Source organism: Mytilus edulis, chromosome 2, assembly GCF_963676685.1.
Source record: "Mytilus edulis chromosome 2, xbMytEdul2.2, whole genome shotgun sequence".
Lineage (NCBI taxonomy): Eukaryota > Metazoa > Mollusca > Bivalvia > Mytilida > Mytilidae > Mytilus > Mytilus edulis.
Window position 1 is genome coordinate 7,656,491 of NC_092345.1, and position 127,274 is coordinate 7,783,764.

Sequence of the window (127,274 nt, forward strand, 5' to 3'; positions counted from 1 at the left end):
TCTTCGACCTTAAACCCGGACACCCCTATTACAGAACCTACTTATTGTATTTATTGTTAATTTGTTCTCGTCCTGTATATGCATGAAATATTTGTCACTTAAGAAATAATTCATGAAAACCATAGATTGTTGGAAATTTACACATGGCCTGGGTCGTGATATTCGAATTTTATCCTGAGCGTTAGCCTATGGCTTCCATGAATTATTTCGATTCTAATAGTACAAATACAATCATTAAAAAACTGAAGCGAGGGTGAATATGCTGTGTTTGTGACTGTTCTTTTTTACTCCCTGTTAAATAAAGCTCATAATCTGTAGCTTGCATGGATTATTTTGTGAATAACCGCTAGAAAAAAATCTGTTTAATTCTTTTAATTCTCAAACCCATCATTCGTCATTTTTGATTTACATGTTTTTCTTGTAAGCTACTGTCAAATTTTAAGTTGACATTTCGTAAGGGAAGAGTCATTATTTATCAGCTGAGGGGGTCGGTGCATTTTAGGGGGGTCATTGCCAAAAATGTCATACCACTTGGGGGGTTACCATCAAAAAATATTGTTACTAGGAGGGGTCACACAATAAAGGTTTTTATGTCTGACTAGTATATAAATTGTTGATAAATTGAAATGAGTGTGCGATCTGTGAAATAATTTCTGTTTATTAAATCTTTGATAGTGTAAACTGTAAAGCACCAGCAGGATATGCCTAATTTCTCAAGGGCAGTGCATCTGATCACTCCTTATCACAGTTGTGTAAATTTACAATCAATAGATTAACAACTATAGGAAACTTTTCTCCCTAGTTTTGACCACAGGAAATAGTGAGTTATAAACTTCAAGGTTTCTGGACATAATTAACTTTCTATAGTCATGATAGTGTTTAAATCATTTTGATGTGATTCTTGAGATGAAATGGGTGTGTATATTTAATCATTTTGATGAAAGCAAGGATGCATGTTAGTTATATATCTGTCACGTGGTTACAAAAATAGGTATACTTATTTTATGAAATTATTACAAAGATACTGAATAAAAGTAAAAGATGATCTCGATATTACTGGTATTTCCCTTCTGTATTCTTTAATTTTTAAGGTTATATTTCTCTATTCTTTAGTATTTTTTGCTCTTTTCTCCTTTTCTTTATATTTGAACACCAGTGTTCTCTGTTCTTTTTTTTAATCTTTTTTTTTTGGTCCATTTTTCTGTAAATTTTACCCATTCTCCGATATTCTTTCCTTTTCAAATTTCAGACCTTACAAAAAAAAATACTTGATGGGATCCATGACATTCACACACACTAAACAAAACACTATATGATTTGGAAAAAGAACAAATATATTCAGCTTGGGCCCCTAAACAAAAATGTGTACTTGTTCAGAGAAAATTGATAACACACTTAACTCTTAAAACATACATCTGTACAAAACAAAGAAACGCCAGAGTTTCCTGGCTTGTTTGTATATTTCTTTATCTCAAATAAAGCATGAACATATTTAATAAAGAAAGGACAAGAACCATATTATCAGTGTTATTTTATTTGCACTTCCTAAATCATTTGTACATTGGAATCCTGACCCCCCCCCCCCCATTCACAACTAGATATTTTAAGGCACAAAGGTTAAAAAAAATAAGATACAAGGGCCTGTGATTGGGATTAAAGTAACAGTCAGTATTGAAAGTTTATCTACCGGTATACTGATAAGATTTGTAGAATTATAGGTTGAAGCAAAATAAATTAATAAATTGGAACATACAATTTTCTGTATATTTTTTGAAAGTATACACTGTGTAATTTTTATGATGGTATATGGGATCACTTCTAGTCGATTTTTTTTAAACACTCTGATAATGTTTAATGCAATAAAACATATTTATTTTATAGAAGTTGAATAATCTTTCTGAAAATGAAAATAATAAATCATTTATCTTTTGTAATCTACAAAAATGGGCCCAAGAGTCACAATAAGTTTCTTCATAGTAAAAGAGCCTTTAAGCTCAAGCCTATGTTTCTTTGTTGAACAGTACAATACTACCTAACAAATATCCTACAGAAAAAGAATGTTTACCAAAAATATTGACAGAATTCTGTACAAAAATAATGCTTAAAATTGAAAGTTACATAATTATGATTTTTAAAATCATTTATATTATTGTAAAATTCAGCAATTAGATGAGCTAGCAAAGTAGCCCTTGTCTAATTTCCCAAGGTATTTAATCGATTGTAAAAGTAATTTTATTTGAAATAAAAAATGGGTCTTCTCTTTAGGTTGCTTGTCAGCTGCTTTACATGAATAAATGGATATTAAAATCTCAGAAATGAAATGAAAGTTTGTGGGACAAATCTTGTGCATTTTCTTTAATAAATTTATAAGAACACATTCTCTGTGAATTAACTTCTTGCTTGACTTGATTATTGATAAGCTATTTTTTGCTCTTATTATGTAACTTACTTAGTAAAAATAATTAAATAAGCAAGGTTTTTAATTTATAAAAATAGATAAAATTCAAGTTAACTGACCTTCATTTCCTTTTTCATATGTTTTTTCCTCCAGAAATGTTCAATGCAATGCATTTTCTATTGCGTTTTTTTGTTGGTGGTGCTTTTGTCCTTCCAAGAATGGAATGATAGGCTATCATTAATTTGAAACGCAATAAAGATTAAAAGAACTTTGTTGATTTACCTTTGTAAGTAATGTGTAAATCTTCACTATGCACATGACACTGACACATATTTTTTTAACGTTATATGACGTATGTTGCAAAAAGAAAACAATGTCACCGTCAATTAGTGTAGGGAATCAAAAGGTTTTTAATTACTTTAAAATGGAGGTATCGTAAGGAATCGTGAAAAACAACAATATTTTATCGCAATAGACCACTTTCGAGTTCATCCGTCACCGGAATAAACTCGTCAATTATACGCGCCTTTATGACGTCATTTACCAGATAAAGGGGGTCGCCGGTGACCCTGCACTATTTAGGTTCATCAAGCGTCTTAGTGATCGTCATTGTGCAGGATAAACAAGAAATAATGGTTGTTCTGTAGGTACTTAATGACAATTCCATTATGACAGCAATGCTAATTGTTAATTTTGAGAATTCAATTTGCCGAATAATTCGTACAATATAGAATTATAGTTTTCCAACCACTCGCTCAACGTTGGAACGGAAGTGACGACGCCCCTAAACGCACAAATGACGTTCACTAAAACCAGAGTTTTTGATGGATCTGCATCGAACTCGAAAATTGTCTATTGATTTGGCCGTCTTTTTGACGTTACGGACGACTGTAGCGCCACCTAATTAATTCCCTCTGCTATTGTTGCTGATAAAGCTTGACGACAAAGGACGTTTCCAAGGACTTGCTTTCCAACTGTTTACATTTGATTTTTTTTTTATATGCCAAAACAATAACATCATTTCGCGGAATTTTCGTTTTATGAAAATTAACCATGAAAAATAAATTATGTTTGCATTGTTTGATATGCGTTGTTTTTAAAAACAAAAATCGTTTTGGGAAATAAACGTTTTACATAGGCAAAGCTTTATATGATATGTTTCTATTATGAATTAGAAATATACGTTGAACCACAAACGTCAAAATTATTCAATCGCGTAGTGGAATGAATTATTTGTTGATTCTTATAAATTTCATTGAACTTTTGGACTATTTTAAATCTGTTTCTATTTCTGAAATAAATTCTTACATACTTTTGATTTTTTAACCCTGTATACTAACATTGCCCATGTGAAATTTTAAAATTGTTTGTATAAACATTGAACGACAAAAATATGTGACGTATAAAATTTCATGACATCAGACCCGCGAATCGATGAATTTGTTTGTAGCTAGATGTTTTTGTGTTCTGTTCAATTGTTCCTTTTAAAATTGTTACACGATGATGACTGCTGTACCCATATTTTGACTATTTTATTTATAAGGTCTGTTTAGTTCACGCATCATTGTAAATATAACGGAATTTGATGACACTGTCGTACAAAGTGAGAGATTTAACGCTATATAACCAGGTTTAATCCACCATTTCTACATTTGAAAATGTCTGTACCAAGTCAGGAATATGACAGTTCTTGTCCATTCGTTTTTTATGTGTTTTGTCGTTTGATTTTGCCATGGGATTACGGACTTTCCGATTGGATTTTCCTCTGAGTTCAGTATTTTTGTGATTTTACTTTTTAAATACAGTCACTACTGTTATCTCCTGATTAAAGTAAAACAGAAAAAAAAGACATGATACATTAAGTACAAAGAGCAAACGGAAAAGCGACAGATGGTGGATGAGTGACAACGTGCGCTAATGTTTCAATAGTGTATGCCCTACAAATAAATTCTTACAAAAATAAGCAAAGACCCATCGAAACAACATCTGATAAACAAATTTAATGATACTTTTAGACATTTGGATGATATTTTGGCTCTCAATAATGACGACTTCAGTATGTATATTAATGAAATTTATCCTGTTGAACTTACTTTAAATAAAGCTAATACTAACAATGACCACTGCCCTTTTCTCGATCTTGATATCTATATCACTAATGGAAAGCTGAATACTAAAATTTATGATAAAAGGGATGATTTTTCATTTCCTATCGTTAATTATCCGTTTTTAGATGGTGACGTTCCCTTGTCACCATCTTACGGTGTTTATATATCTCAACTTGTACGATTCGCTCGTGTATGTAACAATGTTTTAGATTTTAACGAGAGAAATTTATGTATTACTGAAAAAATATTACACCAGGGTTTTCGATATCACAAACTAGTCAAAACATTTACTAAATTTTATCATCGGTACAAAGACATCATTCGTAAATATAGTTCAACATGCAGACTTCTAATACGTTCAGGTATTTCACATCCAATTTTTTATGGAAATATTCTTTATAAAGCACAAAGGTGTCAGTATTCACCTCAGAAACTTGCAAAACCTTTGAATAGACTTATTAAGAAGGGATATAATTACGATACTGTTGTCAAGTCATTAAAGATTGCATATTTTGGCGTTAATATTGAGTCACTGATAAGGTCTTTGCATCGGAACTAAACACATTTATTCTAAAAACAGTTGTTGGCATGACACGGGTTATGTTCTTCTCATATATGTTATGATGGTATGATACTAAACCCCTAACGGGAAGGATTGTGCCTGATGTTCATATGATGAAATCATAATCTTTCAGTCAGTTTAATTGAAGTCTGGAGCTGGCATGTCAGTTAACTGCTAGTAGTCTGTTGTTATTTATGTATTATTGTCATTTTGTTTATTTTCTTTGGTTACATCTTCTGACATCAGACTCGGACTTCTCTTGAACTGAATTTTAATGTGCGTATTGTTATGCGTCTACTTTTCTACATTGGTTAGAGGTATAGGGGGAGGGTTGAGATCTCACAAACATGTTTAACCCCGCCGCATTTTTGCGCCTGTCCCAAGTCAGGAGCCTCTAGCCTTTGTTAGTCTTGTATTATTTTAATTTTAGTTTCTTGTGTACAATTTGGAAATTAGTATGGCGTTCATTATCACTGGACTAGTATATATTTGTTTAGGGGCCAGCTGAGGGACGCCTCCGGGTGCGGGAGTTTCTCGCTACATTGAAGACCTGTTGGTGACCCTCTGCTGTTGTTTTTTATTTGGTCGGGTTGTTGTCTCTTTGACACATTACCCATTTCCATTCTCAATTTTATTTGAAAATTATTAGCAATTCAAATGTTTTGTACTTGATCATTAGTTGTTTAAATCCGAATCATTATCTCTGATTACTCAAAGAAATCGACAAAGTTAAAATGCAAACCACGATAAGGACGCCAAAATAAATGTTTACCCAGAAAGCAATATTACCACTTGCTCAACATGGAAGCTCAGATTGCAGGATAAATATATAACTAGATGGGTTTTTTTCTTAATTTATGATATATAACATGAAAACGGTAGCCTTTTTATTTCCACCATCATAAGAACTTTGTTTACAAAATATGAATAATGATATGCGTATTAAAAAACATGCTAGTTTTTAAGCAACTTCTATTTATTAGTAAACATACGGTTATCAAAGTTATTGTTTAATTTTTTCTTGTACATAAATTATGTTCTGTCCATGAGCAATCTTACCAAAATAAAAATACATGCTAGCTTTAAAGTTACTAAAACTCAAACACTAATACTTTAAATATATACATGTTCTAACCACTATTTCTGTCTCTGTTTCTATCCAACATATTATCATTTCAAGCGATAGTAGACATTATTGTCCTTTATCCGGGTCAATCCTCTGCAGATCTTTCCTATTTGCATTATTATCGATCTGTTCTTGTCTTAAATATATATGAAATACTTGCTACTGAATGTAAACAAACAACAATCATGCATTCTGTGTCTACTACAACATTATGTTTTGAATTTAGATACTCCGTTTGCGAATTTTGTTTTATTTCTACTAATAGTTGTCCCTTTACCATCATGACAAGAAATATCAAAACACATATTTGAAGTACAAGGTGATAACAAGCTTATATACATTCATGGATCTACAATCTGTCGATACATGTTTCTTTGTAATGCACAAAGTCATGTTTTATTCTGACTGTTTATGACGTCTTTACACTTAATCCTTTGGATTTTGGATGTGTACCGATTCATAACTAAGTCTTAGTGTATGATTTTTTTATTAGATGTTTTTTTATCTTTGAACTTGCTGTTAGTTACTGAAAGTGCTTTCAGATCTGTACTTAATGTCTTCTTGTTTTTTTTAAATGTACAAGTACCCGGTCACGTCAACTCGGTGTTTTGTTAGATGTATTTCTATTTGAATCCATCTGATGAGTTAAGCATTTTCCAACTGATTTTTATAGTTCATTCTTATGTCGTACTGTTACAGAACTGTCGCAGGTAAAGGGGATGGATGGGATCCCGCTTACATGTTCAACCCCGTCATATTCTAAATGTATGTGTCTGTTTAAAGTCAGGAGCCTGTGGTTCAGTGGTTGTCATTTGTTGCTGTGTTACATCTTTGTTTTTGGTCAGTCATATTTTGGTATTTTTGACATATAGCTCTTCAACGGTTTCGTAACTTATGCATCTTCGGATTTCAAATGTTTGGCTTGAATAAACTCATCATAGATACCAGGACTAAAATTTTACATTGTATACGCCAGACGCGCGTTTCGTCTACAAAAGACTCATCAGTGACGCTCGAATCAAAAAATGTTTAAAAGGCCAAATAAATTACGAAGTTGAAGAGCATTGAGGACCAAAATTTCCTAAAAGTTTTGCCAAATACAGCTAAGGTAATCTATTCCTGAGGCAGAAAAGCCTTAGTATTTTAAAAATTCAAAGTTTTGTTAACAGTTTATCTATTATTATGAACATATCAGTGATAACTCAAATTAACACAAAAGTGCTGACTACTGGGCTGGTGATACCCTCGGGGAAATAAATCTCCACCAGCAGTGGCATCGAACCAGTGGTTGCAAATAAACTCATCATAGATACCAGGACTAAAATTTTACACTTTATACGCCAGACGCGCGTTTCGTCTACAAAAGACTCATCAGTGACGCTCGAATCAAAAAATGTTTAAAAGGCCAAATAAATTACGAAATTGAAGAGCATTGAGGACCACAAATTCCTAAAAGTTTTGCCAAATAGGAGCTAAGGTAATCTATTCCTGAGGTAGAAGAGCCTTAGTATTTTTAAAAAATACGTTCCTGATGAAGGTAAATCCAGAAAAGCGCTTCGGACGCAAAAAATTATTAAACGTGTTGTTTTCAATATTTTGTGCATAAATTAGGTCGTAATTTTTCAAGTTTTACATTTGTCATTTTCGCAGCCTTTTATAGCTGACTTTGCTTATTGTTGAAGGCCGTACCGTGACCTAAATTTCTAAATGTCTGTGTCATTTGGTCTCTTGTGAAAAGTTGTCTCATTAGCATTCACACCCCATCTTTTTTTTTATATGAAAATAGTTTCATTAAACAGAACTTCTTATCCTGCAATATTATAAAAACATTTGAATTTTCTACACTTTAAACAACGAACATAGATACACGTATCTTGTCTTGGGGAGGGATAAATCCTACTTTGTAAAAAATCACTATGATTCAAACAAAACATTCTCTGATACTGACATTATCAAGATGTTTGATTTCTTGATTGACAACATATTTGTTACGTTTGAAGGACGTGTTTTTCAACAGACTGTCGGCATTCTATTGGGAACCAATTATGACCCTCTTCTAGCCGACATTTTTCTTTATCATTATGAGGCTAAATGCATACTCATACGGGAACTTCTTAGGAAGAAAGATAAGAAGTTAGCAATATCCTTTAACTTTCCTTTCTAACATCATTTTAACGATCTTCAAATTCATAAATCCGTTAAGAAGGTACTAGAACATAAGGAAACTGTATGTGCTTTGAAATGATCGCGCACGATGCATTGAAGGCAATGCATCTGATGCAATTCGCCCATCGCCAAGTCGAAAATAAACTGACTTCGCCTGGACTAAACAAAAACAACGAATAAACAACAGTACACAAAACATAACATAGAAAACTAAAGACTGAGCAACATGAACCCCGCCAAACCTGTGGGTGTTCTGAAATATTATATATAAATTTTAATGTTTTACTGTCAGATGTGTTAGTTAAGACTTAGTGTTGATTTTACTTTGACTGTCTATGACATGATAAGGATTGTTTTGCGACCTGAACTGAACTTTACGGGGAATTTCGGTCATTCGTATGTATGTAACGAACGATAATGGATGTTAATAATCTCCTAGCACTTCTTTTTGGTAAGACAATATTAAAATTTTTAATACTTAGTTGACCATCTGTCAAAATTAAGCTTTCATTATAAATATTATCAATGAATGACACCATTTCTATATTTGAAACATCATTCTAGAAAACACTTTATTTGGTACAATCACACACAAGGAAGTCAAACATTTTGTAATTCTAAAAATGAAATTATTAACAATACGAAATAAATAAACGGAACTACTCAAGTCCTGTTAATAAAACCAGTTACTAACAACACATTGATAAATGTGACTAATTAAGTGAAGTTAAGAAAACCAGTACTTGATGATTAATTCAGAGTAACTTCATGTCAAGCTCTTAAAATTGGTTACAAGGTACGATACAAATGTAGTTTCTAAGACAACCAACAATCAAGCAGTTTGACTGTTTTTATAACAAAAGTAAAATTAAAAAATAGTACCGAACTTAAAGGAAAATTTAAATCTTAAGTCCTTTATCAAAAAATAAAATCGAAAGCTTAAACACATTGAAGTTACCAAACAAATGTAATGTAAAGGTAAACTTAATTAATTTAAAAACATAAGATTAAGGTAAAATTCCTATGTGTGTCTCTGTGAAATGCAATACAGAAATAATATCTAAGAACCAGCAGGTAAACAAAACAAAACATCTATGAATATATAATATGTCTACAAAAGTGGCTTGGTTTAAGGAACAGCATGTTTTTACATAGTAAACCTAAACTAACATTTTAAACTGTAAAAATCGCTTTTCTTATTACAATACTATTGATTTCAGCTTTATAGCCTTCAAGAAATCTGCATGTACTCTGACGTTTCTTTCACAGAACCATCAATATCTTCAATCTGTTTTAATTTTTTTTTTCTATAAAAAATCTTATTGCACTTCTATTTGCTGTAATAACACTGAATGACATATATAGTCATATGATTACGGAAAGTGTACAGTTTTTCCAGGTTTTATTTCTAAGCATTAAAACTTTCTCATCATCGGCCTTACCCTTTTTGTAAAGAACCGTTAATGTCGGTTAATCAGTTGTCTTGATGAATTTATGGGTTTTATTGAAGTTCTCACAGAAAATTTAAACCTTTTAGTTTAATATTGGTAGTCTCGACATTCTAACTGAGCTCATATTGGTTTTGCTTACAAGTACATATACTTTCTTCCAAAAATTCACGAAAGTATTGAAATTTAAAAAAAAAGTAATCGTAGTCTTCAGTCAAATTAAGGTGAACACACATACTTGTATCTTGTATGTACAATTGTTTAGTAATTGTTCACTTGGGAGAATATAATTGATCAATTTTCATCTGAACATTTTATATTTGTTATTGATTGAATAAGAAAAGGTAAATGGGAGCATAAAATAAAATCACAAAAATACTTAACTCAGAGGAAAATCAAATAGGAAAGTCCCTAATCATGGCAACATCAAATGTCAAAACACATAAAAAAAGAAGGGACAACAACTGTCATATTCCTGACTTGGTACAGGCATTTTCAAATGTAGAAAATGGTGGATTAAATCTGGTTTTATAGCGCTTAACCTCTCACTTTGTACGACAGTGTCATCAAATTCCGTTATATTCACAATGATGCGTGAACTAAACAGACATAATAAATAAAATAGTCAAAATATGGGTACAGCAGTCATCATCGTGTTACAATTTTAAAAGAAACAATTCAACAGAACACAAAAACATCTATCAAATTAAAAACATGTAGCATGTTATTGATTGGAGTGATTGATTCTAGTTTGAAAATATGTTTTTCATTTGAAGAATCCTATCGGTCTCTCGTCGTTCATGTTATTTAAACAGTTATATATTTCTTTCAATGTCATATTTTCAATTAGTTCTGTTTTTGTTAACAGTCAAGTACAGGTTCAAAGTAGTGTTTACCTAAATTTTTCAAAAAATTGTATCATTTTAATGCATTAAGCCATTCAATTTGTTTTGGAATAGAGTTTTTCAATGTCGAAAGTTCTGAGATCCAATTAGGTATTGAGGTTAATTTCTCCAATATTACCTTTTGTGAAATATGCCCTTTATTATCAATGATATCATTGATGAGAATAATACCAGCTTTTATCCAATAAGAATACACTAAACATGTTTTCTTTAAATTTTCTAATTTTGTTACCCTACAACATTTTCTGCCTGATATTTTTAAAATTTGTGACCGGTATGATTCTTGTTAGTGTATTATTTGTATCTGCGAATTGATAAGTTAGTGTAAAATGAGGGAAGTGTTTTACTTAAATTAGGAAGTCAGTTTATGTTGTCTAGGATTATATGAAACATAAGGTTGCTATTAACCCAACTTTGTTTAAATAATATGTTGTAATGACTTTCCAATTAGCTAACTCATTTGTAGTTCAAGAAATCATCAATGTCTGTCATTTCCAGACTCCATTTGTGTGACCTTTGGTAAGTGTTGTACGTTTAACCTTTTCTTAAATTTTGAAAATTTAGGGTTTGGAAACAAGCGAGGCTACACAAATAAGCTTAGTTAAGATAAGTGACTTAGCAACTGTTATATCTGCTTACCCTTCCGGAGTACCTGAGTTTTTTCTAATCAAGTATTAATTTGTTTGACTGTCTCATTTTTTTCAATATTCAATTTATCACATTTGTCTTTATCTTATCCAAAGTAGACACCTAAACGTTTTATTGGTTCTTTGCTCCAGTGAATATTTTCATTTTTTTTTTCTTTACATTTTTCTGAATGTACCCAACAATACACTTTCTGTTTTAGATTTATTGAGTTTTAAGCCAGAATGTGTTCCAAATAATTATACTATATTCAACGCTAGGTGAATTTTATTTTTTGAATTGAGCAAGATGAGCTATGTGTTATCAGCCAATTGGGAAATTTTTAGACTGTGTGTTTTATCGTCAAATTTATTTTGAAATCTTGTCTGACTATGCAGGCCAGGATTTCACCTGCTATTTCAAAATAAATGAATTTAACGGACATTCTAGTTTTATCCCAATTTTTAAAACATTTGAAATCAATACTTTCATTATTGTCAGCTTATCTTATGTGCATATCTTCTGACGTAACAACCGGTATAAAACTACTCTGATAATAAATTGAAAGAATTTCAGAATACAAGAGATAAAAAGTTTAATATTAGTAGTTGGTGGGTTTTTTTCTGTTTTTTGCCACTAAGGGCCTCACATTTGCTAAATAATAATGCTGTGTTTGCGAACATGAAATATATAGTGAATTTTGAGGATAGAACACACTGTAGTTAGTATTTGTAGGAATGTTTTTGTATCTCGATTGTGTTTTTTTATTGTGTCGCGGTCATCAGCATAGTCAGTTGTTACGGCTTGAGTATTTGTTTTCGACAGGATAACAACTACATAACAGTAATGTTTGACAAGGATCTATGAGTTTCAATGACTGCAAAGAGTTAATATAAGTACTTCCTAATCATGTAAATAACATATATGCATATGTTATGAATTTTCTTTGCATACTGAACTTCAGGTAAACTATGCATACTGTAAACTGGAAATTTATGCTGAGTCATGATTTCTAAAGCCCAGGATTTTCTCAATCTTCACATAAAATTTGCAATACATAACTCATATAATGAAAGAGTAAACAACAGAAGTTCATGTTAGAGCTATTTTGAAAACAAGTGTAATCATAGAATGCCCGTTTTAGGGAAATTCAGTTTGGTCAGTAGAAAAGGGTACTGATAGGTAAACATATATTTTTCTATTGTGAACAACTTTGTACTTGTTTGGCTTTTAACTACTAGTATTTTGATATGAGCGTCACTGATGAGACTTATGTAGACGAAACGCGTATTTAATTATAAGCCTGGTACCTTTGATAACTATTTAAATTGTATGGGAAGGTGTTTTGACAATAGCAGTTTATTGACCCATAAGAAAGAGTTGTTACAAAGGTTCTTTAAATGCGAAGCGCACAACATTTTCAGACAACCGGGTCATTTATGAGTTCTACTGTATTATACGTATACGTAATAATTTTCCAAAATTTCTGAGTTTACATAATTTGTTTGGACATCGTCTTCTTCAGAAATTGCTTTGTGGTTAGATCCCTCAGAACTCAATATAATCAAAATCTTTGAACAAGGCGAACTCTGTGTGTGGAATGCACACATCTTATTTCAAGCCATATTCCTTTGCAGGTAAAAAAGGTCTTGACTGAAATATGATGACATATGTCTTTCGAGGAAAATCGGTATGTGTTCTCAGTTCTTCAAGCAAATGTGTGATCCTTTTGAACAATAAAACAATCGTCTTTGCCCTCAGTGCTTTTGAATAAGACAACAAAACATGAACTGCGACTGTCAAGGAACGCCGTCCATATTTTTGTTTTTCTTTCCATTAAACATAAACGAGCCATTGGAGCATCATATGGCAGTAAACTGTTCGCAAATAAGAAAATGATTACTGTGTTTTGATCATAAACTCCAGAATCAGCACATATATAAGGCTTCCGAAACCAACATTTGATTCTTCCTGTCATTTTTGTTTAAAATAACGATTGATTTTGTCAAACTTACACTGTAGTTTGGCTGAATTGTGCTTAGTTTTCAATTCATAAAGTAGGAAGCAGCAGTATTGGTCAGTCTTTCACCAATAAAAAAGGCATCACAAAAACTTTGTGTGCACAAGCAGTTAAGTCTTTAAGGATAACACAAAACGAATATGAGAAAACTTCTAGAGCATGTAAATCATTCAAATCTTCTTTCTTTCGATTGCTTAGTTGCAAAATTACAGAGAAAACTCTATCGTAAAGAGCCTTGGTATTAAAAGAGGGACCAAAAATACCAGAGGGACAGTCAAACTCATAAATTGAAAATAAACACTTGTGAAAAATGGACTGACTTTCTTTCTTTATGTCATTTTTAAAAATAAGAATAGAGTATCTTATCAAATGGTTAGCCCTTTGTCAGATTGAAACAAACGTAGATTGTTATGGCGTGTCTATGATTTGAGTTTTTTGCAGAACATACTTATAGTGCAGTGAAAAGGCATTGGCATGTTTCTGGTCAGAAAACTAGGAAAAATAATTTTAAAAAAGCAACAGCATGTGCAGATGTCAGCATTTGTAGACTGCAATGCGTAGATATAGTCCCTGAATAACACTTAATAATACTTGGGTATTTTTTTACATACAGCTCTTCAATGGTTTCGGATCTTATTCATCTTCGGATTTCAAATGTTTGGCTTTGGGCGTTCCTGATGAGGGTAAATCTAGAAAAGCGCTTCGGACGCAAGAAATTATTAAACGTGTTGGTTTCAATTTTTTTTATCCGTTCCAATTTGACTTTTATTGTTATAAAATATTTAGTTTTAACTTTTAGAAAACCTCGATAAATTATCTTTTTTGCAAAAATGTCTCAGTCAAATTACAGGGTGCATAATCCTGAAACTGAGTGAAAATAAAAAAAAATAAAGCAAAATAGAAGAAATTATAGGTTCACAATTAGTATGAATGAACTCTTCATAAAATGCAAAATCAAGAATTTGATGACTATGAAAAGAAAAAGTAAAATTGGTTGTCGAGTTAAAATAAAATCAACATGTCTTTTTATTACCATTTTATGAAAATGGCTATGACCGGGTACAAAAGTAAAATTAATGTAGTACTTTTTCAAAAAAAATCACTTGCAGCCTGCAGATATGCCGGTCCACTAAAAAAAAATAATAAGCACATTTCTCATTTTGTCACCCCTCTATCTGCGTTTTTTAAGGATTGTTGTATAAGCTTTTTAAAACCGAAAATAACCTTATCTTCAATTGTAAATTTATGATGGAAAGACTTTAAATTGTGTATAATTATTTTGATTTTAGTATATTGATTCGTGTTATTCTTTGTAGTGCTTTATTTGCCCTTATCTGTATAATCATACGATTTAGTATTTGTGTCATATTTTGTAGTGAGTGCAGTTTTGGAATTATCGACGCCATTCTTATTCAATGTAGGAACTTTAAATTGTTTTGGTCACACGTGTCATCAAACTACTGTAAGTACTCTATTTTTGTTTCTTCTTTTTGCATTGATTCATATATATATATATATATATATCACAGTAGCATGGGTTCGAATCCCGGCGAGGGAAGAACCAAAAATTTGCGAATGCTTTCGCAAATTTTTGGTTCTTCCCTCGCCGGGATTCGAACCCATGCTACTGTGATATCGTGACACCAAATCGCCTGCACTGCAGCCGTCCCGCTAGACCACACGACCATCTGGGCTCTCAAAAAAAGAGCTTTCGCTGGCCGTGTGTTACATCCTGAAGAGTCCCAATGGAAGGATGAAATCGATTGAACTGGAACTGTTACTTGTTACTTATTTAACTAATTATTTTATGCATATAGATATATAGTCGTGTGGTCTAGCGGGACGGCTACAGTGCAGGCGATTTGGTGTCACGATATTTCAGGAGCATAGGTTCGAATCCCGGAAAGAACAAAACATTTGCAAAAGCAAATTTACAGATCTTACATTGTTGGGTTGATGCTTAGACGAGTTGTATATACATATTGTACACAGCCATGTATCACCATCACTGCTGGTGATCCGATGGGTAAATCTGTTGTAGAGTTGTCACTGGTTCAGACATACTTATAAATATAATTATTTTCTGTGACTGTATCTTACATTAATTTGTAGGATCCTTTACTTTAGATAATTTAGCTGATCTGTAAGCATAACATCTTCATGCCTTATATATCATGTACTGTAGTACGACGCTAGCTTAAAACTGACGTGGAAAGGTAACACCCGGCCACCGAAAGCTTTATTTTTTTTTATGAAGCCCAGGTGGTCGTGTGGTCTACCGCACCACTTACAGTGCAGTCGATTTGGTGTCACGATATCTCAGTAGCATGGGTTCGAATCCTGGCGAGGGAAGAACCAAAAATTTGCGAAAGCAAATTTAAGATCTAACATAGTTGGGTTGATGTTTAGACGAGTTGTATATACATAATGTACACAGCCATGTATCACCATCACTGCTGCTGGCTCAGACGTACTTATAAATATAAAATTATTTTCTGTGACTGTATCTTACCTTAATTTGTAGAATCCTTTATAATAGATAATTTAGCTGATCTGTAAGCATAACATCTTCATGCCTTATATATCATGTTCTGTAGTACGACGCTAGCTTAAAACTGACGTAGAAAGGTAACACCCGGCCACCGAAAGCTTCATTTTTTTATGAAGCCCAGGTGTTCGTGTGGTCTAGCGCACCGGTTACAGTGCAGGCGATTCGGTGTCACGATATCTCAGTAGCATGGGTTCGAATCCCGGCGAGGGAAGAACCAAAAATTTGCGAAAGTAAATTTACAGATGTAACATTGTTGGATATATATGGGTATATAGAAGTCTATAAAAAGGACCAACCAGCAAATTTACTATGTACCGGATCGTCTAGAATAGACGATATTATTCAGAAAAGGAAAAAAAATATCAGTCTAAATATTTGCACAACGCTACTGATATAAGATGTTATTATACGAAAATGTTGTTATTAAATCGTGTTGACAAATATTTCGGCTAAACAAATGGCCTCCGTCAGTGTCAAAAGTTTAAACAATACTGATATTAGGTGTAAAAATAGATCAGTAACAGTACAGGTAAGTTTTGGTCTCTTAATTTAAACCCAAAATCCTGAATCTCATAATATAAACAAAACACTATAATTCAATATACGTGGCTGTGTATATTAACATATTAATGTTACATCTGAGAGAAAAATTACACAACGAAAGTGCTTTCCAACTGTTTTAAAGCCAAAACTTCTCATCAATTAATTTTCTTTTGACATCTCTCATATTTGTTCATTAGAGTCCTTGTATTGTGTAAGCGTCCGAATCATAACATAAACCATAGACCATGCATAAAACATCCTAACACTATTTTACCACACATCATTTACCATAGATATAGGAATATGTGGTATGAGTGTCAATGAGACAACTCTCCATCCAAATAACCATGACCATTACCCATACCAATTTCCCTGTTCATTTTGAATCATGCGATGTGTTTGGGGGAATTGTTAAATAACAAGTTTTAAAAAAATATTCAACATCAGGCATGCATCATACACTATTCCACAAACACAACAAATAATTACCATTATACCATACGCGTATTTTTAATATACATCATTATAATACATCAGATATATACAAATCATGTCAGTATAGAAAATGTGACAAAATTACTTACATCCGATTTCCTAACTTTTTCGGTTTACTTGAATTTGTTAAATCAACATTGACTTCTAGATAAAAAATATTTTCATTATTCATCTGATTTTTTTTAAAACAAAATCATGGATAAAATGATAAAATTATTTAATGAAATCCTGTAAATATTGTTTGTCATTATAACTCATAGATATATCTGTTTGAAATCTGTTTAAATCTTAGGGTCTTAAATGTACAGCCTAAGATTGCATATGGAGAGAATGTATACAAATAACGAATGTTTTGGTAAAAATGCCACCCATCCTGAAACATGTGTCTATCGCACATTCAAAACCGAAATCATAATTTTTTATCTACTTATTTGGAACTGTACTGCTCTATTTATCTTTAGAGTTACTGTACCTGTTATAATTGAAAAATGTCCATACTAATACGTTTTGTGACAATAAGTATAAGCTTTATCTGAAATAATTCTGATGGTGTGTCATTAATATAAGTTTCAAATCGTAAATCAGAATTTCTTGGTGTAGGGGTATTTTTGCTTTTTTTACCAAACCACTGGAGGCTAAGTTCTGTTTTACATACATTAAAGGTATGATGTAATTCAATGTTGAATAAGGTAGTCAAATATTTCAACCTCTAAAATGATATGGGGGTACCTGCATAATAACAAATTGCAGAAGCATGAAAGACAAACATCATTATGGTTTTGAAAATCAAAGCTTAACATTTTCAATGCTTTTGTTATATAATCTAAATGTTTAATAATTGAAATAATATATTTTTTTCTGAAGTCATGTACAGAAAAAATAGAAATGTTTTGTTAAATGAAGTGACTATTTTAATGATATAATTACTGTTCCGATAGTGCCTTTTCATTATGTTAGATAAAACATTATTATAGCCTAGTTTATTTCATGATTTGATCCTTATCGTTGTTTACTTTGTACTATATCAGAAGATTAAAGATACTCTAAGATTTATCATTTTGACTTAGGTGTTTTTTGATGTGTTGAGTTCTGTTATTGTAATTTAAGTTGCCAAATAAATAAAAAATTAATATATATCTCTTTCCTTTATCACAGAGATTCTGCATGTCCTTATTTTCAGGTTGGCAAAAACCGGAGTCACTGTGATATTGACACATCAAATGGTACTCTTCATGGAAAATGTAATGGCAAAGATATTTTAGTAAGCCTATTTATTAGTTAAACAGTCATTGTTGGTTAATTCTTTATAATAATCTAGTTTTCGGAAGAATTTTGCTTAATAGTTTAAGATGCTTTTTCCTTTCTAAAATGATAACAAAAAAGGAATGTCTATGCAATTTATTAACTGTTAACGGAACGAGTGTTTGACGTTGTAAGCTATATCCATGGTATCAGTTTACATTTGTGAAGGAAAAGTTTATGCGTGGAGAGAACCACGGCCCTTCAACAGCAAACTGGTAGTTCTTGTCAATTAAAGGTGTCATCTACTCAACCAAATTTTTCACAGCTATTTTATTATTTTACCTTAATTTAACTTTTTACTTTTACGTTCTAAACTAAGTGGAGGGATTTGGTGGTCTGACACCATAATAAAAAATTAGAGTCAAACTCACATAATACAAGCGAAATACGAACTCAAATTTAAGCAATTAACGCTTATGTTACTGAACCAGTTGATAAAGATGATGATGATTCATGTTGACCTATAGTTCCAAAGGGTGTCAAAACCGGTTTGTACTTGTACTTTATGGCAGTGTGTATATTTTGAACCACAAATACCACTAACATCAATATTAAATTGAAACCTTACTTTATTGTCTATAAAACTATGTTTGAATGTAACATATTTTGGTAAAACGATGGTCAGGATATATTCACTAAATGTGTGACAGACGACCATTGGGCTAAATGAACAAATAATAAAGTCATCTTGGATGCGTTGCATACGAATGGGCTATCCGATAGACCGAAATAAAATCACTTAATGTCGCGTTTCATTGAGGTTTCACGTAAAGTCATCATTACTATTTTGATAATTATTAGTTTGCTAATGACAATGTTTACTATTGTACTTCATAATTCATGTTTCTTCTTTTTATTTCATAATGTCATGTTATTTTATTATACTTGTAGAATACGTGTTCAAATGTTGGTCTCTCTAAATGTAGATGTTATGATCAGTCATGTATAGATAGGGTCTCAGAACGATGTAAGTTGGTTTTCTATTTATATATGTGCTTGTACCTTTATGGTTCAGTTTAAGAACATTTAAAAACTTAACAATATTCCACTAGAAATTCAATATCTTCTCTTTTTAGTGATTTTTTTATCAGCAGTTATCGTATCTTAAAAACGCAATAGCAAATTATATGGTAAAGCTCTTGCTAATTAAATGAAGTGTAAGGGACTTTCAATTGGTAACAGTTGTTTACCAATGTTCAAATATTTACAAATATTCAATAACAATTCAGATAGATAATCAAAATCTTAGGGAATCGTATAAACTCTAGAAGTTGAAAGATTGGGATGTTTCTCATGCTATGCATACATCACCTTTATATATCTCTTGAACACAGTTCTAGCAGTCGATCATTTAGTGCACATAACCGTACACCATTTACAGTTTCGATATTTTAGACGTAAAAATGTTTGTAGAATGTAGAATTAATGTCAAATATTTTTGGAATTTTTTAGAAACTTTTTATTATTGTCTTTTGTAGACGATTATAATCCTATATTATAATTATAATCCTGGTACCTTTGATAACTATTTACACCACTGGGTCGATGCCACTGCTGGTGGATGTTTCGTCTCCGAGGGTATTACCAGCCCAGTAGTCAGTGCTTCGGTGTTGACATGAATATCAATTATATGGTCATTTTTATAAATTTTCTGTTACAACACTTTGAATTTTTTGAAAAACTACGGATTTTCTTATCCCAGGAATAGATTACCTTAGCCGTATTTGGCACAACTTTTTGAAATTTTGGTCCTCAATGCTCTTCAACTTTGTACTTGTTTGGCTTTATAACTATTTTGATCTGAGCGGCACTGATGATTCTTATGTAGACGAAACACACTTCTGGCGTATTAAATTATGATCTTGGTACCTTTGATAACTATTTATTATTATTAAGGCTATTGATGGGTTGAAATTTGAAACATTTCGGAATTTGAAATGTTGACATGTTTAAAACTGTTCTTGAACATACCCTCTGTTTTAGGCTATATCCAAGGGAGTTACCAGTTGTCATAGTTTCTTTGGTGATTTCATATTTTCCTCAATGTTCAATCTGAAAATAATGAGGTGCTGTATATTTTACATAACACTTTCTTTTATCGTTATTATTTGAAATCATATTAATTGTTGCAGATATGATGACGTATCCTTGCATCAATAAATTTTGCCATGGAACTGTAAGTAAGCAAAAATTACTACTTTGTAATGTTAGAATAAAATGACTGAAAATTTACTTAGATTGCAAATGAAACAGCTATCAATCACTGTTCAAATGACGAGAACATACGCAATGATAAGTCAACGTGTGGTCTTCAACAATGAGAACACCCGCACCCTATGGCACAGCCCTTGCATGGTGTAAACTTCCCAACAAACGTGTATGGCATAAAGTTCTATGGTAGAAGTTGTACGGTGCTATGATATTTCAAACAAGAAAAACCAACGACCTCAATCTTGACCATCAATTTACGAAAAACAAATATGACAGACATTAGTTAGTCTTGTATTATTTTTAATTTTAGTTTCTTGAGTATAATTTCGAGTTTAGTATGGCGTTCATTATCACTGAACTAGTATATATATATATATATATATATGTGTGTTTAGGGGCCAGCTGGAGGACGCCTCCAGATGTGAGAATTTCTCGCTGCATTGAAGACCTGTTGGTGACCCTCTGCTGTTGTTTGTTCTATGGTCGGGTTGTTGTCTCTTTAACACATTCCCCATTTCCATTTTCAATTTTATTGGAAGACATTATTGTTTAATAAAATGAATGTGACTTTTTTTCCTTTGTAATACTGGTTATTTTAAGCATTCCTGTCAAGTTTTGTCATAATCGGTTCAATAGTTTTAGAAAAATATAGTATAATGAACGACGACATTTACAGCGATTCGAGCAAAATTGCTTCGACAAATCCAAACCAAGCCGCACCTTCACTGTGTCTAAACCACACCGGCAAAATTTGCTCGGACTCGATGGTATCTAACATCCGGCACAATGACGGAACACCAATAGACAAAAGAAAGGTAGGTTTCTCCTTATTTTTTTATTTTTTTTATGATATCGAAGAATATATATACATATACGACTATTTTCTATTGTGAGATGCAATATTTTCTACAACCGTTCTATATTAATGGAGAAATAAGTCAAAATGCATGTCAAAATGACGAATTGAGTGAACCTTGCCTCGAAATTGTTTAATTTCTCGTTAAATTGTTCACATTGTACGGAAAGAAAGGTACGGGAAGATAGATATTGACACGGAGATTGCAAATTTAGTTATTATGAGCATCTCCATAATTGTATCTCTGTGTATGGAACGAAAGAAAAGGGTCATGTCAAAATGGAACTGGCCGGTTTCGTCAATGTATACAACCCGGTTTCGTCATAGATTTCAAAATGCATAACCCGGTTTGGTCAAATAAAAAAAATCATAATAGCATTACATTATAATTGATTATTTAACTTCAGCGTTCAAAAGGAGTTTTGTGGGTCGTTGGAAAACAAATTCGTTCACCGGACAACGGCTTAATATTCATATGAGTCTCAGATTCAAATAAATAATAAGCAAAAACTTGAATTCCTACTCTTATAGAACACAAATATTTTAATTTACTTTGCATTCTGAAATTTTTTAACAGCATATTGAGATTAAAGCTCTCTAAATATGCGTTTTCTATATGAGTTATGGGAAAATATGTTGAACATGTTTAAACTTGAAATTAAAGTTTACGGTCTTAAAAATCGAAACACTCAATTGATATGTGATTTTCTCGCACAAAAGGATGGACACCTTTATAAGTAATCTAATCATTCTATGTATGTAATCTTTTCTACAATCGTTAAAAATAAATCTTCTTAAGGATAAACGTTGATAATAAGACAACTGTATATGCATGCATAATCGATATAGAAAATGAATGTAGGATTACAACTACCATGCATTAAAATATTTTTTTTTATCCCTTATTGTAACTATACTGCTATGTACAAATTAGTATAATAGTATAATAGTCTCAGGTCATCGCCAAATTCAATAATAATTATTTTGTTATCATTACTAAAAAAAAACGAGTCTGTACTGTCGCCGTTGTGTTATGATGATCGTACACTGACGTTGGTCAATATATTTTGACAATATATACGGACAGACGGATTCAGTTTATTTCAAAGTGGACGTATTATTTAAAAATGTCTATCAACATGAAAAGTTCATACAAATTCCAAGCGGCAACAACCCGACCATAGAGCAGAAAACAGCCGAAGGCCACAATGGGTCTTCAATGAAGCGAGAAACTCACGCATACGGTGGCGTCCTTTAGCTGGCCCCTTAATAAATATTTATACTAGTTAAGTGATAGTGGACTTCATAGTAAACTGCGAATACATGTATATATTTATTATATTTAAGGGATAATTTTAACTATGATACAAGTATACAGGCTCTGTCACCGGACGAGTTAAGGTTTTTTCATCATTTTTTATTATTTGTACTTTTGTTGTACTGTTTGTGTCAGCGACAACACTTTGACTCAGTCCATTCCCGAATCACACGCTTGTAATTCCATGGTTGTCTTTGGTTGCTTTATACCATACTAGTATGCGTTTTGAACATAAAATAGGCAGGTAGTTTTCTTGTTTGAATTGTTTTACAATTATAATTTAGGGCCCTGTTATAGCTTGCTTTCATGCAGTTTGTGTGTTTTTCTCATTGTTTAAGGCATACGCTGACCTAAACTTGATTAATTCAACATAATGTTTGTGTCTAAAAGAAAGTTGTCTCATTGTCAACGTTTATTGGATAAGTGGTTACCGTCACTTCTTCTTAATAAGACCTAGATATAAATGACGGTCATGTTTTGCAAACCAACTTTTATTCACATTGAAAATACAAAACAGTCAGATATTGTTTTCGAAAGTTATCTTGAAGTTTCAATTGAATTTGAACTGTACAAAAAATGAATTTGAACTGTAAAAATAATGTGAAAAACATGCCTATGAAAATAAATGTGCCTACCAGAAACGGGGAGAAAGTTACAAATCTCACTGCTATGTTATGGATGCTTAAGTGTGAAAACTCGCTTTAGTGCGCAAGTAACACAGTATATATAGTACCAGAAAATCTGGCAGGATTGCATGCATGAATAATTTGTGCAGAACAGTATAGACTATAGTCGGTTTGGGACTGTTCGTCAATGATTGAATGCATAAATGTATAAATAATTGATAGTAAATATTGTAAACTAAGTGTATATAATATAGTATAGTAAATTAAAATTATGGCACAATCAAAACACATCCTTTTATTTTTCATCTTTACATACTACTATTATAAACAAAGAAAATATAATAATGTTACAAAATAATTAGATACCAGTGTTTGCTATTCAGTATTTATATTCCATTTAAAATTAGTTTGAAGTTAAGTGAAATAAGGGATACGCCTTTCATAATGAAAATGTGTATTATCATAATTAACTATGTCAAAAAGTGCCCGTTTAAAATAGATTTTAACACGCCAAGTTTACTTTACAATAAATATGCATTTAAATTCTCGAAAGACAATGTTCAGATCCGTGCCAAAGTTTCTTTTCATAAATTGTTTGTTAAAAAAAAACCAAAAAAAACCCGGGTGATATATATAGACGAAACCGGGTGATTGTGTAGTAACAACATTGACGAAACCGGTTTATTTTAATTTGACATGACCCTTTTCTTTCGTTCCATACACAGAAATACAATTATGGAGATGCTCATAATACCTAAATTTGCAATCTCCGTGTCAATATCTATCTTCCCGTACCTTTCTTTCCGTACAATGTGAACAATTTAACGAGAAATTAAACAATTTCGAGGCAAGGTTCACTCAATTCGTCATTTTGACATGCATTTTGACTTATTTCTCCGTTAATATAGGACGGTTGTAGAAAATATTGCATCTCACAATAGAAAATAGTTGTATATGTATATATATTTTTCGATATCATAAAAAAAATAAAAAAATAAGGAGAAACCTACCTTTCTTTTGTCTTTGGCGTTCCGTCATTGTGCTGAATGTTAGATACCATCGAGTCCGAGCAAATTTTGCCTGTGTGGTTTAGACACAGTGACCTTGATAGAATATATTGTGGACCAATAAATGATCAAATATTAATCTCATCTACCTACAAACAGTTGAATATGATACAAAAGATGATTTTAGGAAGACAAATGCCACTAATGGACCTCTTTGTCTTCTTTATAAGGTCTCTTTTGGTACATTTTTACCTCTCATTTCCTCAAAATTTCAAATTTTCAGGCCATTAAATAAAAATAATGTCGTAACTTTCACTCTTATTTATGATAGAAATGTTGGAAGAAATGAGTAATTGAAGTATTCAAGCAGAATGAACAATCCATATAAAAATTTACTGTCTCAAATGAGGTTTCAATACGTCCTTACGTAAACATAACATTTACGCCGCGTTCCAGAGAGTGACATAAAAGGCTTCTCTTTTAGTGAATAATTTGTTGTTACAGCATTAAAAAAAATCATTTACTTATAACTATATATTTATTAAAGTATTTCTTCGGAAAATGTTCTATCATAGCAGATGTAAGAAATAAGGAGAAAAAGCTCCCCAAAACACTAAATATGGCTTATTCTGTCAACTGAATATTAGTTAAAACATATTTATTTATAGTGGATTGGGAAACAAGTTTTGCAACTTAGATTAATCCCTTTCCACTTTGCGGGTGAGAGTGCTGCCTTGTAGCGGCATTAGCCTACTCTTTTTCGAAATCTATCATTTACGTGCAAAACATATGGCTCTCTCTTAACACGGGTCAGCCATTTATCGTCCCCTTCAATACTCGCAAATGGCGTCAAGAGAGAGTCGAAAATTTAGTCCCTGAAATTTTCATCCCGGAACGGGAATCGAACCAGGAACCTTTGTGTTCATTTGAAGAATGTTCATGTAAGAGTCCTATTTCAAGGAAATTTTCGAATAAAATGTGTTTTGGAGACTCAATCCACTCAGAATATTTCATTTTTTGTAATAATTCACTTAAATAGCAAGAAATTGAAACATATCAGAGTACTCACAAGGTCAATGGTGCATGTGCAGCTTCTCATATTAGGTGTAATACCACCAATGATTTTCCCCTATTAGTCTTTGTTAAACTTGCACTTTTCCTAAAAATGTACAGATTTTATCTTTGTTTCAAATAAAGAAATACATGGCATGAGTAAAGATTCGTCCTGTCCAGTACTATAGAAAAAAAATCACATAACATTTCATTGCATATAAGAAAATAACCATCACTGGAAGTTAACCAATCAAATTTCCCACCTTATTCAACCTGTGTACAAGATTTAGTAACCATGTAAGCCAAAGTTTCCAAAATATTCTATAGAAACCACAGATAAAAAATAATAATGGTGCTCTAAAATACAAAAGACATATGTTTATGACACAGAAAATGTTTTACTGCAATAAAATGTAGGATTAATTACCTACAACTGACAAAATCATGGGAATATTTTTTTCTACCTATTTTCGTATACAACCGGATGTGACGTACCATGATTAGGTGGTATTACACCATTAACCAAACACAAGCAGCAAAATACAGGCTGCTGACTTGAAAAGGGTAGACTTATCTTGGACAATTTCATTGCAAATACTCTATTTTCTATTCAGTAGCAGAATTCCTACATCAATTAAAACTCATATAGAATTAATATTAAGAACGAAAATCCTAGTGATATGCAAAAATCTTTTAGATGGAAAAATAATCATAGTACAATAACATGATTTATGAAAGCAAACTTTTTGACAAAATGTATAATCTTTGTAATTCCAGTCTACAGTTTTCTACAGAAAGAAAATCATGTTTATACCAACCCACCATAATCATAGGGAAAATAATCAGTAAAATGTAGTACACACTTTACTGATGTAATCTCATTGCAATTTATACCATAAATCTCACTATAATACATAATATAAATACAATAACCAAATATATATTTGCCGACTGCCCAACGTAATCTAGAGGACACCGAATTTATTACAAATAAATAAACATGACATGTGAAATATAACAGCATGTGTGATATAACCATCCAGCATAACATACTGAGTTGTAATTAATAATTATAAATCATCATTATTTCTCCATCCATAACGATCCCGCCGGCCAGGAAAAACCAACTATGTCGATAGACGGCGTTGGAAACCTGTGTCCAAACCCTAAATTAGTCGAAAGCTAATTTGCTCGAAAGACCGTTTCCGGAGTCATACTTGGACAGTATACTTAAAGATGTGACATATAACAAAAACAAAAAAATGATATAAAGGGGAACATGAAACTTTAAAATAACCCTACGTGCATCAGTACATTCAGCAAAAAACGTAAAGCTCATAAATGAGCTAATACATTGCACAAACATTATAAAAACCCAATTAAGATCTAGATACGAAATATTAATGAGAAACGATATATACAAATATCGTTAAGAAACTTGACTGTATCAGTGTTGGGTAGAGAGTGATTACTCCACGGGATTATTTCCCGCTCATTTATTACATGTCCATGTAAACATGTGATAATTACATGATTAATCAGACGGAACGTTAGTACAATAATTTTCCTCTATACTGCAAAACGCGGAAAATTATAAGAACACACTTTACTGATGTAATCTCATTGCAATTTATACCATAAATCTCACTATAATACATAGTATTAATACAATAACCAAATATATATTTGCCGACTGCCCAACGTAATCTAGAGATCACAAAGAAAGGGATGAAAAGAGCCCAAATTATAAACCAAGTTTTCTAGATACTGATAATCTCATATCTAAGGAATCAGCAATGTAACCATCTTTGCTAATATCTGATTTCCATCTTCCATGACGTTTAATACATCTCTCATTTACTTCTGACCTGGCTGCTGCAGAAGCACCACCAGAACGTAAAGAATGCAAACCTAGGTTCAAGTCAGGAGCTACAGTCTTTAATCTACGTACAATATTCTCGTTTGTGGCTGTATAACCCATTAGACCTAAAAATCGGTCGAAATATAAAATAATCCGAATTAACATCCAAACCAGCAAGTGAAATGTATCGCTTATACATAACAACTGGACATGCCAAAGTGTTACCACTAGAAATAAGTATCTCGTTACCTTGTCTGTATTGATCGGTCTTAGACCGGGGCAGAAAAATAGAAATATGATCATCAAAAATCTTAACATCCCTACATGTAATAGAACTTAAAACAAAAATCCAGCATAGCCTATCAAAATCATAGTCAAATCTCTAACAATAAGCAAGTCATTTTCAAATTCATTAATTTTACAGAGTTCAAGTATTATATCCGAGGTAACAGGGTCCTTCTTTACGACTGGTTTTCCATTTAATCTTTTACATGATTGATCTAACGAATGAATGTAAGCGTTATTTGAAGGATCAACGTAACCATAAAGCTCAAGTACCCACTTTAAAGCATAAATTATCGAATCTAAAGTACAAGGTGATAACATCTTGTCAATCAATAAAGTTAAAAACAATGAAACATGAATCGGATCTGCTGGTAATTCGTTAAAACCATATCCTTGTGCAAAAGATCTCCAACGATTATAACTAGCAAAGTACTTTTTTGTAGTATTGTCACTTTTAGACTGGATAAGATAAACCGACATCTTTTCTGCTAATTTTCCAAGTTCACCCGAACATCCTACAGTACTCTTCTCTACAATCTCCACAACATGTTGCATCAGTCCTAAGCCTGAAAATCGCAAAAATGGATCATTAGAACATAATATTTAAAGCTATCAACCTAAATTTAAGTGGCAATTTCCCGAAAATGCCGTTTTTACCGGCCCCATTCACTATAACTTTGTCATTTGTAAGATAAATAGCGTCTGACACAAAACTCTTAAAAATTTCTTGTGCACAAAGTAAAGGCCAGAATGCCGCCGATTTCCATTCTGGTATAACCAAAATACCATAAGCACGCTCATTGCACATTTTGTTTACTGTTTTTGCAATCAAAGAAGCTGGGGGTACCAACCAACTGTTGTCATTTCCCCAATATTGACTAAAACTGTCAACTGTTTCAGTTCCTGGGCACCATATAACTGAATTGAAACGCGAACAATGTGTATTGTAATGAGTGGCAAATCGGTCTATGCTACACGGACCCCAAATATTGTTTAAGAAGCTGAATGTTTCATCGTTTAAAGACCAGTCATCGTGATCTGTATAACGACTAAGTTGATCTGCATACACATTCTGAGCCCAAGGGACCCAGCGAGTCTGAATATTAATGTTTTTCTATTCACAAGATTCTAAAATATTAATCGCAGTTTTTTGTAGTGACAAATTTCTGCTACCCACCTTCAAAATACGTGCGACATTTTGATTGTCACTGTTGACTCAAACTAATTTGTTCTCCAACAACAAATCTTGAGTATACACAACTCTCTTGACGCATTCAAGTTCCCGCCAAGTTGAACTCTCAAAAGGTTCATTACCTACCCAGTTACGTACTTCGGTACGATCATAATTTGAACAAAAACCACCAAAGCCTACATCTGAGGCATCACAAAACAAATCGACATCAAAATTGTCGTGAAAATTAACTGTGCTTATATTCACACCTTTACTATTCCTTGCTCTGCAAGAAACTCTCAAAAATTCTAACTCATCAATAGCTTCTGATGTAATTTTTACAGATGCCTCCCAGCTTGCTCTACCGTTAACACAAGCATATAAAAATCTTGTTCTCAATCTCACGAGATCACCAAATACTATTTGCATTGATATGAGTTGACCGACTATGCCCGCTAAAATTCGAGCCTTTAACAAAACTTTACCTCTCCCAATCTCGGAAAGTATATAGTTTACAGTTTGCTCTGCTTTATCTATTCTCTCAGGACTGACGAATATTCTACCAGTTTCAGTATTCCAAATGAAACCTAACCATTTCAATTTTTGGCATGGATCACAAACACATTTTTCATGTGCAATTAGAAAACCTAGCTTTTGAAGTTGAAATTTTACAAACTGACTACTTTTTTGACAAGATTCAAAATCTTTACCACCTCCCAAACCATCATCTAAAAACATAATAATTTGTGTGCCTTTAGATCTGAAATACTTTACAACTTCTCTGAGAACTTTGGTAAATTAAAAAGACATTTAAAACGAAATATCTGTTTGCATTATCTATCTCTCATGCAAAACCTAAATATTCTCTGTGCAATTCAACAATCTCAATATGGTGATAAGCACTTTTAAAATCATAGCCATATAGAAAATCATGTTGGTGAAAAATTTCCCTTGCTAACTTTGTGTCTTCATATTTAAATCTAAATTTAAATAAATGAAGATTGATGTGTCTACAATCCAATACCAACCTGGGTTTGCTCGATTTATTAAAAGCAACGGTCAAAGGAATAACTACACAAGGTATCTCATTCACTTCTGATATACAACCTTTTGACAGCAGTTTCAATTTCTGACTTAACAAAACTTGCGTTATCAAGAGATGATCTGTTATTTCTAATAATTTTATGACCTGGTTCTGTTCTGAAAGTTATCTTATACCCGTTTTGTATAACATCAATTATGTGTGTATTACCTGTGATTAATCTCCATTCATGGATAGCATTTTTCCATCTACCTACTGGACTAACCAGTTTTTCCACATTAGTAACAAGATCAACAATTTGTAAACAAGCAATTGTTATTGAAACCTTCTCATTGGCGTTTCTTATTTTGGAATTATTGCAATAAAAATTATCATCTGAGCTACAAAATAAGCTTGAACTATCTAAGATTGATAAATATAAAGAATTACTTATCTTTTGTTTTCTATCAGGACAATTATCTGCCCAGTGCCCCCTTTTTCCACAATTGAAACACTTTCCAGGTTTGAAGGAATCGTCTTTATCTGCATTCCTGGCATAAGGAACTTGTCTGGGTTTGATGCTTTTCTTGGTTTTCTCTGCTTTACTCTTGCGCTCTGCTCTAGACTGAGCTCTTAACATTTTTCTCTCATCTTCGGAGTCTTCTGCTATTGGGTTGGCAACATACTCATTAACCACTTTCCAACCGAGTTGCGAAGAATCTGCAAGTTTAATTAACTTTTGTCTCTCTTGCACAATGTCAATACCTTCTGAAATCCTGGATTTAGCGTTCTGTACGGTCGCTCTGGTCAAATCATGAACTTCTAAGCTTGACTTCGCCTCTTTCAGCTTTGTTAGAACCTTCACACCATACTTGAATTGGTTTTCGTTGCCCTTCCTCTGAAAAGTATAATTATCGGTCAGAGTTTCCTCCATCTTGGCCATTTGAGTCTGCGAAATTTCTTGTTGACTTTCTTGTAAGGTGGTCTGCAAATTTGTCAGTTTACTGTCCATTATACCGTTTATACTGTTCAATAAATCCTGTTGATATGTTGATATGGCATTGGAAACTTCTCTCGAAATGGCATTTCTTAAAGGGCTGCTGAACATATCGGTGTCCATCCTGATTGTATCAGTGTTGGGTAGAGAGTGATTACTAATTTTCCTCTATACTGCGAAACGCGGAAAATTATAATAATATCGATTCTCAATCACAAACTTAATTTTGATGATTTGTCTATGTCATTTCCTAAATTAACGCGAATTAAAAGTCGTTCCATCGCCTTGACCTCTTCGTTCACGTTATACTACAAACCAGAAAAACTCTAAAATGACCAATATCTGTCCTCGACTGATCTGAATTTTACTCGAACAGTCTGAACTATTGTAAAAATTTACTGTATTAATCGACTGTTACCTGAACCATACTTAACAGTTTCCACTAATACTCGACTAGTACTGAACCATTGAATATGTGCCTTCACGATACTCGACCAAGTCTTAACCACGCTCTATCTAGGTTAAATCTTACTCCATCTATTATATTCAACATAGTATTAATCATACTCAGAATATTAATAATATTAATATTATATTTAACGACCATTCTGTTAAAGAACAAATTCCTGGATATTTTGACAATACTGAGCTACCTCTTATTTGTTATATTTACAAGAAATCTACCCGGAAATTTGTGTTTAATTATAGTCAACTTTGTAAAGATGTTAATATCAGTGAAAATACACCTACTTCATGTAATTGTAGTACCTCCGAATATATTTATGGACCCATTTCACCTGTTATAACAGGAGATCTTAACATCGTTCAAGACCGAGAGTTAAAATCCTTCCTCAGTAAAGGACCTAAATATCGTCCCCCGTCAATTATTAATTGGAATGAGTGTCGTAATATCATCCACGACTCACTCCATACTTACTGTATGAAATGGATAAAACGGGAAAAAGCTGACAAAAAATCTTTGGACTCTTATTAATTCAGTAATGAAGATAGTTGATATACGTATTCAACATTTTAAAGAACATTTTACTATTAACAATAACCACAAAAAACCTATTTCTCGTATCAAACATCAACTAAAAGAACTAGCCAAGAAATTTGTTTTTGTCCCGGCCGATAAAGCTGCTAATAATATTATTATTGTTTGACGTAAATTTTACATTGAGGTTCTGAAAAAAGAAATCACCAATTCACCAACATTCCAACTGACTCCATTTTCAGAAAACGACATCTGTAACAAACATAAACTTTAAGTTACCGCTTTACAAGCAGAGCCAAATACAATGAAAGTCCCAACTATGTACTGGCTTCTGAAGCTACACAAAACACCTTACAAATATAGATTTATTTCGTCTTCAAGCCATTGTTCCACTACTAAATTGTCTATTCTTCTTACCAGCACACTTGGTACAATTAAAAACCTGATAATAAATTGTTCAAATAAGGCCTTCAAAAATAGTGAAATTAATTACTTTTGGAGTGTCAGAAACTCGTTGGAAGTACTTGATAAATTGCATGCTTAAATTGGTGATTTTGAATCTGTTCAAAGTTTTGATTTTTCTACCATGTATACCAAATTGCCTCACATGCTCATTAAGAAAAAATTCACACACCTAATTAAATGGGCATTTAAAAAGTCAGAATGTGAATATATATGTTCAAACTCTTTTAGGTCATTTTTTAGTAGCAATAAACAAAAAAACTATGTCAATTGGACATGCTTTGATACTATATATGCCCTTGAATTTTTACTAGATAACATTTTTGTTCGCTTTGGTGATTCCGTATATCGTCAGATTATCGGAATTCCAATGGGGACTAACTGTGCACCACTTATTGCGGACCTGTTTTTGTATTGCTATGAGTTACAATTTATGACAAAAATAAGCAAAAACCCATCGAAACAACATCTGATAAACAAATTTAATAATACTTTAGATATTTGAATGATATTTTGGCTCTCAATAATGACGACTTCAGTATGTATATTTAAGAAATTTATCCTGTTGAACTTACTTTAAATAAAGCTAATACTAACAATGACCACTGCCCTTTCCTCGGTCTTGATATCTATATCATTAACGGAAAGCTGAATACTAAAATTTATGATAAAAGAGATGATTTTTCATTTCCTATCGTTAATTATCCAGTTTTAGATGATGACGTTCCCTTGTCACCATCTTACGGTGTTTATATATCTCAACTTGTACGATTCGCTCGTGTATGTAACAATGTTTTAGATTTTAACGAGAGAAATTTATGTATTACTGAAAAATTATTAAACCAGGGTTTTCGATATCACAAACTAGTCAAAACATTTACTAAATTTTATCATCGGTATAAGGACATCATTCGTAAATATAGCTCAACATGCAGACTTCTTATACGTTCAGGTATTTCACATCCAATTTTTTATGAAAATATTCTTTATAAAGCACAAAGGTGTCAGTATTCACCTCAAAAACTAACAAAACCTTTGAATAGACTAATTAAGAAGGGATATAGTTACGATACTGTTGTCAGGTTATTAAAGATTGCATATTTTGGCGTTAATATTGATTCACTTATAGGGTCTTTGCATCGGAACTAAACACATTTATTCAAAAACCAGTTGTTAGCATGACACGGGTTATGATCTACTCATATATGTTATGATGGTATGATACTAAACCCCTAACGGGAAGGATTGTGCCTGATGTTCATAGGATGAAATCATAATCTTTCAGTCAGTTTAATTGAAGTCTGGAGCTGGCATGTCAGTTAACTGCTAGTAGTCTGTTGTTATTTATGTATTATTGTCATTTTGTTTATTTTCTTTGGTTACATCTTCTGACATCAGACTCGAACTTCTCTTGAACTGAATTTCAAAAAGAGACAACAACCCGACCATAGAAAAAAACAACAGCAGAAGGTCACCAACAGGTCTTCAATGTAGCGAGAAATTCCCGCACCCGGAGGCGTCCTTCAGCTGGCCCCTAAACAAATATATGCTAGTTCAGTGATAATGAACGCCATACTAATTTCCAAATTGTACACAAGAAACTAAAATTAAAAATAATACAAGACTCACAAAGGCCAGAGGCTCCTGACTTGGGACAGGCGCAAAAAATGCGGCGGAGTTAAACATGTTTGTGAGATCTCAACCCTTCCCCTATACCTCTAGCCAATGTAGAAAAGTAAACGCATAACAATACGCACATTAAACATTTACATTTAAATGAATCATGCTCATGTTGGTTTCTTTTGTAGCAAGACAATCGATTTTACATAATTTTATCATGCTTTTTTTAATTGTATTTAGGAGCACTGTCATCTCAGCAGACATGATCATAACATTGTTTCTTCTTGCAATACTCATCGTGTGGTATGAATTTTTCTTCAAATTTCCAAAAGTGTATGCTTATCCGAATATAGTTTGCAAACTAAAGAAATAAAACACAGTTTTCGGAATCATTTACATATTTGATTATTTTAATCATTCAATAACATATCTCAAATATATTAAGAACTTTATCATTGTTGATAACTATTCAATTATAGACTTATTATTAAGAAAGTTACTCATTTGCATGCATGATAAATAATACGAATCGAATAAGTGTATCAGTATGTTGACCCTAACCTATTTGTTAATTTCTGCTTCTTATTCTTTGATTGGATTTTAAAAGGAAATCGTGTTCGCGCGATAACCGATATTTTTTATCATTATAAATTTTATACAAAGGTGTTTCAACGATTGTACTATAAAAAACTTTGCTTCAAAAATATATTGACATTAACGAGCACTTCCGATTTAGGTAAAACAAAAAACAAATCACAAAAATTCTTAACACTCCAATAGTTTTTCTTTGATTTGTATATTTTATGTCATCTTTGTGGATTCTAACTTTAATCATGTTAAAATAGTTATTACGTAACGTTGATAATAGTTGGTATCACCGAATAATAGAAAAAATAATGATATTTGGATATAAAATCACAGATAGTTAATATTACTTTATGAATTATATGTTAACAGTATTTAGTTTTTCTATTTATAAGTCATGTTATGTATCCGAGCAGAGAACAAAATTGTTGATGTCTTTAGTATTTTTGAAAATGAATTTAAGAAAAGAGTAGATACATATAAATCAAGATGTCCGATGTTATTGTCAATTAAGAAGAATTTTTAGCATTGATAAGTCTCTGTATAAGACAATTATACATCTGTATAATTTTTTTATAAGTTAATAAGATGGATCAACTGTTTATTTCCCTGGATATTCAGTGGAGTGTAACAGGGTAAATGAAGAGAAGCTTGGACTCTTGGTGAAATTTGTAACAAGCAAGATTAGATGAATAAATTTTTTTATGTTAACAAAAAAGAATTAATGATATTGATATGTAACCTGTAGTATATATATTCCTTGTCACGCATGCATTGTCAATTTCAAATATTCGTCTACTTGCAGATTTCGTTCTTATATTTGATATATTTATTTCAGTTAAATAGTAATGAATATTGTGTCAATCATGATTCTATTAACCGACATGGCTGTTATTGTGATACAGCTGATTGTGTGAAGAAAACAGGTAAATCTCTCTTTTTTCTGTATCATCATCAAATTGCATTTTCATCAGGATATGTGTATACAGAAAATGTTTGTTAATTATTTAATTTTGAAACTTTTTTGGAATGTCTTTCTTGTCTAACAACCAAAAATTATTTTCTAGGATCTGTTCAATGTATGAGGAAAACCAAATTTATTACTATATCTCAATCACACTGGTTTATATTCTTGATTGCAATGACAGGATCAAAATACGTTCTCTCCGTTCTCAGTTTTAGTTAGAACTACTTTGAAATTCTTATACTTGAAACTCGAGGTTCTGATTCAATAAAAGTATAAATTAGTTAATTGAATGTGTCTTTTAGTGTTATGCTTTAGCTAGAAATTTTTCATTAGAAATTTTTAGTAACAATGTATCAAAACCATAACAAAGGTGTGGTTCTTCCCTTATTTTCAATCGGAAGTGATGCGAAATTAAAGTTTTATAAAAGGGTATATACCTGTTCAAAAGGTTGGCCTCAGAATTTTGAGTTTTTAACAAAAACGTTATTTCGATGCCAAAAAAATGTTCCGATTAAAAACACCGAAAAACAATGCAAAATAATCAGTTGTACGGTTACCACCACGAAAGGATGTGTTCTGCTGAAACAAAAACTGTCAAAACCTGAAAAGAGGAAAACTTTAAAAGGAACTATATAGTTCCTTTTTAAGTTCGTGGTTGTTTTGCTTTTTGTATAAACAAGGGACTTATGAGAAAAGGTAATCTTACATAATATTATACGCGACGTCTTAATTTACAACTCGTAAGATGACATATGTGAGTGATTTTACTATAATAATTAGATGTTAATCAGCGTTTTTATTTGTTCACAGCTCTCCATTGTCTCAATGTGACATGTCATCCATCACAGGTTAGTTTTGTGTTACCTGGAAACTTCATTACAAACAAACCCGACATGACTGAAAAAATACACAAGACGTCATCCATTTCCTTTAATCAGTTGACATTTGATATCTACACAGAGAAAACAGACATTAAATGAAAACTTAAGTAAGTTTTTTTTTATCAAGACAAACATCTCTTGTCTTATTTTTGATAAGATGACTACACCAATTTGAGCAAGTTTTGAGAAATTTAGGCTAAATTTTATTTTACTGGCAGAACGTTTCATTCGTTTAAATTAAAAATGATTTGGCATTTTGAAATTAATTAGGGCCACGAGAAAAAAAATCTTAATCATTTTCCCTCCTGACAAATTATTTTGGAAAGAAAAAACCATTAAAAGTGTTAATGGAACAAACCAAAAGGTATTCGTGATGAAAATGGTATAACAATTTTGTGAAAATATATTTCAAAAAATGTAAAATCACAACAATGTATTCAGAAACCAAGAAACTTGAAAATGGAAGTACCTACAAACTACAAAAATTAAAGATTAAGCAGTAAATTTCAAAGTCAGTTGGATCGTTTTCACTAATAGCACCAGTCGATCGGTTTACTTATTTTTCTGTGAAAATTTGTATGATTCGTCAAAACTACAATACTTTCGTGTTAAGTTTTTTTTAATCGTATTACATTTAATACTTTTAAAATTTTTGTATCATTCAGTCATCTGATTATACTATATGGGTCCAATACACATCCTAACAAAAGATTGGGGTCATTGCATGTGGACTGAGCCGTTTCAAAAAAAATAACGACTTCATAATGACATCACAAGTTTTCTAATGTGTGAGAGTTTGTTTATTTTCTATTTGTCAGATATCTATCAATATGGACTTTTCGTGAACATACTCCTTCTCGTTGTATGTTATTTTCACATTTTATATATAACTATGAACTGTATGGTATGAGTACAAATGTTAGTTCAGAAGTAAGGTAACACTGATAACACTTACATATACGTACTCTATTTGGCCTTTTCAACTTTTTTTTATTCGAGTGTCAATGATGAGTCTTTTCTAGACGAAACGCGCGTCTGGCGTAAATAAAAAAATTAAATCGTGGTATCTATGATGAGTTTATTAGGTTAAAAGTTGGAAAGTTTTATTATATTTCATTTCAGGGTTGTGAGATTTATCGCGATAATGGTCAGTTTGCTGCTAGGTGTTACTCGGTAAGCTAGTTTATTAGGTCTTTCCACTTTTCTGTGGAAAGACCTATTGTTTTTCTTCTGATTATTAGGTCTTTCCACTTTTCTGTGGAAAGACCTATTGTTTTTCTTCTGATTATTTTTTTTTTCTTCCGCCTAATTTTGTTCTTGCGATAAACATTTGTTTCGCAATATGTCGCTTAGATATTTGGTATATGATATCGAACAGTTTATGCACTTTTGAAATTTACCCTGCGTAAACGAATACTTTTCTTTGTAGGAGTTATCTCCCCAAACACTGTTTTCCTTGTTAGCGCATCTCCTTCGCAACCGTAAAAGATTATGACAAATTTATTTTACAAAATTGCTCGTTATATCCTTCGCATGATTTGTCCTATTTTGACCGAAGCGATATGACCGCTCCATATGAGAGTTATTTCCCCTTATGCATCTGATATAAGTGATATGAATTTCTATCTTATAAATCATAAGTGATAGAGACCTAGGATCTTTTGATTTGAGGTCCTTGGTCCCAAAAAATGAAAATTAGGTCAAGGTCAAAGGTCAAGGTCATATTCTAATATTTGAATTTGGCTTATTTTCACTTATATCCATAGACTGTATAAGATATCAACAAATTATTTTTACTAAATTGTTAGTTGCGACATGTCGTAAGATGTAAATTTTGATTGCAAGCGTACGTTGAATGTAAAAGGGAGTTTTCTCCCCTCTTGTATTTAAAAATACGCGTTTGGTGATATAACTCATTAACTAAATATAATAAAGACCTATGGTCTTTTGATTTGAGGTCCTTGGTTTATGACCTTGAAACTGATCTCAAGGTCATAGCTTAATTTGACGTTCTAGATTTTGACCTTTGCTTTTATTCTATATGTATACATGATAAAGATATACAACTTTTAGAAAAAGATATCAAACCATTTAACCTTGTAAAAAACAACCGGAAGTGACCTTTTGTAAACCGGAAATAGCTATTTTTTTGTACTTTTTAATATAAAAGTATATAGAACCAGATATTTTTGGAATCAGTGTCAAGTAAATATTCAAATATAATCGGAAGTAACATTTTTCAAACCGGAAGTAACAAATTATCTCCCTTATTTAAAAAAAATGTATGGAAACAATATATTTTTGGAATCAGCTTACTAGGAGCTATCATTTGACGATTGAAATGACATTTTAAACTTAGTTTCACAATTTTCATATCAAAATACATTGTTTTGATGGAAAGACCTTCAATTGTTCTCTGAACAATTGGTTTTTAATTTTAGTTTATTTTCTACGAATTCTTTACCTAGTTTTTGTTATATTTTGCTTATCTGTCCTATTGGTAGTATAGAACGATTCGTCGACAACATGCTGTTGTCTTACACATATTCATCAATACGATGCATTGTTAAATGGCACACTTCTTTATTATTATTACACAGAACACGGTCACTTTTATTGAAACGTAAAAAGACTCCTGGCATTTACAATTCATATTTATCACATATTTGTTACGAATACGTTAGGTTTTCCATATGTTATAACCTCAAAATTGCCCGGGGCAAAAAAAGAGTATATTGGTGATGGTGCCCTGATTTCAAATGACGTGACGTAATTGCATCATTAACGATAATTGAAAATACTTTTGTGATAAAATGTTTTAGAGTTTACCTGTTATGTTTCATTTAATTGTTATAATTGATCTTTATTTCTCTCTTATCTGTATAACTTGAATATATGATGAATAGATTATAACATGTCTTTTCCATATTGGCCCAGGTATCAGCCCTCGACTAATATCGGCCCTTGGATAAAGCCACGGGCAGATATTGGAGTCTCGGAAGGATACCAGGGCCAATATGGAAAACGGTATTGTATAATCTATACATATATAATATATGAGTTTCAATCCCGGCCAGGGAAGAACAAACATTTTGCTAACGCAATTCAACAGATCTAACATTGTTGGGCTGTTATTTAGACAAATTATATATACAGCCTTGTATCACCATCACTTTTGGTGATCTGATGGAGAAAATCTGAGTCGTCACTGGTTCAGACGTACTTATAATATAATTAATTTGTAGGATCATTTACAATAGATTATTCAGCTGATTTGTAACAATTCCATCTGCATGGCTTATATATCATGCACTATGTTTCGACGCTAGATAAAAAATGACGAGAAAAGGTAACACACGGCCATCAAAAGCGTATTATTTGTATAGCTTAGATGGTCGAGTGGTCTAGCGCGTCGGGCACAGTGTTACGCGATTTGATACCACGATATTTCAGTAGCATGAGTTCAAATATTGTATATCCACCGTAAAGTAAATGTGTTATTCATAACACTCCTTTGAGAGATTAGACAAAAGAAATCTGTTTAAAATAATTAATTTCTAAATTAAAAAAAAATACTTCTTGCTAATAACCATTGGGATGAAGTTTAATCGCTGTATACTTTTATTCTGTGTATGAGGTACGTCTCTGCATTTCTACAATAGCCTTAAGTTTTACGAAATTTCACTCCTTTCACTAAGAATTTCCAACTAAAAAAACATTCAAGAATCGACCTTACAGTTTTTAACCTCATAACATTCGAGAAACTTACATATTAAAGAGATACGCACTGTTAATTTGTTTTACCCAAATATCTATTGTTCATTCATTATGTTTATATTACAGCTGGACCACTGTCACGGCGATACTTGTATACATCGCTGTAACGAACCTCTAAAATTAGATGATCAACGTGGACCCTGCTACTGCGATTCCCAAGCATGTGCAGATAGAATTGGTGAGAAACCTATTTATTTTTGTCAAAGAAACTTAGAAAAATATGCAAACAAAAGCGTATAAGATACAACTTTCAGCTCTAAATAATAGAATTTTCAGACTTATGTTTTCTATAAGCAATATTTGGCTGAGCTGCTCTTGAATTTATGTGAGTTATCCTGACATACGTAGTGCGAATCACGAATATATATATCATAATATTCGAAAGTTTTATTAGACAAGCTATGTACCTCACCTCTTGTAATTATATTCAGGCATTTGATTACTTACATTACAAATATAAAAAATTAGATTCTAAGTGTTTCTCTTATTCTAAATACATATATACAAAATGTCAATCAAGGTAACTATGATGAGTTTATTTACAACCCCTGGGTCGACGCCACTGTTGGTAGAGATTTTATTAACCGAGGGTATCACTAGCCCAGTAGTCAGCACTTCTGTACAGTATTTTTGAGTATTTCCTTTTTTGTGTTGACATGAATTATCATTGATATGGTCATAACTAAAAATTCAGTGTTTACAAATCTTTACATTAATAAAAGAAAGTATTTTTCAGAGTTCCTTTGGGTTATTCTTTCGAAGAATTTACCCAGCCGATACCATATTTCAATGGAATATTCTTGAAGGCAAACAATAATGACCTGCGTAAGGTCATAATTTTTCTTTATATAATGCAAACTATAATTTACTATTAACAGTTAAATAATTATTTTAATTGTTTTGGTTGAGAATTGGGTAATGTAGTGTTCAATGTTCCATCATGATAGGTTTTATGCAGTATCAATACTGTTCTTCGTATATTAGACTGACATCCAAAAAAACAATCGTCATTGACGCGCATTTCAACTTTCGAAATTAATAGTGTGAATGTTTTGTTTGTTAATTATCGCTACACAATGATATAGGAACATTATTGAATATATCGTTTGATCAAAAATACACTTTGTGTAAATTAACTAATTATCAGAATTGACGAACAGACGCCATTGATGCCTTGATTTGAATTTCACTACAACTAATAACAAACACTAATTTTGTTTGGATATTGAATTGTCATGGCAACATTTAATCAAAATTCATTCATAAAACAACAACAACTGTTACAACAACAGTACACAACCAAAATATTTGTCAATCAATAAAATGTTGATGACGATTGAACTAATCATTGTATCGCAGCTGGGCGATCAAAAGCTGGTGTACTGAAGGGCGGTTCATTCAGCAATATTTCAGAATTAGCAGCTGGGCTATCCATAGTCTGCATAAAATGAAGTAAATTTCGCCAAAATTATAATTCGGACTTTAGTACAGAATGATAATCCGCCACAAAATTTACCCATGACAATTCAGTTATCTCCAATTCTGTAATCAACTTAACAACATTTAAACAGTCAAAATAATAAAAGATATTGCGAATTCAACATTTATATAACAACCAAATTTCACAAAATAAATGTATTTCCATCCATTGTCAATATGAGATATGTTTATTTTAAATTAAAGGTGATCGTGAGGAAATACAACACAATGTGGATACTTTATGAATGTTTCAAGTGCTGATTGAATTTGATTCAAGAAAATATCATTTCAAATAAATGATAGATGTACTCCATCGTCAGAATATAGCGCTGGATGACGGTCGTCAAAATCTGGATATTTGATAACGTATCCTCCATGTTTGAGTATATAAGATCTCACTCCCCTATTTATTCTCTTCTTGTAACTTCCATGGCATGGTAATCGCTTGAGTAACGCCATGAACGCCTGGGAAGAATGCTTGACCATGTATGAGAGCAATTTGGGAGCATCCGAGACAGAATTGCTATTGTGAATTTAATGTGATATAGCAGAGCACCAACTTGGTACATTTCCTATGTCATTTTCACCACAATGCAATATCAACGCATGTGGAATTTTGCTGCATAAATTAATTATGCTGTTAACGGTGCCGACAACATCGTCCCATTTCATACCAGATTTGCCTGCCCATCGCAAAAAACAATTATTATTTTTTAAAAGACCTAAATTACTACCTGAAGGTCTGTTCTTTGAGTGATCACGAGCACTGCATATTATTGAAGAACCAATAATCCATATTTCATTACCAAGACAAGCTGAAATTATAAGTTATTTGGTTAGCTCAATTCTTATATAACGTTTAAAGGATGCAGATTTCCAACGACCTAAAGTCATAATGTCTTCATCAGTATGGCCATTCATAGCAAAATGTGTAGCTGCACCTATTCGAAATGAATGCGTGTTGTACTCATTTGGATTACAATCAATAAATTTCATGGTCTTGCATAGTACACTAGAAAATTGATATCGTGTTACACCGGTTTTGTTAAAATGACAAAAAAGTGGTCCATTGTTTTTGTGTCTGATTGAAATAAAGTTTAATAACAATCTCACCGGGCAAATACCTACTTGATTAAACTTTTCAACTGTTAATGTTGTAGATAAACCTTTTTGGTCTGTTTTCGAAAAGGGAATTGTGATATATGCAGATTGTGAATGATGTGAAACATTGACATCGTCATTGTTAATGACATGTTGCGTATTTCTATTAATTGTAATTTCACCAATTCTCAAAAATGCAAAAAATGCTTATAAAAACATGGATCTAAATAACGTACATTCATATACTGAAGAACAGACAAATTGCAACGAGTTTATTAATCGAGCTAATATTTCTAAAGTTATAGGTTTGCGACTATCTACTACACCATATAATTTGTCCATTCCTTTCAACATTTTTTGTATAATGAACGATGAAGTCAAATCTGTGAGCTCATTTATTCGTAAAAAATAGCTTAAACCTGATAAGTACACCTAAACCGTTGCAGGAGCATACCCTAATTTTGATAAATAAGCAACATAATTTACTAAATGCGAAATACTGGGCGGCCGTGTATTTCCTAAACCTTTTTCTAATCTAAATGAAACAAATGAAGTCAGTCCATTGTTGTACGTTTTCCATGTGTTCTGAGAATTCGATGCGCCCAATAGCTTTGCTATTTCTGGCCTAAAATGATCCAAAATTCCTCCGGAATTGTAGCTGGATGTGTATCTGCTGTCAGAGCCAGACTTTTGAATTTCTGAAATTTTTTACGAGAAATACAATCTGCAATTATATTTGTATAACCAGGAATGAACTGTGCTTTTATGTTAAAATTGCCTAATAACGACCAATATACTATGTGTCTAACAAGGTTCATAATTCGTATAGATTTTGACGTCTTCTTATTTAAAATTTCAACCACGGCATTATTATCCGAATTAAATAAAATTTTCTTTTTTTGAAATAGATTACCCCATAAATAAACAGATAGTGCAATAGGTATCATTTCTAAATATGATATATCCCTGAGAACTTCAGTACCAGACCATTCTACAATGCCATTTAAGAAAAGCCCATATTAAAACCTTGGAAATAGCAGCCACACCCTTTTGTTGAACCACCAGCGCTATCAGTAAATAGTTGTAAAACTGAATTTGAAGTCCAATCAATGTCGAGCATGTAACTAATGCCGTTAAATTTGTCTAAAAACAATTCCCATACCAATAAGTCTTGATACATGCCTTCTGTGATTCTGACATAATGATGCGGTTTCTTTGCGTGACTACTTGCCAAATAAATTCGTCTGCTAAATGCTCTGCCTGCAGGTAGAGCTTTTGCACAAAAAGCTAATGACCCACACAAAGATTGTAGGTCCCTTAAAGTGATCTTTTTCCTACCCAATACCCATTTAATTTTCGACTTTAACTCCAATACTTTGTCCTCTGCAATTTGGTTTAGCAAATTTTTCTGTGTCTATAAGTAAACCTAAATAACTAAAGTTTTGTTGTTGGGCCTTCTGTTTTTTCATGAGCAATTGGGACTCCAAGACGACAACATACTCTATCAAAACTATTAATCAGATTTTTACAATCCTCAGTATTGCTTTTACCGGCAAATAAAAAATCATCCAAATAATGATCAAGATTATCTGAATTAGACTCATTTATGACAGCCATTGAATAAAAGTTGAAAATTTTTCGAATAAGCAATTTGATTCTGAGTACCCCATAGGCAATGATTTATCTATAAAATAATATTCATTAAGTTTAAACCCTAATAGATCAAAGTCCCCTGGATAAATTTTTAGCAATCTGAAGGCGGATTTAATGTTCTTTTTTCCAATTTCCACATTTGAACCCAATCTTTTAATCAAATCAATAGCATTGTCGAAAGACGAATACTTTACTGTAGTATTTTTTTCATCAATAAAGTCATTTACACTCAAATTTGGCGGAAAAGATAAGTGCGTAATCAATCTAAATCCACCAGTTTTCTTAGGAATTACACCGATAGGCGAACACATTAGATTAGATATAGGTCTAGTCAAAAAAGGACCAGCTATGCGACCATTTTTTACTTCATTCATGACTTTTTCCCATGCCACCCAAGGATTTTGGATGACTGAATGTAAATTTTTTGATTCAATCCTACATCGTGGTCCAAAATAATTTAACATAAAACCTTCAGAAAATCCCTTATATAATATCATTGCATCATGTTGATTTGGGTAATTGAAAAGGAGTATATAATTCTGTGACATTGATCGGAGTAAAGCCAAGACACCATATGTCCATCGGATTAATTAAAGATTCTGAAAAATATAAAATTTAATTGTTAAATGTGTGTGGTGCGGCCATTCGAAGGCAGGGAATCTGATTCCTCGAGGTCTAAATCCTTGATTCGATGGGCCATTCCGCATTTCATACATAAATGGGCGTAAAAACAATTTTGTCGATGACAAGCTCCCTTAAAATTGTAATCATAGCATGGTCGATTACCTACACTTGTCCTTTGAATTGTATTACCCTCCGGTTCCCCATTAGCTATGACGGTGTACCATAAAATGCCATCAATGGAAGACCAAGATCTTGTAGGATTGTTTGCCATTCTTAATCTAAATTGCTGGTCATAACAATAAATCTTCTCAAAAGACACTTGTGTACCTCTAATGATTGACATATAAGTGGTCAATTCATTAGCTAAATTTGGAAAACGTTGAATAAATATTTTCATATAGTTTATAAATGCATCAGTCCATGACTCAATGTTTTGAATAGATTTAACTTTGCTGTTTTGTTTGATGTGATTACAAGTGAACCGGCTGCTTTATCATAACTTATAACATTTTGATATATTTAATGCGTTTCCCTCGGTTTTAGTTTGTTACCCCGATTTTGTTTTTTGTCCATGGATTTATGAGTTTTGAACAGCGGTATACTACTGTTGCCTTTATATATAACATTTTGAGGTCTGTCAATTTGACTAATAAAGTTTTGATAAAGAAGTAATGACAAATCTATGTATTCTCTATTTCATATTTTTTCTTTTAAATTTTGAGATACGTAAACATCACATTCTGACTGATTAGGTATAAGCATAGGATCATTATTTATCTCACCATTTTGATTGGGCATTGGTACAGGAGCTAAAATTTCAATTTGCGCAAATGGCGCTTGTACGTTCAGCGCTGGTGTTACGGGACCTTGCAAGGCAGGTTGTCTTTCAATAGGCAACGGAGCCTGGATTGGTAGAGGAAGAGGTGCTTGTACTTCACCAACAACTGCCCCCACATCTTGAATTCCTGGTGCAGTAACTGCACGGTTCCTCCTTCCGCGTCGTCTATCTGGTGGTTGAGCTTCAACAACGGGCACTCGTGCGCGCCCATTCCCATTTCTCCGTCGACCAATTCTAGGCATTTGTATAAACGAAATAGGTTAAAAATTGAAGTACTGACTAACATCGCATAATTAGTATCATCTGTCTCTTAATTTAATTTATTTTTATAACAGTATCAATGCATCGGCTTCAATTTTAATTTACTCATATCTATCAACTCAATCATTTGATCTTAAATCAATAATTTAATTCCTTAAATTGTCTCTTATCTAAATAAATGTCTCACCGGTACATGTATATCACGAGAATGACGTGTACAATATATAAATAAGAATAATTAACTTAATCTGTAAACATACACATACCTGCCTCTACGATTTATAACAGGTATAATACTTTTACATTCTGCATCAAGGAGAAATTAAAATGTGAAATTAAAATATTTAGGCAATGCATGTACTAGTAAAAATTATTCATTTAAAATTTTCCAATACCACGTGGCCCATCCGCACGTTAAATTCGACGAAGAAATAAGTTAATTTAATTATTACAAAAAACAGAAATCAAATCTTTAAATCCGAATTAAATTCAAAATATGAATTCTTAAACGAACTAATTAAAACAATACTTATCTTGATAGTGTATGTAAAATATTTCTCTTAATTTTTTAACATCCACTCTGTTCGGTTTTCAAGGTAAAAGAGACCGTTAAAATGCACGGACTTTTACTACTCGGTTGTCACATGCTCAAATTAGCATAATAAGAGTAAGGACGACTCGATTTGTCGAGTCTCAATACATGTATATGTTAATTCAATAAATGAATTTAATTTTCATTTAATTAAATTCTATTATCATATAATTGTGATGAATTTAAAAACGCAAACCTGTTCATAACATGGGTACAAAGATAAAGTATATATCTTTAAACAATGCATTCTGATTGGTATAGGGGGATTTTTAATTTAGTGCGTTGAAACTAACCGTTGTATGTCAAACATATAATTCTCTCACAAAAATTTATCACATATTTTAGAACAGAATATGAATGCCCTATTGCACAACAGATACAGACAACTCTACTATAGATTGTTAGAATGGCATACATTTGTTTTTTTTAGAAATGTATCTTGTTTGACAGCATTTGTAAAGTTTCATTGATATTGTTATTATATCTTGAACCTGTGCCCATATTTTCAATTTTTTTCATATCTATAAATTTTCGTCATACTAATGTGCAATTTTATTTTTTATTGATTTTTTTAAATAGAGATGCCTATTGTAACAACACATGCACCTACAACAGATGTTCCTGCTTTACGTATGTATATGAAATATTTGTTTACTTCAGTTTGTGCATTTTAGAGTTAATCTTCTCTTCTTTGTTTTTAATATATGGATACATCATTTATACAATTAAAAATATATACGTTAATGAAACAGTTCCCAAACGATAAAAATACAAAACATATTTCTACATTCGAATTTCAGCATAGACTAGAATACATAGTTTGTGATGTTTGCATATTTTTTTGGTAAATATCTAGGTGTAGTTTGTTAAATTATATTTGAATACAATGTATTTGTAGCATAAAATTGAGAAAGGAAATGTGGAATGTGTCAAAGCGACAATAACCCGACCATAGAGTAGACAACAGCCGAAGGCCACCAATGGTCCTCAATGTAGCGTGAAACTCCTAGACCCGGAGGCGTCCTTCAGCTGGCCCCTTAAAAATATGTATACTAGTACAGTGATAATGGACGTCATACTAAACTCCGAGTTATACACAAGAAACTAAAATTAAAAATCATACAAGACTAACAAAGGCCAGGGACTCCTGACTTGAGACAGGCGCAAAATTGCTGCGGGTTGAAACATGTTTATGAGATCTCAACCCTCCCCCTATACCTCTAGCCAATGTAGAAAAGTAAACGCATAACTATACGCACATTAAAAGTCAGTTCAATAGAAATCCGAGTCCGAAGTCAGAAGATGTAACAAAAGAAAATAAATAAAATGACAATAATACATAAATAACAACAAGAAATATTTTAAGATATGTCAATCTGTTTTGGCATCTATTTTGAAATCATTCATTTATATAAAGTAAAATTAATCCCATGTTTTTATTGTGAGTTCGAGATTTGTATACTGCTGTTTATCTTCTTGTCGTTTTTGTTTTTACCATAACATTTTCAGTGCGTTTTGCACTAATGAGTTTGAAACCTATGGTATCATTTGTCTCTTATTTGTTTAATTTATTTCACAATTCATTCTTGTATTAGATGCCTAGTATATAGTTCTTAACTGTCTTAGATTATAGTTACCTTGATGTTTTGGTTTGTAAGATCAATCACCCCGAAATATGGATAATTTAAGTTAGTTACTCACCATTCATTTGATGTACTGGTATTCATGTATTATTTGAAACATAAAAAGAGGCAGTACGGTCAATAAACAAAATAGATCAGAAAAAATGTAAAAATAATATCTTTAAACACATCTTATTCATTAAATATTTTACAGATTCGTATTGAAAAAAAAGTGTTTTAAAACTTGCTGTTTTACTTTTGTCTTTTTTGGCGTTTTAAGTTGGAATTTTTTCATACTAGTATGCTCACTAGATACCTGTTGAAATATTTTACTTGTCCTGTGGTTTTCCCAACTTGTTGTATTAAGGTTATATGTATGTTAATGACGTCAAATTTACAAAGCTATCTAAATGGGGGTTATTAAATCAAGTTCGTCTTTGATTGTTATTTTAGTCATCAAGATAATTAAACTATATACAAATTTATTTACTCTCATATTTTAGAACAATTAGATCCGTACTCTTGTGTATCAGCAAACTGCGATAAGTATGAGGTAATTTATTATTGCAAAATTAGTATGTTGACTTACGAAAATAGGTCATACATTAATGAATGTTCAACACCTTTTGAGCGAAAAACAGGTAATAGTCATAAATTGACGCTTTAATGAATATTTATAGCTTTATTTAACGAATCAGAATTTAAGTATTTATGACGAATAATAATTGCAATTTTTCAATAGCTAAATACATGTTTGGTTAAATTTTCCAAGCACCTTTTTAACGTTATACCATGATTCAATGTCGTCAATGAACAACTGATCATCAAGTTTCAAAAGTGTATATAGATTATACCTTTAACTTGGCAGTATATTTTAATTTTCATCAAGCTAATGGCATTTTGACGATTTTGGAGGAATGTCATTACAAAACAAATTTACATTAATTCCTCTTTGAACACCCATCGTTGTCTTTCAATCCTAACTGAGAAAAAACGTTTTGTTCTCTAAACCTTTGGTGATAAATACTTCAAGCTTTGTGTTCATAATATGATTGCAAAATAAAATGTTCATTAAGTATTTGATATATTTTTAGACAATTGAATAATATCAATATGGTTCATCGTTTTTGTACCAGACAAAAAGTCTGTTACCGTTTTCAAGAATTAATTGGTTATGAGAGCATTTGGCGAACCGTTAGTTTCCATTTATTTATTGTTACGAATAGGTTTTGAATTAATGCCCAAAGTGATAACTTTAACAAGATCATTTTACGATCATAATTTGGTTTCAGCCATTCTGTAATTTATTCGAGATAAACAACAATGTGGAAGGACGATGCATCATATTTCAGGTAGGTTTTTTTTCAATACTTCAATCTTAAAACATTTCAAATTATTCGTTCGTGTAATGCAATATGTAGATGTTCATTTATTTAAAAAGTTCAACTGTCATAGGGTCAAATTAAACACTATACGTTCATGAAGTAACTAACTTAAGTTTGAATTTGTAATGGGAGTATATGTAAGCTGTCGTGATTAGTGACGATCATTTAGCGGAGGTCATTTATTGAACTAAATGAACAATAAGTAATGAAATTTGAAATAGCTTTACAACGAGTTTTGTTAAAAAAAATATAATGTAACCTAAAAGAAGTCATCTTTCTTGTATTTGAAAAAAAACTTTCAACATTTAATTGCGTTTTCTTATGAAATTTTCAAAAAAATATACCTAGATTCAATTAAAAATAAGACCAGCCTGAGCAAGACCAACAAAAACATAGGAAACGACAAAAAGGTGCGAAACACAAGTAAAGCTATATAAAAAGACTAGAAAAACTACGGTGGTCCAGAAATAATTAAAAATTGAGACCGTTGATTTTCTAGTATCAATATTCAGCGATAAGTCTCAGTTAATGATAGTCTGTTATAGTCAAAAATCACCTTTAAATTGCAGCAAAAAAACTAAAAAAATTAATTGTAACATTTAACAAGATTTATTATACACATGTTTACAAGAAATATTATACAGTGTGGAATGTCAACTTAACTGTTATATCAGTCCGATCCTTTGTTTTTCCTTTTATCTAGAATTCTTCTTTACTGAAATCGGAAATATCCAATAAGTTCACCGTCTAGTATGCTGTAGAAAACGTAAATATAAGTGTCAATCCACAAACTCCAGAAAAATTATTCTGTAAATCAAAGTATACCGATGTCTTGTTTTTCAAATTTCAATTTTGGTATGCATGGCTGTCACGGAAACATAAAGATTACTTTACTGTAGAACGGACACTAGTAGATTACGTTGGAAGTTAAAATAACACATCGCATATTTTGATCATTCTTGAATCATTATGTAGGTCAAATAAAAAGTTCTTATTATCTCATCAGTATACAATGTATATGATTGTTCCAGTGATTTCTAAACAGCACAATTATAAGAATAAAAATTGTTAAAAACTAGAAGGCCACACAAAACGAATAAGGCCAATTTGAATAAACATGATGATTACAATATCAAAACAAGTCATCAACCAGATTGCATGTTAACATCGACAACGATTTATTCACGGGGTTTATTGATCTTATTTTACTTCACGATACAAAAACCTTGCTCAAAATTTGTTTTGTAAGCATAATTTAAACAGCAAGGAAACCTAGAACCAATATAATAATACAAGTAGACCAGCTAGAACCCATATACCAATACAAGTAGACCACCTAGAAACCATATAACAATACCAGTAGACCACCTAGAACCAATGTAACAATACAAGTAGACCAGCTAGAACCCATATAACAATACCAATAGACCATCTAGAACCCATGTAACAATACAAGTAGACCAGCTAGAACCCATATAACAATACCAGTAGACCACCTAGAACCAATACACCAATACCAGTAGACCACCTAGAACCCATGTAACAATACAAGTAGACCACATAGAACCCATATAACAATACAAGTAGACCACCTAGAACCCTCATAACAATACCAGTAGACCACCTAGAACCCATATAACAATACACGTAGACCACCTAGAACCCATGTAACAATAACAGTAGACCACCTAGAACCATATAACAATACGAATAGACCACCTAGAACCATATAACAATACAACTAGACCATCTGGAACCCATATAACAATACCAGTAGACCACCTAGAACCTATATAACAAAACCAGTAGACTACCTAGAACCCATGTAACAATACCAGTAGACCACCTAGAACCCATATAACAGTACGAGTACACCACCTAGAACCATATAACAATACAACTAGACCATCTGGAACCCATATAACAATACCAGTAGACAACCTAGAACCTATATAACAAAACCAGTAGACCACCTAGAACCCATGTAACAATACCAGTAGACCACCTAGAACCCATATAACAGTACGAGTACACCACCTAGAACCAATATATCAATACCAGTAGATCAGCTAGAATCCATATAACAGTACAAGTAGACCACCTAGAACCCATATAACAATACCAGTAGACCACTTAAAACCCATATAACAATACACGTAGACCACCTAGAACCCATGTAACAATAACAGTAGACCACCTAGAACCCATGTAACAATAACAGTAGACCACCTAGAACCCATATAACAATACCAGTAGACTACCTAGAACCCATATAACAATACCAGTAGACCACTTAAAACCTATATAACAATACCAGTAGACCACCTAGAACCCATGTAACAATACCAGTAGACCACCTAGAACCCATATAACAATACACGTAGACCACCTAGAACCCATGTAACAATAACAGTAGATCAGCTAGAATCCATATAACAGTACAAGTAGACCACCTAGAACCCATATAACAATACCAGTAGACCACTTAAAACCCATATAACAATACACGTAGACCACCTAGAACCCATATAACAATACCAGTAGACCACCTAGAACCCATATAACAATACAGGTAGACCGTCTAGAACCCATATAACAATACAAGTACACCACCTAGAACCCATATAACATTACCAGTAGACCACATAGAACCCATATAACAATACCAGTAGACCACCTAGAACCCATGTAACAATACCAGTAGACCACCTAAAACCCATATAACAATACCAGTAGACCACCTAGAACCATATAACAATACCAGTAGACCACCTAGAACCCATATAACAATACAAGTAGACCACCCAGAACCCATATACCAATACAAGTAGACCACCTAAAACCCATATAACAATACAAGTAGACCACCTAGAACCCATATAACAATACAGGTACACCATCTAGAACCCATATAACAATACCAGTAGACCACCTAAAACCCATATAACAATACCAGTAGACCACCTAGAACCAATACACCAATACCAGTAGACCACCTAGAACCCATATAACAATACCAGTAGACAACCTAGAACCCATATAACAATACAGGTAGACCACCTAGAACCCATATAACAATACAAGTAGACCAGCTAGAACCCATATAACAATACAGGTAGACCACCTAGAACCCATATAACAATACAAGTAGACCAGCTAGAACCCATATAACAATACCAGAAGACCACCTAGAACCCTCATAACAATACAAGTAGACCACCTAAGACCACCTAGAACCCAAATAACAATACAAGTAGACCACCTAGAACCAATACACCAATACCAGTAGACCACCTGGATCCCATATAACAATACCAGTAGACAACCTAGAACCCATAAAACAATACAAGTAGACCAGCTAGAACCCATATAACAATACGAGTACATAGAACCCAAATAACAATACCAGTAGACCACCTAGAAACCATATAACAATACAAGTAGACCACCAGGAACCCCTATAACAAGACAAGTAGACCACCTAGAACCCATGTAACAATACAAGTAGACCACCTAGAACCCATATAATAATACAAGTAGACCACCTAGAACCCATAAAACAATACAAGTAGACCACCTAGAACCCATATAACAATACCAGTAGACCACCTAGAACCCATATAACAATACCAGTAGACCACCTAGAACCCATATAACAATACCAGTAGACCACCTAGAACCCATATAACAATACAAGTAGACCACCAGGAACCCCTATAACAAGACGAGAAGACCACCTAGAACCCATGTAACAATACAAGTAGACCACCTAGAACCCATATAACAATACAAGTAGACACCTAGAGCCGATGTAACAATGCAAGTAGACCACCTAGAGCCCATGTAACAATACAGGTAGACCACCTAGAACCCATGTAACAATACAGGTAGACTACCTAGAACCCATATAACAATACAAGTAGACCACCTAGAACCCATGTAACAATACAGGTAGACTACCTAGAACAGATTTCCTGAACATCGATTTATTAAAACCCATATAACAATACAATAAAATTGAGAATGGAAATGGGGAATGTGTCAAAGAGACAAGAACCCGACCAAATAAAAAACAACAGCAGAGGGTCACCAACAGGTCTTCAATGTAGCGAGAAATTCCCGCACCAGGAGGCGTCCTTCAGCTGGCCCCTGAACAAATATATACTAGTCCAGTGATAATGAACGCCATACTAATTTCCAAATTGTACACAAGAAACTAAAATTAAAGTAATACAAGACTAACAAAGGCCAGGGGCTCCTGACTTGGGACAGGCGCAAAAATGCGGCGGGGTTAAAGATGTTTGTGAGATCTCAACCCTACCCCTATACCTCTAACCAATGTAGAAAAGTAAACGCATAACAATACGCACATTAAAATTCAGTTCAAGAGAAGTCCGAGTCTGATGTCAGAAGATGTAACCAAAGAAAATAAACAAAATGACAATAATACGTAAATAACAACAGACTAGCTACTAGCAGTTAACTGACATGCCAGCTCCAGACTTCAATTAAACTGACTGAAAGATTATGATTTCATCATATGAACATAAGGCACAATCCTTCCCGTTAGGGGTTTAGTATCATACCATCATAATATAAATGAGAAGAACATAACCCGTGTCATGCCAACAACTGTTTTTAGAATAAATGTGTTTAGTTCCGATGCAAAGACCTTATCAGTGACTCAATATTAACGCCAAAATATGCAATCTTTAATGACTTGGCAACAGTATCGTAATTATATCCCTTCTTAATAAGTCTATTCAAAGGTTTTGTAAGTTTCTGAGGTGAATACTGACACCTTTGTGCTTTATAAAGAATATTTCCATAAAAAATTGGATGTGAAATACCTGAACGTATTAGAAGTCTGCATGTTGAGCTATATTTACGAATGATGTCTTTATACCGATGATAAAACTTAGTAAATGTTTTGACTAGTTTGTGATATCGAAAACCCTAGCCTGGTGTAATAATTTTTCAGTAATACATAAATTTCTCTCGTTAAAATCTAAAACATTGTTACATACACGAGCGAATCGTACAAGTTGAGATATATAAACACCGTAAAATGGTGACAAGGGAACGTCACCATCTAAAAACGGATAATTAACGATAGGAAATGAAAAATCATCCCTTTTATCATGAATTTTAGTATTCAGCTTTCCATTAGTGATATAGATATCAAGATCGAGAAAAGGACAGTGGTCTTTGTTAGTATAAGCTTTATTTAAAGTAAGTTCAACAGGATAAATTTCGTTAATATACATACTGAAGTCGTCATTATTGAGAGCCAAAATATCATCCAAATATCTAAAAGTATTATTAAATTTGTTTATCAGATGTTGTTTCGATGGGTCTTTGCTTATTTTGTCATAAATTGTAACTCATAACAATACAAAAACAGGTCCGCAATACGTGGTGCACAGTTAGTCCCCATTGGAATTCCGATAATCTGACGATATACGGAAGCCCCAAAGCGAACAAAATATACCACCTAGAACAGATTTCCTGAATTTACATGCTTACACTAACGGTTTTCTGTTGACATTGCTAGAGATTCCTCTAATTCAATTTCCTCTATTTAACTTTTAGTTTGTTTATCAAATATGCGTTTTTCATAAATGATCCCCGATATTTATTGTATTACCTCTGCTCATTTAATCATACATTTAAAACGTTTAATTCAGGTTGGACAATTATGTAGTCCTTTCAATGATTTATCAGTGCATGGTGGGTGTTCCTGTACTGACTCAAAATGTGTATCAAATGCAAGTACGTATGATATGAATATGGACAAACGTTAGTTAAACGTTAAATATTGTTACTTATCCCCGGCTTAGTATATATCTAGGAAATTGATAGGTTAACAACGCACGTCGTTACAAAACCCATAGCCCCTGGATGTTGCTAACCCATATCCCCGGACGTTGCTAGGCATTATGCCGGGGAACTTCACGCAAGTTTTCCTTAGTTCCATGATTGCTACTTGTGAAATATTGAATTCTGTAGATTATCCATGAGGTTTGGAATTAAATATTTAATTCATTAATGATTTTATCCTATTATGCCGATCATTTACACTCATTTCATTAAATGCATCACTTGACTGCCACATTTTTAAGGAATGGGACTACTGACCTTGCTATGCAAATGCCCAACGTTGACGTCACACCATCTATGACGTAACTCTCACAACATTGAGCGCCAAATTTGACTCAATCCAGTTTCTCGGTCTCCGTATTTAAAACATCTTATATTTGACTACCTGTAGGGTTCTACCAAAGGTAGTACCATAAACCCCGTACAAATATGTAAAATTTCCAAATTTCAATAAAACTTTTGTAGATAATGTAAAAAACGTTGTTTTCACGTTACACTTTGTACCCGAATTTCCATAAAACTCGCCCGATTCGGACTAAGATCGGGAATAAATTCGTTATCTACGTTCATATTCATAGACATTTAGACAATATACGTATAGTGTCTTGAAATATGAAATTTATTTGTATGAGGCTTAGAAACGGGAGAAATGCGAGGTTGTACCGAGCATTATCCCGTTTCGTGCCGAATACAAATAAATTTCATATTTCAAGACACTATACGTATATTGTCTTTATACTGAAATCGATAAAAAAAAAAAAAAAAAAAAAAATATGTAACAAATATTGTTAAAAAAAAGTGTTTTGAATTTCCCTCATGGGGTACCATTTTGGGGTATTTCCCTATAAACGTAGTCCAGGCGGTAAGACATTGACATTTTAAGGAATTAGAAAGGGAAAATGAACTTAATTAATAACATTAAATAAACATGGTATATAAATTACCAATTTGAAGACATAACAAGTTTAAATTCATAAAACTTTGACCATTGTTACAACACGTTGTCATGGTTGTAACGTGACGTTGTTGATGAAATACAGTAGTTCCGGTAAGTAGGCGGGGCTTATAGGTTAGTTGAGTTCATTGGCGTATAAAGCTAACGTTTATACGTATAGCTTTATCTGTATAGTAAAATAGCTGATTGCAGTATAAGGATATTTTAACACCCTTCAGTACCCTGTACACCCTTCGGCTACGCCTCATGGTGTACTGGAGTACTTCAGAGTGTTAAAATATCCATATCTACGGATATGAACGTAGATAATTTATAATATTATTATTTAAGCGTCCTTTGTATAATTTATCTATATCAATACTGAGTTACGTGTACTGATCTTTCAATATCGTTTGTCTTTTATTCATTAATCATTGTCCAGTATGGACAGAAATGCATACTCGATGCACAAGTTTCTTCCAAAGCTAAAATAAAAAGAAAATATATAGAATACAGACATAAATCGCTGATCTGTTAAATCGTTTAATATATAAATGCATGCAGAGTTATCTGTTTATTTTTGCTTGTTCCGTTTCTGAAGTGGTTTAAAATACATTTCCCATCTTTTGATTTGCGCGATAATGAACTGTCTTGTAGTTCCCTTTGAATGCCAGATTTTCATGGTTTATATATTAAAGTGGGTAATATTACCCTTTCCGATCGCTATACGGGACACATTTATTGTGATTACGTTGTTTCCTGAAAACCAACTAAAATTACTAATTTAAAAGACAATAAATTGCATAGGGGCTTTTCATAGTTCTTCAAAATATACTTTTCTAATAATGCAATTTTGTAATGAACATGAAGTCATTATTTATCATTTTTGATTTTAAATATAGCAAAATTTTATAACATAATGAAGAATAGTAGCACGGTTTTTAAATAATCAAGCTTATCCAGTTACCAATAACAGCAATGTATAAGGATTAACTATATGTAAGAAGAACTTTGAACGGGATAATAATACTTTATGTTATATTTCTATTCTGTGTCTTTTTTTTTTTTTTACATTATTCGATTTTGTCATGGTGTTACGTTAATAACAATTGTATGATAATCCCAATATAAATTCGTCGAAAATATACAAGACAATAGTTTATCAAGTTTTCATTTTTATTGAAAATCGGTACTTTGATTAGTTTAAAAGTGCTGGTTCATGCTATTGATGCCATTTATTTATGATTTTTAATTATTCCAACTTTGTAAAGTTTTGATTTCAAGCCGATATATTGACGTGTAATGCAGGGATCTATTCCCATGAAAACGTGATTTTTTATCAAAAACTCCATACATATGTGTGCATTTCTTTTCACAAAGATACAAAAATATCATGTTATAAGTAAGAAAACAAAAATGATGTATGAAACTTTTCCAAAATAAGCAGACATATGATGTCTAATAACAATTTATACTCCAAAAACCTTTTTTTAAAGTGTTGTATGAGTGCCAATGAGACAACTCTCTCATCCAAGTCACAATTTGCAAAAGTAAACCATTATAGGTCAAAGTACGGTATTCAACACAGAGCTTTGGCTCACAACGAGCAACAATCTATAAAGAACCCCCAAAATGACATGTGTAAAACCTTTCAAACGGAAAAACCAATGGTCAGATCTATGTAAATTGAGCAACGAGAAACACGTATGAACAACATCAACAAACGACAACTACTGAACATCAGATTCCTCACATAGGACATGTGCATAGTATTCGGTTGATATGTAATATGTTATGCATATTGCTTTTGACGTTACCACAAGATCACAAAAGTTAATATCTACATTAAATAAACCTAATTATTGATTGTTAAATTCGACTTTTGTAATTTGCAAAGGTTTGTTTTACAGTATCCCACTACAACCAGAAGCATACGACTGCTACCACATTAGGTATGTAGAAACTTTATAAACACTAGAGGAAATAAGAAAACGTTCATATAAGTCAATTATTAGTCTTGTTTGATTTCAAATTTTAGTTTACTTCAATATTTTGGAGTTTAGTATGACGTTCATTATTACTGAACTAGTACACATGTTTGTTAATGGCAAGCTGAAGCACGCCTGCGGGTGCGGAATGTTCTTGCTGTGTTGAAAACCCATTGGCGGCCTTTGGTTTTTTGTACATTTTTAAAGGGTTGTTGTCTCTTTGACACATTGCTCATTTCCATTCTCAATTTCATCATGTCACCTTTTCATTTTTTTCTATCATTAATGGATGGTATGATTAGATTGAAATCAAGGAACCAAGCCATTTCATTGCACAAATGCGGTAAAAGGAAACTAACACTTTATAAACTGTTTGTTGTCTGTTCTATGATCGGGTTGTTGTATCTTTGACACATTCCCCATTTCCATTCTCAATTTTATGTTTGCGTTCAAAGTGCTTTTCTGTTATAACCTTAACCAGCTCAAAGCTGAATATTTGAAAGTCAGGGATGTTTTAGTTTCGAAAAATGCGAACATCTATGAGACCAAATGTAACCAAAGAGATAATAAGTCGAAAATAAACTGGCATCGTCATTTAAAAAAAAAAGATTCAAAAAGACAAACAACATAATTCTAAGCAAACACAGAAAAATAGAGACTGATCAACACAATCCACGCTTAAAACTGGGGGTGACCTGAGGTGCTCGTAAAGGGTAACCATATCCTGCTTCACATATGGCAGTCGTGGAACATGATAAATGATATTAAAAAACCTAATCATAGATTCCAGGATTCAAATTTTGTAATTGCGTCAAACGCATGTTTCTTTAGCTAGCTTTAAAACAGGGTTTAATCCACCGTTTTCTACATACGAAAACGTCTGTACCAAATCAGGAATATGATATCAATTCGTTTAATGTGTTTAAGCTTTTGATTTTGCCATTTGATTAGGGATTTTCCATATAGAATTGTCCTGGGAGTTCAGTATTTCTGTGGTTTAACTTTTTCAAAAGACTCATCTGTGACGCTCGAATTATAATCAATAATTAGAAAGGCCAAAGAAAGTACAAAGTTTAAAAGCATTGAGGACCAAAAATTACTAAATGTTTTGCCAAATACAGCTAAGGTAATTATAATGTTTTGTTAGAAAAGCCTTTGTAATTCAAAATTCAAAGTTTGGTAAACAGTCCATTTACAATTATGACCATATCAAGAAATGCTTACTACTGGGCTGGTGGTACCCTCCGGGAATAAAAACTCAACCAGTAAAAACTATTGATGTGTACACAGAGAACTAAGCACAAAGTATGCTTTTAAAATGAAATAGCAAACATAGCATACTCCGATGAAAATTCTACACAGAAAGACAATAAGCAAAATTAAAAGCTCAAACACATCAGACGAATGGATACCAATTGTCATATTCCTGCCAGGGAAAATATATTTTCTTAAATAGAAAAAGGGTGGCTTTAACCTGGGTATATATCTATTTAAACCATTCATTTCTATGACAGTCTTATACGATTCCTTTATAACGATGTGTAAACAAATATATACAATGAAATCCCACAGAAATTCTTATGTATTACATAAGTAAACACATTACAGTCATGAGTATTTTTGAATGGGGTTTCAACCAGAAAAAAACAATTGTAAACTTAAAACATTTTATTGTCAGTATTATTCAAAATATGTTAATTTCAGGAATATTAATGTTGAATTCTCCCTCCTCTACCAGTCACTTTACATGGAACCTTAAAAATACAGAAGAGTAAATAAATAAAAAAAACTTGTAAATTGTTCAGCACTTTAACTGGGAAGTAGCCCTCAATTATAAGCTGAGTGAGGCTAGACAAATTTGAACCTTTGTTTTTTTATCTTAAGAGCTGAAGATTCTTTTTGAGTTCACACAAAATATTTTGGCTTTGGAGACCTTCATGTTAGCATCATAAAACATTATTTTGTGTATTTATGTTTTACTTAAATGCCCTTGAAATATATGCTTAATTGGTTCAAAACTTACAATGAGATCTGGTCTGAACGAAACAGACTTACAAATTTTCCAAGTTACATCATATATCCATATGAAGATTGCATAATTTATATTATTTGAAATGTATACATATTGATCAATTCATTGATGTAAAATTTTGAAGTAAAAACGTTTAACTATGATCATTTGCGTTTTTAGCACCAGGCTATATGTGTAACAAAGAGTTATGTCGTAGCGATGTAAGTATCTTGGGTGATTCAAATGTGCATGCATGGTATTATGGCTGCTTTGCATGAGTCATAGACAATGTTTTCCCATGAAAAATTATATATTTATAATCCATTACAAACATTCAAAATGTAAGAATGAAATGAGTTTGATAATCAGTTTGTTAATTTTCTGATATGTTTGCCACACTTTTTTTATTCGGAAATGGATTGATTTTATTTACGGCTGCGTTTGCGCGGTTTGTGAAATTTCAAAGATCTAATTGTCAATAATTTATATGTTTTTCAAAATTTAATAACTTGGATTAAAAAAAAAACATTTGTATCTCCAGATTATTATTAAGCACATCAAAATGTTACTCCCTTTAAATTGCTCTAAGTAGATACCACATGGAATAGGTAGGGTTTATTTATGCTCTGTGGGAAGGTCATGTCAAGCAGGTGAAATAACGATCTTGCTTTTACAGTGGAAATACATTTTTTAAATCGAAATATCATAGTATGCATATTTTGCTTTTATAGTTCTTCAATTATCTTTGTTTCCTATCGAAGGTCGGTGGTTTTCTCCGTGCACTCCGGTTTCCTCCACCAATAAAAATAGCCTAAATTTGGTGCTTAAAAGTGGGATTAAACACCAAAATTCAAATCAAATCAACGCTCTTTGCTAATGAATTTTAACATTTTGATATAGCAACTGTCAAAATACTATATATTTGAATGCACATATTGCATATATGTTATAGATAATTTAACTAACTCTGCTAACGTTTTAGATGTACTGTCATATTGTGAATTATCATGGAGTGGCTACAAGCAGATGTCTTGTTTTTAATGTAAGTATATTTCGATTATCTGTGTTCAATATCTTATATAAATTTTATTATGATTAACTTAAAAATCGTTGTTTTCTGTAATCGACAAAAACATTTCTCAAGCAAATAAACTTGAATTGTTTTGTAAAATTGAAAGTAAGAACGAATCAGGACTAAGGTAAACTTCTAATTAATGAATTGCAACCCTTTTGTGTATATTCATCTAACCAGCTGAGTGATGTTTTAGACGTATGCAATGATGAGATATTTAAAGGCTTAAAGACATACCTAAGTGTAATTTCTTCATATATCTGGCAGTGTGTGGTACTCGACAAAGTTTTTATTATCTATGTTTGAAATACGTTCACTGCTTTTTTTTAAAAAACTAACGAATTTAGACAGAGATTAATTCTATACAAATATACATGAAACATTTTTCCTTAGGCCAATAATCCTTGTCAGTCGTATACAGATGTTGAAGGCGATGGTTGTATATGCGATAACACTAATTGTTCAATAAATATATGTGAGTATCACCACCTATAGATAGTATACACCTATTGACTTGGTGTAAGGGTAATCGCAAGTTTGGTGTACCTGATATACCAATTATTGCTCGAGACGAAGCCGAGGGCAATAGTTGGTATGTGTAAAACTTTCTAAAAGTCTAAATACATCATCTGATAAAATGAAAAATGTTACTTAATCACTGTCTTGGATACCTAAACTACATAAGTGTCATTAAAACAACGGTATATTGCTTGGTCTTCCAAGTGCTCCACGAAACCTCTTACTAAATTATTAACATCAGCAATCAAAGACGGGCTTCAAAGTTATTGTGAAACTGCCTACTCTAGAGGTGGCGTGAATCAGATGTGGATACTTAAAAAGTCCAAAGATCTTTTAGAGTACATACAATCTAACTCTCTTTCATCGTGTAATAGTATTAAAACATTTGACTTTTCTACACTTTACACAAGTATTCCACATGCCAAACTAAAAGACAGATTGAAAGAGTTGGCATTGCTTTGTTGCATAAAAAAAATGGCCAACGTAGATACAAGTATCTTGTCTTAGGGAGGGATAAATCCTACTTTGTAAAGGATCACTCTGATTCAAACAAAAAATTCTCTGAAACTGACATTATCAAGATGCTTGATTTGTTGATTGACAACATATTTGTTTATTCGGAGGACGTGTTTTTCAACAGACTGTCGGCATTCGAATGGGTACAAATTGTGCCCCTCTTCTTGTCGACTTGTTTCTTTATTATTATGAGGATGACTCTACTTTCCGCTATATAGATGATGTTCTTTCACTAAATAATTCAAAATGTGGTGACTATGTTGAACTCATCTATCCCATCGAACTAGAGATAAAGGATACTACAGATATAGTTAAGTCAGCCTCATATATTGACTAATATTTAGAAATTGACAATGAGGGTCGGTTGAAAACAAAATTTTACGACAAAAGAGATGATTACAGCTTTCTAATTGTGAACTTTCCATTTCTTAGTAGCAACATCCCAGCAACACCTGCATACGGGGTATATATCTCCCAATTGATACGATATTCCCGTGCTTGCATTTCCTATCATGACTTTCTTGATAGAAGGATGCTGCTCACAAGGAAGCTATTAAACCAAGAATTCTAAATGTAAAGTTGAAACCATCCCTTCGTAAATTTTGCGGACGCCATCACGAGTTGGTTGACCGTTATGGAATACCGTTTCACAAATGATATCGGATATGTAACTTACGTCGTAACTACAATCCCCTTCCCTTTCATGAATGTGACCTACCGAATTAGACTATTTACCGGATTTGTTATCATATAAGCAACACGACGGGGGCCACATGTGGAGCAGGATCTGCTTGCCCTTCCGGAGCACCTGAGATCACCCCGAGTATTTTGTGGGGTTCGTGTTGCTTATTCTTTAGTTTTCTATGTTGTGTCATGTGTACTATTGTTTGTCTGTTTGTCTTTTTTCATTTTTAGCCATGGCGTTGTCAGTTTATTTTCGATTTATGAGTTTGACTGTCCCCCTGGTATCTTTCGTCCCTCTTTTACTTAACAAAATATGCACGCGATGAACGATAAGATTTTTTATTGTGTCTGTGTTGTATTTGTAAATATTTCATTTACTGCAGACTAGGAATACTTGTGTAAAAATTTCCGTAAAAATAACTAAAGTAAACCAAACGCAAACACATTGCAAGTAGACGACGGCAGATCCATATCATAAATTTTAATTGACACTATATTTTAGATCTTTAAAAATAGGCGTCGCGAAAATTTGCTTTCTTTTTATAATTTCTTTTTGTGCAGATAGATTAATTTGAATGACGATAAACACAAACAGATTATACCGATATTAAAGTTTTGGGTTGTCAAGCGCACAAATCCAAGCAGAATTATTTATGACGCATAATTGTCCAATGAAAAATAAGTACGAAAAAGTCCGGGAATTATGATTATAAAACTATTAACCGGGTAATAGTCTTAGAAACTATTGACTGGCAACTAGTTTGTGGAATGAAATAGCACAACTCTTTCATTATTTTTTATATAGAAAAAACATACTGAGGTATAATAATTTACAATATCCATCTATGATGAAATGAAATAGTTACAAAACTAAGGCTCTACATATTCATAATTTTAATTATTGTAATCGTCATTTTTTACATTTCTTCCGTATGATCTAAAGTTAAAGTATGTAAATATGTCTGTAAAGTAAAGAGGTACATTTTGAAAACAAGTCAAGTACATAGAACACTGTACAATACATAAATGATAACAATATTGTCAATGATATAACAAAAATGTTGTCAGAAATCAGAAAATATTTTTTCTAGTATCCCTTTTCTTCAATATTAGTATATATTTTTTTTTTTGTAATATTAATCTATTTTAAAACTTTGACCTTTGCTGTATTTGGCAAAACGTTTAGAAATGTTGGTACTCAATGCTCTTCAAATTCGTACTTTATTTGGCATTTTTAACTTGTTTGGATTCGAGCGTCACTGGTGAGTCTTTTGTAGACTAAACGTGAGTCGTCGTAAATACAAAATATAATCTATGATGAGTTTATTTACTTCAAAACATAATACAGATTGATATTTGTTGTCCTATATTCTGAAAAATAGTGTATTGTGTGTATAGTAAACACAAGAATTGTAAGTAAAAAGTTCATTTCATAATAAAGTTCATCATCAATTTCATATCCCGAGATTATTGTTTTTTAAAGCGGTATTTTTAGAACAGATCGTATTCTTGTATTCGGTCGTTTTACATAATTCTAATGAAGTATAAATTTTCATTCAAAGTAACATTTTGACATTTTGAAGACTTCCTTTATTTCAGTGAATGAATTTTCCCTTCATAACCCAGGTAAATATCAATAACCCGTTTCATTATACTTTACCTTATGTTAACGCTTAATATTCCGTCAAAAAAATATAGTAAACACTCTCTGGATAAATCACATATCAAGTAAAACATAAGCAAAAGGGTTACCAAAATAGAAACAACACCACAAAAACTTCCTTGGTCCGAAAGCAGCGCAGGACCAACACTCACCAGTAATTATCTAATTTCTATTTACCAACACAATGTCATTACCCATTTAATAATAAATCAAATACCCAGTCAGTATTAGAATTTTTTGTAACATTTGTCATTTTGTTATTTCCGGAGCACCTGAGATAACCCCCAGTTTTAAATGGGGTTTGTGTTGCTTAAGTCTTTGGTTTTCTATGTTGTGTCTTCTGTACCATAACTTGTCTGTTTGTCTTTTTATTACTAGCCATGGCGTTGTCAGATTATTTTCAATCTATGAGTTTGACTGTCCCAATGGTATCTTTGGTCCCTCTTTTAAGCTATGCCTCTTCGTGTTGTACATGCAACAAGGAAGGGAACCAAGGAGGTTTTCTGTGTAACCGAAAAAAAGAGAGCATATACCAAGGGGAATTTCGAAATTCATTTGTATAATCAAGACAAATTTAAACAGACAATACCATAGCAAAACGACGAAAAGAAAAACATTAACTACAAATCTTTACATAGAAAACTAAGACCACACCAATTTAATTCTTGTTTGACGGACCCGCCCGCTCATATTGTTTTTGTAAACGGATTTTTTTTTAATATTCCAATTTCCCGCATCAAGAAAACAAATCGTCCTGAGCCGCTATTTTTGTAAACATTAAAAATAGCGTTCCAAGCATATTAAAATTGTTTTTTTCCACTTACTTGCTGTCCCCAGCTCATGCTGATTTTTGTCGTTAGACTTAAGTACTCAGATGGAAACGTGTTGCCTTCAACTGCAATATTGTTTGCGGGGTGAACAAAACTATCCATATTTATGCACCTGTCCTGAGACAGCTGTGGTTTCTCCGTTTTTATATAGATTAGATCGTTCGTTTTTCTGTTTCAATTGTTTTACATTAGTCATTATAGGATCCTTTACAGTTGCTGTTTATTTTGAGGAAAAGCCAAGTGTTAAAGGCCGAACTTTAAATTCATTACCAGGTTGTGAACGACCCTAAAAATGAATAATACCTAATTCCTAAATGAGGGACTGTCAGACAAGGGATTTTACTGCTGTAGAAAAATAAGAAAAAAAACTTAGATTTTTTACTTCAAAGGGGAAAAATTCATCATATTTAAAAAAAAAATTTCTAAAAGAGAGGTCTACTTATTTTTAATAATAAAGAAGGTATATTAAAGTCTTGAGAGGAATTTTACAAAATTCATGGACCTGTGTTGACCTTGACAATATTATACCAGATACTCGATAGTTCTTTGGGAAAAGGTTCTCCAATAATATGAATATGTACCCTTTTGTACTATTATGGTGTTTTTTTTACTTTTAAATGTATCCTGATAAAAGGGATATTGATTACATTGAGGAGTTGTTCCAAACCTGATTTTGATTTGGATGGAGAATTGTCTCATTGGCACTCATAACATATTATTTATATACAAAGTGCCAAAAATACAAAGTTCAAAAATGAGAAAACTAAAACGACACAGACACAGACAACTTACATATAACACAAAAAACTAAAATGTAGACACATCAACAAACAGCTCGACCCCCAAAACGCTGGAGTGAACACAGATGTTCTGAAAGAATGAGAAGTTTCTGCTTTTTGCAAGACAGTCGTCAAGTTGCAAGTTTTACGTAATGCAGTGAAGGAGGAAAGACATCTATGACAATTCAATTGAGAGAATTTAAAGCAGTTGAAATATTTATTCAATTGTTACTTGGTAAACAGGGAAAAAACACTTCAGCAGTGGTTAATTTCAGGAAATGTCAAAGTACAAGCGGTAAATCAAGTTTTAAACTATCTTACTGTGATCAATATTGTCAAAACCTATTATTTGATGTTTACAAAAAAACAAATTTTAATCGCTCGCCTTTACTTTTCAAGCTTCGCCTAAAAAATTAGCAAATTATAATTTGTAAGTATTCAAATTTTCAAATCGCTCGCTTGCCCCAATTTTTGGAGTAAAAAAATCCGTAATACAAGAAATTACATTGGTTTGGCCTAAAGAATGACCAACACGAATCTACAAAATTGGTTATGAACTCAAACAGACGACACCAATACCAACAAATAGAAAGTCGGTAATTAAAGTACTGTAACATTACTAGATTTGTTTTGATAATATAATTATATTAACCGTGTGTGTTGCATTGTCGTTTGGTTTTTTGTTGCACTTTAGTGTTTCTATTGTTTCGTTGTTTTCCTCATATATTTGATTTAATTCCCTCAGTTTAAGTTTGTCACACGGGTTTGATTTCTCTCAATTGATTTATGACTTTCGAACATGTGTTTTTTTTTTAACATATAGAAACAACCACAACAACTTCTACCACAACTCAAAGCACAACTCCTACCACTGCTGTCACCACTCCTACCACGACAACTACAACCACTATTTCCACTCCAACTCCAACCACAACTCCTACTACAACTAAAACTCCTATCACAACTACTACCACCACAATCCATACCACAACTCCTACGACAACCCCTACCACCACAATTTCCACAACAACTCCCACCACGACCACTCCCACCACTTCCACCCTTACCACCACAACTCCTACCACAACTCCTACCACGATAATTTCTTCTACAACTACCACAGTGACAGGTAAGTGTTCTTAAACTTTCTTAATAATATTGGTTGAAGAATATTTGCTAAATCAATATGCATTTTGAATTCTACATATGCATAACCTTTATATACAAGTGTTATTTTTTTAAGACTATTGTATTATTTATAAAGTTTAAATCCTTTCATTGAGAGGGTTTAGCTAGTTATAAATCTCTGTTTCCTATACCAAGTCAGTATATGACAGTTGTTTTCCATTCATTTGATGTGTTTGAGCTTTTGATTCTAACATTTCATTGAAATTTACTTTGAGATCGATATTTTGTTATTTTACTTTTTAATGAAACATACCTGATCTTAACCCAAATAAAACATTTTGAATATTGGTGGCATGTATATGTCTAGTAGACAAATGATACTTGTTATTCAAATCACCAAACAATTAATTTTTTGATTAATACTTTTGTTTAGTTAAAGTACATATTGTACATTTGTCCATAAAATTTTGTTTATTTGATAGCGATACTTAAATACTTGTTACAATATTTCATTAATTTAGGTACAAGGACTTGTCATATATGTGGAGACATGACTATCCAAGTTCCATGCAGCGGTATTGAAATTGGAAGAGATTTACCACAAACCTGTAAAACTGGAGAAGACTACTGCATGACAGATATCGTACAAGATGCCCAAGGCAATATGGATGTTTTCAAAAGGTTTATTCTCATTATCTATAAATGATTATTTTGAAACGTTTCGCAAATTAGTTGTTCATATCAGGTACGGTTGGTACGTCACTCAATCGTTGGTGTTGTTTTGGTGCATTATCTAAAAAATGAAAACAATCAGTTTTAAATTGCATGCGTCCAAGGCGCTTTTCTGGTTTTGCCTATATCAGGAACATACAAAGCCGAATATTTGAAAGCCAAGGATGTATAAAAACCGAAACAGTTAAAGAGATATATGACAAAAAGGTACCTCGAAATAAACAAATTCATCTAGGGTTCATGTATGAAATTATTTCATTAATCATGAAAAAAAAAAGAAAAAAAATTAAAAAATCGAATTGCATTTCAACTGAAAATTTATTTAATTACGGTTCACCTTTCCTTCAATCATTTGTCCTTTTTTGTTTCTTTGACACATATTAACGTGGCTGTTTTAAAGAAGAAATTCACAATAAGCATACAGACGAGCGGCAAGAAGGACAACGGAAACTTCTAATTTAGATTCTGCAGAGGTTAAGCCCTGAATAACTACAGACTACATTCTGTTCATACTTTGAACGACAACATTGATTTACATCTACCTGTGTGACGTCAAACGCGCGATTGTATGTCAGACTTTTTGTTAATCTAACCCTGTGTTTGTCGGGGTAAGGATTCGGTCCCAGTACTTAAAATCTTTCAATCCTTTATGGGTGAATTTTACATAAAATCGTATAATAAAAAAGCAATGAGTGAGGTTGTAAAATTTGATTTATGCTTTGTGTTCTTTTTTGTTATATTTGTTTGTATTAAAGTGATTGAGATGATAACACAAAGGTGACTGCTGTACCACTATTTTTGACATTTTAACCTATTGTGTCTGGGTTTTTTTGGTTCTCGCGTGGGATTTGATGAGACTGTCGTTTAGTGCGAGGTTTTGATAGCTATATTTCCGGAAATGCCTGTACCAAGTCAGAAATATGACAGTTGTTATCCATTCGTAAGATGTGTTTGAGCGTTTTATTTTGCCATTTGATTAGAGACTTTCTTTTTTGAATTTTTCTCGGAGTTCAGTATTTTTGTGATTCCACTTTTTGTTTATGATTCGATATGATTTTACTCAGCTCCTGCACAAGTAAATGAATCAAACAGTCTTACATGAATTATGTTAACTACATATATCTACTAATATAGATTTGCATTTCTATTTTTTTTTTTTATTATTGTTGTAGTTTTTGTGATGTTTATATACATTCATAAAAAGGATAAAAGAATATTTTCCTTTCATAATTAAAATATGGAATAATCCAATTTATAATCTCTGAACGACTTTGTGAAACACACACATTTTACTGATTTTGTTTATATACAGTAACATGTCAAACTCGATAGTTCCTGTATGATTAACGTCAGTATGAACCAATCTAAAAGCAGTTTCTGGAAGCAAATTCAAAGGCAATTGTAACTAACTAATAGTTCGTGTTAAACCATCAAATGAAAGTTTTTTACGATCTTGACTGGCTATACATCCTTTGCACGGTCGTCATGTTAAACCGACGAATCAATCAACAAAGAGCCAATATTTCAAATGTAAAGACCTCATAAACAGTCTTTAAAAGGAACTTTTCATGTATATAGACGGCAAATGTATTACTATCATTTTATTGTAATAAATACCAAGTAGGTACGTTTTAAGCCTTGTTGCTTTAAGATGGTTCGCTACTCAATTTCAAAATAAAAGCTTTTCATGCCACTAGTATATATTGATAGGGGATGATTGAAGGAGCCCAAAGAGCAAACAAAAGTATAGGTCAATGATAAATTGAGAAAGGAATGGGGAATATGTCAAAGCGACAACAACCCGACCATAGAGCAGACAACAGCCGAAGGCCACCAATGGGTCTTCAATGTAGCGAGAAACTCCCGCACCCGTAGTCGTCCTTCAGCTGGTCCCTTAATAATATGCATACTAGTACAGTGATAATGGACGTCATACTAAACTCCGAATTATACAACAGAAACTAAAGTTAAAAATCATACAAGACTAACAAAGGCCAGAGGCTCCTGACAGGCGTAAAATTGCGGCGGGGTTAAACATGTTTATGATATCTCAACCTTTCCCCTATACCTCTAGCCAATGTAGAAAAGTAAACGCATAACAATACGCAAATTTAAATTCAGTTCAAGAGAAGTCCGAGTCCGATGTGCTTGTTTTCGAGATATCAACTATTGGAATTTATGCTGGAAAATGTTCTTTCTTGATTTTTCATATCTTTATCATTGACAAGTTAAAGTGCTCAAAACTATTAAAAAATATCAAGGAGTTTATAAGACTTTTACAGATGGCTTATAATTATACATGTAAAAGTTTTATAAAAAGAAAAATGGGTTTCAGTAGGCAATTTTTTTTAAGCATTCAAAAGGATAAAACCAGAGGATTCCGAAAATCTGACAAAACTCCAAAACATGACCGATTTATATTTTTTTATTTTAACGCTACTTAATCAATACAGATTGATGCAAATGCATTTGTTTTTCGATTGAGTACATTAATATATCTGTCACTGGCAATTGTTTTCCGAGAAAAAATTATAAATTGTAGAGTTAAATGCATTTCATATAATATATTTCGTTTCAGATGCGTTGATTTAGCTACATGTGAAAACAAATGGAAAATAGAGTCAGCTGGTCTTAATTATTGTAAACCCTCTGGATTAGTTCAAAATCCGCATGCCTATTCTTGTCACTTCTGTTGTACCCAAGATAAATGCAACTCTATGCTAGTTCCGAATGCAACCACGTGGTATACTAAGACCAATTGAAATGGCATCAATTGTTATTTTATAGGCAATAAAAGTTTAAACGTAGTGTCCTTTGTTTATTTTCATCTGATCTCAATGATTAGTGTATATGTTTATAAATATTTCTACTTTTAAGTACATTACAGAACATAGATATTTATATAATCATTTTTTAATGATAAATTTGTTTTAAGTATGCGTTCATTAAATAACATAAAGGGTCATTTCATCAAATACCATTTGAAAATAAGCAAACATCTTTGATATTAAATCCTGTTTTATTTATTAAAAGATGTAATAGGCTTTCGAGCTGGAATCAAAAACATTTCCAAATATGACATCCGTAATATTCTTCGAAAATAACTTCCAAGTAACCAATGCCAACAGTCATTATGTAACATTAGCCTCAATAGCAATGTATACCATAGCAACACATTTCATTTAATAAGCATTAACAGGGTTTTTTATTTTCCAGACCATCATTCTACACATAATTATGACTTGCAAAATATTGAAGTCATAAGTATCATGTACATGTTTAAATTGAATGGCTTATAACATTAAAGATGGTATGATGAACAGCCAGTCGAAACTGCAAAACTCCGTATAAAGTCGATCACACTGTTTAAGGGCATACGATATAGTTTTGATCCCGTATTTACATTTTAATAAAAATTTCCATATAGACTATTTTTTACCTGATTAAATCACATATGTAAGAAAAAATATACTTTCATGTGCTATTTTTTTAGTAAAATGCGGTCGAAATTTTGTAAATTTGCTCAAAATTCGGATTTGTGGACGTATTTTCCCTATGGAAGACATAATTTTTTTGTTTTAAAAGATAAACACAAATTGTTTTTTGTTAAATAATTTGTAATTAATGAATTTTATAAGTATCATAAAAATTTATACATTTTAATTCAGAAATAACTCCTATTCATCAAATATTCATGAATATAAAAATAAAGGCAACAGTAGTATACCGATGTTCAAACTCATAAATCCATGGACAAAAAACAAAATCGGGGTAACAAACTAAAACTGAGGGAAACGCATTAAATATAAGAGGAGAACAACGACACAACACTACAATGTAACACACACAAAAACGGACCAAACAACAGACAAAATCCCACGAGAATAACAAATATAACATCAAAACCAAATACATGAATTTGGGATAGACAAGTACCGTGACACGTCTTATCGCAATGTGAATTCACACTCAAAAATAAGAGAAAACAAACGACGCACCGTTATAATGTAACACATACAGAAACGAACTATAATATAACAATGGCCATATTCCTGACTTGGTACAGGACATTTTTAAACAAAAAAATGGCGGGTTGAACCTGGTTTTGTGGCATGCCAAACCTCTCCTTTTATAGCCATGTGAAATAAAACATTAAGATGACAACTCAACACTACAGGACTACAATATAAATAAATTGGAGAATACAATTGACAAAGAAACACACGAACTTCAGCCAACAAAAGGCAACAAGTTGAAAATTTTAATACGCCAGAAGTGAATTTTATCCACACAAGATCTACTAGTGATGCCCAGTCACAAAGTTTGAAAGCCGAAACAAGCACAAAGTCGAACAGCATCGAGGACCAAAAGATCAAAAAAGTTGTGCCAAAAACGGCCATGATTTTCTGTTAGTTACATCCTTATCATTTAGAATAATTTATACTTTTGCAAGAAAACACATCATTTTTTGCTGTCTTTTTATTAAATTTTAAAAAAATTGCACTATTTACGTTTTCATGAAAATCGGCACACATAATCTTCTCGCGTATGCAAACCAAATGTCATTTTAAAAGATAGGGGTCCATGAACTCGCTTTCAAGTTAAATAAGTTTGAAGGATAAATATCAGTCGAAAACTGAATCTTTTCCCGATAAGTCATAGTTTGACGTCGCGAATATAACAATTTACGTTAGCAACGTCATTACCTCCCCTGTAACTGTATCGTATGCCCTTAATATAAGATTATCACAGATAAAGGCAACAGTAGTAAACCGGTGTTTAAAAGTCATAAATCGATTGAGAGTAAAGAAATCAGGGTATGAAATTCAAACCGAGGGAAACACTCAACTAATAGTGGAATAGAATTACGGATTTGATTGTTGTAAGCTTACGCCCTTTTCTGAACAAAAGACTAATCACCAACGCTTGAAACAAATCATTAAAAAGGGCGAAGTTGAATAGTGTCAAGAACTCAAAATTGTGAAAGATGTTCCCAAAAACAGGTAACGTTAACGTTTTCCTGGGGCAGAAAGTCTTTGTGTTTTGAAAAATTTATAGTTTCATAAACAGTTATTTGATTATTTACTTGCTTTTTAATTTCATATGTATATTTATTTAAATATTTTTATCAAGTTTTATCAAGTGATTAGACATCATGCAATAGCTGATAGGTAATTAAATCTAATTTAACAAAATATCTTCTCAAAATTCTATATCTTACCCGGAAACTTTTGTAATTTAGAAATGTTTTTAATGAGAAAGAATAGACAAGACTGCTACCGGTATAAACAACACAAACGTTGGAATTTAAACAGCACAAAGAACACCACATATAGTGTAAGGAAGAGCAACACGTACCACTTTAAGTAAATAAACTAGGACATATAAAACATGTAAACTAACTTCAAAAACAACTGCCAAAACAGAAGGAAATGTCTTAGAACAGAAGAATACAATTATTTTGAAAAATAAGGTTCACGGCATAATAGAAACAAGAAAGAAAATATTTCATAGGTTTTGCTTCTGGCTATAATGAGATGAATGAAATTAACTACTAATAATTGGGTATTGCGAAAATGGCATATATATATATATACTAGTATATGAACAATGTTTGCATTTAGATACAATATTATCTCGAAATCATACAACAATAAATCGAAAAAAAAACAATCAAAAAGGAAGTAAAATAGTATATAATAATGATCATTATGTCATATATACAATATCAAACATTTACAATAGTTTATGATAATCATATAAATCAATGACTTAATTGATGAAACATATATGTTATATAACTTTTACAAAACAATAAACAGTTGCTCTTCTAAAACAACGGTTTTATGGACAAAGCATTTATGTTCCTTTCAGATTTTTTGTAGAAATCATTTGCTAGTGTAACATCTTGATCCTGCTGAGAAAGCAATGTTTTTTTCATTTATCAATGATGTAGACTTTGGTGGCGAAACTTTTCAAAACATCCAGTAGTATAGTAAAGGTGAAATCCAATTATCCCAGAATCCTGTATTTGGCATCTGTGGAACTGAACAAAAATATATATGTGTTACTAAAGACTCGTGTACAACAAAATAAACTTTATCTGGTGTAATAGTTATATTTTTTTTAAACAACACCAAGTTTGATTGAACAAACCGAACAGACGAAGGACTGTAAGCAAAGCATTTCACATATACACCTAAATTAACGTCACACTTGTGCTTGATCTATTATATGTTTGTTTCCCAAGCGCAATAAAGTAGAATTATATTATGAAAAATGAGATCAACTCTTTTCAAATACACCTGTTACAAGTTTGCCAATATTTTGACAGACCCATTGAAATCCATTGATGGCCTTCAGCTGTTTTCTGCTCTTTGGTCGGGTTTTTGTCTCTTTGACACATTCCCCATTTCAATTGTCAATTTTATAAGATATTGTAAGTGGTTAGACTTAGTGTACTTTATTTAAAATGCACATTTTTGTCTTTAGTCTGTCAAAAAATAATGTTTTTAACTTTTAAGTTGGAACCATAACACAATCGGTTGTCATTTTTTTTGCTTTCTAAATGTAATTTCAAATTGTGGTTAATGTTGCGTTTTAAATTCTTGGTTACATTATCCTCACATGCGTTCTCATGTTGGAAAAAAATCGTATCTTAGACATTTTTTTTTCTTCTGAAGAATCAAATATGAACAGAGTTTTAAACGCTTCATCGAAATAGCAATGATTAAGAATTAATTCCTTCGTGTCATGCTATACTAGTATGCTGATTTAATCATGGGTAGGAATTACATTTGTCAATATTTTACACTGAGCGTACGATATTTATGCGCTCAACTGGATTTACCAAGAATTTGTATAATTGTTAACACTTAAAGAGCTATATCTATAACCTAGAATAGTTATATGATGTGGTCAACTTTGCCAGACACAGAGAGTTAAAACCGTCAAATACTTCCATTATAATATCTAAATATATAGAAGAAGATTTTAAGAAATTAATTTAATAAATGATATCACGACAAAACCAAAGTACAGACTAATGAACTGATTTTATTCCCAGGTGACTTGCAGTATTAACATTCCAAGCTTATCTTATAGAAAAAATGTCTTACTCATTGGCGTTGTTGTAACCGGGGCTGCTGTAGGGAATGTAGGAAATGGGTCCACAGAGAGTGTTGTAAGATATGGGTCCACTACGACGTTTGGATTGAATCCATAGTCATAATAGTAATAATCTGTAAGCGGCTTGTTTTCTGGCCACCAATAATCCCAGTATTGAGGTGGGATAGTTACTTGTGCTGTAGTGGCATCCGTTATGACATCAGTGGTGGTTGTTACAAGTACAGATTTATACCCAATCAGAAATCCAGCTCTTCTATTCTTTGAATCAGTTTTAAAGGTAATGCTTATAGATTCACCAACAATCTGTTTTCTGTTCCATTCTCTACGATCACATAATACTGTACTGGAATCTGAAAACAAAATAATAACAATTTGTGAACGATAAATTCCAAAATAGTTTGTTTCTGATATTTTAATTGGCTAAGAGGCTCTTTCCAGACGTTACAACGTTACTTACTTGATTATCAATATTTCTAAACACCAAACAATAACATAATTTTGTAGATTAATTTTGTAGATTATGTAGAAATTGTATAAAAGAAAATTAAAGATCTCTAAATATTCAGACAAAGGCATATATTTAGTATACTGGACTTTTAAGTCAAGAAAATCACTTAAAACCATTTTGCTTTACTTATGAATCATAGCAAATCTACGACTACTGTAGTAATAATTTATATTTGTACGACTATTCAAGTAAACATACAATGATGTTACGGTCATACTCAGTAACAACTAACCATTTGTAGTTATATGTAACCGGTGATAAGAACAATTATCATTTTGGTCAACGTCCAGCAAATACACAACTAACTGTACAGAATTTGTTCCGTTTACTGTTATATTCCAGCTACAATCATTATTCCTGTTGAAAATATAAGATTTATAAAGATGATTAGATTCGAAATTCGTGAATTGATATCACGTATTTGAAATGTTTAACCCTTGATCATTAGTTAGCTAATGTTCTTATGGCATATGTTATTTACATGTCCATGTGAGTGGTGATGGTTATTTTAAACAACAAGTTATCGACTTACCATTAGTCGCGTCACTGTTTGTGATATTGTGTGGTGTCTATCGTCGATAGATGTGTGTTGTTGTTCTGCGGTTTCCATGTTATGTCGATCATGACGTTTATATTGTTTGTTTGTGTATTTATCTGTGGTTAATGTTTAAGAAATAATTCATGGAAGCCATAGATTGTTGGAAATTTACACATGACCTGGGTCGTGATATTCGAATTTTATCCTGAGCGTTAACGAGGGATAAAATTAACGAATATCACGGCCCAGGCCATGTGTAAATTTCAAACAATCTATGGCTTCCATGAATTATTTCGATTCTCATAGGACAAATACAGTCATTAAAAAACTGATGCGAGGGTTGGTATGCTGTGTATGTGGCTGTTCTTTTTTACTCCCTGTTAGATAAAGCTCAAATATCTTTATAAATATGTAACTTGCGTAGGTTATTTCGAGAATAACTGCTAGAAAAAACTTTTTAATTATTTAAGTTCTCAAACCCTACATTTGTCATTTTTAATTTACATGTTTTTCTCGTAAGCTTCCGTCAAATCAAAAGTTGACATTTTGTAACTAAGGAGCCGCCATGTTGACTTGCTGAAATGGGTAAATATGCGAATAATGCATTAGAATAGAAAATAAAACAAAAACCTACCTAAAAAAATCAGTTTTATTACAATATCATACGAATTCCGATGGTTCACGTAACAGAAAACTTCCAAGTTTAGCGGTTTCATTTGTATGACGTCATGTTTTGAAATGACTTAAATGCGCCAAAAAGATTAATAGACTTTCGCGGAATTTTATTTAATGTTTATTTTGTTGATTTCTCCGAGCTCTTGTGCATTACTTCTTTTTATTATGCATACGAATAAGAATAAAAGTTATTTTGTCTTTTTTAATTGCACTTTTTAAAACAATAAAATCGGCAAAAGATCTGCAAATAGGTTCCAATACATGTAGATTTACGTAGGAAGTATATTGTAACAGCCATTATTATGCATATCTCTGAGTCTGCGCTAAGTATATTTTATCGGGAATTTTATCACAGTGTCGTTTACAAAGCCAAAGAAGCACGTCATATTAGAATTTTGCGTATATTTGTACTTTTTTCTGTGACAAAGTGTTGTAAATTAAGCCATATTTGCCATGAAGAGATTTGGTTAGCCATTTAACCAGGTTTAACCCAACATTTTTTTCTTCAAATGTTCTGTCAGAAATATGGCCGATGTTATCAAACAGTTCGTTTCTATGTGTGTTAGTGTTTGTTTTTGTTGCACTTCAATGTTCCAGTTGTTCCCTTGTTTTCTTCTTATAATTGATGTGTTTCCCTCGGTTTTAGTTTGTAACCCGAAATTGGGGGCTTTTTCTCAATCGATTTATGACTTTTGAACAACGGTATACTACTGTTGCCTTTCGTAAATTAAACTGATACCCGTACAATGGACCAAATTCACAACATTACGCTGCATGATGAAAATGGCACTTTTGTTATCCAGTTTAAAAGACAGAGAGATACAAATAGTCCTTAAACACTACAGTACAATATAAAGGCACTTAGCAAATTTTAAAACAAATATAAAAAAAGTATTGAACGCATTTGCTCCAAAAGGTAGTTATAAATTCCACGACCAGCATTGATACTCGTTCATTGATCCGGTGATAAATCGTTAATTTCTGTCCAATATAAGTGTAGTTATATATTTCCTATATCTTATGCCGGATTTGTTTTCTCTCAATCGATTTAGGACTTTCAAACAGCGGTATACTACTGTTGCCTTTATTTATGCTCAGTTATCGACGTACGTGTACATACAATATACGTACATTGCTGAAAATATAAAATTTATTTGTATGGGCTTTAGAAACAGGACAAAAAGCGAGGCTCGCCGAGATGTTCTCCTGTTTGGTAGCGTGTACAAAAAAATTTCCAACAATAGACATATGATGTTTTAATCAACAAGAAATAGTCATATAACCGTTTGTTCAACATGATATTTGAGAAATCGTAGACTTTATTTGTACAAGTAAAGAAAAACTTTATGTGTGTAGATGTTATATATATTTATAGTGACTGATTGCAGGATAAAAAGTAAAAAGTTAAATTACAAAAATAAGGAAATTAGTCTGCTCTATCTTTGGCACAATAACTGTCCACTAAATACAAGTTGTTTCCTCACAGCTATTCAAAGACCAAATCATAACATGAATGAGGCCAAGAAACCTAGGTCTACAGCATATGGTCATCTTTGACAAAGATATTCCGTAAAACTCAACAAAGTCACGCTGATGAAAAAACTGCCGAAGCTAAATAAAGGCTTCCTTTTTAAATGTATATACAAAAAATTATGTGTAAAGTGTGTATATAGATTTGTTTGTGCCACAGAATAAATTGACAGATAAGTAACCTACAACGGATAGTCATCAGGAAATCTTGGACTGGTTATAAATTTCTCGGTTTCCTCAGCTAACAACTTCTGTGTTCTTTGGCAACCGGTGCCAGCTGAAATAAATGATTGGTTAAATTCTAAATCACATAAGCTATACATGATATTCTTATAGAATTAGAAGATTATTTTGTCAACCGCAGCATGGCATTAAAGTATCATTCAATTATAAATAATCACGTTATCTATTGAGAAAATGGTGACAATTATATATCTAAAAGTTCCTTAATTAGTATATGATATCACATCATATAAGCCATAAGGACTCGTAACTCATTTGCCTATCATGTTAATAAAGACATTGGTATATATTTGAGTATCTGATTCTCGTACAGGAATGTTCAAATTCATATGGTAATACCTTCACAAATTACTAAAGTCAATTCGACATTTGGACTTTCAAAAATTATCTTTTTCGTTATTTTAATGAAAGCTGCCACATGAATCTGGTTCAACGTAAACATTAACATCACTTACATGAATCGTGTGCTGGGAGAAACTTCATCATGAATCCAATCCCTGGGTCTGTTTCAAAATCCCCTGACTTAAACTCTACATATACCGCTCCAGTAATCAATATTGGTTTAGTTGTATTGATGTCGGTTTTGCAATCAAATTCATCAAACACTGTTAAACCAGACGAACTTTCACCTTAAAAAGAAGAAATGTACCATGAAATATTAATTGTATATGAATATCGATAACATCTTATTTTGTACCCATGATTACATTCAATAAAAGAAAATTATTTCGTTACAGCAACATAATTTACTTTGTCTTAACACACACATATGGTTTAGAATCTTTATGTAAAAATTTCCTGATAACCGTAAAAAAAATATGCCTTAAAATGTTATTGAAATAACTACTTTCTAGGGCTTCATTAAAGTTATAATACAACAAATGGAAGTTTTTAACGACCTTGACTGGCTATACAGCCCTTGCACGGTCGGCTAAAAAAAAAGTTATAATGATAAAACGTATACCTATATATACTCTCACATAGTCACGTGGGCACTTCATTTGCCATACATCTATCTGTAATAGTATTTTCATGTCAGCTGGTGTGTCTGCTACAGTTTTGATAATCCACGAACATGTAGTGTTCCTACAAAATACACCATTTTGCTAGTACATCTTGTGCACATCAAAAATATTACTCCTAGATGCAGTTAATAACTAGCGAATGAGAATATTATGTAATATGAGTATCTTGATTTTAAAATACGGTGGGAAATTTCACGCAAATTTTTAACCTCAAACGAAATAATACTTAAAACTCACGTGAACTGATTTCACACGAGTTTCACAAGAATCTAATGTGAAACTCACGCAAAATTCATGTGAATTTCTAAATATAGTTATTCAAATAACATCTAAATTTTCGAATAAAAACATAAATAGTACCAATGCATCTTCTTGCAAACTTTATGTGAGATTGAGTGAAAATTTTCAAAATGGATTCATGTGAAAATCAATTCACGTGAAATTCATGAGTAATTTTCACACGAGTTTCACGTATACGATCGTTTAATTAAACGATTTCATGCGAGATTCATGTAAAATTCACGTGAGTAAAATTTGCCGGTGTAGATAAAATGACATGGTTTACTTTTTATAAATTGTTACTTGGATGGAGAGTTGTCTCGTTGGCACTCATACCACCTATATCTATATAATTCATAGTGTAGTTTAAATATCGATTGACTTTGTCCGAACGATACAAATGTATGTGTCGATTGTTTCTCGATAATGTGTAAGTGCTTCGATTGTTTCCACGATAAAAATGTAAGAATTTCTATTATTGCATAGCAATAAAATATTTCCCACAGAAAGTCACCAAAAGTTAGCGTGCAATAAATTCCAATATTGCACTAGTGCAATAAATCTTCAAAATTCATGATGTCATCAACGACAAAATCTTAGTTTAAACCAATGTTTACTTTCGAATATTATAATGCTATACAATAAAACGGTTAGTGCATAAATATTGGGAAATATTTTCCCTCGTAGAACATATATTGCACTCGCAAGCTCGTGCAATATAAAATTCTACTCGGGACAATATTCCTCAATATTCATGCAATAACCCCATATTGTTTCGACGATGAGTTTCGATTGTTTCCACGATATGAATGTACAATACATGATAGAGTTTCGATCGTTTCTATAATTGATTGATTGATTGATGTTTGCTTTACGCCACCTTAGCGCAAAAAAAAAAATATCACGGAGATGATTCCCACGATAAGAATATAAGAGTTTCGATTGTATGCGGGATAAGTATGGGATAGCATCTATTGTTTCAAAGAACACTGTGTAAATGTTTCAAATGTTCCCAAGATTAGAATGTACGCTTCCGGCTGAGGGATTTTATCGCTGCATTGAAGACCCATTCGTGACCTTTGGCTAGTTTCTGCTCTTTGGTCGGGTTACTATCTTTGACACATTCTCCATTTCCATTCTCAATTTTACATATATGTTCACATCACCGACAGACAAACATTATAATTATAATCTGAAAAAAATGATTAGGGGTCAAAATCAAAATGTAATGAAAAAGAAAATCTTTTGTAAAACTTTTACATTAGTACTCACGCTTCATATGAACCATTGTAAAAGCCTGGCGACGTTATAATAGTTGGCTGGAATGATTTAAGTGTAACTGGAAGTCTGTCTCCGCATTGACAATGCCCTGTATCATGAAAAATAATAATGTTATTAGTATCGGATAATATAAATGGATATTGAAAAAGTGAAATATTTGAAAATGATGTTACCTTTACCTCAAAGTAAAAACCATGAATAGTTTTTGTCTTTTGTCATTTCGTGGATATGTTTGGTTTTTTTTTCTTTAATTAATATGGTTCATAATACTTATGATGCGAAATTACACTAGGAATATATCAATGATGATAATAAATTGCATGATGTTTATCGTCCGAGAATTTTATCTCAAAGATGATGCTGAACGTCACATGAGTACCGTCTGTACTTCAATTAAGAAAGGGAATTGGTTTATAACCATGATAACATCAGGAAAACATCATAGCAACCTTCAAAAATTTGTATTTCTTCTTCTAAAGAATGAGGTTAAAACATTTAAATACCAAAACAGATTAATTTTATCTTTGTTCTCAATGTCGATTTATTTCAAACTAAAAAACAGTGATGGTGGTCTCATTTACAAAAGCCACACGAGGGATTTCACTTATATAACGACGCTTCCCATTGAGGGGAATTTGACTTCAGTCGGGTTTTTGCTGGGTTCGTGTTACTATTTTCTAATTTTTTTGTTGTGAAAATGGGGTGGTTTTTTTTCGTTTGCCTTTCTTTGGCGATGGTTGTGGACTTTTTTTCGACATGAGATTGATGATTGTGATAGACCCTTGATATAATCTTATTTTTTGTTTGTTTTAAAAATGGCGGTATTTTTAAGTTATTGGCAATATTAAAATCGTGTTGAAACTATGAGTCGTCTAATAGTTATACATGGCTTTAATGTATGGAAAACTTATGGAGAGGCATTAAAATGAAACTCTTCAATGAAACACGCTTTTTTTCCATGGTGTTACAATTAATTTATATCAAGGTTGTCTTATAAAAATGCCCATCGGGTATCTGTAGCCTCTCTTTGACAATCGTCTATGTACAATTTTCTTCTTAATTCGAAATTGACACTTACAACAAAATTTGCTCAAAATCACACCTATTCACTCTATATATACAATTGTATATGTGAAACTTTATGGTACTAAAATATGTCCGAACCTTCACATTAAAGTGAAAATGACATGTAATATGACTACTTTCTTTCGCTATTTGACAATATAGGTCATCATGGAGAAATCTATTATTGTATGTCATGTAATAAAATGTTAGGTCAATCTTGGTATAACTAGGGTTTAAAACGCTATAATACTGTTCATTTATCATTGTAATTCTCATAAACACTTCTTTGACATAAAATATCAAGAAAATATGATTTACTTTCGTTTCAGCAATTGAAGGAACAAAACGATCACCTTTGATCTGAAATAACATATATTTTACATGGATCAGGCCCTCGATGAAGCTTTACAATTTATCATAATTTGGTCAAACATATTTTTATTAATTATGTTTTTCATTGGCAGTTTTTGTATATTCCAGACCAGATAAAACTGGTTTTAAGTAATGAAGATATTCCAGAAATAAGTATTTATATATTTGATCAATTGTAGAAAAATCATGAAAATAAGTGTCAACTATCATAATATTTATGCAGTTATCAAAAATGTACTTCCGACAATATTTCAAAGAGATGTATTTTGAATGTTCTTGTAGTAACTATGTTTTTAAATGTCAAAATGTTGTCACAAAAATTAGAAAACTAAATCTTTGCAAACGGATTGGAAATAGTTATTCTTACGATGCGACATTATTTAAATGAAAAAAATAAATAAGAAATAATTGATGCAAGCTATACTTTATTGTAGTTTCAACATGGGTAGGCATTATATTCGTGATTATTTTTTCCCGAGCGATAGTGAGGGCTAAAATAACACGAATATGAATGATCTTTATTCTCATAAACCAAATACATAGTTACAGAGAAGATATTACAATAATATATATTACATATATAAGATATAGCATGTGTGAAATACAAATTAATATGATAAATATTTACACCAATGATAAATAAACACATAGTTGTATTGACCAAGAGGATTGACTTTCACAGAAATAGATTTAATAAATCTACAAAGTTTCTCAAGCTCAACAATATTTTGGGTTGAACATACTTGTTTGAATTTGATAACATTTATATTTTTATTACAATATTGTGGTAAGTATTTGCATCTTTCATCTTTGAAATAATTACATGACATGATATAATGGTATTCATCACCAATGTCAGCTGAGGCGCAAAGGTGACACAATCTTTCAGATTCCTACCCATGTTAAAACTACAATTAGGTATAGCTTGCATCAATTATTTCGATTCTGAATAGGACAATTAACTTAAAGGTAATTTCTATGTCCGATAAGTATAAGTGCAAAAGCGTTTGTGTAGGCTCTTCCATGAACCTCCCTTTTTGTTTGTAAAGAAGCAAACGGCTGGTACTGTGAGGGAGGGGGGAAGAGTTTGAACAGCCAGCATGAAATGTTGTCGTATCTAGGTAAAATATGTCAATTTCGGAATGCAACACATTAGTCATAATAAATAAATAAGTAACATCATGTGCACCATTTAAGAGTTTGAAAGTGTTTTAAAGTTAAGGAAATATATTAAGTGCATGATAATTTGTTAAATTCATTATTCTGAATAAGTCAATATACGCATGTACAAACACATTTTATTGGATTTAGAGAATGGGTTTGTTCACAAAGCGAAAGAAGCACTTCATATTAGAATTCTTCTTAGTGCGTTAGTGCGTTTTTCTGAATTTTTATTTACCTGGAGCTCTGAACCAATGATTTATAAGTAGTTCAATCCAAAAGTAGCTTAATTCCCAAAAGAAACAGGCAAATAATAACCACAGCCACCAAAGGCAAGAAAATGTATATATTTTTAAATACCATTTCTTGCGTTTTACGCCAAATTCATCTTATAACCTGATAGAGTATCACTTAGTTTGACAATGATCATTCATATTATCAAATTTTTCAACAGATAATCATTTATATGTGATGCGCTTTTCTTTATTAACCTTCACCGAGAACGCTCAGACCCCAAAAAAAATCCCAAGTATATGAGAACATTACGTGAGGATTTTGTTTAACCAAAAGGAACATAGAAAGAAGCGACAGATCCTCCATAGGCCAACTTTTCATCTGGAAGTTAGAACCTTAGTATATAAAAAAATATTAATTTATCAGCAAATAATTCAAGAAAGGTATGTCATAAATGATAGGAGCCATATTTGAAAATCCTATAAAAACCCTTGTTATTTGTTCATTGTTTTTGAAAGAAAAAGGTTGCCAAATGTATGAAAAGTATAGAGAAAAATAATTTCCCGCTAAATTTTCAATGGCATAACTTTTATCCCAAAAAAAAAGCAAACGCTCCCATCATTTTGTTTTTTAGTTTCTCTATTTATATACTAATCTATCAATTTCAAAAAAAAACTTGTTCAAGTTGTTGTTTAGAAACAGAGTAGCGAACATCCTTAATAAACAATGATAGATACTAACTGGCACACATAATCAATAACACTTACTCATTAATTATGCATTCTATATTGAAAATATATCAATATGAGGAAATAAATGTTTGGCAGTTTATAATTTCAGAAGTGTACGCATATTATTTTATGGTCTTTGTTATTGTCTAAGTAAGCCCTTTGTTTGTTTCAGTATATATTAGAGTTTTTTTTTTCTTTTCCGTTGTTCTAGCAAAAATTTAAGCTAATAGATATGATACTTTAGCAATCCAGCAAAAAAGAAGTGGACGCTTAAGAATCAAAGAAAACTATGGCCCGATTTTTCAGCGTTTCAGCGTTGAATAAAAAATTAGCAACAGATGAGAAGCATAACACAAAAGATCAAAAACATGCTGTATAGCAAGCTATAGAAGAGTCCGACATGACAACTTTATATAAACAATTCAACTGAGATTTACGTTGAAAACAACACGGACAACATATAAGATATACATCAACCAACTACAACCATTGAATTACAGTCTCCTTACTTAAATTAAGACTGACATGTGAAGTATGCGGCCTGGTTAACATACGTGTTCGTGTTCAACTCTCCTCCGCGGCTAACCTGGGATACAGTGGTAATAGTTCAAAACATGAACACAAACAAATATCCGTTTGAACAGAATTGACTCATCAGATGGGCACTAAGCAGAACAAGAAGAACTAATAAAAACACAAAAACGCAATATAATTAAAGTATTGATCTCTGATTACGTTATACTACATATTATAACGTAATCAGAGATCAATATTTTAATTAGATTGACAAAAACGCCATAAATCTATATTTATAACATAAATCTACTACTAATTGGTAGCTCAAGCCAATTCCAACATGTTTTTTTCCCCCAGACCCAAATTATAATCAGTGCAAAACCAATGGTTTATGTCTGTTATAGTCGGGAATAACGACAACAATACTAGAAACCCCATTAAAAACAAAGACCTATATTTTAGTCTTTTGTGCAATTTTGAAATGAATAGTTCAACTTACCTTCGTATACAAATATTCCTAAAATCAAACCGAAAAAAAGTGATACTGTAGGCATGATGTTAACACGTACTGATGGTTCAACTGACAGAATCCCAGGTAAGATTAGATTCAGTGTCCGTTACTTTTGTGTTTGTAGGTGAATTATTTTTTGGTTAATATCGGTTATGACAGGTTATTTATTGTACATGTTTGGTATTGTTGTCACTTATATGTATATCATATATAAGTGAGATCATTTTCTTCTGTTTTATCAAAAGTTTTTGTGGCAATACTTATGCAGCTTTTTCCCGGTAATCATGTCGGCGGTGTGAATATTTATTAATTTTGTGATTTTGATTCTCGGGGAATTGTGATATATCAACAAACTAAATCGTAGTTAAGCTTCATAGTTTTGTTCATGATAGATTTAAAAAAAAATGTTTTCATTTTTTCTGTTTACTCTTGTTGAAACAGTCCTGGCAATAATAAATCTTGTCTTTCGGATTACATTGTCTTCAATTGATTCCTAGATATAACACTGAACTTGCTCACATGGTTATTTGTTCGCTTGCTTGCTTGCTCTACAAATTGATTGATTGATTAGTTGATTGTTTCTTGATATCTTGTTTCTTTGCTTGCATGATTGATTGATTGATTGATTGATTGATTGATTGATTGATTGATTGATTGATTGATTGATTGATTGATTGATAAATGAATACGAATATTTTATTCTCATAAACATAAATAGTTACAGAGAAATTAGTATACAATTATAATACAATAATGGTGCATGCGTAAATAAATATGGAAAAAGACAGTTCATTTAATTGTGTATGTTAAACACAATTTAACTAACCAGGAGGGACGACAATTGATAATACATGTTTAATGAATCTTGCTAGTTTTTCTAATACAATAATATCAGTTGATGAGAATAACTGATTAAATTTTGCAGTATTTGCATTTTTTTGACAATATTTCGGTAACAATTTCTTTCTTTCTGAACTAAAAAAGTTACAAACTAAAATATAATGGTACTCATCACCTATTTCATTTGAGTTACATATAATGCATGTTCTTTCGTCTCTTTGAATTTTATGCCATCTGCCCGATTCAATTGGCAAACGATGACAGCCACATCTGAATTTACATAAATAATACATAAGATATGAGGGTAATAACGACAAATAACGTTCAAAACAGAATTCATTCTTAAATATTCTATAACAAATTGTGTTACTTGAATTAAAAATGTCAGACGACCATTCTTGCTTAAATTGGTCTTTTAGTCTAAGTTCTACACAGTTTTCTATCCATTCTGTAGAAAAACTGAGACTGGGATCTCCATACATTTGATAGACCACAGTTATCAAAAATGCTTTTAACAAATTTCAACCATTTGCTTTCAAAGCCATAATTCTCAAAATATACAAACAGCAATTTGTAAAGAATTGAGGAGATTTTTTCCTCTTCACCATTAACTAATCTACACCAAAATTTTATCATTCGCATTTTAACTGTAAGCGAGATCTGAAATCGTCCGAGTTCTCCATAAATAATGCTATTTGGCGTTGTCTGCTTTAGGTTTAATATGATCTTGCAAAAACACAAGTGTACTTTTTCTAAAACATCTAAATTTTCAAAACCCCAGATCTCTGAACTGTAAAGTAATACTGGTAAAATGGCTTTATCGAACATATCTAATTGACATTCAATTGATAAATTATGTCTTCGGCATTTTTTTAATAAACTATACATTGCTTTTGTTCCTTGGTCTCTTAAATATTTTCTTGTGGTTAAAAAAGATCCACTTCTTGCAAAAAATACACCAAGATACTTGTAGTCTTTGACAATTTCTATTTCTTTATTACAAAAATAATTTTTTTCTTTTTCTGAAATTCTTCCTCTAGAAAATATAAGAATTTTTGTTTTTTCAATATTAACTTTCAGTTTCCAATTTTCACAATAATTTGAAAACGTATCCAACATAAACTGTAAATCCTTGCTTGATTCTGATAACAAAATAGTATCGTCTGCATATAAAAACAATAGAATTTTAAGACAGATCGTTAACTCATTTTCAATATCGCAACTGATAGATTCTAGCCCTTTTATATTATGTTCTTCTAAATATGATTGAAGACCATTAAGATACAATGAAAAAAGTACAGGAGATAGATTTTCACCTTGTCTAACTCCTAGTTCACACTTAAAAAACCCTGAACATTCGTCATTATGTCTAATATATGATTTTATACCTTCATACATATTTTGAATAATACGTAAAAATCTACCATTTACATTATTTTGCTAAAGTTTAAAAAATAACGAATTTCTATGAACAAAGTCGAAAGCCTTCTCAAAGTCCACAAATGCACAATGGAGTTTTTTCTTTTTAAAACGCAATAGCTCAAATAAAGAATATAAAGAAAAAATGTGGTCATTTGTAGAAACACCACTTCTAAAACCAACTTGGTTTTGATGTAATAACATGTATTCATCAAGATAATTATTTAATCTAGTGTTCAATACCGAGGTAAATATGATTCACAAATAAAACATACAATTTGCTCTCTTGCTTGCTTACTTTCTTAATTGATTATTTGATTGATAATTTGCTAGTAGGCTAGCTTGATTGATTGATTAATTGATTGATTGGTTGGTTGATTGATTGATTGAACTACAAGAATTGAATGCTTCTTTTTGTAATTTTACACGGTTGTACAAACGTTGATCGTGCTAAAAAAAAATTAATAACGCGTTTCCATGGCTCATACAAAATGTGTATCGGTTTTTTCTATTATTTATTCGACGCTTCATGACATAATCACTTCTGATATTGATAGCAACATTCTGTCTGTTCCCTGAAATATTGTAATGTATTATTTCAGTCCATAAAAGGTGTTACTCGAACATGTTATTGTATCATGCTACTGACAGTTGATAAATTTGTATTTTTATTTATTATTAGTTATTAGAAAACTTATGATCTAAACAGGATATTCTTCCGAGTGATTAAATGTGTAATACTTAATATTATAACCTTTAGTCCACGAACCTATTACACGACTTCTCCACATAATGATCTTAATGTTGTTTATTTGACACACAAAAACGTTAGATATAATACATTTTACATGTTCCTAGGTCTTGTTGACAATTATTTTTCAATTAAAGTAAATCCTAAGAATTTTGTTTACAAGATCCTGGTAAACATCATCTTTCACTTGTAATAAAATAATGTCATGTGATTAATTCTACTAGTTTTTTGACATGTAAAGTCATAATCTTATTTATTAAGTATTTCCTATCTATTTTCGAGATGTTGTGTAATATGATTATCTAGTTAAGAAATCACTGTACTTATCCGGATTGGTTCACTCTTTCACAATCCCAATTAGTCATTTTTTCAAAGGTTCTTGAGAAAACGAAACCACGTCTGACAATAAGCAATATTTTGACAGCCAAATGAATAATTTAGTTAAGTATACAAATTTTCTTAATCATTGAAAAATCTAGTTTCTTTTTGTATAAGGCATACTAGTATATAAAAGGTTTGAAAGTTTTAGAAAAGCAGTCATCACTGACACAAATGCACCCAATAATTTAAAAACAAAAGTCATCAATGAAAATGATTTCAAAAGAAAACTCATCAAACAACCTCTTTGCTGAAGATACATTTTTGAGGACGTTGTTTTCATTAACCAACTTAAAGGCAGATACATGGTATACCACCATCTTGGATTGTACAATCACAGTACAAAATCGGTCTAGTTATTTGTCCAAATCTGCAAATTTTGAGACAGATTTGCAATTTAATGGTTAGAATGTTTATTTATATAAGAAAAATCTGGTTTAATTGTATTATCCAAAATATTTAAAAAAAAATAACCTTTTCTTTTGTTTTTAGAATCATTTTTTTCAAATGAGCCATTTAAGGGGAGATCACTCTTTCAGTAAAAAAGTTACCCCCTTTTTTCTTTTTATTTTCTTAATACATGTAATAAAACCTATCTTCTCAAAATTTATTTCAAAATTCTATCTCATAGATTTTTTTTTATGTACACAAATGTGTGTTTTCATTAACAATCTAATCAAATCAAGGCAATTTTCAACGACTCATAGCTTGAAAAATAGCACGGTGACCCATACTTTTTATCATATTTTTGAAAAAAGCATAGTAAAATCTTCATTTTGGCAAATTATAAGAAAATTCTGTCTCAAAAAGTATATACTTATGATCTACCTTAAAGTCTCGTGAACAATCACCCCATAGCTACCGCGAACCTAATGAAGAGCGATAATCTCATATGCATTTAGATAAAATTATGCATGAAAATATACGTACTTTTATTTGGTATCATTTCAAAATATCATTGAAGTAGTTCATAAAAGTATGCAGTCCATGCTACAGAAAATGTTGCATCAAGATAAAGTAATTAAGATCCTTCAATTTCTCAAATCTGGAACATATTGCTTGATTGCATTTTTTTTTTGTATCTTTTCTGATTTTTAAATTCCAATGCAATCGCGGAGTATTTGCAAATTAAGTGTTTTTAAAAAAACAATTAAATTACAGCTGTTTTACTGAAACCTCAGTATGATGCTAGCAATAGGACAGCAAGTCAGTACTCGTCTGGCATGTATATGTTGACAATTTTTTGTGTTTCGGACACAAAAGTAGAAAAACAGGTGCTCCACAGGGCGCAGCTTTATACGACACCCGAGGTCGAACCCTGAACAGTAGGGGCAATTATGGACACAACATTCAAGCTTGATACAGCTCTGAATTTGGATTGTGATCAAATTCTTGACATAATATGAGTTTCTGACACAAAACAAATGTCAAGATCTTACAGACCTATTATGCAATATTGTACAATTAAAGATTTCTTCTTCAAACTTTTCAAATATTTGGAATTTGAGAAATTTGGAAAAAAATTGAAAACTACTACCACCCCCCTTTTGTTTGCAATAAGTCAAAAACCTGACATTTCTTTATACATTATTTACAAGTAGTGTAAGGGATGTTAATCCGAACATATCAAACATTCAATTTGTACTATGTTAACTGTTTTTGAATTACCTCCCTTTCACTGCTTTTAAATTGTCTTAAGGGAGTTCGCTTCTCAGTTTCAAAATAATTAACTTTTCATAAGACTAGTATATATTGATAAAGGATTTATAAAGGAACCAAAAGAGCCAAAAAAAAATATATAGGTCAACGTGCATTTGTAAAAGATATTAGCCATTGAAATTTTGGCGGGAAAATGTTTTCTCTCGACTTTTCATAGCATTATCATTGACAAGTTAAGAAGTTCTCAAAAACTATTAAAAAATAAGTAAAATTTTATAAGACTTTTACAGATGACTCATAATTATACATGTAAAAGATTTATAAAAAGAAAAATGGGGGTCAATGGGCAAATTTTATTAAGGCATTCAAATGGATAAAACCAGAGGATTCTGAAAACCCCCTAAAGTCATTACTAACCTTCCTTTAGTGGTATTGAACCTTCTGGTAAAAATTTATAGGGATTCATTCCCTTAATTTAAAGTTATTGTCCGAAAAACCTAGTTTTCCCCTCTCTTTTTTTGTCCCCAATTTCGCCATTTTTCGCACCTAATTCCAAAATATTTTGAACCATAACACCCCAAAGTCATTAGTAACCATCCCTTCATGGTATGGAAACTTGTGGTATAATTTCAGAGAGATTCATACACTTAAACACAAGTTATTGTTTGAAAACTACAAAAATGCTTATTTTGGGCTCCCTTTTTGGTCCCAAATTTCTAAACTATTGGGACCATAACCCCCAAAATCAACCCCAACCTTCCTTTAGTGGTATTAAAGCTCCTGGTAAAAATTTATAGAGATCCATAAAGAGGTAAAACAACGAAAAAACTGGATACTAAATGTTCTAATAAATGGACAAATCTTTGATATCAGATGTCAATTTCTAAGTTGAAAGACGTTGAAAGTTTCTTTGAAAACTGAACATCTGAAGCCAAGACACTTTAACATTTGAAAATTAACTGCTTGCAAGGACCTCATGGCGTACCAGCCTCTAAAACAATACAGTCAGTTCATTTGCTTCGAACAATGTTGGAGTCTCTTTCCGAGCAAATTACTGGTATATAATCAACATACTTGGAGAAAGTTGATTTTAATTCAGCTCTTACGTTAGTTAATGAACAATTGCACAATATGTTGCGGTTAACCACAGAAACACCATCAGGTCTTGACTGTGCAAGGGATTTTCTCAAAGGTGTCGTTGAGTGTGTTAAGAGAGTATTGCTTTGTGAATATCATTATTTCACATCAAAGAAAACGTCAGGGTATGAGAGTCCAAAACAGTATCTATCCCTTGTACAGTTTCCAAAGTTTCAACGTGACAAGCCGTCCAGTATCTCTAAAGAAGACGTGAAACTAGTGTTTGAATTTAGGGAGAGATATGGAAAAGGAGTACGACAGCGAAGCGTAAGAGCCGATACAACGAAGTTTAATGCAGGTACGCTGCCTCTCAACATGTACCAAAACAATATCCCACCTAAATATGCATCGATAGATTTTTGATTTTAAACATATTTTATTCATTAAGATATGAAAAGGATTGAGCAACAGGCACATCCTATAAAAGCTCTCTCCATATTACATGTACAAGGTATAATTCAATTATAACAACTGTATTTAAAATAATGCAATAAAGTGCAACATGCATGCTACTTTTGAGCACACACGAGCAAATATATGTTTACAGTGTTGCTTACTAAATGCAAAGTATATATAAGAATATATGAAATTACTCATCATTTATTCAAGAACCTTGAAACATGCAAATATCCTTTATAAGTCATTAGCAATATATATATGTTGTGTACAAAGTTATCATTTTGTACAAATTATAATTTGTACAAAATAAATGTACAAATTATAATTTGTATTTTGACTTTGTACAAATTGTAACTTGTACAAAAAGTGCCTGTACAAATTACAATTTGTACAAAAATCGACTAAAATTCACTTATAACTTGTACAATAATTTATAGTATGGATTGTGTTATAAAAAAATAATTGATACACACTATAGAACCTTATAAACCTTATTTACAAAATGCAAAAACACCCAGAGACAGCAAATGTAATTGGTACATGCATGCCAGTTAATTATTATAGCCGAAAAGAAATTGGCCCCTGTGACAATTCTGATAGAATAATAGAAAATGGCCTCATTGAAAATTCTGATAGTATAATAGAAATTGGCCCCACTCAGAATTCTGATAGTATTTTTGAAATTGGCCTCAGAGAAAATTCTGATAATATATATATATATATATAAATGTCTAAGAATATAACTTAAACACGCTAAAGATCCACATTAAAACGTTCTTTTAGATGTTAAATAGAAATACGCAATATTTCGCTAAACAAATTAGCTTCATCGGGCGTGTGCATCTCTCAAGGTGAAATTGGATGCATGACAAAAATATTTTTGTAGTACACATGTTCCCTATGATATGATCTTTCTAATTTTAATGTCAAATTAAAGTATTGACCCCAATTTCATGGTCCACTAAACAAAGAAAAGATAGTGTGAAGTTCAGGTTAAAGTTTTTGGTCAAGGTAGTTTTTGATGAAGTTGAAGTCCAATCAACTTGAAAATTAGTACACATGTTCCCTATGATATGATCTTTTTAATTTTAATGTCAAATTAAAGTATTGACCCCAATTTCATGGTCCACTGAACAAAGAAAAAGATAGTGTGAAGCTCAGGTTAAAGTTTTTGGTCAAGGTAGTTTTTGATGAAGTTGAAGTCCAATCAACTTGAAAATTAGTACACATGTTTACTATGATATGATCTTTCTAATTTTAATGCCAAATTAAAGTATTGACCCCAATTTCACGGTCCAGTGAACATGTAAAATGATAGTGCGAGTGGGGGATTCGTGTACTATGGACACATTCTTGTTTTTTAACAAAATTCAAGTGTACGCCCGGGCGTTTTGACGTAAACGTAGCTACGCGCCTGCGCACAATTGATCAATTGCAAAGTTCAAATGAACCCGCCGGACCAGTGTTAGACTCTATTTAATTTGATTAAAATGATTTGGTGGCGGTCATGTTGGATGACTAGTTGTCTCTCGGAAGTCTCACTGAACGTGTTTTTGAAACTGACGAAGTGTGCAAAGCGATTATGTATAAAGACGAAGTGTGCAAAGCGATTATGTATAAAGAGAATGATGGCCTTGAATTTCATAAAGACATGCAAAGAGATATACCACTTAATTGTATATTAGAAAGTGTAATACCCCCTTTGTTACCTGGTCAGGTTGTATATACATTAGATGAGAAGATTTACAATAGGCTGACCAGCTCTCTTCTGGCTGATACAATGACGATCAATGAAAAAGTTAGCGAGACGTTTAAGGAAGAGGAATTTGTACTGAGCTGTGAAAGGACGAGACGTAGTAGAACTGTTAAAAAAACAAGACACTTGATGGATTTCTATTGATTCTGTACATATAATGTTATATTTTATAGCAAAACTTAGAAAAATATTTAAGGCCAGATATATGTACACCGGTTCATTGGTTTTCTTGTCTTATGCCTTCACATGTGGGAATCTGTTTCCTCTAAGTATTTGGCGATCTTCTATAAATTTAAAAAGAAGGGATGCTGACAATATCAAAGAGATACTTTTCCAGGTCACCTTAAAATATTTACGTTATCCAATTGACCATACAAAGTAAGGTGTTTTCGAGGACAGGGAAAAATAGAGATGACACAATAAAAAACTATGTCTAATTTCATGATCCTCATACATGACCATACATATCAAAAACGAGTTTCTTGACATTGGGGCATGCACAATGCACCATTGACAACATTCCAACATTGTGTATTAATTTGCGTACCAGTCGGAGGCAGGCCTTGTTCGTAAAATCAGTATATGCTTTAATAAAGACTTATGTCACCTATATATGGTCATATATTAATTCAAATTTGTGTTAAAATCGATTGATCTGAAAAAAGACAGTTGTTAAGGTGGGAGATGGAAGCAGAGGGGCGGGAGAAAGGAGAAAGGCACCTCCTTTCCACCACCTCACCCATTGGTTTCCGTCGGCTGTTTTCTGTTTTTTGGTCGGGTTGTTGTCTCTTCGACACATTCCCTATTTCCATTCTCAATTTTATTGTTAAATATTTCTATTTTGTCGCACTTTTAAGTAAACTAAAGTCCTGGTATACTTACCGGATGAATAGAGCATTACAATTTCGACTGGCGTTGATGGCTTTACAAGCTGCGCCATCCAGACGTGATACATCAAATATGTTGAGGGATAAACAATAAAAATCAACCGACGGGATGAATCGGACACGGACTGACATTTAGGACAAAAATATTACAGAATGACCTCATAATTTAGCAGTTAATTAAATAGGTTTCGGAGATTTCTTAAATCAGTAAAACACACACACACAAAAGTGGTGTGAAAATGTCATTATAATCACTGTGAAAGGTAAAATAATATGAAATCATTTACACGAATGTTGAAGTTAACGAGCATTTGTGAATGAAATGTAGTTGATGTCAATTAATGTTCTTTATGAACATGATGAAACAAGAAACCATTTACTGGGTGGGTTACACCAATTAAAAATTGTTAAATGTGTTACTGTTTGCTATGCCGATAACTGTAAACTGTTATTTCTTTAGAACAATAAATTGCAATTAAATAAAATACCACATGCGTTTCAAACCTAAAAAACATTTATTTTTACAGTATAAAACCTGTGACTATTATACTTACTATACTATTAGGGAGCTACCATTTGATTTTTAGGGGGGGGGGGGGGGGGGGCTAGGATGAAAAATTGTGTCCTGCCTTTTTTTTAGTTGTAATCTCTGTCCTGCCTTTTTATTTTTCAGGCTATTCGGTCCTGCCTTTTTTTTTCTTAGCTTATCTTGACTTTTTTACAATTGTCATCCTGCCTTTTTTTTTTTTGCCAAGTTACTCATCCTGCCTTTTTTTTTTACTCAAAATCCTGTCCTGCCTTTTTTTCAAATTTCATCCTAGCATATTGTTATGCATTTACTTTTCTACATTGGCTAGAGGTATAGGGGAGGGTTGAGATCTCATAAACATGTTTAACCCCGCCGCGTTGTTGTGCCTGTCCTAAGTTAGGAGCCTCTGGCCTTTGCTCGTCATGTATTATTTTTAATTTTAGTTTCTTGTGTATAATTTGGAGCTGAGTATGGCGTTCATTATCACTGAACTACTAGTATATATATTTATTTAGGGGCCAGCTGAAGGACGCCTCCGGGTGCGGGAATTTCTCGCTGCATTGAAGACCTATTGGTGACCTTCTGCTGTTGTCTGTTCTATGGTCGGGTTGTTGAGTCCGAATATTTGACACTAATTCCAGAACCTCACCTAAGTACGGATTCTTAATTCAGATGACAGCTCCCGAAAATAGTTTTTTTTATAGATGATGTCTTGTCACATATCCCTGTGAACTTCCGAGTCAAATTAAGGCTGTGACTATTAGTATAATAGTCCCAGATTAAGGATACTACCGAAACTAAAAGGTCCATTTCATATTTTGATTAATTTTCTCGGTATTGACACATATGGAAGACCGTCTCAACTAAAACCGATAAAAAAAATAATGATTTCAACTTGTAAAATTGTAAACGTTTCTAAATTTCTCAATAGAAACACATTCTCTGACTGTCATGTCGTTTGGCGTTTACATATCGCAATTATATGTTAGGCTCTGGCCTGTCCATGTCATACACTGTCTTCAACAAAAAGGGTGTGCTCGGGTCATAAAAACTATTAACTGATTCGCTGTGTCTGGTTCTCAATTCAATTGCGTTTGGAATGGCTTAAACTGAATCAGACAATTAGAAAAGTCGTCTAGTCGGTGAATTCATTAAGTGTGTCCTATGTGTCAGACATGTTTCTGATTGTTGCTTATAAATGCATAACAAGAGACACTTACCCTTTCTGATTGTTGTATATAAATGCATAACAAGAGACACTTACCCTGTCGAAGCACGTCTTGTTACTTTTACAGTTAAATCAATAGAAGTGTGTCTATAAGATATATAGGACATTTTTTTCTGAGACAAGTGCCTCTGCGTGTCACCCATACATATAGTCTTATCATAAATATTCCATTTGATTATATTTAAACAACTACGTGTATCTTCAAGCGGTTGTTATTATTACATGCTGTATTACACAGCAGATTCTCATTAAGAGTATTAAAAAAATGTGGTTTATAAAACCAAGGCCATCTACGTCTTTGGGGGAATCAAAGAGCAGAATGCTCTGAGGGATACGATTCCCATTGGTTTTATTGACACATGTATACGTGTAGCTAGATAATATTATTTTCAAAACTAATTCAACTGCACATGTAAAATGTCATTTACGTAATATGAATAGTTACAAAATAGCCAATCCCGGATAAAAGGGTATGAACAATGTACTTAGGCCTATTGTGTTTTATTTTTGTACAATAAATTCCAAGTTGACTTTCCACAGCAGTCATTGAGACTCAGAGTGAGAGAAGGTATTTCACTTCATATCTTAATTATTAGTCCAAATAATTATGACGTCTGGCAGGGCTATTTTAATTTTTTTTTTGGGACGCCTTCCTACGACTTCGTAGAGAACCTGAGATCACTTCCAGTTTCTGGCAGTGATTCGTGTTGCTTAGTCTTAAGATTCTAAGTTGTGTCTTGTGAACTATTATTTGTCTGTTTGTCTTTTTATTTTTTAGCCATGGCGTTGTGTGTTTATTTTGGACTATGAGTTTGATTGTCCCTCAAGTATCCTTCTTCACCCCTCTTTTCTCTTAATTACATGCATCATTAATAGTCAGAAAAAGACTACTTAATTATCACGTCGTAGGAAGGCGTCCCCGAAAAAAGACTACTTAATTATCACCTATTTTCCTACGTTAAGGTTCATCATAACAAATGGACAAATATGGCCGTATTTTCACCTCAAAAACTCCTCTGTGTACAGACTTACCTGTGCTGTTTGGAAAGTTTTAATGCCTAGCATCCACTAGATATATAAAAGTTAAATGCGTTTTGTGTTAAAGAAATTTGGTTTTTGTTGGGCATTTTTTTCCCTTTCTGCAGAGCTTGAAAGGCTTCCATTGTAGGCACATTTGATCCCAGAAATTTGTAGTTTATTCAATTCCCTCCAGTTTCTCTATTATCTGTATATTCTAAATGAATTTACGACTTTTTGGTTATTTTTTGAGCGGTACGTCTAAACACTGCTAAGGACTCCTTAGTGCACTAAGGACTATACAATGCCACTAAGGACTAGAAGGACTACTGTTATACGTGTTATTTTTACATATTATGTTAGAGATTGATATTTAATGCATAAATTTCAAATTTTATAGAAAAATAATCATAAATAAAAAAGATATTCAACATTTTCTAGGCACGTGCCTATTTTTCTTTGATATACCAAAAATCAATGAACCGATTGACACGTGCCAAATAATATAACAACTGATTAAACAATCATATTCTTTAATTTAAGTAATTAAGAATTGTATCGAAAAGATTAATATTTGATTATCATAATAAAATGTGTTGTTTTTATTTAAAATTATTAAAAGGACAAATAATTTTGCGTTTGTTTCATTTATTTCCCGACAAAGTTATTTGCCATTGGTTTTGTCATTGATGTGCGCCAAGTAATAAGTAAGAGTGTGGTCAGCTTGGTAAAATGTTTATGTAAGAGACATGAAGACAAAATGAATATATATATTTTATAACTTTTTTGTTTTTATTTTAGTTCCGACAAAGATGCGTGTATATACAAATGGCTTCACTAAAACATGAGTAAATTCCGAAAAAAAACTATAAATCATGATTTTTATTTTTCCACTTTCTAATACTGCTTTATACGTTCTAGTACGAATAACGATTGAATTGAAAAAAAAAATATCATGTGGCGTCCTTGGGGTTTATCAAAACCACCAGTTTTCAACCAGTTTGATATCAGTTTACAAAGGCTTCATACGGTACTTATTTATTTGAAATTGTTTGACATTTTTTTTCTAAAAGTAAAAGAAGTTCAAAATAATAATTTAACAAGTTTTAGTCAGATTAGGTTTTATTTCAAATATATAAATATGAAAGCAATAAATGTTTTTCAAAATGTTCCACAGTGTTTAGTACATTATTTACGAATAATTTCCTGCATTTGTTAATTTAGAGTTAAAGATATAATGTTGACAGAAAAAGAGAATGCTTTGTACAAATGCCTTGAAAATATGCCTTAACCACATGATTTGAAAATTTAAAAAAAAAAAAGAAAAAGACCAACAGAAATATTTTCAAATAATATTTCTTTAATTCAGTTTTCTTTAAGAAGATCTTGTTTGTTAGAAGGGAATCCAATTTGTATTCTTTTTTATTACAAAATTATTTGTTTAACATATTGTAAGAAATAATTTATGAAATAACGACTATGTGGTATGTGCTTTACTCGTGTGTGCATTACTCACTGTTGAAGGCCGTAGGGTAACATATAGTTATTAATTTCTGTGTCATTTTGGTTCCAACGACAAAGAACGCTACGAAGTATTAAATTCAATTTTCGGTGCTACTGGACTTATCACAGCCCAAGACCATGATGAGTTCAACGAAAAAGCAGCAAACATATCTGTGTCTTACTCAAATTTCGACACGTACTTTCAAAAACTTAAAGAGCCATTGTACGAATATGTATTAAAACCACGTGATCAGCTTCAGCATGTTGATTTATGGACAAATAACGATTGTTAATCAATAAATCATGTGTTCAAAACGGCGATTAACTGGAAACCAAAAAGCATACTAGAACTTGTTAAAATTCTCCACGAACTAGTCAAGCTGGAGTTTGCCAACTTAAGACGAGCACGGTACAGCCAAGTCAATTACCTGCTGTTTGGTTACTATAAGTGCCACCAATTATTGTATCAATGCTGGGGCACAGGACGTTTGCGCTTTTTTACCTGTAAAACGATAGGACATTTGCGCTTCAAATACTATGGACATTTGCGCTTTTAATTTTGATTCACCTGTATTAAATTCACCAGACATTTGCGCTTTTTACCTATAGTCGACTGCCTGTAATCTTAATGAGAAGTAAATCATTACATAAATAAATTTAACTTATATTTGTCATTAGTTAGTTCACATTTACACAGTGAACATGGATTTTAAAGTTATAGTGACTAGTAAAGAAAAAAAATGAATATGTCTTGATGGATTTTTATATCGTTTCGACCAAACCCTAAAAATTGGAGACCTTTTAAGGAGATGTACCGTTGAAAATGAGAAACTCGCTCATTTATTTGAGATGTGGGATAAGTACCAATCAGGACAGTTAACAAGAGCAAAATTTGTTCACTCATTGGGCTTCAAATATCAAGCTAAAACTGACCTGTAATTGTGATGACAGTAGTTGATTTTATTTCTGTACATACACTTTAAACATATATCAACAATGTGCTATGACATATGAAGGTGCTATGAATTTTAAACTTTTAACTCTGCCAGGTCAAACCTACCGGTCCCAAGCCCGGATAAAAGAGGAGGCTGGGAAGTTATAGATATATATATAAAAAAAAGCGCAAATGTCCTATGTAAAAAGCGCAAATGTCCATTTTTAAAAAGCGCAAATGTCCTATGTTTTGAAGCGCAAGTGTCCACAAAAAAAAGCGCAAATGTCCTATGAAAAAGCGCAAACGTCCCGTGCCGCAATGCTGGCTTACAAAATCAGCTGACCAAAAAGATCGTCTTTTTCATAAACTTATGAAAGACAGTGACAAGTCAAGATTGACTGCAGAAAAAGAAAAAACTGTGACAAGTACTCTGTATGACTTTACTATGTCATTACCCCCAAAGACTTGCCGAGAAACCATGCCAGACAAAAAGACCTAGGGTTGCCCGAACACAGCCGCGATTTTGAACATTTAACTGAAATGTCTTATATTCAGTGCCATGAAATGTAATGTAAATATCTGTATAATATATGTATATATATATATATACAACTCGTCTAAACATCAACCCAACAATGTTAGATCTGTATATAAATGTGAATTAAAATATTTAAAAGAAATATATATATTCTGTCATTTATTAATATGAACATCAAATTAAACAACCTTCATTAGATATAATATGTTGTTCTGGAGACAAATTTATTATTTACAAAAAATAATTACAAAATACACTTGAGAAAAAATACTTCTTCATTCTGAAAAAAACCCCACATTAATAGTATTTCAACAACAATTCATTTATTAGTATCCAACTTTACCAATCTGGTCCATTAAACACAACAAATAGCATGATTCCCGTGTAATCAGTTATGTAATTTGACACGTGTCAAACGGTTCATTGATTTTCGGCACATCATAGAAATACGGGCACGTGTCTAAATAATGTTGAATATCTTATTTATCTATGATTATTTTTCAACAAAAATTGAAATTTATGCATTAAATATCATTCTCTACCATAATATGAAAAGAAATTATATGTAACAGCACCCCATCTAGTCCTTAGTGGCATGTTATAAGTCCTTAGTGCACTAAGGACTCCTTAGCAGTGTTTAGACGCACCCTTTTTTGAGCAGTGAGTTTCTTTATGGGGTCAATTGATTATTTTGTAATTTTGATTACCGGTATTGATTATTGATGAATGCTTTCTTTAATTCTAGAAAATCCCCTCTGGTGCAGGCTCCTGCTAGAGATTTTAGAATTTCATAATTAACGCCCCCATTAACAAATGTTTATGTCAAAAGAAATTCTAAAAAAAAACAACAGCATAGCTGCTTTAATGCTTTTCAACGTTCATTTGAATAATATGTATTGCATCTCAATTTTTAAAGGGTGTATTTCAATATTATGCAATAACTCAAAACATTTTGTTTTGTATACAAGTTAAATATAATTAATGCAAAACAGCTTCATAGGAATTCCATCAGACCTACTCTTACATCTGTACTTAGTGTCTTTTTTGTTTCGGGATGTATAAATACCCTGCTACATCAACTCTGTGTTTTTGTTAGATGTATTTCTGCTTTGTATAAATCTCATAAGTCAAGCCCTTTTCAATTGATTTTTTTAGTCTCTTCTTATGTTGTGCTGATACACCACTGACCCAGGTTAGGGGGATGGTTGTCATGCCTTCAAACTAGTTCAACCCTGCCTTATTCTGTGTGGGCTTGTCCCAAGTTAGGAGCCTGTAATTCATTGGTTGTTGTTTGTTGCTGTTTATCATATTTGATTTTTTCGTTCATTATTATGTACAAAAATTATACTGTTAGTTTTCTAGTTTGAATTGTTTCACATTAGTTATCTTGGACTTTTTATATCGGACTATGCCATATAAGTTTTACTCATTGTAGAAGGCCGTAGAGTGACCTATAGTTGTTAATATCTATGTCATTTGGTTAAGAGTTGTCTCATTGCCAATCATGCCACATCTTCTTTTTATTTTTATGATTCTGTAAATGATAAGTCAGCATGATTGCACACAAAAATTTAATTTGATCCAAAAACAAATACATGAACAATTCAGCTCAATATATGTAAGTATTATAGTGAGAACAGAATTAATGATATCAGTAATAATATATATGTGGTCCACAAAGTAGCAGGCCTAGCACTTCACATACAAATCACATGAAAATTGTATTGTTGCTGATAGGCAAAACTAAAGATACAGAATGGAAACCAATTTCAGGATGTTCCTATATATGGACATACAGACGTACAGAAGAAGAAGGGTAACACTGTTAAAATGCCTCTCTACTGTGATGGGAGCATAAAAAGGCAGATTATTTTGGTTTTAAGATGATAATTGAAGAAGCACTGGTCAATGTTTTTTATTTTTATTCATTTTAGCATAAACTCATATACCAAAAACTACAAATGTGTCTGGCTAATATTGAATGAACTTCTTAACAAAACATTTAAAATTACATTATAACACAATGTCAAAGTTTCATTTTGTTCAAGAGTATAATTCCAATGCCAGTTGGCAAAGGTATTTGTAATCACTTGACCTTCATCTTTTCAAGTGTAATTTTCCATTACAAAAATACACTCAAATTGCATAAAATGTTTGCAACAGACACTGATAACCTAGAACACTCACTTTTAATGAATTTACAGTGCTATGTTCTGTATTCAGTAATTATATAACAAATACTCAAATTAATATTATATGTAAATAGTCATGAATGTGCTCTGCATTAAAAGGGATGAAGATTTGAGTAATAGATAAAATTGAGAATGGAAATGGGGAATGTGTCAAAGAGACAACAACCTGACTATGATATGAAGATGTTGAGAAGTTATTAACCCATAGAAATTTACATAAAAAAATAACCTAATTGTATATTAAGGTAGAGGTGGGATCTAATTTTACTCACTGATTGAAAAGGCTGAAAATGATTTTTACTGAAACTAATAAATTAGATCAGATATTTATTCAACATTTTAAAACTTAGTTAAATAAGGGGAAATAACTCAGTTAAATTATTTTTTTAAAGGTTTACAATTAATATATCTATTGCCTTAAAATATATTTTTTTGCTTTACATGCCTGTAAAACCATAATCTTTTACACATGTAAATGTTTCAATTAAACAGTCAGGATCCTACTTCGTCAAAATTATCTCCCCATTACGCCAGTTCATTTTCACAATCGTACAAATGGAAGCCATTGTAGCGATGACGCGCTACCAATTTTGCTCTTGGAAACCGATAAATTTATCCACATTGCACCAATACGATCCTTATATGTCAGTTGTATTTTAAAAGACAAATGTATCAACTAGCTAATGAGCATCAGTTAATGATATTGTCTGCATTGATTCAACTTAAAACTATTGTCTGATCGGTTGTTAGGTGGAATTTTCAAAAAATCATAAACATTAAAAAAAAAACTAATTAAATATTTCGTGGAAGGGCAGACTAGATTTTTTTAGTGGTTGAAGACTATAAACCCTAGTTATCACACACAAAAAATTAGAATTTTTCGAAGATATGCATTTTCATCATCCAACTTGTAAGACTGTCGTCAAGTACTTTCAGTAAAAAAATAGCTATTCGAACACACCTTCCCTGTTTTTGTGACTCATTAGATAGGTATTTCACTTGACCCATATATTTCATCTTTTAGTACTGTTATTTTTTTGTGTTATAAAGTCAACCTGTAGCTTTAATATATAAAAATGATAGAATCTGAAGCGAGACGATGTATGAAATATTCTTACTTTGAACGATATCAAGACAAAATACTCAACTCAAACACGCCCTAACATAAAAAGGTGCACTCGATTTTCTCTCTTCGATACAATTGTTACCTATTTTTTGGAATTTTTTCTTCAGTCACATAATGGAAGGGCAGACACGAAAATTACTGAACTAATTGATTGATATCTTTTCCGTCCGTGGTAATTTTTTCAAAAAAATCGGAGGTTATGCATTTTTGTCATCCAACTTGAAAGATACCCATGTCGTCGACTTGATATCTAATTGTTCTGCTTAACTATGTACTAGATAAATTGAAAACTTATGCAAATGGTGTTTTTGAAATAAAACACCTCGTAATTGAGAAGAAAATTGCAGTTTTGTTTGTTTCTATTAACTTTTTAAAAATTTGTCACTATAGTAAACAATACAGTAAACATTTATCGCCTTCTCTAATAGAGAGCTTCGATTCTTTTGTTCTATTTCAACCTGGTTTCCGACTGAAAGCAAGAACATTTTAATACCATACAAATCTATTTGTTAATGTTTTAACTTCAATAAATATAAATGAACATGCATTATTTCAAAAAATATTATATTTATGATATGGACTTATATGCTTAATCCTCAAGATAACTACTATGAAAACCATTAACTTAATACTCAATGCTACTCATTTGAGAATATGAACTAAGTACCTAAGCTCAATCCTCTTAGAATCATGACCTTAATGCTCAAAGTCACTATTTCAGAACCCTGACCTCAATCCTCAGGGTCACTACATTCAGAATCCTGACCTAAATCTTCAAGGTCATTCCAGAATCCTGACCTCAATCTTCAAGGTCACTTATTTCAGAATCCTGACCTCAATCTTCAAGGTCACTACTTTCAGAATCCCCAGGTTCATTACTATTGTCTGGATTCATGTTTAGGTTTTTGATTATTTTATGAGCCAGATCCTTTATTTTAACAATTGTTTTGGGATTATGAAGAATTGAAGTTATTCTTTCTTCACCACCTTCTTTCTTTAAGAGTGGACAGTATTTCTGGGCTGTAAAAATAAACATTATGTGATGATATAAATATGGTATTTCTGGGCTGTAAAAAATAAATATTATGTGATGATGATAAATATGATATTTCTGGGCTGTAAAAATAAATATTATGTGATGATAAATATGGTATTTCTGGGCTGTAAAAATAAATATCATGTGATGATAAATATGGTATTTCTGGGCTGTAAAAATAAATATCGTTTGATGATAATATGTTTTTTCTGGGCTGCAAAACTAATCATCATGTGATGATAAATATGGTATTTCTGGGCTGTAAAAATAATTAGCATTATAAAACAATGATTTAAATGATAAGGAGTAGGTCCAGTAAGACCCCTTTTTGGCCCCAAAATTTAGCAGTTTTACAAAATTGTTAAAATGTTAACTTTGATTTATTTATTGGAAAGTAGAAAGCTTCTGCTACATAAATATGGGCTGTTTTTGACAATACAATGCACATATATTGGGTACTAGCATCATAAATCATGCTAAATTACTGAAATCTTCACAATTTCAGAATTTTAGTTAAATTCTAGACAGTTTCCGTCTTAAATGAAAGTGGTCGCATTTGTGTTCATTCTTAATATTGAAATGTAAGTTGTATTTGATGATAATACATAACATATATAAAGGTTGAGGATGAACATGAATGCAGCCACTTTCATGTTTGACAAAAACCATCTGAAAAGTGACATTTTTTGGCATATTTGATAGATTTTTCATATTTATGCTTGAATCGGAGGGTGTTTAATGACTACATCAGTTAAAATCTTTCACATTAACTAATTTAATCAACTGAAATAGACACTTAAGTGTTTAAAAAGTGTCCAAAATCTTTCGTCAGATGAACCTGAAATTTTAGGCCAAAATTGGCCCTTTCCGGACCGGACCTACTCCTTTATACATTAAATACATTCACCTTAAAATCAAAGAATCATTATTATACCATTTTACCCAGAAATGGAACTGTTGATAATAAGTCAACAACTAAGCACCTTTAGAAGTTCAAATATTGTATGCATTTTATTTTTGATTTACAAGATCTTCATAATTATGAAATATGCACTTTTGCAGTAACATCATCTGCATTTGAGCTGTTAAAACTTTCTTAAAAAAATGCTTGAAACATTGAATAGACAGATGTAGTTGTTGAAGATTGAATGATGCCCTATAGATGTGTTTTTAGTTATTTTATCATTGGTTTGTTGTCTCATGGTAATATACTTCACACTTTCTCCTTTCATATATGTTTTAAATTAAATTGTTTCAATAAATGAATTGTGGTAAATAATCAGGTGTAAAATTCATTTCTCTATTCAGTTTCTTCAGTAAAGAATTTATCAGCAAAGATGAAAAACAAGTATGCAAAGAAAGAGAATATCTAAGGATAATTGGTTTGAAAGAAAAAAGAAGAATGGTATGTGTTTAATGTACTCACGATAAACTGTTGTCAAATTGCATAGAGCCCAAACAGCCCAGTATTGAGCACCAAGAGCATGGTAAGCATCTACTATTTTTAAAATAGGTGTAAATGATCTGTAATATAATAAATATTAAAAATCATAAACATGTTCATTTAATGGTATATAACATTGTTCATTTCTTTATTTCCAAATAATAGACTTAAAGGGAGGGGGGGAGGCCTTGGCAATTGACAGTTGCTTTTTTCTTAAGGTCTCCATAAATGAGTATGTATTCTGTGAATATCTGAAAATGTTAACCTAAAAATATATCTTAAACATGTGCGTCCAGAATATGAATATATTGGCAGAGTCGAAATGAGATTACTTTTGTGTTAAAACATCAATATCTTCTAATTGCTTGCTGTAAAATGTTTATTGTTGGCAATGTTTCAATTTCACAATTTCCAAACACATGTTATATGAGGTATTATTGTTGCATTTATTTCTGGTCCCTAATTATTCTCATCATAAAGGATTAGATTTAATAAATTATTTCTATATTGATTGCTAAGACAGCAAAAATTTACCCCATTTGAAAGTGTATATATACATGTGACAGTTCTACCTGTAATTAATATTCCTTGTACTTTTTAGGGGCCATCGCTGTATTGCAGAAATGACTTTTTCTGTGACATTATCTCGACTGGGAGACTGAATCGTCCAGGCAGTAGGACCATCGGCCATCATGTGAGAAAATACACCAGCTGAATTATAACTGACTTCTATTCCATCCTTCTCAGAGTCTAACAACTCACTGAAACAATCAAAAAATTATGTATTAATCCTAAAACATTATCTTAGCAGCTAGTTGCAAGGCCACCACTAAAAAAAATCATACTCAAAACTTTCATTGAGGGACATTTTAATTTTTTTTGGCCACTCACTAACACATAAAAAAAATATTTAAATATTTAAGAAGCTTTTCTTAAGGGACACTTTTTTTCAAAGATTTTACATATGGCTTATTTATGATTTAGATTGAGCTCTGACTTTTCTGAAGTGTAATTCATGTATTAGACATGAACTTTTGTAAGCTTGAAGACTATACTATATGTAGTGCATGCTTCTGAAGGTCTCTGGTAGATAGTTGTCTTATTGGCTATCATTCCATCATCTCCTTTTATTATATTCTAGTTGAAAGAAGTACTTAAAACTATTGTTTACTAAATCTCAATCGTCACCATTGTATTGCAGTATAAAAATAAGAAGATTGATTAAGCAGCTCTTAAATTAATTTCTACCAAAAAACATTCCATAAGATAGTGAACTTGAGGGAGCTTGTGGCATGCCTAATTTAACACTATTACTAATGCCCTTAATTCTAATTATTTATGCAAATTACCAAAATATCTCAATAAATGATTTCTCCATCAGTTTTGGTCTTAAATATGGTACTTCAGCAATGTTACCCTAAAACATATAAAGATTTAAACATTTAAATTACTTCTTTTACAGTTGAGAAAATTTAAAAAAAAACAACTGTTTGCAATATGGAGTTTTAACAAATATCTGTTTTATTAACAACAGTTTATGCCATGCTCTCTTTACGTCCATCTAAATTGAGCAGTTTCAAGGTATGATACGTATGTTAGTTGGGTAGCGTTTGCTGTCAGATGTTGTCTCCTCATACAATAGAAAAACCAAAATGCTGTTTACTCTCTCCATACTATAGAAAGAAATTGGATGTTTTACTGAGTTTTCTCCCCTTTCAATAAAAAGAAATTGGATGTTTTATCGAGTTATCTCCCCTTTCAACAAAAAGAAATTGGATGTTTTATCGAGTTATCTCCCCTTTCAATAAAAAGACATTGGATGTTTTATCAAGTTATCTCCCCTTTCAATGAAAAGAAATTGGATGTTTTTATCGAGTTATCTCCCCTTTTAATAAAAAGAAATTGGATGTTTTATCGAGTTATCTCCCCTTTCAATAAAAAGAAATTGGATGTTTTATCGAGTTATCTCCCCTTTCAATAAAAAGAAATTGGATGTTTTATTGAGTTATCTCCCCTTTCAATAAAAAGAAATTGGATGTTTTATCGAGTTATCTCCCCTTTCAATAAAAAGAAATTGGATGTTATCTCCCTTCCTTATTCTAAAATACAATTTATAAAAACCTCAAATGATCCACGCTACTTTTCTACAGCAAAACATATTTTTAATTCAATATGTGTAGAACAATCATGATCTGTAAGTTGTTGATTCTCACACAACTAAAATATTAAGATATTGCTTGTAAAAGAAAACATACCATAAGTCCCATCATGTTTCTAAGTAATTCAGGTTTCTCTGGGAAAGTCTACAATATAAATAATAACAACAACATTGAATTAAAATGATCACTGTAATTCAAAAGAATGTCTTTATTTGCTTGGTTGGTTTATGTATCTGAGAAGTAATTCTTCATGCCTTGACTACAGATCTGACTTGAAACTAGATTATGTCTTTTTATTATGAAACATTTCTGTTTGAGGATGTTTGAATAAATATGACCCTTTTCATATTTAAAGAAAAATTGTATAAATGTTTATTAACTTAATTAAGATTTTCAGTAATGATCTTTTATATGTTATACTTATGTTCCTATCTTCACATAAAACAGAAAGGAAATTGGCATAAGTAGGGTGTAAAGATGAGCAGGGATAAAATTATTTTTTAAGCTTAACGTTGAAAACATAACTTTTCTCCAATCTTTTAAGATAAATATCTGAGTGGTTAAGCAACATACCTCTAAACATTCTATGAATAAAGACATTCCATTATGTTCCATAAATCTATCACAATTAATAGCTGTTTCATCTGAAAAAGTATCATTAAAGTTAGGTGATAATTCAATTATTTGATCAATTCTAGCAATATGCATACATTATTTAGCATGTGTATTTCTTTGTTGGGATTGATATTAAACTTTATTTTCCAGGTTTTACTTCCATATCCAGCCAAGGCATTGGATAAATGAATAAGGTTTTTATGATTTTACATTGTAGATGATGCTGCAAGTTTCTCAGTTTTTACTTGTTTCTTTTCTATGTACTAGTATATTTGTGGAATATTGCTTATTAACAAAGTTCTTGAAAAACTTTTTCCCCTGATGGTATTTGAAGAAAATATGCTGGTCCTCCCCATTATTTCTATTGCAAAATACTAAAATTGACTCTGCCCTTAGCAAAGTTATGGTGGTCAGGATCTTCCGACCAAAACTTTTTCGAGAACAAGGAATAATTAACAACTATCCTGTCTTTTTAAATTTATATTTTGTCCAACATTTTATAGTTCTAGCGTAAAGCATTAAGGTGGTACCTAACACTACAGGGAGATAACTCTGTAAAGTCAGCTAAACCTTTTAATTATGTTGTGTTGTAAAGGGAATATTAAGCTTCTCAATGATTAAAATTGGTGTTTGTCAAATTGCTATATAACCAGTGTAATTTTTCTGACAAAACGGTTGGTTCAAATTTTTAAAAATTTAAAAATAAATTTTTGTTAAAGTATTTACTTTGACAAAATTTTATGAAAATTAAACGAGCCAAATTAATTTTAGTAAAAGTGTTGTATACACCTTAATTCCTATTGCTTAACAGATTACATTATATTTGAGCTTCTATGCTGTCACAACAGAACACTGCATATCTCACCAACAAATAACAAACCTGTGAAATTCAACATTGTACTGCATGCCATTTCTATGACTTATTAAAATCTACATTTTAACTAACCTGTGACATTCCACATTGTACTCCATGCCATCTCCATGATTTCATCACAGTTATTTTCTCTCAGTCTGTTTTGAATTGTATCCAACATTATCTAAATAAAATATAATTTAATGGGCAAGACTTTCTTATATTCCCAAAAAACTTCACATCAATCATAGAATTATTTGGGTAATAACAGTAAGGATAGGTGTACTTTCCTCCTTTCTATGTCATTGAATCATTTATGGAATAACATTTAAGGGCAATTATATATAACTTTTTCATTCCTGCATTAACATTTAAAATTTCCCAACCTTTATTTGAATATCTTTTGCATAATAACTATGGACTGATTTAAAATGGTCTCATTAATCTCCTAAATGAAACATTGTACCTAGACCTTTCATGCAGTTTTTGAACATTTTTAAAGCCATATGTATATGAAAGGGTGAAAAAAAAAGAATCAAACCCTGAAAAATATAAAACTTTGAAATCTCAGGCACCCTTTGAGACGGATTTTCTGCATTCTGAGACTCAAACAATCAATGGAAGTCTTCCACTCTTTCCTATGTTGAATTCCAAGCTTTTACATATTTAGAACAAACGTTTTACCTGAATTGCACCTAGATCTCCAACGACTTTCTTCTCCTCCCCGTCTACTTGACAAGCAAGGTGGTTTATCATATATAGTGTGATTCTCTGAATGAATTCTTCTTGTCCATCTTCATGGTTTAAATTTAGTAATGTAGATATCATTCTACGGTAACAATACAACTGAAACAATTTAGATTATTATATTTCATGTTAAAATGGTAGCCTGCTATTGGTTAAGACGAGTGCAATCTACTTTAACAAAGTCAATAAAATGCGCTTTTTATAGATTGCTATATGTGTTTTGATAATTGCAGGGATCTCCATGGCCTGTTTAACGATGGAGCCCCGCCATCGTTCAAATGTCTTGCGCCATCGTCAAATGACTCGCGCCATCGTTAAATTGTCTTGCGCCATCGTTAAATTGTCTTCCGCCATCGTTCAAAACTTCATCGTTTTTTGTAGCCCGACGCCATTTTTTTTATCAAGTATAATCAAATGCATGTAACTGCATAACCCTTAGGCTTTTTATGTTATAATCCAATACAGTTCTAACGCCTGAGGGATATCCGGATTAAGATCGCTAATTACTTGTACCTGAGCTTGTACAGGTAGATCAACAAACCAGACAGGAGAATACTATCTGAGGATACACGATCCATTGTCAAAGTAATCAACTAAGTTTCAGCAAATGATTATGATCATTTAGATTAAATAAATAAATTAATAAATTAATCCAGTTACAAAGAAAACAGTTTAACAAGTCGAACACGTGCTTTATTTTGACTTACGCAATCAGCATCCCCCTTTTTTAAGAAGTACAAAATAAGACGCAAAACAGTAAATATTATTACATCGCAAATAACTCGAGTACTGCTGTAACGATAATTTAGAATTACTTTAACAGTTTAAAAGTAAAAACTTAAATATTTCCTGTAAAGAAATATCGTATCTAAATTCCGAATTCATTTCGTATATTACAATCAAATTGATACATCCGCGTTTCCGGTTTCTATTCAGACTCGAAAGATGCATGTTGCACAGCATCAATTTTTCCAGATAAAGTCATTAAAAACCTTTTCATTTGTCAACGTTTGCTTTACAAATCTCTTTAACCTTTTACATAACCCGTACGAATTGTTTTGTTGTTGCTGCAAATCAGCCATACCGGTAATGGGCTCTGAATTTGACAGTGTCCACGAAAAATAAGCTCCACATCAGATGATTTTTAACCCCCATAACAATTACCAAACATAAAAGAAATCTGCTTGGGGACCTTCATGACAGCTTTTGGTCATTCTCGACTAAGGGGGGACCATGAAGACTTGGCATTTGAATGGTTAAAAACGGCAATAAATGAAAATATTGATACTTCTAATTCTATAATGAAAATTCAAATAAATATAATTTAAATAAGCAATGAATTAGCATGTTCACCATCTTTGTATGGAGGGATAAAATACTTCCGATCCCGCTACACTGTACAGCGTAGACAATTTTTGTAATGGTGAAAGTTCCTCAATGGTTCAATTTTCATCCATGGAGATCCCTGAATTGTTTAAGGCAGTATAACTATAAATTTTAACTTCTATGTCGTTTGTTCTCAGATGGAGGTTGTCTCATTGGCAATCATACCATATCTTCTTATTTTTATATAGTAGATAGTCCAATCCTTATTCTTAGTGTTTGATTTATAATTCACAATTCATAACAATGTATATTTCCTATTTTTGTGTCCTTTAGATGTCTCTTTGATATATCCCATACCTCCTTTAGTTGTAGTAAAATCAACAGTAAAGTTTAATTTCTTCAACCATTTTTCTTATCCATATATGTCTTTTTTGTCTGTCCTATTCTCCAAATCATTGGATTTTAATGTACCTACAGAAAAGAGCTGTCATTTTTTTAATGAAATATTGCTCGTGTTTTCTTGAATTTATCCTTTTCTCTCTTTTAATACAGATATACTCACCACATCTTGTGGCATGGTAAGGTGGCATAAAGTCAAACAACAATTTCTTATCATCTGAAATAAAAGTGTAATAGATTTTGAAGGCAGTGAACTATATTATGGTTATGCTTATACATTTTAATATATTTTGTAATTTAATGATGATATATATATGGAAGCAAACACTATTTGTTTTACATTTTTCATTGAACTGTTAAAGAGCAAAATTAAGCATAACTTCAAGAAGGAAGAAACTAACATTTCCATCGTCTACAAAAAATAGGAAAATTGGTATCATTAATATGAAAAAAAGAGTTTCACAGAAGAGTCTCATTGCAGTGTAGAAGTGTAATTTTGATTGACAAAAACTAAAGTCTATCAATTAAATACAGAAAAAAAGACTTCAATTGAATACTAGGTATCAGTTTATAAGTACTACAAGTATTGTTTTTGAAAATAAAGTACTTATATTGAAAACTTACAACATTATCAGCCTCTGGATCTTCCATACCCTCTAGTAAACAGTTTATCAACACCCTAAAACATTAACAGAAAGTTTTCATTAATCATGAAGATCGTTAAGCTTATATACAATACAGTACAGACTTCATGTGTTCGCCACAATCTCAACAATTGTCCTCTGAAATATAAATCTCTTGAGACTAAATTTTGTGCTTGCAAAAAAAAATTGTTTTGTTTTTTGTACTTTTATTGTGCTGTATCAATAATGTTTATTCCATATTTTCTTTTGTTCATATACAGATTTTCAGAGCATCTAACCAATATCTGTCGTTTGCATTCAAAGAGATAATTATTATGGAATGATAAGCCATACCGTTTCTGCTTCTGGGTGATGTATGACTTCTGTTCCCCTTTCATTATATAAAACAATGAGGCACTACAAAAACAAAAAATATAATATAACAACATAATATCAACTTATTATATAAATCAAAATACATATGTTTTGATTTCTTAACTTATGCATGTTTAAGCCGTATTTGGCACAACTTTTTGGAATTTTGGATCCTCAATGCTCTTCAACTTTGTACTTGTTTGGCTTTATAAATATTTTATATGAGTCTTATGTAGACGAAACACGTGTTTGGCGTACTAAATAATAATCCTGATACCTTTGATAACTAATTACTACTGAGGGGGGATAGGACCTTTAGCAGGACTCTGGGATAGGGTGTTTTTAAGCTCGAGATTTCGGGATTGAACCTTGCGGGATCCGGGAATTCTTTTTTTCAAATTTCCTGATGTCGGGATTTAAATTATTTAAATTCCGGACCTCTGACTTTCGTGTTTTTAAGCCCGGATTTCGGGATTAGGACCCCTCCTGACCCCCCTCACTACTGGCTATATTATAAAATTTTATTTTCCCTTTTTGTTGAAGAAAATTTAAAAAGTCTAGATCTGATGTTAAAGTTTGACTCTGGAAAATGACATATGACATCATACTGGTACATGTGCAAAAGACTACATCAAAGATTCACAGAATTTTAAAATTTAACACTATAAGAATGTTGGCCATAAGAGAAATAGGTTTAACAGCTCTTGAGAATTGGATATCACATGATATAACTCTTGTTATCTAATGTACATAGTAATTATAAACTGCCTTCGCTTTCATGTTATGAAACTTATAAGTATTCTTACCTCCCTGATATTTGAATGTGCTTATCATCTTCATGTCTTTTCATTGCTGCCAGAATTCCCTGAAAATTGATAAACAGAAACTCTTTTGGGGTGATGAACACTCTATAACCAATATTGCAAAGAATAGACAATATCTGGTTAATTTTTAACGACACATATTAATGCACTTGAAAAGTCTATGTACAATACGTGTAGGGGGTTGTCTCGTTGGCAATCATACAACATGATTTGTTTTTACATTTGACTATGCTTAGAGAGGATTTTTTGTTTGTTTCAGTCATCTTGTACAAGCAGGCTCTCAAAATGACTGCAGATTTTCTTAATGAGAAAAATGGTTTGTAATGTGTCCTACCAATCAGATCAGTACTTTTCAAACAAGGCAAGGAAAACACTTAATTACATAATGAACAGTTCTCCTAATTAGTCATAGTGAATATACATAAGAAACCAATACGTATTATACTTCCAAACAAGATGGCTGAAAAAAATCCTTACCATCTGTACAAAATTATATGTCATTATACCTTTGTTTTCCTTTTTCAGTGCTTCTATTTCCTCATGTAAACACCTAAGGACTTCCTGATGTTGTTGTTTAAGGAACTACAGTACATATTGTTTAATTACACTGGTACGTTCAAAATTTACATGTATAATGTACACTCCTAATTAGTCATAGTGAATATACATAAGAAACCAATACAGTTTATATTGTTTAATTACACTGGTACGTTCAAAACTTACATGTATAATGTACATAGATGCATCCTTCTATTCAAATTGGGAAACCAGTATTTAAAGACCAACTGTATTATTGCGAACCCAATTATACCTTTCCATAGATTCACCTGATAGTTACCTGTCCATTTAAACTTTTTGCAGTTTATTTGTCCCATTGAACAAATACAACAGGTATTGGTTTCTGTTTAGTTTATTTACAGGGACCTTTAAATTTCTTCTAAGAAAAATCTATCAGTCATTGATTAATCTACCCGAGTAAAAAAAATTATCTGCTAAATTGATGGAAATAACATGTTTACTATTAATAAAAAAACTGCATATTATTTTGTGTTTATTCAACATTAATAATATTATTTTCAATCTGTTCAAAATAAATACTAATCTAATCATAAAAATTTTGTTTTTAAAAAAATAAGTATTGTTCCTGTCAAAAATTACATTTTTTAGTTTTTGTTTAGTTAAAGAATATTTTTAAGAAGGCCTAAATACATAAGCATCACCATTTTTAGGGGGTTTTTTTTCAATGTTTTTTTGAAATAGGAAGAATGTTGATTTTTTTCAGAAGTCAACTTTTATTAATGTTTAAATTAGTGTTTACATTCAACATCTTAAACAGATTGAAAATATAATAAATTCAAACTGATATGCAGTTTTTAATTAATAGTAAACATGTTATTTCCATCAATTAAGCAGATAAATTTGTTTACTTGGGTAGATTAATCAATGAGTGATAGATTTCTCTTAGAAGATATTTAAAGGTCAAAGTGAATGAACTATACAGAGAACAATACCTGTTGTATTTGTTCAATGGGACAATAGAACTGCCAAAAGTTTAAATGGACAGGTTACTATCAGGTGAATCTATGGAAAGGTACATGTACAATTGGGTTTGCAATAAGAGACTACTTTGCCTTCTCCCTTGAGTGGTCTCTTTATACAGGTTTGACTGTAATTGGGACTTGTAATGTATACAAAACAGACAAAATTTATTTCAAAATCATTACATGTTTGTAGAGATAAAAAAAATATATTTCATAATTAAAAACTTTTCTACCTCTAAAGCAACTGACTGGTTTATTACTGTTTCTTCTTTAAACAAGGTAAACAGATGGTTTAATACATCATTTAAATCATCACGTCTGTCTACATATCTACGTAACGCTAGGAGGAGCTGTTCTTCATTCTTACTTCCTGTTATCTATAATTAGAGCAGATGAAAAATTAATTCATGAACAAATAATCTTGTTTATTCAAGTTATTTTCTAATGACTATTAAACTTTTTTTAATGTTTAAATAAACAATTTATTCAATTTTTTAATTTTTTTTCGTGTATATAGTATATGTATTCAAAACAGCAACTTAAAACCTTTAAAGAAGACTAACAGTAAAAGATCTTTCTTTTGTCTGGCAAACTAACTTTCAAGCCTGAGTAAACTGATACAATTAACAAATAAAATTTGGGTCAAAATGCTAAAAATTTACTTTAACTTTTTTAATGGACATAATTACTTCACCTGTTTCGCAGGAATATTTTCTCTTCTGTAAGACTCAAAAGGACAGTTATATAGACCAAGAAATTCGAAATGTCGTCCTTCCAGTCCTGGTATGCAACATCTTTCTGAACTGAAAAACAAAACACATTCCATTAGTTAAAATCCATCATGGTTGTTGCATATAGCAGAGAGAAGCATCTCGTACTAACATTTCACAAAATCAGAATATTTTCTGTAACGCTATGGTGTGAAACTGATTTTTGACTTCTGCATTTGATAGAGAAAAAAAAACATTTATAAAGGGGCATAACTCTAGAATGGTAAAAGTGACGTTTTTAATTATAATTGCATAAATTTGATATTTGTTTTATAAAATTCAAACTTTGAATAACTGTTTTACAAATTATATGTTACTCCTACTAATAATTATTGATGAAATGTTGATATATCTGTCATGCTATGTATTGTTTTGAACATACATGTACAAATGTACTAGGATTGTCGGTCAAAATACTGGTTTTGTTGTTTTGAGAACAAATTTTAAACACTGTGTAATGTTTTATTTCTGAGGCCCCAGGTGTTAAGAGGAGAAAGCTGTAAACAGCATTGTGTGAGCTTTGATAGAATATACTTACTGTTATGTGTTATTATCTATGATAAACTTACTCTTTGCAGTCTCCTGCTCCTTTGGCCTCTAGTTTGAATGACCTTGGTGCTGTATCCCTGCCTGCTAGATTGGTAGCAGATATATCAAGGGATACAAGATGGGGTAGGTGAGATACCAGGGTTGTAAGTATTAGTTCTGGATTAAATGTAGAACTGTTTGGGTAGTTACACTGTGGTATACCAGCATCAGATGATATATCTAAATGCCTGAAAAGTATATAAAACTGCAAAGTATTTTTTTATATAGTAGATTTGTTAATAACAAGAATAAAGTATTTTAATTGTCTTTGGTATGTTACGTTTAATATCGATACAAAATTTACATAATTCATCATTACATAGAAATTCAAAATTTAAATCATAACTTTATGAACATCATCTCATTTTGCGCTTTAATCACAGCAAGTAGTTCTGTACTTGTAAATGTCATGAATGTAAGAGATGTCTAAGTTAGTTTACAGATAATCTAAATATTTTCTAATTAGACAAGAATCTGGTGTATTCAGTGTTATCCAAAGAGCCTTATATATGCATTGTACTGTGGTGTCTAAACATCATCAGCATAATAAAAAGTTTTATAAATGTAAATGTGGTGCTATAAAATAATTTAAGGAAAACTGTTCTATGTCAAATCACATGATGCACTTTGAAATTTCTTGGGAAACTGTGATTGTGTTTTATAGTCAGTTTTAATTTTGTCTTTTCCGCATAAAGATACATCTTTAATACTGTTTTCTTAAAGTAGATAAAAACAAAATCTTCATCTTTGCGTATTGTATATATGATCATCATAAAGTCAAGTACAGGGTTGCAATAAGCTAAGTCTTACCTCAGTTTAGTAATTCTGCATATACTTGTAACAAAGTCAGCATGTGATTGAAATTCTACACAGTTTAAATTTAACCAGACTAGATTTTGACATTGCATCATAGATTTAACAGCAGTGCTTGACAAGATACATCTAGAGAGATCCAAATGTGTCAGTTGTGAGAATAAATGCACAATTTCACATCCTGGTAGTAGACCTAAATCGTGTTCTCTCATATCACGTAGAACCAACCTCTGTAGATGTGGACATTCTAGTTTGATATGGGGTATTGTATCACCAGGTTGTAAGTCTAAAGCTTTGAAATGTTTCTTTAGAGCACTATCAACACTATCTTCTATACTCAGAGACAGTAATGAATGTCCAGCCTTGGAAGCACTGATTAAATTAAATATATCACATGAGAAGGAGCAGTTTACCAACTCCAGTTGTTTAAGTGGGTGATTCAGCACTAGTTCTATTAGATTACTTGGATACATGTTATGTAGCAGACTTTTTCTTAGGTATATTTTGCATAGTCTTGTGTTTTCAGTGTCAGCAAATATTCTTAACCATGGCAGATATGGTGCATTGCTGGTAAACAAGTTTGAAAGATCTCTGGATTTGTTTTCTGGTTGAGATTCTAATAAGTTTTTGAACAGCTTATCACACAGACTGGGAACCAGTAAACAAACTCCTGGTTTCAGTTCATATTGCAATTGTTGGTCATCTGTTTTCACAGCTAGAGTTTGCACATTGTTAACGCATGCTTGTACACACAGATCTTCCAGTGAGTCAGGCTCACTGATTGGCCAGTTGTTTGTCATTCTGTCAATTTCACTGATTTATCAGTTATTTGTCATTTTATGTCAGATTCACTCATTTGTCAGCTGTTTGTCATTCTGTATCAGCTTCACTGATTAGTTAGTTCAACTTAGTAATAATGTACAATGTATCAGCTTCACAGATTGGTTAGTTGTTCTTCATAGACAGGATTACATTCTGGTCCAGTCCTTTTCAGGTTCTATGGATCTAAAATTACCATCATTCTGAAAGATTGATAAAAAAAAAAGATTCACACATTTTGTCTATACATTCAATATCTTAGTCTAATAATGACAATTTATAGCAGGAGTGCAGAGCTCAGTTAAAGTTACGTATTGTGGTTAAAGAATCATGCATGTCATCCTTTCCTTCATGTATAATACATTTACATGACCATTTCTTTTAAAATAAAAGCTGTGTGGTATACGGTATACATGATATAGTATGATATATTCAAAGGAGTAAGAATTTTGTCAAAATGTAAAACAAAATAATTTCCAAAAGTATTAAAGAAGATACTAATACAATGTAGAACAAGCATTCTGTGAGTATTGCAATACATATATTCCCCTTTTGCTTAAAAATTCATTGTATTGGAACAAAATTTAAATACTTACTTGACCTCCATGTATAACTTATAATATTGTACAAGTACATATGTAATCTCTATTTATGACTAACAAGAATGTGCCCCCAGTACACGGATGCCCCATCCGCACTATCATTTTCTATGTTCAGTGGACCGTGAAAATGGGAGAAAATCTCTACTTTGGCATCAAAATTAGAAAGATCATATCATCACGATCATAGGGAACATGATATGTGTACTTTGTTTCAAGTTAATTGGACTTCAACTTCATCAAAAACTACCTCGACCAAAAACTTTAACCTGAAGCGGGACAGACGGACGAACAGACAGACGAATGAATGGACGAAAGAACGGATGCACAGACCAGAAAATATAATGCCCATACATGGTGCATAAAAATAGGGAGATGTGGAATGATTGCCAATTGTGACATGTACAACTATTAGTGAGACAAAAAATTATGGATGTAAGACACTGAAGGGGTTTGTACCATCTTCAACAAAGAGCAAAACCACAAACTTGTATATATATATAGTAATCAATAAAAATCCCCATAATGATAAAATGTTAAACATTTTTTACAAGAAAACCAACAATGAGTATGAGTAATGATAAAAAAGCTAATAAGATGCCCCTAAAAGCTTGATCGCTGACATGCTAAATCTAATGCCATTCAAATCAGGGTTTAAAATAGAGATTTTGTAGCTGCTAGTTTTCCTTTATTGTCCTCAGTAAAATTTAATATTATTTGTAGATCTGAATACATGTTTGTGGCATTTGATGATCATTTACAGTCTATACCTCGTATATATTACCTACATGTACATAAAATGTATCTACTTGTATTAAGTTTTTAAGATAAAAAAAAAACTTTCTGGATAAAACTGTGCTCCACTGATAAAGTTTGTAATATTATGGATCAAAACTAGGTTTAACAGTTTTTTTGTTTTTTTTACTCTTCATAACCATGATAACTGTCTTTTATAGTTTTTGCAAAAACTGAAAATACATTTTAAAAAAATCATCTGTCAGGGGCCATATATTGTAATAGCAAATTTAGTCTGGTAGTTAAATTTGTCCACCAGACTTTTTTTCTTCGGTGATCAAGTCTGTGAACATAATTGTACTAGGAATATATCTAAGTCTCTGGATAAATTTTCCTAGGAAAATAAGTCCACAGCTACATGTAGTAAAATAAGTCTAACTTTATTTTCATAGGAAATCTTTTATATATCCTTATTCCATGTATTCTCTTATTTTTCTCATGAAAAAAGTTGCTTCTAAAAATTTCTGAAGACATTCTTTAAACTAATTAATATTAAAATTAAGAAATGAACATCTGTAATTATGTACACCATAAACCATTTAATAAATTTTCCTAGGACACAAAGTTTTTTTTTTAATTGAAAAAAAAACACTCATAATTTTATAAAATAGTGAAATATTAATGCATAACTGCTAAACAATTAATAGAAATATTAATTCCATTGTTTACATGTAAATTAAATCTTTCATTACTAAATTTCCTATAAAAATAAAGGACATGGGTGTTTTTATCTAGGAATAATAAATCAAATATTTTATTGTCATATAAACTTTACAGTTTGTGACCAACATATACATGTATTAATACAATAAACACAATAAACATATATACATACATATTAAACATACAAAATATCAACAGCATTAAAATTTATAACAACAAACAAGTTGTTAAGAGTCCCCTGCCCTCAGTTCTAATGACTTTTTCAAGAAGGATCCTAACTTATTTGTTTGTAAAGGCGATGATGGATTTAGTAAATAATGAATTTTTTCTTCTTCATTTAAATTATTAAAGTTAATAATAATGCCATGGACATGAATTCCTAGGAAAGTTAGTTTAGTCACTATGTATCTACAATCTACATGTACATGTATTATTCATTTGTAGTTTCTGAAAAATAATGCAATAAGTGAGAAAAGTTAGTCTTTAAAGGGAAATAACTCCTATATGTATAAGGTGTTAATTGACAATTCTCTCAATAAAAAGTTTCTTCAAAAGTTGCAAAAAAGGAGTAAAATAAATATCTTCAAAGGGTAATAAAATCTATGTCAATTGACAATTTGTACATATCTGAGACTACTATATTAACTTTTTTTTAAAGTTTATGATAACAGCAACAAGATATCAGACAACAGACTCCAAATAGCAGCAAGAGCTAACAAAGCCTGTTTTAACAGCACAACATAAGAACTGTTAAAATTTAGTTAGAAAAACCTTTTTACCTATTCTGATTATTGTGCTGCACAAAAAAAACTAACTAACAGAAAAAAAATACTAAGTGCAATCAAAAACCTCAAGTTATGAAGGAAACAAATAATTTATATCGGGATAAACAAGTGAATTTTCACTGACTCCATCAAATGTCCTGTGAGGTCACGAATTTGTTAGGTGATACTAATATATAAAGAAATATATGTTACTCTGGTACGAGTGCATTTTGATTTTAATTGAAGCTGTTGGTGTACGACAGTCACTAAGTCAGACTTGTACTGTATCTGATTTTTTTGCGCATCAACAGAAACAAAAAAACATATAGGATACAGCGTCATCACATGAAATTTATATAATTCATTATTTATAGATGACAGTTGTAGATGGAATGTCTTTTATGCAATCATTACTAAGTCTAATACTTTACAAACCAATGTTTTTATTTACCTTTCTTGATTTCCAAAACCGGAAATATAATAACTACGTCAACTTCGGAGAACACTTGATAAATACCCGTCTTAAATATAGAGACTATTGCAGGTGAATTTCAGAAAAAAAATAAAACATTTGTTTTTTCATTAAAAAATTTATTTATTACTTTATTAGTGGTTACTTTATCATATGGTACAAAAATCCTTCAAATAAATCAATTCGTTTTGGCCCCAGATAAATTTGAAAATGTATGTTTCATTGAAAAAGCTCCAAATTATCTCCCTTTGGGGCAAAAATGCATTTTTTTGGCATTAAAATTGAAATACCTTTTTTAAATCATCGGTGACCTATATTTTTTATTATTATTTTCAAATAAGCTGTCTTTATACTAAACTATTGTCAAATTTTAGCGATTTCTGTAATTATTACCTCTTATTCTCCTATTAGCTCAACAGAAAAAAGTACTTTTACAAAAATGTACGCTTCTTTCGAAGGCAGATTGTGAGCGTAAATGAACGGTGACCCTATTTTTTTTATTTGATTTTTCTATTGAGTTTAAGTTAAAGTTCATTTGTAGAAAAATATAGCGAAATCCTATATTAAGAAAACAAATTGATTTAGACCCACGAGCCCCCTTAAATGATCTTAAATAGCTGAGATTTCGACGAAGCATCAAGGATTTGTAAGTACAAATCCTTAGAAGCATCGAAATATATATATTTATTGTTTCAAGTATAGTAAAAACGGAATTTTGAAATAATATTTCGTTACATTAGCAAGAAATTGTATATTTAAATATATAATTCCTTGATATAAGCAGTCAGTGCGATCCAAATTTGTCCAAATAAGATCATAAACATCGCTGTTCTACATGTATTAGTTCTTTGACCCGCAATTGAATAATTATTCAAACTCAATCGAATCCGCATTCATTCATGTAATTTTTAATAACATGAATTGAAATCAACTTGACTGAACAGACCTATAAATAGTCAATTGCACGTGCTCGATATCTATCTGTATTTATGTTTATATCTATTGTGTGAGCCATTGGCAGTCTCCGGAGGTAATCCTTAATGGCACCACAACATCATATACCTTTCAATGTTTTTTTTAAATATAAAACAATGTACATGCAAGTTAAAGATTGCCTTGCTCTATACAGATACTTTCGTTAACATTGTTGAAATTAGAATGGATAATTTACGTTTTTTGATTGAGTTAAGCCTTCCAGTTGATATTTTATCGTGCGTTTTTCTATGTTGTGATGTTATATACTATTGTTTAAGAAAAAGGGAGAAGGTTTAGTACCATTAAAACGTTTAATCCCGCTGCAAATGATTGCACCTATCCTAAGTCAGGAATCTGATGTACAGTAGTTGTCGTTGGTTTATGTAATTTATACGTGTTTCTCGTTTCTCGTTTTTTTTAGATATATAAGACCGTTGGTTTTCCCGTTTGAATGGTTTACACTAGTAATTTTTGGGGCCCTTTATAGCCTGTTGTTCGGTGTGAGTCAAGGTTCAGTGTTGAAGGCCGTACATTGATCTATAATGGTTTACTTTTATAAATTGTTATTTGGATGGAGTTGTCTCATTTGCACTCATACCACATCTTCCAATATCTATATAAAAGATGTTTAGGATAAAGGCCAATGCAACATCAACCACATAACAAAAAGAAAGATATAATACATGTTAAAACATCAAAAATAAGTACGACAGGATAAGCACTTTACTTTAAAATAACGCTATGATAAGTAACAAATAACACAAAGTAATAGACAAATTATTAATCAATAATATAAACGATGCTCTTTGAAACTGAAATCAAACGCTTATTATTTAACGTGATGGGGTGTTCTACTATGCCATCCTACAATGAATATCGGTTGCTGTATCACCAAACCATCGAATAACAAAAGAAAGCACACCTGCGGGTGTGTCATTTTCTCGCTGTGCTGAACACCCTTTGGCTGTCTTCTGTTCTATGGTTGGGTTGTTGTGTCTTTGACACGTTCCCCATTTCCATTCTCAATTTAACTTAAAAGTATCTACGAATTGATATTTTATAAGAAAAAAACACATACACCAGAAACAGTGATAAACACAACAATATAATTACAATCTTAAGCAAAATATATAAAGACAACTACTAAAGTTGGTTTTTGGAAATCAATGCCGTAGAAATGAAGGTAGAAGTGAAATACCCGGTGTTTTTTTTTTTAATTACTGCAAATGAAATCAGTAAAAATGTTGATCAGATATATAAGTGCTTATATTGCAGCTTATATTTACAACTCTCCACACGAGACCAAATCAAACAGAAGTTAACAACTGTAGGTCACCATACGGCCTACAACAATGAGCGAAACCCATACCGCATAGTCAGATATATAAAAGGTCCCGAAATGACAATGTTAAACAATTCAAACGAGAAAACTAGCGGCCTAATGTATGTACAAACAAGAGGCTGTCACAACGACAGCAAACCGGATTTATTTACATTTATTTGTGTCCTGGCAATATCACAAGAACCATTACTGATGAATGGTGAAAGTGAAAATCATCAATATCAAATTTGACCTCCATTTTGTCATCAGTATCAACATTTTGAAATAATAATATTTGAAAAGCTTAGATTGAATGGTTCATGTGTAAATGCAACAACGTGAATGGAAACGCCATTTTACGATCTTTCAAGAACCATAACTCCTGAACAGTAAAAGTAAAAATCTTCATTATGGAACTTGACCTCTATTTTGTTATCAGTAACAACATATTAAAATTTCAAAAGCTTTGGTTGAATGGTTCATGAGAAAATGCACGGACACGACGGGAAACACCATTTTTCAATCTTTCAAGAACCATAACTCCTGAATGGTAAAAGTCAAAATCGTCATTATTGAACTTGACCTCCATTCTGTCATCAGTAACAACATATTAAAATTTGGGAAGCTTTGGTAGAACAGTTCATGAGTAAATGCACGGACACGACTGAAAACTCCATTTTTTCAATCTTTCAAGAACCATAACTCCTGAACAGTAAAAGTCAAAATCGCCATTATTGAACTTGACCTCCGTATAGTTGTCAGTAATAACATATTAAAATTTTAAAAGTTTTGGTTGAACGGTTCATGAGTAAATGCACGGACAACATTTGATTGCCGCCTTTCAAGAACCATAACTCCTGAACGGTAAAAGTCAAAATCGCCATTATTGAACTTGACCTTCGTATAGTTGTCAGTAATAACATATTAAAATTTTAAAAGCTTTGGTTGAACGGTTCATGAGTTAATGCACGGACAACATTTGATTGCCGCCTTTCAAGAACCATAACTCCTGAATGGTAAAAGTCAAAATCGCCATTATTGAACTTGACCTTCGTATAGTTGTCAGTAATAACATATTAAAATTTTAAAAGCTTTGGTAGAACGGTTCATGAGTTAATGCACGGACAACATTTGATTGCCGCCCGCCCGCCCGACCGCCCGGCCGCCCGACCACCCGGCCGCCCGCCGTACATCCCCAAATCAATAACCGACATTTTTGTCACAAAAATCCGGTTAAAAATGAACGAAAAACAAATATCGGTATGTAACACCTAAACAAATGACAACCACTGATTTGCAGTCTCCTGACTTGGGACAGGCACATACTTAAAGAATGTGGCGGGGTTTAACATGTTTGTGGGATCCAACCCCCCCCCCCTTTTCCCTTTCCTAACCTGGGACAGTGGTGTAACAGTCCAACATAAGAACGAACTATAAAAATCAGTTGAAAAAGGCTGAACTCATCAGATGGACAAAAATACAAATACTACAAATACAAGTGGACGTGACCGGGTACTTGTACATCCCAAACACAAAAAGACACTAAGTACAGATTTGAGAGTACTGTTACGGACAGCTAGTTCAAGGCCACTAACAACTAATAAAAAAAAATCATGCATCTAAGACTATGGCCCTATTTCTACAAATGCCGTGATAGTTGTAATTAGTTATCAAAGGTACCAGGATTATAATTTGAAATTCTAAAATTGTTTGTATATACATTGAACGACTAATAAATGTAACATATGCAAATTTCTGACGTCAGACACGTGTTTGTAGATAGATATTTTTGTGTTCTGTTAAATTGTTCCTTTTAAAATTGTTACACGATGATGACTGCTGTACCCATATTTTGACTATTTTATTTATTATGTCTGTTTAGTTCACGTCTCATTGTAAATATAACGGAATTTGATGAGACTGTCATCAAAGTGAGAGGTTTAGCGCTTTAAAACCAGGTTTAATCCACCATTTTCTACATTTGAAAATGCCCGTACCAAGTCAGGAATATAACCATTCTTGTCCATTCGTTTTTGATGTGTTTTGTCATTTGATTTAGCCATATGATTATGGACTTTCCAATTAGATTTTCCTCTGAGTTCAGTACTTTTGGGATTTTACTTTTTAATACGCCAGACGCGCGTTTCGTCTACATAAGACTCATCAGTGACGCTCAGTTCAAAATAGTTATAAAGTCAAACAAGAACAAAGTTGAAGAGCATTAAAGAACAGAAAATCCTAAAAGTTTTGCCAAATACGGCTAAGGTAATCTATGCCTGGGATAAGAAAGTCGTTATTTTTTTAAAAATTCAAAGTTTTGTAAACAGGAAATCTATAAAATGACCATATAATTGATATTCATGTCAAGTGCTGACTACTGGGCTGGTGATACCCTCGCGGACGAAACGTCCACCAGCAGTGGCATCGAC

The 127,274-nt window shown here is 31.9% G+C and overlaps 3 protein-coding genes across 5 annotated transcripts; 1 reads left to right on the forward strand and 2 right to left on the reverse strand.

The window, feature by feature from the left end:
- The first annotated feature begins 14,733 nt into the window (after positions 1–14,733).
- Positions 14,734–71,042, forward strand: LOC139511357 (uncharacterized). The gene is made up of 21 exons (XM_071298009.1): positions 14,734–14,819; positions 18,127–18,207; positions 19,140–19,215; positions 20,381–20,424; positions 33,974–34,036; positions 35,157–35,244; positions 36,096–36,133; positions 37,289–37,339; positions 40,010–40,121; positions 47,071–47,121; positions 48,617–48,666; positions 49,406–49,465; positions 55,186–55,270; positions 58,223–58,264; positions 60,492–60,532; positions 61,294–61,353; positions 61,777–61,858; positions 64,702–64,728; positions 67,198–67,503; positions 68,024–68,183; positions 70,813–71,042. Exons 4-21 carry the CDS (start codon positions 20,383–20,385, stop codon positions 70,994–70,996), a joined length of 1,542 nt encoding a protein of 513 aa, XP_071154110.1. The 5' UTR covers positions 14,734–14,819; positions 18,127–18,207; positions 19,140–19,215; positions 20,381–20,382; the 3' UTR covers positions 70,997–71,042.
- Positions 71,043–73,694: 2,652 nt separating this feature from the next.
- Positions 73,695–86,144, reverse strand: LOC139511327 (tolloid-like protein 2). The gene is made up of 8 exons (XM_071297969.1): positions 86,020–86,144; positions 81,433–81,529; positions 79,821–79,942; positions 79,312–79,485; positions 78,800–78,890; positions 76,103–76,227; positions 75,353–75,712; positions 73,695–74,280 (listed from the first exon to the last, which is right to left on the reverse strand). Exons 1-8 carry the CDS (start codon positions 86,072–86,074, stop codon positions 74,210–74,212), a joined length of 1,095 nt encoding a protein of 364 aa, XP_071154070.1. The 5' UTR covers positions 86,075–86,144; the 3' UTR covers positions 73,695–74,209.
- Positions 86,145–102,560: 16,416 nt separating this feature from the next.
- Positions 102,561–122,630, reverse strand: LOC139511328 (protein zer-1 homolog). 3 transcript variants are annotated; one of them, XR_011661999.1, is made up of 18 exons: positions 122,529–122,630; positions 118,435–119,459; positions 117,606–117,812; positions 116,961–117,069; positions 116,500–116,643; positions 114,708–114,766; positions 113,881–113,943; positions 113,528–113,582; positions 113,067–113,120; positions 111,116–111,277; positions 110,525–110,615; positions 109,537–109,607; positions 109,060–109,107; positions 108,154–108,221; positions 107,377–107,565; positions 106,787–106,884; positions 104,808–105,344; positions 102,561–103,698 (listed from the first exon to the last, which is right to left on the reverse strand). XR_011661999.1 is itself a non-coding variant. In XM_071297970.1 (18 exons), the coding sequence occupies exons 2-17, from the start codon at positions 119,235–119,237 to the stop codon at positions 105,160–105,162; spliced, it is 2,406 nt and encodes an 801-aa protein (XP_071154071.1). In that variant the 5' UTR covers positions 119,238–119,459; positions 122,529–122,563; the 3' UTR covers positions 104,962–105,090; position 105,159. The 3 variants fall into 3 exon arrangements, 1 of the variants encoding a protein (XP_071154071.1); XR_011662000.1 differs by lacking the exon at positions 122,529–122,630 and adding an exon at positions 122,163–122,392; XM_071297970.1 differs by lacking the exon at positions 102,561–103,698 and having other exon boundaries at positions 104,962–105,090; positions 105,159–105,344; positions 122,529–122,563.
- Between the last annotated feature and the right edge of the window lie 4,644 nt (positions 122,631–127,274).

Coding starts and splice junctions, on each gene's coding strand:
- LOC139511357 (XM_071298009.1), top strand. CDS start 20,383: ATGATGACGTATCCTTGCATCAATAAATTTTGCCATGGAACT. Junction 40,122..47,070: donor AGCATGTGCAGATAGAATTG/GTGAGAAACCTA, acceptor TTTTTTAAATAG/AGATGCCTATTGTAACAACA. Junction 64,729..67,197: donor ATTTTCCCTTCATAACCCAG/GTAAATATCAAT, acceptor TTTAACATATAG/AAACAACCACAACAACTTCT.
- LOC139511327 (XM_071297969.1), bottom strand. CDS start 86,074: ATGCCTACAGTATCACTTTTTTTCGGTTTGATTTTAGGAATATTTGTA. Junction 78,891..79,311: donor TCTCCCAGCACACGATTCAT/GTAAGTGATGTT, acceptor CATTTATTTCAG/CTGGCACCGGTTGCCAAAGA. Junction 74,281..75,352: donor GGTTACAACAACGCCAATGA/GTAAGACATTTT, acceptor ATTTTTGTTCAG/TTCCACAGATGCCAAATACA.
- LOC139511328 (XM_071297970.1), bottom strand. CDS start 119,237: ATGACAAACAACTGGCCAATCAGTGAGCCTGACTCACTGGAAGATCTG. Junction 114,767..116,499: donor ACCAGTCAGTTGCTTTAGAG/GTAGAAAAGTTT, acceptor ATCAATTTTCAG/GGAATTCTGGCAGCAATGAA. Junction 105,345..106,786: donor CAATTTGACAACAGTTTATC/GTGAGTACATTA, acceptor TTATTTTTACAG/CCCAGAAATACTGTCCACTC.